Source organism: Pogoniulus pusillus, chromosome 8, assembly GCF_015220805.1.
Source record: "Pogoniulus pusillus isolate bPogPus1 chromosome 8, bPogPus1.pri, whole genome shotgun sequence".
Taxonomy (NCBI): Eukaryota; Metazoa; Chordata; class Aves; order Piciformes; family Lybiidae; genus Pogoniulus; species Pogoniulus pusillus.
This window is the reverse complement of record NC_087271.1, coordinates 10,025,861-10,170,039: the sequence shown is the minus strand read 5'-3', so window position 1 is coordinate 10,170,039 and position 144,179 is coordinate 10,025,861. Positions and strand designations below refer to the sequence as shown.

General features: G+C 41.0%; 2 long non-coding RNA genes and 1 other non-coding gene across 6 annotated transcripts; all 3 read left to right on the top strand.

Moving 5' to 3' along the window:
- The first annotated feature begins 1,081 nt into the window (after positions 1–1,081).
- Positions 1,082–31,720, top strand: LOC135177841 (uncharacterized). Of its 4 annotated transcripts, none has more exons than XR_010303193.1 (5): positions 1,085–1,138; positions 8,367–8,424; positions 15,116–15,262; positions 28,143–28,227; positions 30,386–31,720. It is a non-coding gene; the product is annotated as an uncharacterized LOC135177841 (long non-coding RNA). The 4 variants fall into 4 exon arrangements; XR_010303192.1 differs by having other exon boundaries at positions 8,367–8,412; positions 30,386–31,719; XR_010303190.1 differs by lacking the exon at positions 8,367–8,424 and having other exon boundaries at positions 1,082–1,138; positions 30,386–31,718.
- Positions 31,721–74,720: 43,000 nt separating this feature from the next.
- Positions 74,721–142,297, top strand: LOC135177840 (uncharacterized). Its single transcript, XR_010303189.1, has 3 exons — positions 74,721–74,862; positions 83,547–83,628; positions 141,706–142,297. It is a non-coding gene; the product is annotated as an uncharacterized LOC135177840 (long non-coding RNA).
- On the top strand, positions 117,229–117,418 carry LOC135177929 (U2 spliceosomal RNA). Its single transcript, XR_010303250.1, has one exon. It is a non-coding gene; the product is annotated as a U2 spliceosomal RNA (small nuclear RNA).
- Positions 142,298–144,179: the final 1,882 nt, after the last annotated feature.

The following is a 144,179-nucleotide window of genomic DNA, read 5'->3' as shown; positions in this document are numbered from 1 at the left end:
CACCTGTTGTGTGTGTTTGTCTATCCTCTTTGTCCATCCACTCAGTTCTTCAATGCCAAAATAAGTGAATGGCGCAGGCTAAGTGAGGATGAAATACAGCTGAATGGAATAGAGGTCTTAGAGAGCTCCCCTTCTTTTGTTTCACACCTTACTGATATTTTCAGCTATTGTGATCCACAAAGCTTTTAGTTGCTATATATAGTAGCATTATAAGAATTAAAAAAAAAATCATTGGCTAATTCTCATGGATTTGTTTTGCAGAGGCAAACAGGCTCTTAACCTAAGATGAAGAATTCTTTCTACTTTTAAAGACTAGTAAATCAAGAGCTGTCAGAAAATCAGCTTGGAACAAAAATAAAGACTTTAGTATATATAATGAGACTTTAGTGTATATAATGAGCTGTCTTTCATGTTTGAATCCTAAACAATTTTGTTACATTTGCATAGAAAGATGTCAGGACTCAGGCTTGAATCTTTAATCCAGTTTCTCAGTGAGCCTAAAATCAAATGATGGAACACTTGTTAACAGTGCATTAATGCTGATCTTGTGAAGCCATGTGTACATATAGGAGACATCAATCACCTTTTAAAAGTTGTCCATTTGCACGTTCAATGCATCCATTTAAACTTCCACTCTGGTAATTGGCTGCATTTTTTTTGCATTTCTGTGCCTTTTGTAAAGAGGATGAGAATGGGAGGTAGTGATTGCAGGTATCAGGAGGTGTTTGTTCTCTGTTGTATGTATACTTTAGTTAACTGGAATGGGCAGTGCCCAACATTTTTGAAAACCTGGACTTTCATAATTCTCCCTGTAGGCATCTGAAGAGGTTTGTTTTTTTCCTGATGTTTCATATCTGAATTAAAGTGTGTCTCTCTTTGAGGTGCTCATGCACCAGTGTATCTGTAGCGCATTTGTACTGCAGAGGGTATAGGGTTAAAACTCCAGGGGGAGTAACCCTGAACCCTAGGTGGCCTTGACCCCTCCCAGGGGTGGGTCTGAATACCACCAGGTGATGGTTAGCCCGCTCCCCCTTCCTGTCCCATAAAATCAGGGGGACTGCTTGTTTCACTCCCTTTCTGCACCACTGTCTGCATCTCCCTGCATTCCCTGCTCCCTGCATACCAGCATTACCATCAGGTTCTGGGTTCTCTTTGTTTCAACATGTGGCCATCACAATCAGGTTGTCTTTATACATTTTGTATTTGCTATTTTTCCCCCCTTCCCTAACCTTTTGTAACTTCCTTACCTCAGATACCTTTTTAAAAAAGTTTTTGTTAAACTTTTTAACTTCCAAATCGACTGAGTTTTCATTGATTTGGGTGTTCTTACTTCTCTCTCTCTCTCCATCTAATCCCTTTCTTTGGGGAAAGAAGGGGAAGAGGGAAGGGCACTTTATAAAATTGTTATTAGTTCTATCAAATTTATCTGAGTCTCTGGAAATTTAAACTAGACACAGAGAAAACAAACAAACAAAACCAAAAAAACAGAAGGGAGAAGGGATGTTGGAGAGCTCATACTGGTACATGTGATTAACAACTTTTGTCAGATTTTTCCAATGAAAAAAAAAAGTAGTGAAATGGGCTCAATCCATTAATTTTCTATGGTTAATTGTCACTGGAAAGGAGAATAAGTAAAATACCTCAGGTCCTTCAGTGATTTATTAAAAGGTTCTTAAATATAGGTATAAGCATGTATAAAAGGTTTGGCAGTCACTGAAATGAAGATTAATTACACTTACATGCCATTAGTGTTTGGTTTCTGAGTAGACAGTTGTATTTGGTGTATGAGCTTGGCTGTAAAGGAGAGAGTTCTTGTGGTAAATCTAACTGAATAGAAACTAATGGTTAAAATTCTGCTCTCAGTATGCCTGTCTAACAGGATTAGCTTGAAATCATGGAAAATGTTATGGGAAGCAGAATGTGACTATCTTTACAAAGATTTAGCAATATCTTTCTTGAGGCAAAATAACAGTTGGTATTACTATGGGTCACAGTTCCTATATGTAGCGTAAAATCTGTGGGCATCAAATTTTCCTTTTCCTGTGTCTTAAAAATAAAGACTGGTGTTCAGTTTTTAGGCTTCCAGATTTAAACCACCGTTTTCTGAAGCAAAAAAAAAAATGCAAAAAAAAAAAAAAAGTAGTAAAACATTTCTGGAATTTATATTAAAACCAGAATTATAAGCATGTCCTTTTTCCCCTAAATTGTCCATTTTTTGTGTTTTCTTTGGAAACATCTTTTCAATTCAAAGGCTGCGTTCAAATTTTGTATCTCACATCAGGCAATTTGAATGCAAACTAAGATTCTTCAGCCTTCAGTTTATCTGCCATACGCCTACTGAAAATGATCCAAGCATCAAATGTTGAGAAAAGCAAGTAATTTTAACAAATAGATTTCCTTTTTAGCTCAAATAGTCAAGACCTTAAGAAGCAGAAGGTCAAGAAATTCTGTTAGATGCTCAGTCAGTAAACTCTGAAGTGTAGGTTTGTTTTTGTGTTTTGGTTTGTTGATGTTTTAGTGATTTGTGGTTTGGGTTTTTTTTGTTGTTGGTTGTTTACATTTTATTTTCATGATCTCCAAATGTGTGAGTCCCATTTTTGCCTAACTAGAAGGGATGTATATTATGTGTTTGCACAAATGTTGATCCAGCTTCTGACAGTAATATTTGCACAGTTGGTGTTTTATTGCCTCTGTTACAGCTTCCTTGCATAGCATAAATTTGGCTATGTTCCTTAGCAAAGGTTGGGTGTTTTTCACAGGATATAAAATCATGAAAACAAGCTTTTTTGGTATTGACTTTTTCCCTCTGCTTTAGTAAGAACCTCATTAAAATGTGAATGTGTAAAATCTTGCTTTCTTATTTGCTCACCTTCTATGTAACATGATAAAAGCTGTTTACCTCTGTATGCTACTTTAATGACAGCCATTTAATACTCTCATGAGGAGTCCTGCTTCATTAATTGCACCTTTACTACTGGTTAAATTGTGTTCCATTCAGTTAGAAAGTAATGTTTCATTATCAATGTTACCTATGTTGCAGAGCTGCTTTTGTGGATTATTTATGGCATGGCCAGGTGACAAATATAATTTGAAAGTCTGGAAGGAGATAGTGGAGTGGAAGTTAGACTCAGTAACCCCTTAGCTAGACTATGTCTGCAAGAGATGCTTAATGGATAGCAAGGTTTTTAGCTGCAAGCTGATTCTTACACAGCGTTGAAAATTTGTGATGTTCATCTGTTGGTCACTATATATAGTAGTGTTATCTGCAAATTACCCATTTCAGAGGGAAGTCATTACGTGAGCCTCTACACTTACACGTGATTTTATTGTGCTTTACAGTCCCCAGTCAAAAAAGTGTTCCCATGTTGGGGAAGCTAAAGCATAACGAGGGTAGCAGTTGCCTAAGGCCAGGCAATAGAGTACTAATAAAAGTGGGAACAGACACTAGATGTCTGAATAGACTCTCTTGTATTTTTATGCATTGTCAATTCTACACTGAAAATATACCCTAAACCAAAGCTCATCAATGTCAGAAGCAATGGTCTCATTGACTCTGACAGGTACTAATTTAGTTTCATGGTATGTGGCCTAGGATGCGCAACACCCTGGAGATCTAAAATGTTCATGTTAAGAGCAGAATGTGTTCTGCAAACATTCTTTTATTTTCATTACTCAGCCTCTCCCTCTTTGGGTTTTCTACAATATTAATTTCTTAAAAGTTAAGCCTTTTGAACATTCTTGGGAGCATGTGTGTAGAACTTGTCATTTTTTGTAAGCTTGGTCTCCATTTCTGGTTTATTGCTGATGGAAAAAGAAGTGTATTTTGTTCTTTTCCCTCAAAAAAGATTCTATGCTACTAAGTACTTCCCTGTTTGTTTTCCTGTTTCTGATTAATAGAGGCTGACCTCAGACAGAAATGTAACAACAGTCATGTTTATAATGTTGCATGATATATTGATCCAGTCTTGAAGGTTGCCCTTTCAGTTCAGCAGCTTCATTGACTTCTAGGTAGTATCCATTTGTATTTTCAGGTACCTTAGAAACATTATTGCAACCTAAATTTTTAGACTGAAGGGTCTACAAGATTATATGACAACTTCAACATTGATTTCGCACTTACTTTAGGTAAACCATTTTGAACATCTTGTATTTCATACTTTTATAGACTCTGCACCACCCAGGGAAAGCAATGCATAAAGAGTCTAAGAGGAGGAAGAATCTTAAAGAATTTAATATAATTTTTATTAACTGGAAGTGGAAGACAGTCCTGCAATTAGGTGTTTTGAATGTGGGGGGTATATTTGACAGTGACTTGAGGAATCCTGTTTAGCTTTCCTGTGTTCCTGCTCACAGTCAGTAAAATGAAGGTAGTGGATCCAAGTGAGTTTCAGCTTTAGTCTGTGAATTAAAATGTTTAAGCATTTTCCTATGGAAAGGACTAGTATTACTGATTTTGGAAAGTTATAAAGCTAAGGAATGTTTCTATGAAGAGTTCTAAGATCTTCAAGTTACTGAATTAGGCAGTTGAACTCCTGAGAAGTGGCATTATCACCTGTGCAATTTATTCTCTGCAGTATGCCTTTTCTCTTTTTTAAAGCAACGATTTATTTATGATAAATAAATCACAGAAGTAAATTGGGGGGGGGGGGGTGGGGAGGTTTGGCAATTTATTAGCGACTGCTTTACGTACTCAGTAACATAGTGATACACCTCTGCTGCTATCTTAAGATATCTTAAGAAATAGAAATATGTCATTTGCACATTTAGATGCAATCTTTATGAATTAAAACCTATGAAACACCTCAGAGGGATTAACAAAACTCTTAATGAAACTGTGTCCAAAATGGGTTAACAAATCTCATATTTTGTCTCTAGGCAGAAAACACTGCTGTATGTACTGCAGTAATAATGTATATTATTGAACATCTATTGACTGATACAGTGTTTGGGAAGTAAAAAATCCATGACAAAGCTAAGTAAAAGGACAGATATTGTTATTCAAATGAAAAAAAAGTATCTATCTCATTACAAAAGCACTTTCAAGGACATAAAAACTTTAGTTCTGAATGAAAATGTTTTATCAAATTGTTGAAATCCTCAAGTTTTCTTCAGATTTTTTTTCAGTTTTTGACATAACTTCCTTAAATGAAAAACCAAACCAACCCAACCAAACAACAGAAACCCCCCCAAATCTCTGGTCTCTGTGGGATTCTTAAGCTCCAAGGAAATAAAATAAAATATAGACAGAATGAAAGTCAGAGAGTGTCAGACTTATGCCTTGAGACTGACAGAATTGTTTAGAAAACTGTCTTTTCTGTGAAAATCCCTTTGCAATTGTCCTTATTCTTATTCAATAACTCATCCCCATGGCATTTCATTAGAAGAGATTTTTTTCCAAAACATTCCCACTTCATTTTCCAAGATAATTTTTCTGTTTTAGTTTAGCTTTAGCAGGACCATTTACAATGGGCTTGACTTGCTACCCACCTACTGAGTAGCATAAACATGGAAATAGTCCTGCTCCCAGGAGTGCTTGTTCCTTCATGTGGATGTGCAGTGTAAGTCAGTCTGATGCTTGCTGATGGTAGGTATCTCTATTTGGTTCAGCAAATTCAATTGGTCCTGTTAAATTGGAAAAAGGTGTTTGGATACCCCCAGGCTCATTGCAACATCAAGTTAAAATTGATTAGATCTGGAATCGTCATCAGGAAATGGTAATGGCAACATTTTCAGCTCTTTACAGTCTATTACACACAAGAATGTCATTGCAGTAAGTGAAGCTGTGAGCATAAGAGTTGCATAAGGAGAAGGGGATCTCTCTCAATCTAAATACTCCTTTAAATGCCTTGAAACTAACATAAAGATACATAAAACAATGAGCAGCAGGTCTGTGTGTTCATTCTGCTCAAATAACTTTGTATTGAGCGAAGTCATAGGTAGCAAGTTCAGTCAGGAAGTTCTTTATGAAGGAGGAGGCAATTCCGTGAAAGAATACACAGTACAGGACATTAATAAAAGTGAAAAAGCAAAATCACATTTTAGAATATGGCATTAAAATAAAAATCCTTTCCAGACACTGTGCTCAATGCTATATTAACCAACAGCACTGCTCTAACATCAAATAGTTCTGTTTCATTTATAGACGTAATTTCTAGGAGCTCTGTAAATTTCTCCTTGTGCATTAGTATAAGCTTAGTAGATTTGCAATAAAGAGAATGGCAAAGGCAATGAAGCTTCACCATATTGAGTTCTTGGGTCAAGACAGAGCCCTTGCTGAAAGTCGTTGATATTTTCCTTACTAGTCATAGGCACAATCTTCCAGCTCAATTGCCTGAAGGGGGTTCCCATCTTACTCTTTCTTCAGGATATTCATGCTTCTCAGAGTACAAGCTGCTCTCCACTAATTTTATCCTGTTCTACACAATGTTTTCTGGAAGGATACAATGTGGGACAGCTGCCATGCACATATTGATGCCACTGGGTGCGGGGAGAAATATGCAATGTTATGGGGAAGGAAGATTTTATAGAGCACTGATGGAACACATATAAATTACTTAATATTCTAGTATTATGAAATAAACCCCAACATTGTGTCAGGGTAGGGTTAGGCTGGATATTAGGAAGAAGTTCTTGACAGAGAGAGTGATTTCCCATTGGAATGGGCTGCCCAGGGAGGTGGTGGAGGCACCGTCCCTGGGGGTCTTCAAGAAAAGACTGGATGAGGCACTTAGTGCCATGGTCTAGTTGACTGGATAGGGCTGGGTGCTAGGTTGGACTGGATGATCTTGGAGGTCTCTTCCAACCTGGTTGATTCTGTGATTCTATGATTTCTCAGCTTTAAACTTTGAAACTCTACACCTGAGATGTATGTGTGAAAGTTTTTTGTTTGTTTGTTTGTTTGTTTTTTAGTGAGGCAGAAACCCAGAGCAGAACTGTTAGAGGAAGTTGGTCACACAGCATTATGGAAGCTGGGATTTATGGTCATCATCTAAGTACTGATTACTTGGAGATTGAAATTTGAAGTTTTAAAAAAGGATTTCTTTTCTCCAGATAAATTGTGTGATAGACCATCAACACAGCCAGCGTTAGGGACAGAAATATCTTGACTTTGAATTAGAAAAAAAAATGTTGCTATGTCCAGAGAAGGGCAAAAAGGCTGATGAGGGGGCTGAAGCACAGCCCTGTGAGAAGCTGCTGAGGGAACTGGGGTTGTTTAGCCTGGAGAAGAGGAGGCTCAGGGAAGACCTTACTGCTCTCTACAACTACCTGAAAGGAGATTGTAGCCAAGTGGGAGTTGATCTCTTCTCCCAGGCAACCAGTGACAGAACAAAAGGACACAGTCTCAAACTGCACCAGGAGATGTTTAAGCTGGATGTTAGAAAGAAGGTTTTCACAGCAAGAGTGATTGGACTGCCTGGGAATGTGGTGGAGTCTCCATCCCTGGAGGTGTTTAAAAGGAGGCTGGATGAGATAGTGGCATGGTTTAGTTAATCAGAAGGTGTTAGGTGATAGGTTGGGCATGATAACCTCAGACGTCTTTTTCAACCTGGTTAATTCCGTGATTCTGTGATTTCCAAGTCTGAAATGTATGCATTTACAAGGTCTTCCCACTTAAATGTTTTCTCTTTGTCTTTCTACAATGTTTCCAGCACTCATAGGCATAAATTTATCGCCTGTAGTAATCTTACAGTCATGCATGCAGTTATGACCAGATGTGTTGTTTGAATTGGAGCATGAAATACCAAGGGATAAAGTTGTTTGTGTGATGAATACACTTAAGGCTTGATTTTGCTTTCATGAACTTTTCAATTTCCCTTTGTTTCAGTTTTAAGATGCAGTAAAGAATAAGAAATAATGCTAATGGTAAATTACAAGTTTAGAAAGAATGTGTGTCATGTTTCAGAAACACTGTGGTAACAGAAATACCTTATCCACACTAGGCATCTACTTTATCTCTCACTTTCTTATGAGCTCCCTCAGCTAGAGCATAACTTTCCTTTGTTTTACTGGAGACAGCTCCAAGCACAGTGACAGCTCACTGTCTGTATCTATATGTATGAAATAGGTTGACATTCTTCCTGTGCGATCTGTGTGAATTAAGACACACTTGTGATTTGCAGGGGTGAAAACTGGGAAGTGCACCTGGTGAACTTATATTGTGGGAGTGAATGTCTTAAAGAGATGTAGGACTATAGATATAACACAAGTAAACGCACATATGCTGAGGTCCAGTTCTGTTTAGAAAGCACTTTGGATATGTTTTCATATTTACAATTTCTCACTGAGACATCATGCTTTGCCGTGCAAGTAAACCAAGGCACCTTGTAATTAACTGAGGTATAACTTTCTTTCTTTGCATGGAGAAGAGGAAAGCCATTAAATACAGGCAGTTTTGTCTCTTTAGTGGAAAAGGTAATGAAAGAGGTAAAATAAGATCGATCCTATTTACTCACTTCTGCAAATTTATTATACATTAATGACTTAAGTGCTATAGTCCCTGTAAAGATAGGGGCCCAAAGAGAGTTACTAGCAATGAAGACTAGTACTTTCCCACTGCCATGATAACAATGTAATTATTTTTGGATGGCAAATGATAGGTTCTATGTGATTCTGCTGCCTTTGTGTTCTAATTATTTCTTTTTGCTGTTCTCTCATAGCAGGGACTAGCAAGGAAAGCACTGTTGCCTATAGTGTTCAGTAATTTCATTTTATAGTGGTTCATCTTGATTTGAAGAAAGTAAGGTGAAAGGAAGTTGACTAAGTTTGTAAGAATCATGTAGAGAGACAGAAAAATGTGAGTTGGACATTAACTCATTAAACTGTAGCTAATTTCTACTTTAAGAAAAAAAGTAATCAGTGTTACCTAAATGATACCATTTCACTGTCTTCAGAAGGTCCACATTGTTTTACAGTGCCTAAAGACAAGCTAATTTCTTGCTTTGTTACTCTTGCATTCTTAAATTAGGCTGAAAAATGTTTTAGAGTGGAAAATAGAAATGAGTAGCACATTGCTTTTAAGGGAGCCTCAGATAAGAAACTGAAATTAGAGATATTTCTACTTAAGTTTGTATGTAGTAGGAATGTCTTTGTAGAAAACAACTACATTTTTGTTCAAACTTTCACTCTTCCATTTCTGTTCTACTAAGAAAACAATCTTTGCCCATTAAACTCTGAGCACTCAACACTACTAATTTCATCAAGCCAGTATTGTTTCTGCTGCTGCTTCAGATGCAGATTCTTCTATCATATAACATCAGGTCTCTCCAGGATATGTTAAGTTGTGAAGTCCTGGCAGGTTTATCCATATGCTCTAACCTTTTAAAGTATTTCAGTGATGTACAGAGTCACAGAGAGGGCAAATCTCATGTTAAACTAAATCCAGAGAAATCAAGAGAATTGTGCTAGCAGAGAGCTTGGCCTGTCAAAGTGTCGAAGTCTGCAGCCACAGGTTACAGATATCTTTAAAAGCCTCAGGAGTAGAAGTTAAAATACAGAACTAACCTGCCAGGGTTTATGGGAAGAAGCTCGAATCACAAAGTTGCTTTTCCCCTTCAACAATAAGGAAATAGATTGTCTTTGGTACATGCCATCTTTTCAACTAATTTTGAGCGTGTGTGGTGTACAATCTTTTTCAACTCATTTTGGGTGTGTGGGGAGGGGATGTGTGTCTGGTGATAGTGACAAAGGAAAGAGGAGAAAGTCAGTACTGGAAGTTACAACAAATTTACCTTGAAGTTGGTTGTTGTAAGATAAACAGGGATGAAAGTGATTTGCTGGTGGAAGGACAGAAAGGGATTTTTTTGTTTGTTTCCCTTGGCATTTAAGAACTCAGCTGGCAGAAGAGATGGGTAAGAGACTAGAGGCAAAAGTAATCAAATCCCACTGTAAACATTTACAAAAGTCTAAAGGAATTGATTCAGAGTTTGGAAAGGTAAGTATTTTGGTGATATTCAGTGATATCACCTGGGAAAAGGAGAATTTAATATCTATTTTCCTGCTTATCATTGACTTCTACAGTGAATATAGAAATATTTTTTTCCACTTTAAACAGAGTTGTCTTGTGATAAACAAGTTGTGGTATGAAAATGAAGTAAGGTGTAAAGTGTGGTGAATTACGTATGTGACTTGACTTGGCAATTTTCTTCAGCTTCAGTAATACTTTCAAAATCAGTCAACACTGAAGAATTTCTGTTAAAATCTTTTGTGAGCTGGATGAATCCTTCAATTAAAGTAAGACTACCTCAGCCAGACTGTGAAGGAGATGCAAGCTGTACATGTCTACAACTACCTGAGGGGTGGTTGTGGCCAGGATGGGTTTGCTCTCTTCTCTCAGGTGGCCAGTGCCAGAACGAGAGGACACAGCCTCAGGCTGGGCCAGGGGAGATTTAGGCTTGAGGTGAGGAGAAAGTTCTTCACTGAGAGAGTCATTGGACACTGGAATGGGCTGCCCGGGGAGGTGGTGGAGTTGCCGTCCCTGGGGCAGTTCAAGGCAAGGTTGGACGTGGCACTTGGTGCCATGGTCTAGCCTTGAGCTCTGTGGTAAAGGGTTGGACTTGATGATCTGTGAGGTCTCTTCCAACCCTGATGATACTGTGATACTGAAATACATTCGGCATCTGCTTTCCCTCTTATTTAGCTGGAAATAGAGACATAAGGGAAGGTGTTCACTACAGTGAATCCTTAAACTATACACTGAAGTTACACTGACATATTAATCACAAAATGTCTTTTGCAGTTCAGTACTTGTTGGACATAATCATTGAAACTGGCAAACTGAATGTTTCTGTGAAATGATTTGACTTAGCAGGCAGTCTCAGTTGCAAAGCTATTTTGGCATCTGAACACTTTCTTTGTCTCTGACTTCATACACGTGACAAGAACAGGATATGACACAGAAAAAGAACTGCAGTCATAGAGTTAGTTTAATGAAAACTATCCTGTCCAAAGGTAGAAAATTGTGAAGTGATGAAAGTCTTTGCACAGTATAAACACAGGGCTGGTGAAAAATATTCTGCAAATACTTTGTTCTGATGTTTCCAAGAAAATTAGCAAAAAAAAAAAAAAAAAAAAAAAAAAAAAAAAAAAAACCAGGGGAAACTAAATGTACATGAAAAAAAAAAAGTTGAACTTTAATCTTTTTAAAAATATAATCAACTGAAATGTTTTATTTACACAGTTTTGGTGAAAAGTTAACAGGTTTCTACTGACAGTTCTTTCTCAAATGCCCTGCGGCTAAAAGGAAATTAAAGAGAATGTATCTTGCCTGCAGCTTTAACCTGAGTGTCTGGGAACACAATATATTTGCTAGAAGCCTGATATAACACCCAGGACAGTGGGTTAGTCATGGAGTCATAGAATTGTGGAATCAGTCAGAGTTGGAAGGGACCACAGGGATCATCTAGTTCCAACCCCCTTGCTATGGGCAGGGACACTCTACCGTAGATCAGGCTGGCCACAGCCTCATCCAGCCTGGCCTTAAACACCTCTACCTCCCTGGGCAACCCATTCCAGGCTCTCACCACTCTCATGCTGAAGAACTTCCTCCTTGCATCCAGTCTGAACCTACCCACCTCCTGCTCTGTTCCCCCTAGTCCTGTCACTCCCCAATAGTCTAAAAAGTCCCTCCTCAGCTTTTTTGTAGGCCCCCTTCAGACACTAGAAGGCCACAATAAGCTCACCTTGGAGCTTCCTCTTCTCCAGACTGAACAGCCTCAACTCCTTCAGTCTGTCCTTATAGGAGAGGAGCTCCAGCCCTCTGATCATCCTCATGGCCCTTCTCTGGACATGCTCCAGCATGTCCACATTCCTCTTGTAATAGGAGAATTACTCTAGAAGCCCAGGCAGTATTACAGGTGTTGAAAGAGTTGGCTTTTGCTACTGTCCTCCTCTGTGCTCCCCAGCTCATTTCACATTTCTAGTCTTTCCAGTGTTGCCTTACCCCTACACCTGTTTCAGTATATGTGACTGCACTGGTATGCCTCTGGGAGGCTGTGCAAACTTGCAGTTGGGAAATATTCTGGCTCTGCTGTAAGGAACAGCAAAGACTTTGGGTAATGCTGGTGTTTTCCTAGGAAAGAAATACAACTTGTTCACACAATAGAGAAAGTTTTGTCATTAAAGTTTTTTGTTTGATTGTTTGCTTGTTTGAATTTGTGAGAGAAATATTAACATTAGGAAGGTCATTCACTATAGATAAATCTCTTACTTTTAAAGAGGCTTTAAATATTAAACTATTATAGGTATATTTAGTAGCACTTCCTGACCAGCATCTAAAGTAATTGTGATGTGAGAAAATGAATTTGCAGTTGTTTAATGTATTCAGCAGCAAAATTAATACAACAACAGTTGTCAGATAATTTGAACACTGAATTTATAGGAGTAATTTTAATTTACATCAAGCACTGTGGGCAATTTTTACACATCAATTTGCATTTCACTCATTATATTCAGCCGAGGCAGAATGGTGGCTTTTAAAAGGTTGCTTTCATTTCAAGCAGAGGTTTAAAGCAAAATTGCAAGGACTGAGGGAAAATTAAGGATACTCTTTCTGATGCATTTTAAAAAGAAAGTTTTCAAGAAAAGGAACTGTTTAATGGTGCTTCATTAATCTCAACTGGAAATATAGTTAGTTCTGTTTGTGTCCCACAGTCTATGAACTGTCATGCTGTTTATTTTGTGTTTTTAAACCGCTGCTCACTTAGTTAATTGCAAATTAGAATGAAAAGATTTCTCTAAAATACAACAGATGTGATCTGTAGCATTTGACTTTGCACTTCAAATGCAGCATCTTAGGACTGAACACGTTAATATTTGAAAATTATGGATGGACAGAAATAAAGAAACCAAAATTACCATTATCTCATCTGGGTAATATCCTTAGAGGAATGGTTGCTAAACATGTTGTTACTCACAGTGTGAAAACATAGAGAATCATACATCAAGTTGGTGTAAACTGGCATGCTTCTACTAGTTAATATTGCTGGTGAAGATCCCAGTATCTTGATATTACTTAAGTGTGTCCATGTTTCAAGCACAGATGCCTATGGAAATAGAGCAGTTGTGCAGACTGAAAAGTTGTGAAGATTTACTGAACTTTTCAAGATTATGATATTGAAAAAAAATCCAAGTTCTGTGTTTTCAGCTAGCATTCAGAACACATAAAACAAAAATCAGCCTTTGCATTCAAAATATTTCTGCATTATATTACTGCAGGTATTAACATGCACCTTACAAATGAGGCCTAATCTGTAGCATTGGACGACTTGATAGCTCACTGCTTTTTGCTTTGAAATCCAAACCATCATAATCCATAACTGACAGCTTTAGCTCAACCTTCATCCACACCTATCTGAAAGATTTAGCTCAGCCTTTAGCCCTTCCTAATCAATCCAGGACTCCTGTCAGACTATCCTGTAGAGATAAACCAGTACGAAGGCAGAATAGATTGTCACACTCTACAACATTCATCCTTCCATGACAGTCTGGAGATTTTGCCATGGTGGGGGTGGAGGGAGCACTGCATGAAGAAAATCTCACTGGTAATTAGCTGAATTTGTCCCAAAACCAAGGTCCATTACGCATTCCACAGCCCATGTATTTGTCTTTGTGTAGCTTGTAGCTAAGTACAGTGATTAACGCTTCTTTCCCAGTATGCCAACAACTGAACATGAATTTCAGCACTGCACTTTTCAGATTTCGTTTTAGAGGCCATAACTATGTTTCATTTCATGTGAATTATGCTTACCTTGGCACTCGTAATTAAAAGGCACTGCTGAGGGGGTGCCTTTTTCATAGCATGCACTCTTAGCTAGACACAGTTAGACATAAAAGTCCTGGGTGCTCAGTCATTTAGAATCATTACATTTCTATTCATTTTTTCATAGTGAAGTGAAGCCACAGATAAAATAAATGTTCAATAAGACACAGATTAGAGACAGACTAAATAACAGGATTATTCTCTAGCACCCCATGAAACAGCTTTTATGATTTCCAAAGCTGCAAGTACTCCATGTGTCTATGTGAAGAAATGAGAGCTCACATCTCACTTGCCACTACTCCACTTTACTGACCCACTGTGGAAAAGCTATAGTAAAACCAGAATGAGTTCTGTTTACATCTTCAGTTCTAGAGAGAAGATTATGTGTTAGTACAGAAACACTACCTTTTCTTTTTTAACTCTAGTCACAAATACTTCTAATCCCTTCCTGTGTTTTGTAAAAGCTTTGTTTGTTATGTTTTGCATTACAGGTCTCTCCAGGTAAGAAAAATACAAAACCTGATTCCTACACGTAACAGGGTTTTGTTTTCATACAATTTTCTGACGTGACTAAAGGAGGTAAAAGAAGCCCAGCAATAAAAGCAGTCTAATAATGTCTGGGTACCCAAATATGATACTCTGTCATTTATCCTTCTCTCTTTGTTTATAGTTCTTCACTCACTTTTCAGCCTGTTCTCATGAACAAATCAATCTGAATGATTTGTTTTAAGAGAAATTATTTGACACATCCTTTGATTTGCTGAAGTCTGCTGTACTGTATGTCATTCCAAACTACTCCATACCTTTCAGCAACTAACTTGCAGAATTAGTTTGGGAATGTGTGATGTAGTTTTCATGGCAGTGTTTGCTTCTTTGGAAATCCACGCTATGGAAAATCATGGAATAGAATCACAGAATTAACCAGATTGGAAGAGGCCTCCAAGATCATCCAGTCCAACCTAGCACCCAGCCCTGTCCAATCAACTAGCCCATGGCACTAAGTGCCTCATCCAGGCTTTTCTTGAACGCCTCCAGGGACGGTGACTCCACCACCTCCCTGGGCAGCCCATTCCAATGGCAAATCACTCTCTCTGGGAAGAACTTCCTCCTAACATCCAGCTTATAGTGTATACTTCTAACACTAGTCAGTGTTCCAGTTTGGAAGGAGCTGCTAGGGCTATGAAATTTTGTTAGTTGGTGAGTTTGAATTTTGTAGTTATTTTGAAATTAAAAATATAAAGCATTTTTCATATTATTAAATGAAGATTTTTTTTTAAAATTATCATTTAACATTTTCATGAGGAATAAAGGCTAAGCAGTCAATTTTCAAGCAAAATCTTTTGTCTGTCTTTCTCACAGTGGGATTTGAATGCAGCATGATCTGAAGGTTCATTCCAACCCAGGCCATTCTAGGAAATATACAGCTGGATTATCTATGACACAGCCTACCATGAAGTGGAGAATCCCTGTGTTTGTGCTGTCTGAAATATCTCTGTGGCAAGACAGGTAAATCAAAAGAGTTCAACATATATTGAAGCATTTTGTGGTCTGTATAGCTTCAGAATTTTTATGTTCTCAAAGTTAGGAGTACTATATATATATATATATTTATCCAGATTCCACAAAACTTTTCCTCAACTCAGTCTCTACTATTTCTTAGATCTTAGTTTTAACCTCACCCCTTCTTCAGTTCTAAACTCCATTCCAGCCTTTCTGTCTTGAATTCAGACTCACTCAGATGATTCTCTAACCCTTACATTGAAGAATCTGCTCTCAAATAAAACCCCCACTTACTCAGATGCCAATATTCTATTGTCCTTGTCTCAGGTCCTCAGAGCCTTTTAATTTATACAGTCGTGATAAGGAGATCAATAATTCTTCTTCAGTGTGCTGCTTTCTGCTGAATGAGTATATGCATTGCCTCCAGGACTGCAATTAATACCTAGAAATGTTATTTCCAGCTTCTTTTGTAGGAAATCTATTAGAGAAAACATGCATTAAGATCTGGTTCATTTGTCTGGAGGATTGCATTTGTCAATTAAACCATGGGTTGCCCACTGATTCCCTGCTACAGGGAAATGTGGTCTTATTGTGGCCAGTAGGACAAAGGAGGTTATTCGTCCTCTGTGCTCAACTCTGGTCAGGCCACACCTTGGGTCCTCTGTCCAGTTCTGGGCTCCTTGATTCAAGAGAGATGCTGAGATACTGGAACATGTCCAGAGAAGGGTGATGAAGCTGGTGAAGGCCCTGGAACACAGCCCCATGAGGAGAAGCTGAGGGAGCTGGGGTTGTTTAGCCTGGGGAAGAGGAGGCTCAGGGGTGACTTCATTGCTGTGTACTCCTGAAGGGAGGCTGTAGCCAGGTGGGGGCTGGTCTCTTCTCCCAGGTAGCCAGAAACAGAATGAGGGAATATGGTCTCATGTTGTGCCAGGGGAGGTATAGGCTGGGTGTTAGGAGGAAGTTCTTCCCAGAGAGAGTGATTGGCATTGGAATGGGCTGCCCAGGGAGGTATTGGAGTTGCCGTCCCTGGAGGTGTTCAAGAAAAGACTGGATGAGGCACTTAGTGCCATGGTCTATGGCTGGGTGCTAGGTTGGACTGGATGTTCTTGGAGGTCTCTTCCAAATTGGTTAATTCTATGATTTTAGATTATTTTTAACCACTGTTATGTTTTGCACTTCTTCCTACAATATGTATCCATTATTGCTTCTCCTTTATTTGCTTTCATGGTTCTTTCTTGTTGTTTGTTGTCAAATGTCATTGTGTGTATATGATGTACAGACATATGATTAATTTATTTGTTTAGATACATGCTGCAGCTCATTTACCCAGTAAATTTCTGAGAAAAGTGTCTTTTGGGATGTAAAGAGGTTATGTGTTTTCACAGAGGAAAATAGATTCTCTTTGAAGAAGAGTCAGACTTTCCAGTATACTGCCCTGATGATGCTTAACTTTCTTTTAACATACTTTGCTGCTTTAGTAAGCCATTTAAATGTAAGAGACTTTATTACCAGAAACTTAAACAATATATAAATATTCTCTACAGTGTATCAACTACAAGGCAATTCCAGTGCTAGGAGACTGTTTTCTGTAGCACAGTAGCTGAAGGAGTACTCCTAGGAATGCACAATGAATAAAGAGCTTTGATATTTCGCATCTTGGCCCTGTGCTCTGATGCTTGTTTTATTTAATAAGGCCTCAGTAGCTCTGTTCAGAAAAAGAGATGCAAAAATAAATGAAATTTCAATCACTTAGCTTTAAAAGACTTCTGACCATTACAATTTCATGGGTCAGGTGACTGGTCCTTTTCTTTTAATTCAGAATATTTTTCTCATGACAATAGGAAGAGCATAGACCATAAGAGTGTATCAAAAAGCCAGTTCCTGAAGTTGATGAGGTGGTGAAAAGTGACACTGTTCAATACACAAATCTGGAGAGAAGAAGGCTCTGATTAGACCTTATTGCAGTCTTCCAGTATCTTAGGGGGGGCTACAAGAATGCTGGTAAAGGACTTTTTAGGATGTAAGGTAGTGATAGGACTGGGGGGAAATGGTGCAAAACTAGAAATGTATAGATTCAGATTGGATGTTAGGAAGAAGTTCTTTACCATGAGGGTGATGAGACACCGGAATTGGTTGCCCAGGAAGGTGGTGGAATCCCTGGAAGTCTTTAAGGTGAGGGTGGATGTGAGTCTGATCTAGTGTGAGGTGTCCCTGCCCATAGCAGGGTTTTGCAACTAGATGATCCTTGAGGTCCCTTTCAGCCCTGACAATTCTGTGAATCTGTCTGCATTCACCAAAACATCTAAGTGTACAGGTTTGGGACATGCATGCACTTATGCCTTTATTTGTTCAGCTGTGTGTCCATTTAGAGTAACTTTCCAGCATTTTTACCCTGATAAATAATAACATTTAAAAAATAGACACCTGAGATAAGTTTCTAGGGATTGTTTTTCTCCTGTAGAGCTGTACTGCTCTGCATATTTAGGATTAAATTTACCAGTAAATTAACACAGTTGGAGACATTATAATCTGTATTTAAGATGATGACTTAAAAAGCTTCACTGTAGAAAAGAAACCCAGCAACCTAGTCTGGCTGTGATGGTAACATTTTAGCAGTAACTAAGCCAAATTGCTCTCAGTAATTCAGGCAAAATCCCTGCTTTAGATATTTCTTCAGAGTTGGGTTACATACAGAAGCTGAAAAATCAGCAGCTGCACTCCACATCTCCTGATGATATAAATTAATTAAACTTAAGTTAGTGTTCACCAGAAAAAAAAATTCAAGCACAAAAGATTAAAATGTAGATCTGCTTACTGTTATTTTTGAGGCCTCTGCAGTATTAGCTTTCTGCAAATAAATGTCCTGTACTTCTCTAATATCAAATAAATTAAGAAGTGTAGGTACAGCAAATGGACCTAAACAAATACTGAGGAAGTGAATTCTTCCTACAGTTACCAGAATGCAGCGTTTATAAGCCACAGGGAGTAAATTTTAGATAAGATCCCTCCTAGGGATCAGCTCCAGTTGTTATGGCAGCAACATGGGCAGCTGCTCTGTCAGCAGCTTTTGGCCCCTGAGGCAGTAAAGTGCATTTTATTTGGTGTGGACTATGGCCCAGAGGAGACAATGTTATGTGCTCAGCACTCAAACTCACAACTCTTTATTCTGAAGAATTTTTTTTGCTCACTTATGCAAGGGTCTTTAACAATCAAACATCACTAACAAAGCACGCACTGCATCTGTGGCACTTACTGAAGCACTGGAAAAGTTGGGCTTTTTTAAAAGCAAACTAGCCTGTCCTGACTCTTGATTTGACTCAAAACTTGACAAAGGGCTCAGGTCCAGCCAGCATGGGTTTAGGAAGGGCAGATCCTGCCTTTCTAACCTGATCTCCTTCTATGATCAGGTGAGGCGCTTGGTGGATGTGGGGAGGCCTGTGGATGTGGTCTATCTGGACTTCAGCAAGGCCTTTGACACTGTCCCCCATAGCAAACTGCTGGCTAAGCTGTCAGCCCATGGCTTGGATGGTAACACTCTGTGCTGGGTTAGGAACTGGCTGGAGGGCCGGACCCAGAGAGTGGTGGTGAATGGCACCACATCCAGCTGGCAGCTGTCACTAGTGGTGTCCCTCAGGGATCTGTGCTGGGCCCCATCCTCTTTAACATCTTCATAGATGATCTGGATGAGGGCATGGAGTCAGTCATCAGCAAGTTTGCAGATGACACTAAGCTGGGGGCAGATGTGGCTGAGTTGGAAGGCAGAAGGGCTCTGCAGTGGGACCTTGACCGCCTGGACAGATGGGCAGAGTCCAAGGGGATGGCATTCAACAGCTCCAAGTGCAGGGTGCTGCACTTTGGCCACAACAACCCCATGCAGAGATACAGGCTGGGGTCGGAGTAGCTGGAGAGCAGCCAAACAGAGAGGGATCTGGGGGTGCTGATTGATACTCGCCTGAACATGAGCCAGCAGTGTGCCCAGGTGGCCAAGAGAGCCAGTGGCATCCTGGCCTGCATCAGGAATGGTGTGGTCAGCAGGAGCAGGGAGGTCATTCTGCCCCTGTACTCTGCACTGGTTACACCACACCTTGAGTCCTGTGTTCAGTTCTGGGCCCCCCAGTTTAGAAGGGACATTGAGATGCTTGAGCATGTCCAGAGAAGGGCGACGAGGCTGGTGAGAGGCCTTGAGCACAGCCCTACGAGGAGAGGCTGAGGGAGCTGGGATTGGTTAGCCTGGAGAAGAGGAGGCTCAGGGGTGACCTTATTGCTGTCTACAACTACCTGAGGGGTGGTTGTGGCCAGGAGGAGGTTGCTCTCTTCTCTCAGGTGGCCAGCACCAGAACAAGAGGACACAGCCTCAGGCTGCACCAGGGGAGATTTAGGCTGGAGGTGAGGAGAAAGTTCTTCACTGAGAGAGTCATTGGACACTGGAATGGGCTGCCTGGGGAGGTGGTGGAGTCGCCGTCCCTGGGGCAGTTCAAGGCAAAGCTGGATGTGGCACTTGGTGCCATGGTCTAGCCTTGAGCTCTGTGGTAAAGGGTTGGACTTGATGATCTGTGAGGTCTCTTCCAACCCTGATGATACTGTGATACTGTGAAGTATTGGTGAGTTCCCCATTGCTTGTCTGTAAGGCTTTTGGGCAGAATGTGCCCCTGTACTCAGCGCTCCTGAGACCACACCTCAAGTACTGTGTCCAGTTTTGGTCACCACAGTATAGGAGGGACATTGAGGTGCTGGAGTAGGTGCAGAGAATGGTGATGAGGCTGGTGAGAAGTCTGGAAAACATAACCCATGAGGAGCAGCTGAGGGAGCTGGGCTTGTTTAGTCTGGAGAAGAGGAGGCTGAGAGGAGACCTTATTGCCCTCTACAACTACCTAAAATGGGGTTATAGTGAAGCTGGAGCTGGTCTCTTCTCCTGAATTACTGATGATAGGACAGGAGGAAATAGCCTCGAATTGCTTGAGGAGAGGTTTAGGTTGGATGTTGGGAGGAAGTTCTTTCCTGAGCGGGTGGTCAGGCATTGGAACAGGCTGCCCAGGGAGGTGATGGAGTTGCCATTCCTGGAGGTGTTTAAAAAAGGAGCAGATGTGATGCTTGAGGCTGTGGTCTGGTGATTAAAGATGCTGGGATGAAGGTTGGACTGGATGATCCTGGTGGTCCCTTCCGACTATAGCGATTCACAGTGATTAGATGTTGTGCTGAGGGATTTGGTTTAGTCAAGCACTTGTCAGTGTGAAACTAATGATTGGACTAAATGATCTTGAAGGTCCTTTCCAATCTAAGAAATTCTGTGATTCTGTCTGTGCAAAATGATGTTCTTCCGCATTTCATCTCTACTCTATGGGTAATTGGATTCTATGAAACAGTGCAGAGCTGAAGAGTAGTTTGAGATGTATATTACACAAACACACCTCAGTTGTGTTACATTGCAGTGTCATTACAGCTTTCCATTAGGCACGTGCACTTCTTGGGAGCTCAAGCCACACCAAATAGCAAAAGCATTCAGACCACCTCGTGAGCGTACGTGATACGAATGTGGAACATGGAGTGTGTATGTTGGAAAAGCTTTACTGTAATTTTAAGAATGGGCATAAAGGAAAATAAACATAATATTTCAAACATTTTGAATGCCAAGATTCCCTTAATGTGTCTGACAGATTTTTCTGAACCTGAGAAGAAGTTGAGATTTAGCTGCATACATGAATACTAACTGGGCCTCTCTTTGGCTTTGTGGTTTCTACTGCATTCTGTGGCTCAGCTTTTCCAAGCATCTCTTCCCTAAATATAAATTTAAAAATCTGACAGTTAAGAATACTCACATAAAGAAAACATTTTTGCAAATTGTTTAATCAGCAGTTTCCCATCTGTGTGATTGGCAAGATGTGCTGGCATGTTTCAAGCTCTTTAGCACATCCTTCTTCTGTTGCTAAGGAAGGATTGTGTCATTGTCCATCTACTTCTAAACTCAGTATGCTCCTGTGAGTCATGCATAACTAAGGAGACAATCCAGGAGAGAACGCCAACTGTATTCTATTTCAGCTGCTATGGAGTGGTCATCTTATTGCTGTCTACAACTACCTGAGGGGTGGTTGTGGCCAGGAGGAGGTTGCTCTCTTCTCTCAGGTGGCCAGCGACAGAACGAGAGGACACAGCCTCAGGCTGGGCCAGGGGAGATTTAGGCTAGAGGTGAGGAGAAAGTTCTTCACTGAGAGAGTCATTGGACACTGGAATGGGCTGCCCGGGGAGGTGGTGGAGTCGCCGTCCCTGGGGCTGTTCAAGGCAGGTTTGGATGTGGCACTTGGTGCCATGGTCTGGCCTTGAGCTCTGTGGTAAAGGGTTGGACTTGATGATCTGTGATACTGTGATACTGATCTTTCTGCTCTCCAGAAGATCAAATAATCTCCTACTTTTTCTCATTTCCACTGACTAGCATGTCTGGAAGGCAGTGACAAGCATTACTTTGCATCCTGTCCTCTCTTTGTCTTTTCCCTCTTTAAATATTAGCAAGTTTTCAGAAATAGTGTTCAGACTTTGTAGTGCCACTGAACCATAAGTAGAGTGAATGGGAGAATAGAGGTGCATAGATAAGTTTATTTGTGCTGGTTTACCTGTTTGTGTGGCTACATTAGGGTAGTTTATTATCTTCTTTAGTTTTTGTCATAATGGTGCATAACATGAAGAGGATATTGCCCATTAAAATATGCTATACCCATACTTTCTGTTCACTGCAGGGGTGTATTTTGCAGTTGTATCACTGAGTAGTGATATTTCTGTCTGACATCCTTTAAAAATGCTATTTTGTCTCTTGTGGCTTTGTAGAAATTTTATAACCTCTTTGGGAATTGCACTTCCAGCACAAGCATACATAAGTGACTAATGTCTGAGTACAGAATTATAAATTGGTTGCCTCATAATTATTTCTGAGTCCGACCTTTCTGCCTTCTAGTGCCCTGTGCTAAAGCTAGATGCAGGTAGCATAGTTGTGTTGGAATGAAATTCAAGAAATGAGCCAAGTAAGATTTCATACCATATCATTAGCTTGGGACATGCTTATTTTTCTTTAACAGTTTGGTAAGAATAATTTTCAGGTCCAAAATATGTGAAATGTGTTCTTTGCTATTTTTGGATGACCTGTCTAGTCTGCATGTTTCCAGAAGGAATCCCACTTCTACTTCTCAAAATCCCTCAATTCCCATTCCTGTTTATTTGGCAAGAAGCAGTGGATTTCAAATGCATTTCCACAAGTTACAAACTCACTGGCAACAGATGACTGCAGTCTGATTTAAAGGAATGACTCCCACTGCATCATGAAGTGCAGGCAGAAAAAATCCAGGAAGAGATAATGACATGCCAAAAAGTGTAAGAAACAGCAAGGCAGCTCATTTCAGCAACATGCAACCTGGAATGAATATAATGTCACCATTTAAGATCTCATGAAACAAAACATATATGACCAAGAAGTTGGCTATTTCTCATCCTTTTATCAAGCATTTTATTGTGCTGTTGATTGATTGCCTCAAATGCAAACACCAATACTACATCAGGCAAAATTACTGGACACATATTTAAATAGCATATAAATGAGTCAAGATGCTGCTTAAACCATCAGCTCAGAGATTTGAAAAGTAAAGGTTCTTTTTCTGTACTTAGGGTTTTCATTACTGCAGATGGAGTTTGCTGTTTTCACAAAGGGACAGTGAGATAGCAGTGGAGACATTACCCAATTTATCTGCTCTTTTGTTTTCTCCATGCCTCTTTTCTCACTCTAAGTCTACACTTAGGAATTTAACACAACATTTGAAAGCTCAGTGAAAGTAGGGCAGTAGACTTCTGAGACAAATCCTCTTGCTTTAACAAAAAAAGGGGAAAAAAAAGGTTTTATTTATGATCACTGTATGGAGATAGAATAGCAAACGAGTTCTCAGGTTTTCATAAATCCAGAGGGACCTTGCCAGCCTGGATGGGTGGGCAGAGGCCAATGGGATGAGATTTCGCAAGGCCAAGTGCAAGGTTCTGCACTTTGGTCATGACAACCCCAAGCAGCTTTAGAGGCTGGGGACAGAGTGGCTGGAGAGTAACTAGGAAGAAAGAGACCTGGGAGTACTGGTGGGTAGTAGCTGCACATGAGCCAGCAGTGAGCCCAGGTGTCCAAGAGAGCCAATGGCATCCTGGCCTGCATCAGGAACAGTGTGGCCGGTAGGACAAAGGAGGTTATGCTTCCCCTGTACTCACCTTGAGTCCTGTGTCCAGTTCTGGGCTCCTCAATTCAAGAGCGATGTTGAGGTGCTGGAAGGTGTCCAGAAAAGGGCAACAAAGCTGGTGAGGGGCCTGGAAATCAAACCCTATGAGGAGAGGCTGAGGGAGCTGGGGGTGTTTAGCCTGGAGAAGAGGAGGCTCAGGGGTGACCTTATTGCTATCTACAACTACTGAAGGGAGGCTGTAGCCAAGTAGGGGTTGGTCTCTTCTCCCAGGCAAGCAGCAACAGAACAAGGGGACACAGTCTCAAGTTGTACTGGGGGAGGTCTAGGCTGGATGTTAGGAGGAAGTTCTTGCCAGAGAGAATGATTGGCGTTGGAATGGGCTGCCCAGGGCGGTGGTGGAGTTGCTGTCCCTGGAAGAAAAGCCTGGCTGAGGCACTTAATGCCATGGTCTAGTTGACTGGCTAGGGCTGGGTGCTAGGTTGGCCTGGCTGATCTTGGAGCTCTCTTCCAACCTGGATGATTCTAGGATTCTATGATTTTATTTCTGTGTCCATTTTGCTTCATTTTACCCTAACTTTACAAATTCTACTTGCTCTTACTTAAAGTCTCTTTTTATCTTTCTCTTTTTCTCTGTTCTTTCTTCATATCACAGGCTCAAACAGTGGTCAGTGATTATTTGCATCCCTTTTTATACTGTGAATCATCTTAATTCTCACAGCAGGAAAAACTGTTGGAGTGGAGAAGAAAATTAACTGGCAGTAAAGTTTCATTTAAATCTCTGTAATATAAATGAACTTACTCCACTGCTGACATAACAAGCTACTCAGCATATGTGTGAGGTTCTATGCCATTGCTATGACTACTGCTCTGTAGTTCTCCCAAGTGACCAATCCCTTCTTACATGAATTGTTTCTTCCTTCCCTGAGATTTCCTTCAGAAGCTCCTTATTCAACCATGCACGTCTCCTAGCATGCCTACCGGATCTTTTACTCAGGGGAACACTCCTAGCTTGGGCTTGGAGGATGTGATCTTTAAAAATTAACCACCTTTCTTGGGCTCCTTTACCCTCTAAAGCCTTAGCCCATGGAATTTCTGCAAGCATGTCCCTGAAGAGCATGAAGTTAGCTCTGCAGAAGTCCAGGGTTGCAATTCTACTTGTTGGTCTGATTCTACCCTGTAGAATACTAAACTCCACCATGTCATGATCACTGTCCCCAAGGCTATTCCTGACCTTGATGTCCTCAACCAGTTCCTCTTTATTAGTTAACACAAGGTCCAGCACTGCACCTCTCCTTGTTGGTTCCTCCGCTACCTGCATCAAGAAGTTATCATTGATACACTGCAAGAGCCTTTTGGACTGTCTGGCTGGCTGTGTGATCTTCCCAACAAAGTGGTGCATGCATAGTTTCCAGTGAAGTATTTCATCCTTATACATAAAATATAGAGCTTTGCTCCCGAGGAAGAGGGAGACTCAACTAAAGAAGATGTGAAGGTGGGAAAAGAAAAAAGAAGTAGTGAGGAGAAACAGGAAAGGAAGGGTGGTGTGTCAAGCTCCTTAGACTGTCCACTCAAGATAATTTTTGGGGATTTGCATAGTGGAAAGCAAACTAAACTGAAGGCAGTAAAATCTGGACTGTAATGTGTACAAATGTATGTTTGGGAGGGAGGGAGAAAAACAGCAAGGATGTTGGACTCACATATGCTTAGTTTCAGCTACTGTTCTTTTTGGTTTTTTTTGGTGTGGTTTTTTTTTTTTCCTCTCACTATATATTCTGTGCAAAAGCAGTCAGCAGCATAGCTTTTGCTGAGCAGCTCATAATTTAGAAGTCAAACTTGGAAAACCTCCAGTATATCTGCCACTTTAATTTATACCTATGAGGATTAAGATGTCCAGAAAAACCATGAAAATGACTAAGTATATTCCCACTTGATCAATTACTTTGTCTCAGAAGAAAAAGTAGGGATCATATCTACACATAGATATTTAATAGATGCCATATACAAGCTGGGAAATATGCATCAGCAGTGTGTGTATTAATTTAATAAGTCAGTTAATGTTTTCATTAAAAAAATAACTCTCAAAACTATTCTTTAAAGTGTTATGTTGGGCAAAGCAATACATGAAAGCTAATTGACTTTTGGGTCAGACACTGACTTCTTGATACACCTGAGATTTCTGTAGACCATTTTACTTGTCAGTTCTTTGACCTTATGTCAGCTGGATACAGTGAAAAGAGAGAGCTGGATCCTTTGGTAAAGTCAACTGGAGTAGTTTTACTGACTTCACTGGGTAGCAATAATTTATATAGGTGAAGATATCTGGAATCTGATGCAAAGGATTTTTTAAAGGCTGTTTTAATTTCTCATCTGATTTTTTTTTTCCTCTCTCATGCTTTCATTGTAGTTTTATTTGTTTACTTCAATTTCCATTAAGCTACATGAGGGAAATAACTTTTTTGTCTTTTTGTTTTGAAGTTTCTGGGGATTTTGGTTCGCTTTGGTTTTGGTGAGGTTGGTTGGTTTGTTTGTTTGTTTTTTTGAATCAAGTCTAAGAAAATTAAGTGATCATGATTTAAACTAAACTGAGACAGTGGATCTTTCTTTCTCTTCTTTTTTCTTATTCTTCCACTTTTTAAGAGGAAAAAGACCTATAAAATTATACTTGTAGCACCAGAAATGTAAAATCCTTTGGTAGCTATTGCCTCTTTCCATGTGCCAATGAGAGCTGCATAATTCATGTGTAGCAAATTATTCAGCCAAGAAAAAAGTAGGCTGCAGAAGTAAAAGTGAAAACATATTTTTTCTTAAAATGTTTTTTTTTGTAAGTTGATATTATTGCATTGGAACTAAGCTTCTTCCAATTCTAATTTAGCAGTCGGAAAATGACAATAAAAGTAGCAGATTTTGGAAGCCAGATGTAACCTTTTCATTAGGTTTTGAATCAGTGCTAAATATGAAAGCTACTAATACTACAGTGTTTGCACATCATGTTTCCCCAGGCTTTTGAGATACTAGCTTTTGGTTGCAATGAACTTAGATATTCAAGATAAGTTCTTGCAATTTAAAGCTTATTGTCTAGAATGCCAAGAGACACACAGTGGTGTAACTCTGTTAAGGCTCTCTCAGCATCAGGAAATGCTATTTGACAAATGGAAAAGAGACATCATTATTCCAGCCTCCTGCACCACGGGAAACACTATAGCAGAAAGCTACTGAATAGTGCTAGCCAGAAATGTTTCTGATTTCAGATGTGTCCCCATACTCATACCAAGACTCCAGAGTGACATGAAATTCCTATCAATTACTTGAAATGTGGCAGATCCAGAACTTCTTTTTGTGTAAATTCTTCTCTGTCCACAGCCTTAATACCATCAGTCTGTATTTCTGACATCAACAGTGCTCAATGGCAAAACTGAAGGGACATAAAATTTGAGTGAATTGTAGCAAAGTTGAAAACCAGTCACAGAGTCACCAGCTAGGAATAAACCTCCAAAGGTCCACTCATCCAACCTCCCACTCAAAGCAGGGCTAATTAGACAAAGGTTATTCTGTCTAGCTAAATGTTTATTATCTCCAAGGGTAAAGATTCACCAGCCTCTCTGGGTGGTGTTTTCCACTTTTGAACTCCCATATATATATATCTATATCTTGTATTGACTTAGTTTCTCGTGTGTACCAATTCATGTTCCTTTTCTCCTGTCTTACCACTCTGAGAAGCACCTCTGTGCACATCTGAGATGAGTCTGTCTCCATCTTGTCTGTGCTCTGCAATTAGACAGTTGTAGAGAGCAGCAAAGTCCTGTCATACTGAGCAAGCCCATTTCTCCCTGACTTTCATCATATGTTTCATATTCTACTTCTTGACCATCTTGGCATTTGCTGTATCTCAGAGCTAAGAACCATATCAGGACAAAGATTATGTGTTGCTAGGCTCCAATGCCTCTTTATCTGCAATTGCAAACTTAAAACTTTGTTTTTTGAAACCTCTGGATCATGAAACATGTAAGTGTGATGATTTGTTTAGTTGACAACAGTCCTAAAAATGTCATACATACATTTCTTTATTAATTCATTCTATGAGTCTAAATACAGGTGAGAGTAGCTTTCTGCCTAGTAAAAGTATTTAAGGTGTCATGCCAAATTCCCCATGCATGCACACATCTAAGGAGAGCCTAACAGCATGGATACAGGATGATCACTCCCAGTATTTAAGGAACATTAATGCCATGCAAAATGAAATGAGGATGTAAAATTAATTTGGTACAAGGCTTTTTTCAACCATTTTTAAAAGTGGGGGGGGGGGAAAGAGATGATTTCCTAATGCTGACTCATTCAGTAGCAATCTCTATGAAAAAGGTGTTTTGCCACGGTCTATTGGACAGGATGAAGAACAATGCCCTCTCCAATGTCATTGCTCATTGATGTATTCAGTGATTGCTACTTTTTGATGGGGAATGTGTTCAATCATGTAGTAGGCAGAATTTCACCTCTCTGAATGAGCTGTTGAAGTGGAGGTTTTCCATTTAGCTAGATTTGAGAGCAAGTCTCAGGAGCTTTCAAAGAATGATTAAAGTGGGTACAAGAAAACCTGTGTATTGGAGAGTGATCTTTCTGCCCTTTTATGAAGCATCAGAAGAATAGCCTATGAAGCAGACAAACTGATGTGAAAATTGTATTGTGAGTCCTAGAATACACATTCTGAAAACCCAAAAATGCTGCAGGAAAAGCTGATGTTGTGGAACCTCTGGACAGCCACAGCTATACACTGATCAAGTAAGTCTTCAGAAGTTTAAAATTTCTATTGACCAAAACTTTATGAATTACTGGTTTCACATTTTTGTAAACATGTGTATGTCAGATAAATTTCATGCATGGGCTAATTGCAAAACAATTTATTAAAGGCAGCATAAAAGATTAATTACTACCTTCAAACTTTCCTATTGTCAAGTCAAACCTACCCACTTTGTTTTCGCTTCCAGGATTGCATTTGTCTTTCTAAGTATAAAGGCTAATTTCATTCTGAAGTCAGTCATAAAACAAATGGTATTCATTTATTTATTTGTCTGTTCATCTACATATAAAATTACAGAAGTTTATATACAGAAATTTGGCTCTCACCTCTTTGTCCACATGAATTACACATAAACCTAAATCATCATTCAAACACTCTATCTGGACAACTTTTACATGTACCAATTTTTTCATGCTTGTTTTCCAGGATTAGTGCCAGAAGAGTTGGCTCTTGCAAATTATTATGTCTGAAAACAAAACACAGAAATACAGCATGGATCTTGAAAAAAAGGAACTAGCTTTTTGACCTTCTTAAGAGAGTTGCTCTGCATTTACGGTGAAGAATCTTGTGGTGATTTTACACCGCTTAGAGTTTGGGTTTTACCCCCTCCCAAAAGTAAATGACCACACTACTCAGAATTTGGAAGTAAAATGAAATTATTATTTACAAAAAGTAAGCTAAAGATAAAAGGTAATAAACATACACAAATGCATATATTCATATACAACTAGACAATAGCCCAGGCACCCCCTAGGCAAAGCCCAGGCTGCCACAATATTCTATCTCTATTCTTACCAGTAACTCAAACAATGATCAGAGCAGGCAAGGCTGGACAGAGAGGCAGTGGGGAAAAAAATAATCAAGAGAGCAAGAACACTCTGAACTCTCATCTATATAGAAAAATAACAAGCCAATGAAATGGGATAAATATATCTCTTATATTTCTTTCAGCCCCTTTAGAGATGTACATCCTTTGGAAAAAAAAAGTAATTTACAATTAAGACACTAGTCTGAAACTGTAACACATTAGCTGCAGCTTCTTCTTTTATCCCATATGGTCTTCTCATCCCTAGTCAGTCAAACACTCTGAGTGGAACTGTGGATGAAAAAGATCTTTAAGAAGTTTACCTAGCTGATAGTGCTATGTGTGCTTGACTACACTTAACTGCCATGTGGGAAGGATTATGAGAAGAAAAATGAGAATTTTATTTCTAAAATGAGCTCCAACATTTAAGATTTTTTTTTTTTCTGAAAGAACTGGAGAAAGGAAGGGAGGTGTTTATGACTCATTCACCTTTTCCTTCCTTTGCTCCAATTTCATGCCTGTGTTTCTAAATATGGCGAAAGAGAAGTCTTCACTTGTAACTTTGTGAAGATACACCACACGTTGGTCTAGGAGCTTCTCATGAGGTTTATGGTAGCTGGAAATTGTTTCTCATTCTGAAAATGCTGGTTACTGCCCAGAGATACAGTAACTGCACACTGTATAGAATCATAGAATCAACCAGGTTGGAAGAGACCTCCAAGATCATCCAGTCCAACCTAGCACTCAGCCCTATCCAGTCAATTAGACCATGGCACTATGTGCCTCATCCACTCTTTGCTTGAACACCTCCAGCAATGGTGACTCCTCCATCTCCCTGTGCAGCCCATTCCAAGAGCAAATCACTCTCTCTGTGAAGAACTTCTTCCGAACATGTTTGGTTTATTATGCTGTATTATGTATGTTTGGCTTATGCTGTTGCTTACATCCATCTATGCCACTATCTGCAATTTAGTTGTTTGTTTGCTTGGTTTTTTAAACTGAATGTCTCTTTTCCATTTGAAATAATCAAAACTAGCAGATAACATAATACCAAAGTACTCCTCTTAACCTCTGAACAACTCTTCTATTGATTCTGTAAAGAAAATTCATGTGGAAAGTGAAGGTAGAATCCATACAATTAAAGTGTGCTATCCCTCACATCTTGGACAGTGAACAAAGAGATTTTCAAGAGTGCTTATATTTTTCCACATCTTTATTTAAGATATATTTTTAAAAATATATATTTTTAGTCAGGAAAAAAAATATATATATACAAAATTCAGGGCTGTACCAAGGCTTTCATCTACTCAGACTTCTCTCTCTTGTGTCTCTAGATATTTCTCTGGCAAACCAAAAACTCTTCTGCAGATATGCTGAGGGTATATTTGGAGGTGGCTATGCTGTCTGACTGGGAGGCAGTGATTGCTGGCTCAGAAATAAGATGTTACAGACATCCAGCCAAGAAAAGTTGCCACAGCAGTGATGATGCCATGAATTGAATTTATGGGCTATTGTGTATTTATCCACTGTCATTGCTAAGCAGAACAAGCAGCAAAACTCCCATCAGCCACAGCATCTGTTAAGCTTTAAAGCATAACTTCAAAATTAGACCCTGTGTTTGCAAATCCAGTGCCATGCAAAGAAGTGCCATCTGGCCTAGATCTGTTTGAGAGTAAATCCATTTGTTTTGTGAAACTGAGGAGAGACAGACCCAAAAAACCACAAGGCATTTGCATAGATAATTTACAGTAGTTGACTTAGACATGGGAATTGACCATTTCTGTGCAATAGGGTAGTGAAAAACAATGCACTTACACTAAGATGCCAGAATAATCTCATCAAGTGAGTACAAGGGGAAACTCTATTTGGCTTTTAAAGTCTTAACAAGATATAAGGATATTTGAAAAGGAAATGGATTCCTGTAGGGCATAATAAAATAAGATATGGGCCCTAAGGTAACTATTTTACCCTCTGTAACACCAAAAAGCTGGATCAGTTGATTTACAGTGAGAATTTTAAGGCAGCACAGAAGTTCTCTTTGATCCAAAAGCAGCTAGGAGTACCAAAAAGATGTCACAGTTGATCAGAGTTCAGTTGATCAATTCATGGTGATAGGAACATCTTCTGGAATATTGAACAGGTAATCTTATCTGACACTTTTTGAGGGACTTCAGATATATGCCAAGAGCATGAAAACTAATTATTATTCTAAACTATGATAAAGAAAGAAGGTCAGAAATTTTAATTGCCATCAAATATTTTTTCTGGATTCTGCATTCATGAGTGTGAAACCCTACAGATATTCTTCAGAGATACCAACAGAAGGACTAACATTAAATGATGAAGAAATTATATACAAGTTATCAGTCACAAAATATTTCAAACTTCTAGAGTCTTTAACTGATAGTAGCACAGTGCCTTGGGAAGCAGCCTAGAAACAGCATTCATATGAAGTCAGCATTTTTCAAGCAAAACCCTGAGGCATACAAGTGCAGCTGTACTGAAAGAAGTTGTGCCTGGCTGTGGTTTTTGGAGTTTGAAGGTTGGGAAATTCTTGAGAGCATGGTGGCTGTGCAGCCTCGTATAATGAGTCTTGAGGAAGCCTCTGCTGAGTAAATTCAACTGACCATGCTTTGGATTGTGATGAATAGCAAATCAATGCCAATGAAGAACATATGTAACTTCCACTTACCAGAAAGAAGCAGAATCTACGAGTAAGTAACCTACGGATATCTGAGTAGCCATTCCAGGCACTCAGCTCTATGTTCCAGGCAAACAGATTGAGGCATTTAGTGCCGTGGTCTAGATGACTGGACAGGGCTGGGTGCTGGGTTGGACTGGATGATCTTGGAGGTCTCTTTCAACCTGGTCGATTCTATGAAATCCTGCAAACAGCATGTGGTAAGGTGAGCAGTAAATTAATTCATACAGGCCAGCCAGTAACCTCAGCAGAAATCATGAAGCAGATGTATACCCCACAGCTGGGACCACAGCACCTTGAAATTAAACCAGGGCTGTATTTACAAGTCAGAAAACAGGCATTAATCACAGCAATTGGAGTACAATGCCTGATAAAAGGAAAAAAAACAACCAAAAAACTCTTTTCTCAGCAGCTTCTCCCTAAAAATGTCAGAACGTTTAAGTCAGGCTGAATTGTTTCTCACAAATCAGAAGTGTGATACTGAAATGGGGGGCTCGTTTTCATTTTAGGTTGCTAGGATCCTGAGTTTCCATGTTCAAACAATGAGATACTGTGCTACTGCATGGTTTCCCTGGTATGCTGATAAATAAACAGGAAGCCAGTCTTGCCAGCATACAGAATTCAGCAACTGATGAAAACAAGGCAAAAATAAGAGGAAGGGATCCAGAGCTTGAAATGTTTCCCCATTGTCAAATATACAGACTGACTAGACAGGAAGCCAAATGACAGATCATTAATGAAAGAAACTATTGAGGAAGAGCAAGGGAATGAAAAATCAGATGACTGAGAACCTGGAGTTCTGGCTTCAGTAATTTTATCTCTTTATACTTGTGAAACGGTGCCTCTCTTCGTGTTCAAATACATGCTGTCACAAGTCAGGAGTTCTTTCTTTTTTATTAATGTCCTGTGCTAAAAAGGAAGCCTCTCTGCAGCAGGTATCAGTGGCAAAGGTAGGACTAGAGCACAGTACATGTTGATACTACATAGCAGGATCATAAAATCAGTGGATTACCAAAATTTTGCAGGGGAACATCATTTGTGTTCATACCTTGGGGGTCTGTGTATTGCTAGGAAAATGATTAAGGAGCTAACACTGGTCAGGCCACACCTTGAGTCCTGTGTCCAGTTCTGGGCTCCTCAATTTAGAGAGATGTTGAGGTGCTGGGATGTGTCCAGAGAAGTGCAACAAAGCTGGTGAAAGGCCTGAAACACAGCCCCTGAGAGGAGAGGCTGAGGGAGCTGGGGTTGCATAGCCTGGAGAAAAGGAGGCTCAGGGGTGACCTCATTGCTGTCTACAACTACCTGAAGGGAGGCTGTAGCCAGGTGGAGGTTGGTCTCTTCTTCCAGGCAAGCAACAATAGAACAAGGGGACACAGTCTCAAGTTGTGCTGAGGGAAGTATAGGCTGGATTTTAGGAGGAAGTTCTTGCTAAAGAGAGTGATTGGCATTGGAATGGGCTGCCCAGGAAGGTGGTGGAGTTGCCATCCCTGGAGGTGTTGAAGAAAAGCCTGCATGAGGCACTTAGTGCCATGGTCTAGTTGGTTGGCCAGGGCTGGATGCTAGGTTGGCCTGGATGATCTTGGAGGTCTCTTCCAACCTGGTTGATTTTATGATTCTTTTATGAAGAAATGCTGAAGAACTTGGGGCTTTTTAGTCTGGAGAGAAGACTGAGGAGGGATATTATCTATGCTTACAAATACATAAGGTATGGGTATCAGAAAGATAGGTTCTGTCTTTTCTTCAGTGATATCTAGTAACAGGAAAAGAGCTCATGGGCACAAACTTGAGCACATGATGTTCCATACGAGTATGAGAAGGAACCTCTTGGCTTAGTGAGTGGTAGAGCACTGGAGCAGGCTGTGTAGAGAGGTGATGGAGTCTCCATCTCTGGAGTCATTCAAAAGCTGCCTGTACACTGGCCTGTGCAACCTGTTCTAAGTGAAAATGCTGTGGCAGGGGGGGTTGGATTAGACGATCTCCAGAGACCCCTTCCAATCCTTATTGATTCTGTGGTTTTGTGATTTTGATGACTAATGAGCCCCTGCCACACAGCAGAGCCTTGCGATTCACCTGAAGTACAATATACATAGCTATAAAGGTAACACCAAAGGCATTCCTTTAAAGCAGGAGTTGAAGTGGCACCCATTTTAGACTTCAAAAAGTTACTAATTAAAAGAAATTTGTTCCTAGTACTTTGCAAGATTCATGGCCATTCTTATCTGAAGACATTTGTGGACTTTTATCCCAGCTTAAGATTGTGAAGGATTTAGATTTTATTATTTAACATGAGTCCTGCTTATGGCAGTTTTAGAAATTTTAAATAAGTTATTAATGGTGCCTTGATAATAAAAAAAATATCATTTGGTATATTATAAATCAAAATGTAGAGTGAGTAGCATAGTGTTTTTCACATTACTTTTATAAATCTTAGACTTAACATAATTTTAAATCAAACAGTTTTAAATCACTGATTCAAATCACTCCCCTACTGTTCTGGCTCTGTCAAGAGATACAGGATTAAAGAGCAGATTTTTTTTAATGAGGGAAATGTTTGGAAATGTTTGTATGTGACTGCTTGGTGAGGGACTCATGATTTATAGTATTACAAAAAGAGAAAAGAACCCAAACCCCCAAACCTTGCAGCAGTGGTGTGGCAAAGCTTTTAAAGACAGAACAGTCAGGGCATGTAAAATTGCAGTTACTATAGAAACAGGATCTTAGTCCTTTTGTAAATGAATGTGGAGAATTTGGGGATGTACATTCTGACAGAGCAGCACTGTGAAGCTAGTCACATTCATCACTCTTAGCATAATTTTTTTTACACTATAGTGAAAAAAGCCCCACTAGCAATGGAACATGTAGAGGAGGTAAGAAGGATTACAAGAGGGATTGTGCGTGGATGTGAGAAGATGGACATTGTTTTAGAGAGCAGATGATACAAATGGTCAATGCCTTGGTGTGATTTTGTCAGATGACTCTTAGATTAATTGATGGAATTAAGAGACTCATAGATGGGTTTCACAAAAGATTCTGTATACAAAGGACTTAGACACTAAGGTAATACCTAGAAAGAAAATTAGAGAGACATTAAAAACACTCCTATTCTGAAACTTGCAGTTTGATGTGTTTTGGATCCATGTTTATTGCCATGCACTAGTTTGAAGCTAGCTAGAATGTTTTGGTGAGAACTAGATTACAGGCTGTGAAAGGAAAACAATGGTGAGGTCTACTTTCCCTCATAAGCTTACTGAGATGTATAAGAACAAGAAATAAAAACAAAGATAACCACTTCTTCTGCTGCTGCTGAGCTCTGAGCTGCATCTTACTCTCTAACCTCACCCTCCATTTTTTGACTGATCCACTTTGCTTCCTAACCCCTTGGCTGAACCTCCAGTCTTCCTTGGGATTGGGGTAAGGTTTAGAGGGGCAGGTGGAAGGTGTAGGGGTGATTAGCTCCTCCTGCGGACTCAGGTTTCTGGGAGGGCTGATGTGTTTCTGTATTACCTTTTTTACCTTGTATATTTCTGTCTATATCTGTATATACTGTAGCTATCTGCTTGTATATTGTGCTAGCTGTAAATATAAGCTTCATTCAATTTCCAGAGCTGGCTGAGTCTAGTCTGGGTGATTCCAAAAGTGGGGGGGGGGGGGGGGGGGCAGGGAACACCCAAACCATCACACACCGCCAAGACCATTTTAAAACAAAAGATGCATCTTTCTGTTCTGAACCTTTTGTACCCTAGATTAGGTGCACAGGAGCTGTTTTGTTTGAGAGTAGCATTTGTTATATTACTCATATTTTCTCCTGGGGCCATAAGAAGAATATAATCCGTGTTTTTTTTGTGGGTTGTCAGGTGTTCTGTTTGGAAGATGTGTTTAATAGGCGGTAGATAATAAAAGTCAGTAATATGTAAACTACATAATGAAGTTAGGCCCCTGAAGCTATGATTTTGTAATAAAATATTTATGATAAATTGTTGTTAGTTACTAAGTCTGCTATATGGAGTCTACTATAACCTTCTGAGAACAGAAATCTGTTCTGGCCCAGATTTCCTTATACTGCAGGAACTTGAATTTGCAACAGTTCCTCTGTGTAAAAGGGAGACAATAGTAACCTAAACCACAAGATACTGAGAAAATACATGTATTATAGAATTTCAAACACTTTGTTACTTCAATAACATGCTCACATTACGTGCTTAGAGTAGCTCAGATGAGTTTAGAGATGCCCTAAAACAAGTAGTTCAAGTTTTTTTATGTGTTGGGAATATTTCCTGTTAATAGAAACATAACTGTACAGTGCAGTACCATGCTGTGTTATGGAAGGAGGAGAACAAAATGAACTTTACTTTTATATTCAGTGATTTCTGACAAAGCAGAAAGAGAGAAGAAAGAAGAGAAAATTAATACTCCTTCTCTTCCCCCTCTTCTCCTTCTCCTTCTTCTTCTTCTTCTTCCTTCTTTTCTTCTTCTTCTTCCTTCTTCTTCTTCTTCTTCTTCTTCTTCTTCTTCTTCTTCTTCTTCTTCTTCTTCTTCTTCTTCTTCTTCTTCTTCTTCTTCTTCTTCTTCTTCTTCTTCTTCTTCTTCTTCTTCTTCTTCTTCTTCTTCTTCTTCTTCTTCTTCTTCTTCTTTTTTCTTTTTCTTCTTCCCCTTCTCCCTTCTCCCTTCTCCCTTCTCCCTTTGTCTGCTTCTTCTTTTCTTCTCCTTTGTCTTTCTGCTCTCTGTTCTTTCACTAAATTCTTGATCTTAACAGGATCTGCTGTGAAGGAGAATAGAAGATGTTCACATTGGGAAAGGCTTAGAGGGCATTGGGAAAGGCATGATCATATCACAGTATCATCAGGGTTGGAAGAGACCTCACAGATCATCAAGTCCAACCCTTTACCACATAGGCTTAAAAAGGGCATTGGGGAAGGCATGATCGTGTAGGCTTAAAGGGCATTATCTATTTTATAGTAAATATGTTGAACTTTATAAAAAGGACTTAATTAATTTAAGTGGATTTTTTTTTAGGCTTTTATGCAATTCACAAACAGCAACATTTCAGAAAGTTGTAACTTACCCTGAACATTTTTCCTCCTATCAAAATTTCATGGTATGAATGATATGTGTAAACTTCCCACAGTAAAATTACACTTGAAAGCTTGGGGAGACATCCTTGCCTAGGCTGGCTGCTAAGAATCTTCATAAAGAGCCATTTGGGAGATGAATACCAATTACAAGCTTGGAAACAACAGCAACATGTCTAAGAGGCAAACATGAGCTGAGCTTTGGTGATGGCTTACCATAGGTGAATATTTAAAAGCACACTTTAAATAGACAGGCTAGTTCAACTGTAATGCATGTTGTTTTGGACAGGAGAGCAGTGTAGTATGGTGCTATAGAACCCACTGGCCTTCCTTCCTCATCTTTCTGGTCTTTCTCTAGGTGTAGCTGGCAGCCTGTTTTTAGTGTTTGAGTGCACTGTGAAACTTTGACCTAAGTTAAAAACCTACTTGAGTAGAGGGAATATTTTAGTTATGCATTTACTAGAAGATTGAAGATTCAGAAATCTCTGCTAAACAGTCACTATGAAAAAAAAAAAGAAGGGGAAAAGAAAGAAATAAAAAACAATCCCTTGCTACCCATTTAGATAAGATTGAGGAAGGCTTTAAGTAGCAATAAAAAAAAACCATTATGAGCTGTTGTATTCTGACAACATAGTCACTTAAGCTGCAGTATGACTGGAATGGGAAGTGCAAGATGATAATGATGCTATTTGTCACCAAAAAGTAGGAACACGCTAATAGTTTTTTGTGGAATTCAAGTTGGCCACCTATAAGCTAATGAATGCAATGAGTGTTTTAAACCAGCATTAAATTCATGTATGTTAGTCAGCTGAAGCTGCTGTTACTTACTCATTAAAAATAATGGCCAGATTGTGGCCTCTAAGTATTCTGGGATGGATCTTTCCACTTCTTCCTGTTCAAACTGTTTCATTGGGTATAAATAGAGGATAATTATGACTTTCGATAAGTGGCTCCATTTTCAGTTACCCGAATCTCACTAAATCTCAGATTTATAATCAAAAGGAAGTTATATGAGGGTGATATAGATCTGAGGTGTGGAAGATCCAAGTAAGTATTCTAAAAATAAAATAAAGTAAGAATTAAAGCAAACAATTTTTTTTTCAAGGGGTTGAAGAAGATTTAGGTGCTGAGGTGTCTGGATTTGTTAAGATTTCAAATAATAATGAGTACTGGAAGCCCAAAGTTCATAACATTTAGTCATCCTGACAAAAGAATAATTGTATGCACTCCTTTCTCTCTCTAACCTGCTGTCTGTATGACTAATCCATCTGCTTCCTAACCCCCTTGGCTGATTCTCCAAACTCACCTTGAACGTAAGGCAAGGTCTAGGATATGGTAGAGGAGTGTAAGGCAAGGTCTAGGATGTGGCAGAGGAGTGGAAAGGACGTGGAAGAGTGGCTGGGAGCCCCACCTGGGGACTTTGATTTCTGAGAGAGCTGTTGTGTTTCTGTATTACCTTTTTAACTTGTACATTTCTCTATGTAGCTGTATAGATTGTAAATATCTGCTTGTATGTTGTGCTAAGCTGTAAATATAAACCTTCATTCTTTAATTTCCAGCCACTGGGTCTAGTCTGGGTGATTTTCTGAAGTGAGGGGGGATGGGTAACGTCCAAACCATCACAGGGAGGAGGGGACGTAAGGACAGGAAAAGAACCTTAAAGTTCACCCCACTTGGGCTGGATGGCCAATTCTGCTCTAGGCTTGTGTTGTGACTTTAGTGTGAAGTGTCAGTTTTATAGCAGAATATATACTAACACACATGCAAAATCAGTACTAGATAAAGTACCATAAAAGCACCCATAGAGCAGTTGATAATGAATATATGATCATAACTGAGGTGACAAAATTCTTTCTGAGAATCATTTATTCATTAAAAAAAAAAGAAAAAAAATCAGTGTGGTACAAACTGTTTGCCATCTTGACCTGACTACATGAAACAAATATAAGCAAAGGAAATAATACACTGAAATAACAGCAGTCAACACTGAAAGAGCATTACTCAAAATGTTTTGAGTTTGTTTTTTTTCTTGAGAACAATGTGATGGTTTGGGCTCTTACCTGCACCCCACACTTTGTATTTGCCCCAGCTAACTCAGACGGCCTCTGGGAATATAAATGAAGCAATTTATTTTACAGCAGCAAATATACAAGTAGCTATTCACAATATATACAGTTATATACAGAAATATACAAAGGATAAACAATACAGAAGCACAACTCCCCTCCCAGAAACCTGAGTCCCCAGGAGGGGCTCTCAAACCACCCCAACACCTCCCCCAGCCCTCTCAACCTTACCCCAGTTCTCAGAAAGAAGAGAGGTGCAGCCAAGAGGTTAGGGAGCAAGGTTAGTGGGAGCAAGGTTAATGAGATGTGACCAGGTCTGAAGGCAGAGGCAGAATTAAAGACAAAACGGAGAATGTTTTACTTCTTCTTCCCAGATGTCTCAGCGTGACTGTGAGCGAAGAGACACAATTGTTTTTGATTTCACTGCCCACTATCTAGTTCTTTTACCAAAACATCCCAGCTTGCTTCAAACTACCACAGAACAATTTGTCCAAAAGGTACAATTCCAAGAACTACAGTAAGAGTGCTGGTGTTCCTTCTACTCACACATCTTCTCAGCAGCAGAGAAATGTGAATCCAAACAAGTTCAGTACAGGGAGAGTAACTTTGGGGTCTGTTGCTTCTCCAAGTCAAGTGATATGGAGTATTTGAAGATGGCTTTCTCTTAATCTTTCTTATTTGAAGTGTTCCACTTTGCAAAAATAATGAATTATTCATTGGGCAAGAAAAACAGAGAAAGTAAGAACTATGACCTGAATCATCAATTATTCATATAACTTTAGAGATCCATGACTTTGAGTGGAGAGGTGAATAGCAGTCAAAAGTTTCTGGCAAAAATCATCTCAAGGATTATCTTTTTCATATATTTGTCCCAACTGCATGTATTATATGTAAAAGTCATCTCATTACTTGTACACAGAAGGCAAGATCATATAGCTGGAATGTGTCCAGAGAAGGGTGATAAAGCTGGTGAGGGGCCAGGAACACAAATCCTATGAGGAGAGGCTGAGGGAGCTGGGGGTGTTCAGCCTGGTGAAGAAGAGGCTCAGGAGTGACCTCATTGCTGTATACAACTACATGAAGAGAGGTTGTAGCCAGGTAGAAGTTGGTCTCTTCTCCCAGGCAACCACCAATAGAACAAGGGGACACAGTCTCAAGTTGTGCTGGGGGAAATATAGGCTGGGTGTTAGGAGGAAGTTCTTGCCAGAGAGGGTGATTGGCATTGGAATGGGCTGCCCAGGGAGATGGTGCAGTCATCATCCCTGGAGGTGTTCAAGTGAAGACTGGATGAGGCACTTAGTGCTGTGGTCTAGTTTATTGGCTAGGGCTGGGTGCTAGTTTGGACTGGGTGATCTTGGAGGTCTCTTCCAACCTGGTTGATTCTATGATTCAGTGTTATAATTTTCTCCTCTCTGTGTATGTGTTTTTCACTCTTTTATGTCGAATCTGTCTACACCTTCTGCTTGTTTCCCACATTTCTCTGGATCTTTCAGTGACTGATTTTTTTCCCCCAGTTATGGTGTTAAGGAGGGGATTAGGTTTGAACCTGGGTTTGGGGTGAAATGCAATGAGGCAGATGTAAGAGTTATTAAATAATTTATTAATATATATAGAGAAATCTTCCCCAAAGTTATTTACAACTGACCCACACAAACTCTGTGATGCAGTTGGTAGAACTATTGTTGCAGAACACCTATAAACAATCAAATTATGCCATTTGGGAGAGGGTTTTGGAAATGTTTCTAATTAGGGAATCTTACAGCATAAACTGCTGCTGGTAAGGTTAATCAAATTATTTTAGCAACTTGAATAGAGAATTCAGATGCTCACTGGTTGGAGGTCTTATTATCTGTGTTACAAGAGCATACGCAGGAATATTTATGTATATGTGGTGACAGTCGTGTGGCTGAGGCTTCATGTGTGTGGCTGCTGCCATGTGGCTTGTTGCCAGTTCAGTCCAAATTGGGGAACACCATCTGAGGATGGTTCACGGGCATGAGAGGGATCTTCCGTGGCTCGCAGGAGGTCATCGGATAGGCAGCCAGCTGGGCAAAAGCAGGATCCGGGCTTGCGGGCTGGAAATAATCCAATGGGATGCTGTGGAGTAGGGGGTTGGGCAGCTCCCAGGCCGGCACGGCAGGCTGGAGTGGCAGGCTGGCCAGGAACGCGTGGTTTGATCATCTGCTGGATTGTTACCTGTATTCAGGCCTGATTAGGATGCAGTGTCATAGCACACAGGAGCAGGTAAAGAGATAGCAGTGGCAAACAAACCAAGGTAGCAGCAGCAGCAGGCAGCAAACAAGCAGGGCGAGGTGAGCATCTTGTTTACCTGCATTCTCCTGTTTATCAGATGTGGGCTGAGATTAATGGTCCTGTGGCCATGATATCATCCAACTGGCTTGGGCAGTTGGCCAAAACATACTAAATTAGGCAGGGTCCACAGGTCTGGCTCCCCCAGATATGGGAAGAGCAGGAGCCTTGCACCCAGTGGGCCATAAGCTAGGCGCATGGGCTTACACAACAGCGTTACACAACCTGGGCCAGGGCAGGCCACGCTTTATGGTGACAGGTCCTTGGTGTCCCTTTGCGTCCCTTTGCGTCCCTTTGTGTCCCTTGGTGTCCCTTTGCATCCCTTTGCATCCCTTTGCATCCCTTTGTGTCCCTTGGTGTCCCTTTGCATCCCTTTGTGTCCCTTGGTGTCCCTTGGTGTCCCTTGGTGTCCCTTTGCGTCCCTTTGCATCCTTTTGCGTCTCTTTGTGTCCCTTGGTGTCCCTTTGCATCCCTTTGTGTCCCTTTGCATCCGTTTGTGTCCCTTTGCATCCCTTTGTGTCCCTTGGTGTCCCTTTGTGTCCCTTTGTGTCCCTTTGCGTCCCTTTGCATCTCTTTGCATCCCTTTGCGTCCCTTTGTGTCCCTTTGCATACCTTTGTGTCCCTTTGTGTCCCTTGGTGTCCGTTTCCTGCGCTTACTTCTGGTATGGCAGATAGGTAACCATGCCCAGGCAAGGCAGAACGTGTATAAGCCTATTTTGGGCCTGTGGGCCCTCCACGACATATGGAGATTCCAAATTTAGCTGTATGCTTGATTTAAATTAAATCTTTGAATATGAACTAACTGAAAATTGTGTTAACAGGAGGAAAGAAGAGTGAAAATCATATGCAGTTGCTCGTTTGATCTAGGTATTCTTTCTCACAGGCTTACTGTAGTGTCACAGCCTGACTGAGCCCCACAGAGTTTATTAGCCAGGAGGCTACACAATATAGTTACTCGTTCCAGTAAGTTGTATAAGTTTACCACTCTCTTCTACTGTGACTTAGTTAAGAAGCCAAATGTGGTATGCATGTGAGTTGCTAATAACTAACAGCTTTACAGTGCAATCATCTGAACATGCACCAACTTTTGGAATGTATTTCTTTTATGCTGGAACAAGTATGGCTTGCAAAGGATTAAAACTGGATATAAATATATGTTAGTAGTAGCACAACATCTGTAAAATGGTAATACGTATTTTATGCTGCATTCAAAGGACATTATGAATCATAAATAGGTGACAATAGATGTCTTTATAAAATATTTATCACACACTCTGGCTTCAGTCAGGCTGTAAGACACTCAAGAGTCATCAACAGAAAGTGAATAGAATTATCAAGGTTACGGTGAGTTATTTGTAATGAAATGTGCAAGCCTAAAATTAAGTACTGCAAATGATGGCAAAAAGTTGTCGGGTTAAAGTTAGACAATAAACCATAGTCTGGTACAGAACAGCCCCCTGAGGTGTTGCATCGTTCTTTGAAACAAGGCATAAGGAGTACTTGCATTAAATTTTTAGCCTTTGGAGTGTAGCAAAATGAAATTATATCCATCACAAATCTCCTAATGAGTGTTTGAAGAAACATATGTAGGCAGTTTGAAAATAGCATTCTGGAAAATCAAGAATTATTTCTGCTGTTAAATGGCCAATTGATGCCCTACGTTGTGGTGATCCTAACAAAATGTTGGCAGGGTGGCCAAGAGAGCCAGTGGCATCCTGGCCTGCATCAGGAATGGTGTGGTCAGCAGGAGCAGGGAGGTCATTCTGCCCCTGTACTCTGCACTGGTTAGACCACACCTTGAGTCCTGTGTTCAGTTCTGGGCCCCCCAGTTTAGGAGGGACATTGAGATGCTTGAGCGTGTCCAGAGAAGGGCGATGAGGCTGGTGAGAGGCCTTGAGCACAGCCCTACGAGGAGAGGCTGAGGGAGCTGGGATTGGTTAGCCTGGAGAAGAGGAGGCTCAGGGGTGACCTTATTGCTGTCTACAACTACCTGAGGGGTGGTTGTGGCCAGGAGGAGGTTGCTCTCTTCTCTCAGGTGGCCAGCACCAGAACAAGAGGACACAGCCTCAGGCTGCGCCAGGGGAAATTTAGGCTGGAGGTGAGGAGAAAGTTCTTCACTGAGAGAGTCATTGGACACTGGAATGGGCTGCCCGGGGAGGTGGTGGAGTCGCCATCCCTGGAGCTGTTCAAGGCAGGATTGGATATGGCACTTGGTGCCATGGTCTAGCCTTGAGCTCTGTGGTAAAGGGTTGGACTTGATGATCTGTGAGGTCTCTTCCAACCTTGGTGATTCTGTGATACTGTGTGATACTGTGATACTGTGAAAATCATTCAAAATGCAAAAATCAAACAAAAAAAGGAAAAAAAAAAAGAAAGATTAATTTCTTCTCTTTATCCAAGAGTGAAGAATAAATTTTAGGTGTCAATTTTCTAATTCTCTATGACCTAGATCTTTTGGGTCCTCCAAGCAAGCAATCTAAATTACAGTATAATTTGCTACTCTTAATTCTTACCTTGCAATAATACTACCTACTGCATTGCTCTGGGTTCTGTACTGGAGATTTTGTGGTGTCCTGAGACCCTAAAAGTCATTTCTAAAGAATGAATAAAAAGTTTCTGTGTGTGGTGCCTTGAGAACATCACAAAGTGAATTTTAGCTTTAAAATTCTAGAATGGTCACTGTGGTGGAATCAGTAATGAGCTTCAGACTGAAGTAGAAGAACCACTACTATGTTGTTCACTTTTTTTTGTGTCTGTTTAGCTTTTGAAATGTCTACAGCACATTCTATTATGCCCACAAAATAATTTAGAAAGCATCAGCAGAGTACATTGTGTATATTGTTGTCCTGAAGAAGTATCAGCAGTGTCTGGAAGACCATTTAGAAATATTCAGAGGATCTAAGTGCCCAAAATCTCTTTCAAATCTGGAGTGACCTGAGCCTCTAATTTTCTTGGACTCAGTCAAACTTCAGTGTCACTTTGTATTGTGCTGCTTTGAAGCTAATTAAAATATTTTAATGAGAGAGCTTAGATTACAGGCTGTGAAAAGAAAACAGTGGTGATGTCTACTTCACTCATAGGCTTGCTGAGATGTATAAAAGCAAGGCACAAACATAGGTAAGAGAGTCTGTCAGAGTCTGTTTTTTCTCCCTTGGCTTCTGCTGTTCTGCTTGGATCTGTGTAACCCAACTAATCATTCTGCTTCTAACTCTCCTTGCCAGTTCTCCCAGCTCACCTTGCACATAAGGCAGACTCTGAGATAAGGTAGAAGGGCAGAAAGAAGGTGGAAGGGTGATTGGGAGCCACTCCTGGGGACTCTCATTTCTGGGAGGGGTATTGTGTTTCTGTATTACTTTTAACTTGTACATAACTGTAAATATTTGTGTATATTGTGTATATATATGCTTGTAAATTGTGCTAAACTGCAAATACAGCTTCATTCCTTAACTTCCAGCTGGCTGAGTCTAGTCTGGGTGAATTTCATTGTGTGTGTGTGGGTGGGTAACTCCCAAACTATCACTCATATAGTGTATCTAAGATAAATTTTTCTTATTTCCTCCTGTACCAGAGATAAGTCAGTGTCCCAGAACCATTAGGATTCCTCTGTCTTTTCATCTGTATTGTTCCTTAAGGCTAGATGGCTATAGAGTTCTGCAGTATTTACTGTCTTTTCTTCTTGCTGTGCATACAACAGTGAAGTCTGTACAAGAGTTGGGCATCCCAGCTTTTCTACAGCAGGCAAATTAAGAAATCCTTGAGATTAAAGTTGTTGGAGAGTACTTATGTATTAAATATACCCTGCTGGAAAGAAGCTAGGTGGAGAAAGACCTTGGAGTCCTGGTGGACAGCAAGTTCTCCGTGGGCCAGCAGCCTGGGGTTCATCAAGAAAAGTGTGTCTGGCTGGTGTAGGGAGGTTCTTCTTCCCCTCTACTCTGCCCTACTAAGACCACACCTGGAATACTGTGTTTAGTTTTGGGCTTCTCAATTGAAGAGAGACAGGGACCTGCTGGAGAGAGTCCAGTAGAGAGCCATGAGGATGACTGGAGAACTTGAACGTCTCCCCTGTGGAGAGAGACTGAGAGCCCTGGGGCTGTTTAGTCTGGAGAAGAGAAGGCTGAGAGATCTCATCAATGTCTATAAATATCTGAGGAATGAGTGTCAAGAGGATGGTGGCAATCTCTTTTCAGTGGTCCACAGTAATAAGACAAGGGGACACAGACTCAAGTTGTGCATGTTAGAAGGGAGTTCTTGACAGAGAGAGTGGTTTGCCACTGGAATGGGCTGCCCAGGGAGGTGGCAGAGGCACCATCGTTGAAGGTGTTCAAAAAAAGACTGGATGAGGCACTTAATGCCATGGTCCAGTTGATTGGACAGGGCTGGGTGATAGATTGGACTGGATGATCTTGGAGGTCTCTTCTAGCCTGGTTGATTCTATGATACTGTAAAAGGTTACAGCTCAACATGAGGAGAAACTTCTTTACAGTGAAGGTGACAGAGCATTGGAACAGGCTGCCCAGAGAGGCTGTGGAGTCTTCTTCTCTGGAGACTTTCAAAACCTGCCTGGATGCATTCCTGTGTGGACTACCCTAAGTGTTCCTGCTTTGCCAGGGGAGTTGGTCTCAATGATCTCAGGAGGTCCCTTCCAACCTCTAATGTTGTTATTCTGTAATACTTCTCCATTCTTTTATCTTCTGTATACTTCTTTGGAACTGTAAGGAGATGGTGTTTGATGCTAACTGAACCTTTATTTTGCACAAACAAAACCTTTATGTTCTCCTTACATCTACAAATACAGGTGTTTTCTGAAAAAAGAACACTTCTTTCTATCCATTTAGTTCAGCATCCTTATAACTGACCCTGTATCACTATAGAGTCACCTAAAGTAGTAAAAGAAGAAATTCATTGTGACTTTCTCTCTCCTATCATGACTTCAGGTTTTTTTTTCAGTAGGAACACTTTTTGTTGGTTTTATTTTCCACCTAAAATCATACAGCTGGCAAAAACTATAATAATAATAAACTGTTAAAAATCAGGATCTGGTTTAATATCAGCTGATGTAAATTGTTATGGTTCCAGTCTTCAGCTGACATGCACTAGCACTCCTGACAGGGAGATTCTATTTGTGGTTGCTTAATGAGAAGCACAACTTCACAGGAGAAGAGTTTCTTCTCCTCTAAATGCTGTGTTTGTTTCTAGCTATTTTCCTGAACTATATTCAATTAGAATTACTTAGTCTTAAATTATTCTTCTGCTAGGAGCTGCCTGGCATAGAGAAGGCATCAAAGAATTGCTTCTGGACACTGTATTTCCAGGAGTGTTTTAATATCTGTATTCATTAGCAGAGAAAGGCTTCCTTTAAAATATAATGCATTTTTTTAAATGTCTTGATTTGGAGTAAATGTAGGCAAGCAGTCTGCCAGACAAGAAAGGTAAACACAGTGAGCTCAATTCATATTCTATTAAATTCACACAGACAGGTCCTTAGCTGGTGCAACAAAAGCATATCAATTTTCTGATTGCTTTTATTGCTTATTTGTTACAAAATGACCTTCAATGAACACTGCTTTCCTTCCCACATTCTCAAAGAGAAAGAGGTCAGTAAAAACATGGCTGTCAAATATCTGTCAGGACAGATTTATTGTACTGCTTAAACCTGTTGAAGTAGATATTTTTTCTCCTTCTCTCTTGTACTCTGACCTAGTGGTTAAATCTCAAGTATATTATTTTATTTATTTCTTCTCTTTCTTCTTGACATCCTACATGAAAGAAAACATGTGTGAGTCAAATCTCTGCTGAATTGAGTGTTTGAGTGAGTAAGAAGCTTCTTACTAGTAGAAAATCCGACTTTAAAATACTACCTGGCCCCAGATACTTATATCAGTTGACTAAAACCCATTTTATCTTAATTCAATTCTGCCATAAAACTGACACTTCACATGGGATCCACTAAAGTCACAACACAAGCCTAGAGCAGAATTGGCCATCCAGCCCAAGTGGGGTGAACTTTAAGGTTCTTTTCCTGCCCTTATGTCCCCTCCTCCCTGTGATGGTTTGGATGTTACCCATCCCCCCTCACTTAAGAAAGTCACTCAGACTAGACTCAGTGGCTGGCAATTAAAGAATGAAGTTATATTTACAGCTTAGCACAACATAAAAGCAGGTATTTACAATCTATACAAGTTAAAAAGGTAATACAGAAACACAACAGCCCTCCCAGAAATCAGAGTCCTTAGAAGGGGCTCCCAACCACCCTTCCATGTCCTTTCCACTCCTCTACCATATCTTAGACCTTGCCTTACATTCAAGGTGAGTTTGGAGAATCTTCCAAGGGGGTTAGGAAGCAGACAGATTAGTCACACAGACAGCAGATTAGAGAGAGAAAGGAGTGCATGCAGCCAAACCCAGAGAGCAACTCTGTCATCTACATTTATGTTCTTGATTTTATACATCTCAGCAATCCTATAAGTGAAGTAGACATCACCATTGTTTCCTTTTCACAGCCTATAATCTAATTCTTCTCACCAAAATTTCCCGGCTAGGCTCAAACTAGCACACTCCCTCAAGGAGACTAGGTGCAGATTGAAGTCTCTGCCAGGTTAGCACTAGAAAACTGTAAGAAAGTTCTCTGCATTTCTGTATAATCTAGTCCCTTTATAAAGCTGGGATAATGTAGTGCAAGGTAAACAAGAATTCACTCAAACAAGTGCTTATGAATTTCACTCTTTCTGAGATGTAAATTTAATGCCATTAGCTGTTGTTTCAACCATCCATTGCATTTAGTTGCTGCTAAAGATTGTCAATTTGCAGAAACTCTTGCAGAACAGTTAGTTAATTTCAGGGGGAATGATAACATATAATAAACACAGAAGAGGTCGTTAGTGCAGCTACATGGATATTATCTCAACCTGCCACGTTGCTGGCGATATGTAGAAGTTGTTTTGCAATGTGCTAAGCCTAGACAAAGTCTCAGCTAATGTGATGTTGAGAAGACTCACAATGGCAGGCAGCAAAAAAAAAAAGTTTAGGATTACATTTGCACCTTTAATATTCTTTAGAATTATTCTGAAATGCACAGACTAGAAAGTGAGCTACTGTCAGTGAGGACAGCTTGATTTTCTTTGCTGGTTTACTGCTCTTTATTACCAGCTAGTAACAATCTGGCTCACTCTATTTGCTCTGAGACCAGTGGGGTTTTTTTGCTAATGGAGTTGTTCCCACGAATAGGATAATAATGTCAGATATTGGCTACCATTTGATTGGATTTCTGTTAACATGATAACCTTTTCCAACAAGACATCTTGGGAGAAGGGAAATCTGCCCATTTGTTCAAGGTCTTGAGTGCCTGGAAATATAACCAGCTGCGTAATGATGCATAGCTGTAATGGTGCATGGGCGACAGCTGACTGAACATGAGCCAGCAGTGTGCCCAGGTGGACAAGAAGGCCAGTGGCATCCTGGCCTTTATCAGGAATAGCGTGGCCAGCAGGACCAGGGAAGTCATTCTGCCTCTGTACTCAGCACTGGCTAGGCCACACCTTGAGTACTGCTTCCAATTCTGAGCCACTCAATTTAAGAAAGATGTTGAGGTGCTGGAACATGTCCAGAGAAGGGCAATGAGGCTGGTTAGGGAGCTGGAGCACAATCCTAAGAGGAGCAGCTGAACGAGCTTGGGTTGTTCAGCCTGGAGAAGAGGAGGCTTCAGGGGAGACCTTATTGCTGTCTACAGCTACCTGAAGGGAGGTTGTAGCCAGGTGAGGATTGGTCTCTTCTCCCAGGCATACAGTGATAGAACAAGGAGACACAGTCTCAAACTGCACCAGGGCAGGCTTAGGCCAGATGTTAGGAAGAAGTTCTTCACAGACTAATGCCATTCTAATGCCATAGAGTGATTTGCATTAGAATGGGCTGCCCGGTGAGGTGATGGAATCACCATACCTGGAGGTGTTTAAAAAGAGGCTGGATGAGGCACTCAGTGCCATGGTTTAGTTAATTAGAAGGTGTTAGGTGATAAGTTGGACTCAATGATCTCAGAGATCTTTTCCAACCTAGTCAATTCTGAGATTCTGAGACATGCAACACACCTGATGTGCTGTACATGTGTTTTGAATGAAAGGTAGCTTATAAAACAGAGCTGCAGAACATGAAGGGAGAATACAGCAACATAGCCAGAAAAGCAAATACTGAGCTTCTAAGATGACAAGGATTAGGTAAATGCTTCATCCAGTGACCAGAATGGGCTGACACTACAACCAGAACAGGATGCTTCACCACTGTGTTTAGGTGGGGCAGTGAGAACTTAAAAGATTAATAAACTATACTTGTTTCAGTGTTTTATGAATAGATGCTCTATTTTTTAGTTACTAATCTTTTTGTGTTTCAGAGTAGCTGTTTTATTTATCATGAAATCACAATGCATCGATCACAGGGCCTGCCCTCTGCTGGGCCTGCTGAACCAGGCTTTATATACACCAGCAATCCTAGTATGAGGTGCAGCCTAGCTGTAGGAACTCTGCAAAGGCTAATTTACCCTACTGTGAAGCAATAGGATAAATTAGCTCATGCATTTCTCACTGCTGAAGCAGTTACACTATTTCTGTTATCTGAACTTCTGCTGCTGCTGTCCTCCTGGGTCTGTGTATTCTTCCCTGTGGTATGCAGTTTAGGTATGTTGCAGGGTTGCACTTTGTAGGGAATGAATTCAGAAGTGAGTGAATAACTAAATTTTCACAGCAGAAAGAGGAAGTCCTGAGGCCTTACCCCCTGATGCACTGGAGAGAACTGTGGGAATAGACAGCAATACAATTGGCCTGGGAGCTGCAACTGCCCCTATCCTAACTAGCTCTCCTAATCCTGGGATTGCATCTTCTGTAGCTGTATGTGCATGCATTGAGGTTTGCTCTCCCACAGTGTTTCCTCATTCCTGCTCTAGCCATGTTGTGTTGTTGCCTGTTATAGGAGTAAGCCCTGCCTCTTAACTAAAAGCTTCTGAACCACTCAACCTGATGGTATCCACTGAAGGTGTAAGTGGACTTGAAAAAGAAACTTGTTAATCACACTAGAACCAGAACTCAAATATTTTTAAGCCTCAAGGTCAGTCTTGATGGGGCTCTGCGAATCCTGATCTGGTCAAGGATGTCCCTGCTTACTGCAAGGCAATTGGAAGCTAATGGACTAACTCCCTTCTTAAAATGCTTATACATCAATGCACAGAGCATGAGGAATAAGCAGGAGGAGTTTGACATCTGTGTTAGGCTGAATGACTATGATATAATTGCCGTCACTGAAACATGGTGGAACAATTCCCATGACTGGAATGTTGTCATGGATGGCTATGTACTGTTCAGGAAGGATAGACCAGCAAGATGAGGTGGGGGGGTGGGGTGTTGCTCTCTATATGTGGGAGTGACTGAAATGTGTTGAGTTCTGTCCAAGGTGAGGAGGCTGTGGATTCTCCTTCTCTTGAGGCATTCAGGGCCCATATGGATGTGTCCCTCTGTGACCTGAGATAAATTATATGGTCCTTCTCTGGCATGAGGGTTGGACTCAATGATCTCTTTGAGTCTCTTCCAACTCCTAACATCCTGTGATCCTGTGGTTGGACCAGATGACCTCTAGAGGTGCTTTCCAACCAAGTGAATAGTATGATTTTACATGTTACACACACCTACATACTTAATGTAAAATAACTTCTTAAAAATACTGACTGCCCTTATAAAAGGTAAAAGGATCATTAATGAGCATTTTGTTGTAATTTGCTTTACTCCTCTGCTTACCATACAAAATTAAATATGTCAGATGGGAAATCATAGAATCACAGAATTGTTAGGGCTGGAAGAGACCTCAAGGACCCTCTAGTTCCAACACCCTGCTATGGGCAGGGACACCTCACACTTGATCAGGTTGCTCAGAGCCCCACACAGCCTGGCCTTAAAGACCTCCAGGGATGGCACTTCCACCACCTCCCTGGGCAACCTGTTCCAGTGTTTCACCACCCTCACGGTGAAGAACTTCTTCCTAATGTCTAATCTAAATCTGCCCTCCTCTAGCTTGGATCCATTCCCCCTAGTCCTATCACTATGTGACACCCTAAAAAGTCCCTCCCCAGCTTTCCTGTAGGCCCCCTTCAGATATCAGAAAGCCACAATAATGTTTCCTCAGAGCCTTCTCTTCTCCAGCCTGAACAGCCCCAACGTGCTCAGTCTGTCTCCATAGCAGAGCAGCTCCAGCCCTCTGATCATCCTTTTGACCCTTCTCTGCACACATTCCAGCATGTCCAGATCTTTCTTGTAACAGGAGCTCCACAACTGGATGCAGTATTGCAGGTGGAGTCTCTTAGTCTCTGCCTGTAGTTGTGTTTTGCAGATTAGGAAAGGTGCAGAGGAAATATTTAAAAATTATTTATTTTAAAATAGTTTAAATATTTAATATTTTAAATTCCTAATTACCACCTGCCCCTCAAGTAAAACGTGATAAACAGATGCAAGAGGCACACTGACTTACCTAAAGAAAATTGCAAGTAGAAGAGAACTTAAGAAATAAGCTGACACAATGCCTGAAGACTGCTTTGCTGTCTTCTGCTGTGCACTGCTTGATTGCAAAGCCATTAAATGCGGTGTTCACTTGATTACTCCCAGGATTTCTTCAGTACAGTGCAAACAGTCACAACACCTTTTTTTAAAGAAAAAGTAAAAGGATTATTCTTGGGCTAAAACTTTAAATATTAGAATTTTATTTGTAGAGATCAACGTTGACATGTTGAAGTACAAAATTAGTTTTATACAAACTATAGCATGTTTGATACAGATATGCACATGAAAATCTGGTAGATGTTTTCATAGGACATAGGACTGAAGTAGGACAAGACACAGAGGCTGTGAGGTAGAGGCAGAGGCTGCAAGATAGATAGAGCTGTACAAGTAAAAGAATTGCTATGAACTGCAATGGACAGGGTCAAGGGACAAATAAGGTCAGGTTAGGGCAGAATTAATGGGTAAGAGAGTAGATGGATCTGAGATGTGACTTACAGTGAAAAGCATAACCAGCTGGACAAATTGAAAAATTCTGCAGTGTCCTATGTGTCAGCAGCAGCCTTTTGCAAATCTAAGAGCCATACTGAGGCTTAAGAAACTCAGAGTAAATCCTCTGCTAGGCTAAATTGCGCAGCTGCATTGATTGCAATGGGACTGTTCCAATTTACCCATTTGATGATCTGACTTGCAGTTTTTCCTGATAAAGGGATCACAGACACTTTTATTCTACTGAAAGCACCAGCGGCTAGTGTTCCACTCTTTCCTTTCCTTTCCTTTCCTTTCCTTTCCTTTCCTTTCCTTTCCTTTCCTTTCCTTTCCTTTCCTTTCCTTTCCTTTCCTTTCCTTTCCTTTCCTTTCCTTTCCTTTCCTTTCCTTTCCTTTCCTTTCCTTTCCTTTCCCTTTCCCTTTCCCTTTCCCTTTCCCTTTCCCTTTCCCTTTCCCTTTCCCTTTCCCTTTCCCTTTCCCTTTCCCTTTCCCTTTCCCTTTCCCTTTCCCTTTCCCTTTCCCTTTCCCTTTCCCTTTCCCTTTCCCTTTCCCTTTCCCTTTCCCTTTCCCTTTCCCTCCTTTCCCTTTCCCTCCTTTCCCTTTCCCTCCTTTCCCTTTCCCTTTCCCTCCTTTCCCTTTCCCTTTCCCTCCTTTCCCTTTCCCTTTCCCTCCTTTCCCTTTCCCTTTCCCTCCTTTCCCTTTCCCTTTCCCTCCTTTCCCTTTCCCTTTCCCTCCTTTCCCTTTCCCTTTCCCTCCTTTCCCTTTCCCTTTCCCTCCTTTCCCTTTCCCTTTCCCTCCTTTCCCTTTCCCTTTCCCTCCTTTCCCTTTCCCTCCTTTCCCTTTCCCTCCTTTCCCTTTCCCTTCCCTCTCCCCTTGAGGGAGCTGGGGGTGTTTAGCCTGGAGAAGAGGAGGCTCAGGGGTGATCTTATTACTGTCTACAACTACCTGAAGGGGCATTGTAGCCAGGTGGGGGGTGGCCTCTTCTCCCAGGCAACCAGCAATAGAACAAGGGGACACAGTCTCAAGTTGTGCCAGGGTAGGTATAGGCTGGATATTAGGAAGAAGTTCTTCCCAGAGAGAGTGATTTGCCATTGGAATGGGCTGCCCAGGGAGGTGGTGGAGGCACCGTCCCTGGGGGTCTTCAAGAAAAGACTGGATGAGGCACTTAGTGCCATGGTCTAGTTGATTGGCTAGGGCTGGGTGCTAGGTTGGACTGGATGATCTTGGACGTCTCTTCCAACCTGGTTGATTCTATGATTCTATGATTCCCTCTCCTCTTCCCTTCCCTTCCCTTCCCTTCCCTTCCCTTCCCTTCCCTTCCCTTCCCTTCCCTTCCCTTCCCTTCCCTTCCCTTCCCTTCCCTTCCCTTCCCTTCCCTTCCCTTCCCTTCCCTTCCCTTCCCTTCCCTTCCCTTCCCTTCCCTTCCCTTCCCTTCCCTTCCCTTCCCTTCCCTTCCCTTCCCTTCCCTTCCCTTCCCTTCCCTTCCCTTCCCTTCCCTTCCCTTCCCTTCCCTTCCCTTCCCTTCCCTTCCCTTCCCTTCCCTTCCCTTTTCTCATTTCTTGTTTCTTTTCTCTTTTCTTTTCTCCTTTTATTTTCTCTTTTATTTTCTTTTTCCTTTTCCTCTCTTTTGTTTTTTCTCTTTTATCTTTTACTTTTTTCTTTTCCTCTTTTCTTTTTTCTCTTTTCTTTTCCTTTTCCTTTCCTCCTCTCTTTTCCTTTTTCCTCTCCTCTCCCTCTCTTTTTCCTTTTCTTTCTTTCCTTTCTCTTTCTTTCTTTCTTTCTTTCTTTCTTTCTTTCTTTCTTTCTTTCTTTCTTTCTTTCTTTCTTTCTTTCTCTCTTTCTCTCTTTCTCTCTTTCTCTCTTTCTCTCTTTCTCTCTTTCTCTCTTTCTCTCTTTCTCTCTTTCTCTCTTTCTCTCTTTCTCTCTTTCTCTCTTTCTCTCTTTCTCTCTTTCTCTCTTTCTCTCTTTCTCTCTTTCTCTCTTTCTCTCTTTCTCTCTTTCTCTCTCTCTCTCTTTCTCTCTCTCTCTCTTTCTCTCTTTCTCTCTTTCTCTCTTTCTCTCTCTCTTTCTCTCTTTCTCTCTTTCTCTCTCTCTCTCTCTCTCTTTCTTCCTTTCTTTCATCCCTCCTTCCCTCCCTTCCTTCCCTTCCTTCCTTCCTTCCTTCCTTCCTTCCTTCCTTCCTTCCTTCCTTCCTTCCTTCCTTCCTTCCTTCCTTCCTTCCTTCCTTCCTTCCTTCCTTCCTTCCTTCCTTCCGTCCCTTCCTGTCACACTTCCCTCTTCCCCCTTTCCTTCCTTTCCGTTCCCTTGTTTCTTCATCTCTTTCTTTCTCTCCTCCAGTTTGTCTTTCACACACATACCCAAACAATCACAGAAGAGGCTTTTCTACCAAACATTTAAACTCTTGAAGAGTAATTGTCACAGACAATTGTCAGAAATCAAGTGGGGGAAAACAAGACCTAGATAGCTTCTAGCTAATTCTAATAGCTAACTACTGTGACTCTTGGAAGATTTTCTATCTAGAAACAAGGATAGAATCAGATCAAGGTCATACCAGTCCAGCACCCTGTGGCTGTGGTGGTGTCCATCAATCTATGCAGGAGTATAGCATAGACTTCTGGACAAACATATAGCAGTATATCCTCTGAATACTCTTCTAGCTTTGATTGATTTCTGACACAGACACATACTGAAGCAGAGATCTTTGTCTTTAATGGGACTTAGAGAATTTCTTTAGAGATTTTGTCTAATGTTTCTTTCAACCAATATATCCTGTTAGCATCTGACGAGTTCTTTGAAATCCATACCGTTATACTACTCGACTTAAATACGTGCTATAGGAAGAAATACCTCACTGTTCCACATTGTGCAAAGAAGTTTGCTCTGATCCTAGCCCTGCAATTGTATTTGATTTCTTTCCCCCTCTCATTCCCTCCCCCCCTTTATAGTGGAAGAAGCAGTGAACAATCAATCTCTATTCACTGTCTGCTTTCCACTCACAACATTATAGACCTTGCTCTATTCAGCTTTCAGTTGTCACATTTTCAAACAGAAAAATACTAATCTGCTCAGTTGTTCCTTTTGGAAAAGCTGTTTCACATATTTGATCATTCCTTTAGCCTTTTCCTGTGCCTTTTCCATCTCCACATTATGTGTTTGGAGAGGAAGCAGACTCTGATTTACACAGTGCCATAATAACCTTGTCTGTTCTAGTCCACTTTTCAATCATTTCTAACATAAAGTTAGCTTTCTAATCATGACTGAACATTGAGATGGTGTTTCCACAGAGGTATTTATTTTAATGCGAACATTTCATTCCTGCATGACTGCCAGTTGAAAGAGCATCGACACATAATAATGTCAGGATAGTTTTTCTCCTGGCTGCATCATCTTCACTCACCTGCATTGAATTTTATCTGTGACTCCTTCAATAAGCAGCTTACTGCCCAGGGTTCTCTGCTGTTTGTCAGAACAAAACCCACTGTAATATCTGCACACACCATCTTTTGGGGATAAAAATGGCTTAATGACAGCTCAGTTTGTGGGAAGGGAAGGGAAGGGAAGGGAAGGGAAGGGAAGGGAAGGGAAGGGAAGGGAAGGGAAGGGAAGGGAAGGGAAGGGAAGGGAAGGGAGGGGAAGGGAAGGGAAGGGAAGGGAAGGGAAGGGAAGGGAAGGGAAGGGAAGGGAAGGGAAGGGAAGGGAAGGGAAGGGAAGGGAAGGGAAGGGAAGGGAAGGGAAGGGAAGGGAAGGGAAGGGAAGGGAAGGGAAGGGAAGGGAAGGGAAGGGAAGGGAAGGGAAGGGAAGGAAGGGAGGGAGGGAGGAAAGGAAGGAAGGAAGGAAGGAAGGAAGGAAGGAAGGAAGGAAGGAAGGAAGGAAGGAAGGAAGGAAGGAAGGAAGGAAGGAAGGAAGGAAGGAAGGAAGGAAGGAAGGAAGGAATGCTACCTTCTGCCTGCTCATTCAGTAGGAATTCTTTGTATTTGAAAAACATTAGTTTAAAAATAAGTGAATGCTTACCTGTACATTACGATGCAGAAGTCTGGCATTCATTTCAAAGATGGTAAATGAAACTTATGGTTTCACCTTGGTAACACTTTAGTCTAGTAGCAAAAGAGATAAGGCACTACAGACTTTGAATCAAATTTGAAGTCTGTTGGGTTTTGTTGTCCAGAGTTAGAATAAATCATAGAATCATAGAATCAACCGGGTTGGAAGAGACCTCCTGTTTGTGGCCATATGGTCATATACCTATAAGTTAGTCTGAGATCTTAAGAAAATCAAGTATATATTTACTTCTGTTATTTATTTTGTTATCTTATTTTAGGAGGAAGTTCTTCCCAGAGAGAGTGATTTCCCATAGGAATGGGCTGCCCAGGGAGGTGGTGGAGGCACTGTCCCTGGAGGTCTTCAAGAAGAGACTGGATGAAGCACTTGGTGCCATGGTCTAGTTGACTGGATAGGGCTGGGTGCTAGGTTGGACTGGATGATCTTGGAGGTTTCTTCCAACCTGGTTGATTCTACGATTCTATCTAAATAATGCATTTTTCTTATTCCATAAACGGTAGAGACATGCTACTGGAGGAGCAAGACAGGTGAAACTGTTGTTAAAGATTTACATTTTTGTTTTAGAGATGTATTCTAAGCATCATTAAGATGGAATAAGCAAAATGCATGATCAAGTACACTAACTACATCCATCAGAAATAAAACAGAGGTATCTGAACAGCCTCCCTGCTGGAACCTTTGAATTTTTATCCCAAAGTAAATTACAAATTCTGGGTAAATTTCTGATTTTAGTTGAAACCAAATGTAACAATAATGCCCAAACACCAAAACCAACTTACCAACTAACCACTGGAAAAAAAGTCCAACAGCAACAAAAGAGGATTTTACAGTTCTGATTTATTTTGTTTGTTTTATAGAAAACATTTAATTTTGACCTCATTAACTCTGAAGCACGACTGGAAAGATTATTTTTCTGCAATGATTTTGATAGTATCACTTCATTTTTTAGACTGGTTTCCTAAGGAAACATTTTAGTCCTCAGTCATAGAATCAGTCAGGATTGGAAAGGACCACAAGAATCACCTATTTCCAACCCCTTGCCATGGGCAGGGCCATCCTACCCTACGTCAGGCTGGCCATAGCCTCATCCAGCCTGGCCTTAAACACTGCCAGCCATGGGGCCTCAATCACCTCCCTGGGCAACCCATTCCAGGCTCTCACCACTCTCATGGTGAAGAACTTCCTCCTCATGCCCAGTCTCAATCTCTTCACCTCCAGCTTTGCTCCATTCCCCCTAGTCATATCACTCCCTGAGAGCCTAGAAAGTCCCTCCCCAACTTTTTTTGTAGGCCCCCTTCAGATAGTGAAAGGCCACAAGAAGGTCACCTCTTCTCCAGACTGAACAGCCCCAACTCTTTCAGTCTGTCCTCATAGGAGAGGTTCTCCAGCCCTCTGATCACCCTCGTGGCCCTTCTCTGGACATGCTCCAGTATGTCCACATCCCTTGTGTAATGGGGGCTCCAGAACTGGAAGCAGTACTCCAGGTGGAGTCTCACTAGGTGGAGTAGAGGGGAAGAATCACCTCCCTGGTCTGTAGCTCCCCAGCTCCTCCTTCCTACCCTTTTTGAAAATGGGAGTTATGTTTCTCCTTTTCCAGTCAGTGGGCACTGTCTGTACATTACTTTTCATGTCAGTGACATTAAACCACAGCTTGAAATGGATTGGTAATACTAAACACCCACAAATAGCCTGGAAAATCACCTCTTTAATGGCAAATATGACATTTGAGCTAGTTATGAACCATGAAATCCACACTGAATGAAAATTTAGGAATGCTCAAATCTTGGAAAGTAATTTCTTTACATTATTTAAAAAAAAAAATATTTTCTGTATTTTCCAATATCCTCTTAAAAAACAGAACCCAGTAAATCTTTTCTGTCATATTAGTGTCCCAGATCTGTCTGGAGAAGAGGAGGCTCTGAGGTGACGATATCATGGCCTTTCAATATCTGAAGGGGGCCTACAAAAAAGATGGGGAAGGACTTTTCAGGATATCAGGTTGTGACAGGACTTAGGGGACTGGAGCAAAGCTGGAGATGGGTAGGTTCAGGCTGGATGTGAGGAGGAAATTGTCCAGCCTGAGAGTGGTGAGAGCCTGGAATGGGTTGAGATGGTTGAGGTCCCGTCCCTGGAGGTGTTTAAGGCCAGGCTGGATGAGGCTGTGGCCAGCCTGATCTAGGGTAGGGTGTCCCTGCCCATAGCAAAGGAGTTGGAACTAGATGGTCCTTGTGGTCCAACCCAACCATGACTGATTCTATGATTCTATGCTTCTATATGATCTAACGAGAAGTATCTTTTGTCAGTTACAGTCTCCCATAAAGCATAAATACTCTGAAAAAAATCTTTGTGTGTTATTTCCAGTCCTCATGACACTGCTTGTTACACTGCATTTTGTAATGCAGAATATAGAAAAGCTAGAATGATTAAGTCAAAATGAAGCATCTCTTCCAAGTGCTTCTGTAGTTAGTCCTGACAATTTCAAATAAACTGCTACTTCGTTGAAAGGAACTGCAATAAAAAGTCTCTCCACCAGAAAATTTTCCAACTCAGTTCTGCAATAACTTTGTCAATAGTGGCTGCCTCTGCCCAAACACTGCAATTCTGAGAAAGTGTAAATACTTCCCTCGAGTGTCATCCCTGTCTGGGTTAAATACAGAGTACAGAGACAGAAAACATAAATTCCTTTTTGGCTCAAGAAGAAGGAGGACTGCACAAAATTGGAGACATGGAGGATGTTGTTATTAAATACCCCTGAAATCAATTTCCCTTGCAGGCACAAAAGATTTGTGTTTAATACATGCCCCAGTGCAATGGCTCAGACACTTTGCTGTCTATGAGAAAAGAGGAGTAAGCAGAGAAGTATTAAAGCTTTACAGAGAAGACAGAAGATACCATTTTGATTTTCTCACTCAACTTTTATTAGTTAAAATGCACAGAGGCTATGAGATATGTGAAGGCAACATAACTGGTCAAATGACACAAGTAGGATTTGTGATCAAGTTCTCTAGATCTTTATCATTTGAAGTCTTACATTTTTAGATTTCTTATCCAAGGGTGGAACTTTCTACTGTGTTTTCCTGTCCTATGTAGAACATATGCATTGAGTTTTCTGCTTTTACTTTTGTAGTAGACAAAAAAAAATCATAGAATCATAGAATCAACCAGGTTGGAAGAGACCTCCAAGATCAGCCAGTCCAACCTAGCACCCAGCCCTAGCCAATCAATTAGACCATGGCACTAAATGCCTCATCCAGGGTTATTTTTAACATCTCCAGGGATGGTGACTCCATCGCCTCCCTGGGCAGCATTCCAATGGCAAATAACTCTCTCAAAAATCACTGTCTCAAAAATGAGACAGGTTCAGTTTAAGCAATCTGAATAAGGCCACACAATAAATTTGATTCCCAGCCTTGGGATACCCAATTCTGGGAAAATACCTTACAGCTTTAAAAGTGAAAGCTAAACAAGACAAGCTTTAGTAAAAGTCATGCAACTGCTGTTCTTTTCCAGCTCTTTGTTTTGTTTACTACCCAGTCCCTAAAAGCTTATAGTCCTGCTCATCAAGAAAAGGTCATGCTAATCCTCCCTTGTCACCTCTCGCCCTGCAGAAGTGCTGTGTATGAGTGGTGGAAATATCCAGCTTGCCTCAGCAGGCTTTTATTTGGCCTTCAAACTCCTAATCAAAACTGGCATTTTATTACCCCTACTGATTATGTCTTTGTTAAAACCGATGCACTCAATGTCTTGTGCCTTTCAAGTGGTTACACTGATCCCATCTCCCGCACTAACACTCAGAGAGACCACGTCGGCACCGGTTACTGGAATGAGCACAATGCTCTAATGAACTGCATTGTTAAATGAATGAATTATTTCAGAATCACATATACCTGTAAAGATGTTGCACTTTGTGAAACATGAAAGAGAGATTAGAGAACTTGGTAGAGATAAATCACATTATAAATAGCTTAGAATACTAGAGTAGCTGCCCTTAAAAGGACTCTGACAGCTTAAGTGCATTACTGTGGAGGTAAAAGATAGCCAAGAAAATATTGGAGCAGTTAGATACCATTATCAAAGATTTTCACTAAACAATATAAGCTGTCTAATTTAGATGAATACACATCTGTTTCCATAGAGCAACAGATGCCTTTACAGGCTTTGGCAACAACATACAACCTTCATAAACAGCTCTTCCATCCTCTTATTTCTGCTTAGGTAAGTTTAAGGTAAGAGCTTTCAGGAGCTCCATGGCTGGCAAAACCTTACTGAAAATGGATAACCTAAGAAACTCAGAATTATGGTAAAGCTGAAAAGGACTTTTCTGAAATCATAGATGGTCACAGGAAGGACATCTACAGGACTCTAAAACTCAAGAGATTTAAGTTTCCTACATCCCTTTTCTTTACCTGGAGAACCTACACTACATAGCACAAGTATTGATCCTATAACTTCTTCAAACAAACTTGCCTATGATTAAATGTGATGCACTGACACACATTTTTGTCTCTACACGAGCTATGGATATTCTCATGTAGTATGGACTGTTTTATACTTGGAAGTCTGCAGATTCTGTATAGGGTGATTATCTAGATGCACTTGGGTGCCCTTCTTAAAGGTTCTGAGCCTTGGGAGGTGAACCTTAAAAAGACTGAGAAAGTGGTTACTGCCAGTATAGTATTCTGAAATGAGGAGTTGTGGATTATTATAGGCTTTCTTGTGTATGGCTAAAGAAAACATAAATTGATGTAAACAGGCATGGTAAATATGCTCTAAATGTACTGTCAGGTACAGGTGATTATGCACCCTGACAGGCTGGATGGATTATCTAGTTTCTGATTTTCATGGATGTGTTTGTGTATGCTGTGAATTTGATTACTTGCCTGTGCATTTCTGTAATCCAAGCTGAAGCGAATCGGAGGAAAGGTTGATGGTTATTTAAAGTTATAGCCTGCCTCAGAAACCTTTCTCTTTCTTTTCCAACTCATGCGAAGATTTCCTTTGCACTGACTCACTGGTCCTTCTTGTGTCTCCTGAACCCTCTGTGATGCAGTATTCTTCCAGTTATTTCATGGCTAGCAGATGCATGTTCTGCCCATGTAGCTGGCATGCTAATCACTAATCATATGGCTAAAGTGCATTACTGTCTTACCATATCACACAAACTAGTTTTACATCACATGTCAGAATTTAAACTTCTGATTGGCAACTTTGCACAAATTTGAATGATTATTAGTTTTGAAAGAGAAGAGCTCCATCAGTTCTGACAGAAATTACATTTCTATTGTTTCCTTCAGTTGTTGCAGAATTGCAGAGCTGAATTTCTGGCTGTTGCTGGATTAAGGCGTTGTCAGGCTATTTAGCTGTTGGATCAGAACAAGAACTAGCATCACTCTCACAAGGTGTCTCATGCCTGACCTGGAAGAATACCGCTGGGGTGAAATAATCCATCTACTCATTCAGTTCTTGGAACTTCTTTTGAAACAGCAGAAAAAGCTGCTAATTAGTACTAACAGCGGTGGTGCTTTTTTTTCCTGTGCTGCAATCCTCTCCTAATGAGATTTCCTTTCAACCTGCTACACTACAGTGCCTGCATTAAAGTGTCCAGTGTATGCAGCAGCTTTAAACCTTGATTTTGAAAAAAAAAAATCTTCATTGAAGTGTCAGCCTGCCCCCACCATCCCCAACCACAAAAACTGAAATTTTGAACACTAAGTGAAATATTAATGAGATTTAATGCAAATTAATTGATACAGGGAGATGAAGATCTTAAAAAGCCACTTCTTTTGGTGACTGTTTTACTAGTTTACTGGTGGGGAGGTTGCCCATTTCTTTTCTGCAGAAAATCTCTGGAATTTCTCTTTCATGTTTCACAGATGTGCTGTGTCCTGTAACAGCAATTATGTAGTGGCTGCATTTGCAGAGCATTTGCTATCACTTGTCTTCAAAGGAATATATCCCAGATGGGAACCTGACAAATATTAATTTGATGACCGTTGCGCTGCAGTGCAAACTTAATGGTTGAAGCTAAGGTAAAAGGAAAGAGGTAGAAAAGCAGAGTGTGTGACAGGTTTGCATGAAACCATCAAGGATTGCCACAGAGTTGTGACAGAATGCCCTGCTGAGTGGAAGGGACTGTGTGACACCTGCTCGTGCTGCTCTCCTGATCCAGTCAGTGATGCTGTGAATGAAAAAAGTGGAGGTTTTGTAGTTCAGGTTCTCCGAGGTGTGTATATTTAGAATGCTTAACTGCCTGGTGGAGTGGGAAATCAAAGAGAAGCTGGAGTTTGTTAAAAACAATACTGCTCTGGGAAGATTGCTGTAATACTTTCCTTCTCCTGGTTTTGAGGCTTAGGAGCAGACTGTGTCCTATGTCTGTTTTCTCCAGCATTAAACCAAGGTTTTGTCTCATAGTACTCAAACAAAATAGCAAATTTCAACCCCTTGATTCTTTTATTGCAATAAAATCCTTTAAATGTTTGCACTGATATGTTCAGGACCTAACTGAGTCCAGTTCTGGGCCCCTCAATTCAAGAAGGATGTTGAGGTGCTGGAACATGTCCAGAGAAGGGCAACAAAGCTGGTGAGGGGCCTGGAGCACAAACCCTATGTGGAGAGGTTGAGGGAGCTGGGGTTGTTTAGCCTGGAGAAGAGGAGGCTCAGGGGTGATCTTATTACTGTCTACAACTACCTGAAGGGGCATTGTGGCCAGGTGGGGGGTGGCCTCTTCTCCCAGGTAACCAGCAATAGAACAAGGGGACACAGTCTCAAGTTGTGCCAGGGTAGGTATAGGCTGGATATTAGGAAGAAGTTCTTCACAAAGAGAGTGATTTGCATTGGAATGGGCTGCCCAGGGAGGTGGTGGAGGCACCGTCCCTGGGGGTCTTCAAGAAAAGACTGGTTGAGGCATTTAGTGCCATGGTCTAGTTGATTGGATAGGGCTGGGTGCTAGGTTGGACTGAATGATCTTGGAGGTCTCTTCCAACCTGGTTGATTCTATGATTCTAACCCCTGAGTGCTCTTATTCAACCATTGTAATTTTTATCAGTGATAAAATAAAGATTTATAATCAGTTCAGGATTAGAACAAGAACTTCTTTAGAAGTTGAAAATATGCATGTATCTTAATAAATATATTAAAGCCTGTTCATAGATACATAGGAAGAAGAACTGTATTCTTTTTCAACAAATATCCAAACACATTGTGAAAACTGATATATAGAATTGTAGAATCAACCAGTTTGGAAGAGACCTCCAAGATCAGCCAGTCCAACCTAGCACCCAGACCTGTCCAATCAACTAGACCACAGCACTAAGTGCCTCATCCAGGCTTTTCTTAAACATCTTCAGGGACGGCGACTCCACCACCTCCCTGGGCAGCCCATTCCAATGCCAATCACCCTCTCTGGCAAGAACTTCCTCCTTACATCCAGCCTAGACCTCCCCCAGCTCAGCTTAAGACTGTGTACCCTTGTTCTGTTGCTGGTTGCCTGGGAAAAGAGACCAACCCCCACCTGAGTATAGCCTCGCTTCAGGTACTTGTAGACAGCAATGAGGTCCCCCCTGAGTCTCCTCTTCTCCAGGCTAAACAACCCCAGCTCCCCCAGCCACTCCTCACAGGGCTGTGTTCCAGGCCTCTCACCACCTTTGTTGCCCTTCTCTGGACACGTTCCAGTATCTCAACATCTCTCTTGAATTGAGTAGCCCAGAATATATTCTAATATGGAAGTAGCACTGTGTTAAAATTATGAACACAGTAAGAAAAGTCTTAAATAATTCTCACTTTCAGAGGTTTCATTTTAATAGTTTTGGTGACATTTCTGTGTCTGGCCCTGCAAATTTCCTGTTCAATTGTTTAACATACAATTTGACCATTAACAGAGACACAAAAGGGTATGGCTGACTGGCATAGAAAGATGTGGTTTTCCACACCTCGTGTTAGCAAGCTGCTCTTGAAACTCTGGGGTTGTGGGGTTTTTTTTTGTTTGTTTTATTTGTTTGTTTTGTTTCTTTCTTTCTTTTTTCCCAACTGCCAACACTTCAAACTCAGCTTAGACCCTACCAGTCGCAGTGGCTTCTTTCCATCGTGCACATGCTCGCCACGAAGAAATATTCTGTGGGATAAATTATGCTCACAGCTACACTCGCATGACTATGCTGCTCTCAGACAATGTCTGTAGTGACACCTGTGCAATTCCATTAGCCTTCGGTGCTACAGGTCACTGTCACCTGGAGCAGCATCTGAAGCTAATGGGATTTCTCTGTTGCACTGTAGGATGAAAGTCGCAAGGCAACATTTTTGTAACAGATAATTATGCATTAGATGATGAGAACTCATTTCAGTTGTCAGAGTCTAGTTATTTTTGTCATACTTGTAGCTGAAGGAAAATATTGGTTATAAATGGCCAGATTCTGAAATACTTATTCAAGCTGGGCAGTATCTTCCTTATCTTGCTGAGGAGAGGTACTGCTTAATTGAAGCAAGGTTTTAGAATGTGGCCCAAAGCAGATGAAAATGATTTAGAAAAAGGAGATACGTGGCACTTGTGTAACCTCACATATATTCATTCCCAGTTTCACTTTTTCCAACAGACTACACTTAAAAGAATGTAAGCACAAAGATTAAGAACATAAAGTTAAGGTCCTGTCAAAGTAGTTTATTTGTGTTACTGTGATGGTTTGGGTGTTCCTTGCCCCCCTGCCCCGCTTTAGAAATAACCCAGACTAGACTCAGCTGGCTCTGGAAATATAAATGAAGCTTATGTTTACAGCTGGCACAATATACAAGCAGATATTTACAGTATAGACAGAAATATACAAGGTAAAAAGAAATACAGAAACACAACTCCCCTCCCAGAAACCTGAGTCCCCAGGAGGGTATCTCAACCACCCCTTCCACCTTCCCCCCCTACCCCTCTCAACCTTACCCCAGTCCCAAAGAATAATAGAGGTTCTGCCAGAGGTTTAAGAAGCAAAGTGGGGTAGCCCAAAATGGAGGGTGAGGTTAGAGAGATGCAGCTCAGCCAGCAGCCCCAGCGAGAGTGATGCCGAGTGATATCTAATGTTTTTATTTCTTGTTCCTATACTTCCCAGAAAGACTGTGAGCGAAGCAGACATCCCCATTGTTTTCTTTTTAACAGCCTGTAATCCAGTTCTTCTCACCAAAACATTCTCACCTGCTTCAAACTAGCACAGTTACTGTAGCGTACCTCTTCCAGGCACCTCCAACACTGGAAAGTAAGAGATTGTTAATAGACTGATTTATTTTGTGGCAGGCATGAACACAGAAGAAAAAAGAAAATGAAAAAAAGAAATTAAAAAAGAAGAAGGTGTCACTTGTTTTCATAACAAAGGTGTACTAGTTTCACACAGTATCATACAGTATCATCAGGGTTGGAAGAGACCTCACAGATCAACCCTTTACCACAGAGCTCAAGGCTAGACCATGGCACCAAGTGCCACGTCCAACCTTGCCTTGAACAGCCCCAGGGACAGCGACTCCACCACCTCCCCAGGCAGCCCATTCCAGTGTCCAATGACTCTCTCAGTGAAGAACTTTCTCCTCACCTCCAGCCTAAATTTCCCCTGGCGCAGCCTGAGGCTGTGTCCTCTCGTTCTGGTGCTGGCCACCTGAGAGAAGAGAGCAACCTCCTCCTGGCCACAACCACCCCTCAGTAGTTGTAGACAGCAATAAGGTCACCCCTGAGCCTCCTCTTCTCCAGGCTAAACAATCCCAGCTCCCTCAGCCTCTCCTCACAGGGCTGTGCTCAAGGCCTCTCACCAGCCTCGTCGCCCTTCTCTGGACACGCTCAAGCATCTCAACGTCCCTTTTAAACTGGGGGGCCCAGTTTGAAGCTACCTAGAATGTTTTGGTGAGAAGGATTAGATCACAGGCTGTGAAAGGCAAACAAGGGTGATGTCTGCTTCACTCATAGGCTTGCTGAGATGTATAAGAACAAGAGTATAAACATAGATAAGGTATTCACACTTCAGGCACTTCCTGAGCTTTGGGCTGCATTTTCTCTCTAACCTCACCCTCCATCTCTCTCATTAATCCACTTTGCTTCCTAACCCTCCATTCTTCCTCTGGGCACAAGGCAACATCTGGAGTTAGGTGGGGGAGTTGGAGAAGGTGAAAGGGAGGTTGAGAGCCCCTCCTGGGGACTCAGGTTTCTGGGAGGGCTGTTGTGTTTCTTTATTACCTTTTACCTTGTATATTTCTGCCTATAACTGTATATACTGTAAATATCTGCTTGTATGTTCTGCTAAGCTGTAAATATAAGCTTCATTCAAGTTTCCAGAGCTGGCTGAGTCTAGTTTGGGTGATTCCCAAAGTGCTGGGGGGTAACACCCAAACCACTACAAATGGAAACTAAAGTATTACAAGAAACAACACACCTTTAGAGCAAACAGAGTGATAAGAATTCTCTTGTACACCGGTAAGGGACCCTAATGATGGTACTGTCAGGATACCCCTAAAACAATGAGCCTGTTTTGGAGCCTGGTTTCCATATATTCCCTTCCTTCACCCTAATAACACCCTGCTTCCCCAGCTACTAATGCTGACCATTGTGTCTTCAGGCTGTCTAGTAACAGTCATTTCCTGTTAGGAAAAAGTAGGAATGATAGGAACTATATTCTTAAACAGCAATTTCACTGAAAGTCAGGGTGAGGAGAAGATGCCTACTGCTGAGAAAATCAGGCCTTAACTGTAAAATTTGGAAAGCTAGGAGTGATGAAAAGAAGGTCTGAAGCTTATTCAAGCACTGCTTCCATTAGGCTGTGGCTGTATTTTCTGGATGAGCTTGTGGTGGTAATGAGTGATGAGTAGGCAATTTAGCATTCACTGGCAGAGCCCTGAAGGCTGTCATTGCTTTGACCTTTCTCAACACCCTGAACCTGACATGTATGCACCAGGCAATCATTTTAAAAGCCAGGAGAAAAGCAAATCAAGCATGAGTCAGAGCTGTTGTTAAAAGGACAATAATACATACTAAAAGTAAACATTAAGTAGAAAAGAATAATGTCATTCCTAAAACAAAGCAAACCTGTTAAAGGACAGAAATGGGAGCCATGAGGGTTACATGTACCTGGAATTGAAGTGATGCTCTGTGAAATCAGACAAATTTTGGGAACTGAGTGACAATGATGGGAATCCCTCGTTGCTGGGATCAGGAAGCTTAACTACACTAGTCAGTTAAATTGCTCTATGATTAAATAACTGTATGGAGAGTCAGTGTTTTAATTAAATTATAGATCTTGAGAAAGGTGGACACTATGAGATGTTTCAGTGCACATGTACTTTATCAAAAGAATTGAATTATACATTAGGGGTCAGTGATCTGCCTATAAATTCTGCTTCAGAGACATCCATATGCATCCTACACGCTGTATTAAAATGAGTAACTATCCTTTTATTAACTCCTCTACTGATCAAAGTGTGTTTTGTGAAATAAAAACAAGACAAGACAGCAAGTGGGGAAAAAAAACTGTGAATAGACAGACTCATTTGTACCCTGACAGTTTTGGAATGAATAATCCCAGCCTGGGCTCGGAATAGCTCTGTATTCACAGCTTCCTAATGTGGTAGTATTTGATATGTTTTACAGAAAATCGATCTTCTGGCAGAATTTTTCAGGAAAGCATGTATTGGGGAAAAAGACACTTAATGTTCTGATCAGTTCTGCTGCAATAGCTTTAATAATAATATAAAAGATGAGTGAAATCTATGCTGGAAAGTCAGTATGTCAAACACAATACAGAAGAGTATCTCACCTGATTGACAAGATTGTCCCAAACCAAGGAAATAATTCTTTGCCTTTGCTGTCAGACTGCTGGATAAATCACTTCACTATGCCTGTCTTTTTTTGCCCTGAAAAATAATTAGACTGATTTTTCCATGAGCAATGCTATAAAACTACAGTTATTTTATCCAAGAGTGATTTTATTCATTCATTGCAGTGGGATTTGGTTCACTTTATTTTTTTTTTTTTGCTAGAAGGAACAAAATATTAGCATCAGAGTTAAACAAAGTCAAAAAGAAACCAGTTCAACAAATAGAGGCAGAATATTGCTGCAGGATAAGCTTCTGGTACTTTCTATGTTATGTGATAGATCTTATTTTCCAGCTGAGAGGGTCTTATCCAAAATCATGGAAGTACAGATAATTCTTTTCTTTTTTTTCCACTGAGCACTGGATCCAAAGTCACATTGAATAAGATGAATAAGAGGTTACTGTTAGTGATGACTACTAGGGACTGATAATGGGGAAAACAGACAAATGTATGGTTCTCATGTGACAAGGAAAAGACAGAGGGCAACAGTTTATTTATGGACACTGTTCCTCTGCATACAGTATTCTTTATATCATGCAGTCCTGAGGCTGTCTATTACACACACATGATAACTTTTGCATTACTCTTTCATTTCATAAACTTTATATGTACACACAGGCAATGGAGGGAAATTACTTTAGGGATTCTAACCCACTCTTGATTGCTGACAGAGTTTTTTCCTAGGCTAGGGTCACTCCACTGATATGGTTCACAACATATAGTTATTGGTATAGTTATTGGAAAGAGTTACCTGCAAAGCAGGAGTAGAAGCAGAGAAGAGTTCAAAATTGACACCAATCTACACTTGCAGAGGAATCATGAGAGTCAAGAAGGACTGACTTTGCACTTATTTGCACCCCCAGTGGATGACAATATTTGTTTAAACTAGGTAGAATGACAATAGATGACAATATTTGTTTAAATTAGGTAGAAAATGGTTGTCAAAAATTGTTGGTCTGACCTATAACCTTTCATGACAGCCAGTTAAAGAGCACAAAGCAAGAGAAAGTAAAATCTCAAAGTATTAGTAGAACACCCTGAAAAAAAGGAGACTATTTCCAAGTGAATTTAATCAAATTGTATTACTAAACTAAACAAATTGATAGTCAAGGCAATTTCATTAGATTCTTTACCAACTTGGTGTGGGTAAGAAGTGAACTGAACCCCTTTGGCTCTCAGTATTACCAAATTCATGGAAGGACATAGAAAACTTCTCTGCTGTCTCCCAACTGCAGAGCAGTAGCATTACAGTAAACCTCCAAGTAATCAAGGCATTTTCTCTAAGCCTGCATGGCCTTGGTCACATAGTAAAACGAAGTAACATTTTAATGTTTTTGGATATATTTTTTCTGGTTATATATGCTGAGTTCTACATATTCATATAAATAAGCATAACCTTTGTTCCTCGTATTTTCATCTTTTGCCCTCTAACAGTAGTAGTTAAATTGTGTGTGTGTGTGTTTTCTGTTTGTTTGGCTTGGGGTTTCTTGGTTGGTTGATTGTGGGGTGTTCTTTGTTTTTGTTTTGTTTTTAATGTAGAACAGAATGGTATTTCTGGCTGGCAGGAAAGATATTCTCTAGTCCTGCTGCCTTAAACAGCTATCTTTCTCTCTTCTATTGCCTCTGAAATAGTTTTAAACACCTTATGATTCCCCAAATCAGGGAGAATTAGGTGCATTATCAAGCTCTAATCTTTGAGACATATTGTCTAAAGCACACTTGTTTGCTAATCTGCTCCTTTCTGCCAGTTTCACATGTTGTGCTTGTTATCCTTGGACTGTTACCAGGTACATGAAAAGCTTTCTTAGTTTCTGCAGATTGGCTTTGGCAACTGATACTGCCCCAACATTTCCCCTGTCTTCTGCAGGCTGGCTAATAAATAGGAGAGACATAAATGTGATCACAGTGAAATTTCTTTAAAGTCTTACAATTTATGGGAAATGGTTGCTTTCCAGCCTCTAAACAGCTAAGAAGAGGAGTAAGCACAGCATTCTGCTTGTGCAAGTGAGCACGTAGAAAGAAACAGAGCTCATTACTTACATTCATATAGATTATTTGCATGATGCATGATCTGACTCTACCTGAGTAAGCACATGTGCACACACATGTGCACATCTTTATCCCTAGTTTTTTCTCTTGCTCAAAACCCCAGGAATTCTGCTTGATATGATATCTTTAAAGGCAGTATCAACTTCTTTAAAAAAAAACAAAACACCTCCGATTGCTGTGTCATGTAAAGAAAAAAATATTCTCACTGGTTTTGAATTCAAGTAGAAGGGAGGAACTTAAAATTTCTATTCCTGGGCTTTTTGTTACTTTGAAGCTACTTAATTCTCCTTTACAATACTATCAAGCTTTAAAAGCTTTGGAAAACATTACAATCTGTTGGGTTGCACTACTTTGGAGGTAAAATGGATTCATGTATCTGAATCAATCCTGGTAAAAATGCCATATCTTGGAATAATATTTTCCAATGTTGTTTTATCTACTATATTCACCAGTGCTCATGCAGTTGGCACAGCCTCCACCCAATGTGTCAAAGAGTCTGCAAATACCAAAAGATACTTCATTTTCCATTTACTTCACCATCCCTGGAGGTGTTCAAGAAAAGCCTGGATGAGACACTTAGTGCCATGGTCTAGTTGACTGGATAGGGCTGGGGGATAGGTCGGACTGGATGATCTTGGAGGTCTCTTCCAGCCCAGTTGATTCTATGATTCTATTCCATGATTCTATATAGCATGGATTTTCAAAGAAGCAAACACTACCATCAAAACTACATCACACATTCCCAAAATAATTATGTAAGTTAGTGGCTGAAAGGTATGGAGGTCTCTTTCAACTTGGTTGATTGTGTGATTCTATGATTCTATGACTTTTAGTGCTGTACAGCTGCTTGATCTTGACACACTGGAACATGAGCCATGGGTTCAGAATGTATAAAGGGGAAAAGTACTGAGTTAAGTCAATAGAGGGTCGAAATGACCTTAGAGAATGTTGCAGCAGATGAAACTCTGTAAAACATGAACCTGCAGTTTTGTTAATCTTTGTTTATATAGTTGCTAACGTAAGGGGTCTGTCTTGATGAGGTATGTACTGAGCTCTGTCTTAATGACCAATTAGGATTTAGAATGATCTTTTAGCTTGCATGTTAATCATAGAATCATAGAATCATAGAATCAACCAGGTTGGAAGAGACCTCCAAGATCATCCAGTCCAACCTATCACCCAGCCCTGACCAATCAAGGTACATAACAAATACTGAAAGTACAATAAACGGAACTTAGCTTGCATCTAGCTGCTCCCAGTCTTTCATCATGGCAACAATCCTCATGGGTATGTACCATGTAGATAGTTCAGTATAATGCTGCAGGAATTTCTGAAATGGAATTAGAGGACAATCTTAAGAGTCTGTGTTTAAAGAGAAAGAGGTAAACTACTTTAAAAGAACTGAACAAATTTTGAACTGGATGATCAAAAGAGGAAAATGCACATGGCACTAACTCTGGGTCTGTCACTGTCAGATTGCTTATGCAGTGCTCATAGTCATTCATCACTTTTTTTCAATTGCTTTCAAAAACCCAAGCAAAGGAAAAGAATCTTGCTGAATAATTTAAAGCAGTTCTTTCGTCAGCCATCAGTCCTTTTGTTCCTGAGTGTATCTATAACCTCACACCAGGCATTTTAATTAATCTGTTTGTGATACCAGCATCTCAATGTCTAAAGCAGCAGCAGAGAAAAACAGAAAAGAAATATTCATAATGTTTTAAGGAAAAAAAAAAGGTAAAAATCCTCCAATCTGACTAAAGAGTTACAAAGAATCGACTGAAGCAGACTTTGCAAGAGATTCATTCATTTCCTGGTCATCACTAACAACAGGGGACACCTAGAGAAGAATAAGAAGTGAACAGCTTTTTCTTTAAGACTATTGTGTTTATAAGGTTTAGTTTTTCACCTTTTTTGATTTATGTCAGACTTCTAAAATCTCCTGTTACTGGAGACTCCCCCAATATTATTAGCAGCATCATTTGTATTACAATACTACCTCAGAGGCCAGAAGTGAAATCAGCAGCCTTTTGTACTAGACATTGTGTGAAGAATCCTTGCCTTAAAGAGCTTACCAAGTGAAAAAGAAAATCCTAAAGGCAGGAGAAAGGAAGTATTAGTCTTCTGCGATGGGAACAATGGCAGAAAGACTAATTTAAAATGCCCAGGAAAAAACGCTAAATGCACAAAGAAATCAACCCACCTTTTGAGACCCAACTCTTTGCTTTGACCAGAAGAGTTTTATTTCTCTGAGGTACTTTATCACCCAATTTACAGGTTGCAGTAATTTCCAAAGAATCAAGACTGGCCTCCATCCCTTAGCAGTTACTTTTGTAAATTCAGAACAGAAAAGGTGGTGTCAGGGAACGGAGAGTTTATAGGTTGTATTAATAGAAGAAATCATAGATTGAGACAGGTAGTCTATTAAGCAAAGAAAGGCTGTGTGCCTGTCTCCTGGATTCTAATTCTGCACACGAATACAGTTAAGTGCAAGTAAACCTTTTGCAGAAAGTATTCACATATTTTGTTTTCTTAATTCCCTATGAGTTATATACAGCAGCATTTCTCAGGTTCACAAACAGCAACTGAGGCACAAAGCATCCTGCCTTTCATTTCAGTCTCTACTCCAGAGACAGTGTGGCTCTATCTGTGAGGAGATACACAGAAATCTTTATGCACCGAAGCTGAAGAAAATAGAAGAAGCGACAAAAGGGTAAAAGAAAATGATTGTGAATTTAGTCAAGTTCTGCTAAGACTACAGATTAGGCACGAAGAATGAAGATTAAAGGAAAGAAAAAACAACCAGAAGGTTATGTCTAGGAGGCTGCTTAGACTTCTTCCACACAAAGGTCACAAATTTGCATGACCTGCATCTGCATTGCTTGGAAAGGATACTGCATTTTAATTTTTCAAATTGTGAGAAATATAGAGAATCATATGTTTGATCCCATCAATTCGTGGCAAGGGGTCACAGACAAGGAGGAAGGGGGGGTTTGAATGAAACTGCATTCCTGCTTGCACCACCATCCCAAAAGCCTAAAGATAAGAGTAATAAGATTGGCGAAGGAGGGAGACATGTGGAAGAGATAGTCTTTTGCATATTTAAATGGAAATGCATTCCTCCTGGTGCCACCTTGAGCACAGGCCCTATGAGGAGAGGCTGAGGGAGCTGGGACTGGTTAGCCTGGAGAAGAGGAGGCTCAGGGGTGACCTTATTGCTGTCTACAACTACCTGAGGAGTGGTTGTGGCCAGGAGGAGGTTGCTCTCTTCTCTCAGGTGGCCAGCGCCAGAACGAGAGGACACAGCCTCAGGCTGCGCCAGGGGAAATTTAGGCTTGAGGTGAGGAGAAAGTTCTTCCCTGAGAGAGTCATTGGACACTGGAATGGGCTGCCCGGGGAGGTGGTGGAGTCGCCGTCCCTGGGGGTGTTCAAGGCAGGATTGGACGTGGCACTTGGTGCCATGGTCTAGCCTTGAGCTCTGTGGTAAAGGGTTGGACTTGATCTGTGAGGTCTCTTCCAACCCTGATGATACTGTGATACTGTGATACCTTTTTGCATGAGCAAACAGAAGAACCAAGACTTTGAAGTTCATGAGGACACTTAAGCAAGACCCCTTACTTCATCAAAGATTACCAGAGGGACCACTGGATAAAAGGAGACGCGTGGAAGAGACATCTCACATTCCTAAAAACTGATAAAGAAAACCCAACCTTTTCTTAGACCTTAGTAATGAATCTGTAATAGAATAGGGTATAAAAAGAGAAAACTGAAGCCAAAAGGTGTGCGTTAGGGTAGAGCAGAGCCTCTCCTCGCACCCAGGCCTGTACATTGCTTGATTCCTGCAACTCTATTAAAGCCTTAACTTGCATGAATGCCAGTTTATGCCTGTTATTTATGACAAAATCATGGAGGTACTTTTAGCATGTTTGATTTTATGTACTGCAGCTTCTGACACGGGCATGGCCAAGAGGTATATTCTGCTTCTTTTCAGGGTAGATATTCATGTGCCCTTGGACAAACAGAATCAAGGAAAAGAAAGAATGGGGCATGTCTGCTTGTGGATGTAATATATCCGAGAGAGGAATTCAGCTGGAGAGGAACTTATTCTTTTAAACAAACGAGAGAGGATCTGCTTTACTTTTTTTGGAACCTTACTAATGAACTAAAGAACAGATGTGTCTGGGAGACTGTCATCAACCCCCTGAGTAGCAATGATTTGAAACAGTTTGTCATATGTACTTGATCCTGATTAAAATAAGACAAATTAACAAGTTTCATCTCTCTTGATGGAGAACAGATAACTGCTATTCAATGCTTCTTCCATCATGGACTAATTCTTGAGTTTTTTTTCCACTCCCAAATAGATAATTTGAAGATGTATGAATATTCAGCACTGCCTGCTCTGGCACTCTGATGTTCTCCCTGGGCTGCAGGAAGCCCTCAGCTGAGGGCACTAATGGGCCTGGACTGCCCTGAGTGGCCCCAGCTGCAGTCTGCACCTGCTGCCCAAGGGCGCAGCTCTATTTAAGCTCAGGTGTGAGGGTTCCTTACCTCTCTTAGGCTGTGGTCCGACCCTGCCTCTTTGTAGTCCTGCTCGCTGGTGTTTGTTGTTGGAGCCAGCTTTGACTCTGGTGTGCTACTCGGCCTGTGTTTGAGGTACGGAGGCCTGTGGATGCAGTCTGCCGCCATTGGTGCCCTGCTGTGCTGGCCCACAGGTGAGTACCTCCCTGCCTTGGCGCAGCTTTGGGTCACCTTTCCTCAGGGACATGGTCACTGGTTTTAGATTGTTTTGTGTAAGAATGGAACAAGGCTGTGTTGCAGTGAGAGGTAGAAGGGATGAGCCAGCTCAAGAGCTTTGGAGATATGTCCTTTGGCTAACCTAAGCCTTCACCTACAACGTGTGGCTGCCAAAGTTAGGGCCTGCTCATCTGCACCCCTCAGATATCCATGGCAGTACTTGTTGGGCTGCTCCGTATTCACTGCTGGATGTTATGAAACAAGAAACTCTCCTTTTTGGCATTTACACTAGTAATTAATTGTGGCATGGAAGTATAGATGTTACTCAGCCACCCACAAGGTGCTTCATGCAGAGCCTGAAGAAGCCTGAATAGGAATAGGCTGATGCAAATACATCTTTTGGTGAGGAATAAGAAATCCCACGTTTGCTGGAAATGAAACATTTTTCTCCATACAGTCTTCTTACCTGTACTAAATCTTACAGGGGAGGAAAAACAAACAGGTGACTACTAATATTTAGTAGGAAAACGTCTATTTCGATGTGTGCCAAAGTATCCCAGCTTTCAGACTACTAAACCCTCATTCGTACTAGAAAATACAGACCCACAACTACATCAGTTCCTCGAAAAGCACTGAGCCCTTAAATTGTGTTGATGTGGGTGGTGGAAGTGAACGCGATGAAAATGAGTTGCTGTTGTATTGTTCCCGAAGTAGCCTCACTTGCAAATACTGTTCGGGATGCTGCTTAGTGGATCGGTGTGGTAGCCCAGTCTGCTCTTGTCTCACAACAGCGTATGCGGCAGGACTGGGCTGATAGCCCCTAATTACTCTATTGTCTTGAATAGAGGGGATGATGGCCTGCTGGCTCTGGAGGAGAGCTGCTGGCTCAGAAGTGAAAAGAGAGAATTCTTGCGAAGGAAAAGCTCTCTTTAAAACCACATCTGACAGCGCCCAGGGGCAGACACTGCCATGCAGGGGCCCGGGGCGCAACTCTCTGTGTGATTTGAACAGACCAGGCTCTTCCTCTCCCCAACGAAGTGTATGAAAGCAATTCTAGCGTCTGTGTGTTACATCTGCCACGCAAGACTCCTGGGATGTACACCAGCCACTGAGGGACTTGGACTATTTCTCTGACAAAGTCACTAGCTCCAAGAAGTTGTGATATTTTTGACTTCTTAACATGTTCTCTCCCCCTCTCTTTCACTTTCCTTTCCTCCCCTTTTCCCTTTGCTCCAGTCCACTACCGAGCGTTTTCATGGACTCTTAACCCATCTCTATAACTGTTTGGTGTCTTTTGCTTTAATTTATTCCAAGGAAATCTTAGCACAACCTCTCCTGCTGCTCAGGGTTGGCTCGGGGTACCAGGCCGTGACAATGAGAAAAAGGAGGTTTCTAGAGCTTGGAAGATGAGAAAACAGTTAGCAAAATCCTTACTATTTGAAGTGTTAAATGTAGAAGGTCTGATAACTGCCTTGCTCTGCATAAGGCTAATTATCTCATTCGCTGGTTTTAGATGGCTGCTTCAAAATGCTCTTAAGGAAAACTTACAATACTCTTATCAGAAAACTTCCTGGGCAGCCATAGGTGTGAGAAGCAAAATATATCAGGATATTCCAAAACATTTACAAGCACATGGTACTGCAAACAAAAATTCAGGATTTAGGAGCTTGTTTTATTAGTTTTCATGATTCATTGACATTCAGGTTTCTCAACATCAGCTAAACTTGGTGTCAGTAAGTATAAAATTCCTCTTTGCCATGTTTGCTTCCTAGGGCAAATATTTCTAATAGAACTCTAATTTTCCTCTAAAGTAATTACAAATGCTTACTGACCTCTGATGGAACCCTGTGGCATTCTCATCACTTCTCAAGCAAGAAAAATTCAGTCCCGTGATGCTTTCAGTAAAAAGCATTTTAGGACTATTTTTCAATTTGAGATCAATTCTCAGTATCTGCCTCTTACCCTTGTGCAAGTGCTAAAAAAATATTTGAAGTAACTGATAAAGATATGGTTGATAAAGTTAGTCTAAACACCATTAATGAAACTTAATAGCTGAAGGTGGAAAATGTTATTTATTGAAGTATGAGAATTTGGAATTGGCTTTTCACTGTGAACTTGATTTTGTTAAATGCAAATCCTGATACTTGCAGAAAAATGTAAGCTATTGCATCTTTGTCACAGCATAAAAGCATCCCTAGGGGTACTGACTATAGAATATCTTCAGGACAGTGAATTCATAATCTAGATGACTTCCTCTTCGCTTGTTCATGTAATAATATCCCGGAAGGTTTGTCTTGCTGGCTGCAAAAGGAGAGCCATCACTTTTCCCTTGTCTTGTCTTTTCAAGGTTGAAAATGTTTAATTCGCTTTAAGAAGAAAGGGAGTGGGTAGAAAAGTGACTACTGTAATTCTGAGGAGTTGCATTTTAATAGCGGGTAGGTTTAAGCTGGCAGTGCTGTAGTTACTCTGTCCATGTGTGGTTGTTATATGTTTGGGGACAATAGCTGTCAGCTTTTCAGAGTGGATCACACTTAAGCGACAACAAATCCATTGCAAAGATAAGTTGGTGCCTGCCACTTAGTCTTAGGAATCACTTTTGTTCTATGTACCATAAGGTAGTAACCATCAGTTTAAGCATGGTTTCAGGAGATTTCCACAGTTACTGTGAAAGAAATCATGTAAGCAATTTACCAGTGACATGAATTTTACCACAACTTGAAAATCTGTAGTGCTTAAAGATGGAACCAAGTTCCCCCTCATGCCTCCCCACCCAAATAATATCATTTAATTTGCATAGTGTGGGCATTTATGCTTTCAAATGTAAAGATCTGACCTCTCTCTGTCTAAATAACAGGCATAAACTTGTGTTCAGGCAAAATAAGACTTTTAATAGAGTTGCAGGAATCAAGCAATGTACAGGCCTGTGTGTCTGGGGAGGCTCTGCTCTACCCTAACGCATACACTTTGTCTTCAGTTTTTCTTTTTATATCCTATCCTATTACATATTCATTACTAATTCTAAGAAAAGGTTGGGTTTTCCTTATCAGTTTTAGGAATGGGAGCTGTCTCTTCCACGCTTGTCTCTTTCTATCCGGTGGTCCCTCTGGTGGTCTTCAGTGATGAAGTAAGGGGTCTTCCTCAAGTGTCCTTGCCATGAACTCCAAACTAGTAGTGTCCTTTTTATTCCTCTGTTTGCTCATGCAAAAAGGTGGTGCAAGGAGGAATGCAGCTCCATTCAAAATCCCCCTTCCTCCCTTTGCTCCTGCAAAAAGACTGTCTCTTCCACATGCCTCCCTCCTCCACCAACCTTTCTGGTTACCTATTGTATACCTTTGCGATGATGGTACAAGGAGGAATGCAGCTCCATTCAAAATTCCCCTTCCTCCCTTTGCTCCTGCAAAAAGACTGTGTCTTCCACATGCCTCCCTGTCTGTGACCTCTTGCCAAGAATTGATTGGATCAAACATATTTCTCGCATCTCTTTGTGAACCTCTTTATTTTTTTTGAGGAGGGAGACTCTCTTTATGCTAAGTTAAGTGGCAAAGACAAGGGCTAATGGGCTGAGTGCCAGCAAAAAAATTTGTTCATCATATGAACTATTAGACGTTGGAATAAACTCCCAAGGAAGTTAGACTGTTTCAAGGCCCAGCTTGACGGGGTGCCAGACTAGCTCATTCAAGCTTTATTCTTACCCTGAAAGGTTGGACTAGATGACTCTTGAGGTCCTTTCCAGCCTGGTATTCTATGAATCTATAAATGCTTGTGCCATCTAACTTTTCATAAAATCAAATCTGGATCTCTAGTGAGGTCACTTGTCTTAGAAGTGATGCAGATGTAGCAGCTTCCACTACCTCTCCTCTTAACACTGGGGTGCAGTAGCTCTTCTACTTTAAGTGATGCTTGAGCAGTAGAGTTCTGGGGAGACAGAAACAAAAGTAAGATTTGTCTGTTTTTAAGAGCAAACTAGCCAGCTGTGAACTTAGTGTGTTGCTCTGTCTTTGGGCCATCAACGTTCTCCATTTATCCTTATGACTTTTCTTTTGACTCACTTCAGATTTTCAGTTTTAGATCAGTTAAACCACTTTGGGTGACTTGATATTAGTTTCAATCCTAAAACAATGAAGTACAATGACTGTTAATCATTCTTTGAATGGGCTAAATGAAATAATTTTTTTTGCATACTAAAATGTTGGTGTGTGGTTTTGTTTGTGACAGATGTCCTATGCTTCTATATGTAGGGAAAAGATCAATACATAGCCTGCTTTGTGTTTTTGTTATCAGTTCCTGGGGCTTTTGGAGGTTTAATTGCAACTACAACCTTATTTCTGAGTATCTGTATAAAAGGCTGTTGGCCTTTGACTTCTCTAATCTCAGGAAGACTTTTTTTTTTTTTGCTAAGATACAAATCAAAATTTAAGATAAAATTCCTCTTGAGTGGCATTTGTAATGCAGTCTGATCTCTCTTCTATCCTTCTGTGCACATGTCAATGAATATTTTATGGAATCATGTCTTAAAACTAGAGCCACCACTACTGTGAAGGGGGGATATCACACTCTTGTCAGCTATGGATAATTAAATATGTTTTAAAATGCCTCTTTTCTGCATTGCTAATTGATTAAAAAATATAATTGGCATCTTAGCTATAAAATAAAGCCCTGATGTTATTAAGCATGCACACTAAGATGTTAAACATCTATGATAATCGTGATCTTTGAACGGGAGTCTCATTAGCAGTACAAAACAGAATTGCTGTTTATTAGACACCATCTCTTTAGCATTTATTAGACATCACCTCTTTAGTATTCTTACTGGAAAACTTAACTCTTCTGTAGCATCCAGGGCTAGAATTGATTTTTTTTTAAAAGACATTTTTTCCTAAGCATTTGTAAGTTTTTGTAGTGCTGGGAAGAAAAAGGAGAGATGTAAACCACATAAGTCAAACTTTTAGATTGAATTATGTCTGAGATTCTTAGAGTGGGAAAAGTAAAGGGAAAAGAATGTTTATTTCTTCCACACTTCTTTCTTTCTGTAATCCAATAGTTCATGTTAGTTTTCTTTACTACAGATTCCCACTTAAACCTGTCTGTGATAAGATGCTAGTCAAGCAATAGGAGTGCAAGACAAATAGCTGAATGACAATGCTAGACTTCGGGAGAGTGCTCTTGTCTTATTGGGGGTCTTGCCAGAGTCTCATGATGAGCAGGACTAGTTAGTTTATGGAGATCCAGGAGAGCTGGGTAATTTTCAAGGCCAACCTTCTAATAGCACAACAAGCATCATTTGCAATGGGCAAAAGGGCTACATGGATTAACAGGGCCTTCCTGACTTAGCTCAAATGTGAAGAAGTACAGAGAAGGAGGAAGCAGTGACACGCAACTCTGGAAGAATATGGAGTTGTTGCCCAAGTGTACAAAGATGGAGCTGTGAAAGTCAAAGCTTACCTTGAGCTGAAATTAGAAAGTGAAGATCCACAAGAAAACCTTTGATTACTTGTGTTGACAGTCAAGAAGATGTTGATACCCTAAGTTTAATGGTGCAGGAACCCAGATACAAGAGACAAAGTCAGTGGCAAGTTGAATTTAAAAAAATGTCAGCTTTGGTAGAAATATTAAACAAATCTTTTTACTGTTTTAAATTTTATTTCATTTTCATACTGAAGAGGGAGTATTTAATATCAGACTGTCTCAGCCCATCAGGATTTTTTAACTGACTCAAAACTTTCGTTCAAATCTGTTCAGTATTACACCTGCTCTCTTGGTTGGCTTGCTGCACTTCTTGCCCATGCCCTTGAACTCTTCACTGCCTCCCATTAATCAGTGACTGTTTTAGGAGAATAACTTTCCCCTGTGTGCTTCAGCTGGTCACAAGGAATGTTATCTAGTGAGTCATACTACAGTTCTAAGATAGTATTGTTTCCTCTTTCCCCTAGACATGTTTAAGTCTGTACACATTGAACTTGAGTATTCCTGTGCACATGCAGATGTCTGTGGTCATTAATGGTATTGCACTTTTGAGTTGTGTTGTCCTTTTCATTAAAAAACAACTAATGTAAAAAGAAGATTCCTTCAGCTTTCTCTTTAAGGAATCTCACATAAGAAAGAGGAGTTTTGCTTTCTATTTGCAGTGATCTCAGGTTTTATTACATTCCTCTAAGTCATGTAAAGAACTGTTGCGTCAAATGTTTTCAGTCAACACTCTGGAAATTAATGTTGTAGGATGACCTTAGCAAAAATCATAATTTTCAAGAACTACTTTCAACACTGAATAAAGAATTAATTCTCTACACTCTTGCTTGGTAGCACAAAGTAAGGTGCATTGATTAAATTAGCCTCATGTGAGTTGTTGCTGAATTTGTGCTGTAGACAAAGACAGCATCTTTGTTTTGATAAGCCAAACTCTGAGGGTCTGCAAGCAGCAGTGGAGTTTCATCTCAGCCATGCATCCTTGTTCCAACAGAACTGGTGCTCAGCTTACAGACCTTAGTGATTTCCAGTTGATCTCCACCTGATAGGAGTGATACAGAAGGATTGCATCAGTTGTGCTTGACAACATAAAATTTCCAGTGTTCAAATACTTCCCAGATACAGTACAATGTTGAAGGTTTAGTGTCCTGCTCACTGTCTCAAAAACACAGATATTACAAAGTTAGATTACAGATTGATGTGAGTGGCCAAATCCTGTGTATCCAGTTGAACACCTTTGTCTATTTGTGGAACACTGCAGAGTTGGGTGAATCAAACTGGAGTTGAGCTTTACCTGATACAGCAGTTTCTCTGCCTTCCTAATGTAATTTAGAGAGGGCTTCAGGGAACTTTTTAAATTATGCAAAATATCTCTATGGTGTTTGGCTATATAGGCTAGAGGGGACTGAAATACAGCATAGGCTCCCTTTCCTACTTGCTTAACTTTTGTAGTATGGATGCAGACTCATTATGGCTGAGAGTCTGAGATTTGGAAATAATTTTTTATTAGGTTAGTGTGAAATTGAAAGCTAGTCTCCAATGTGTATTTATAGGGCATAAGATTAGGGAATAGATAATTTTGCCTAGTGACTTGTTCAAAGTAGTCTCTGAAGTAGTTAGAATGGGAGATATGCTAAATAAGTCCCATGGTTTTGCATATGGTAGGGGTAAGATCCATTTTTATCACTTTCTCTAAAGATTTAAGCTTCAAATTTGCATTAAAAGCATTGTGGAGTTGTAGGTAGGGAATTAGTATATGGTAAACAGGAAAAAAAGTTGCCTTGAGTTCCATGCACTTATCACTCCTCACAGATGTTACTGTAATGTTTCTGTAATCAAGTGACATTTAAAAAATATTCTTTGTCTTCATGATTTCTAACAAATTATGAAATCAAGGAAGTACTGCAGAAAAAGAGGTAATTTCCAAGCCCTGGATGAGCAGCTCCATGTCCCACCGAGATAGTGCAAGCCTGGCATGCTGAAAAACTGCTTAGAACACTACATGGAGGAAAAGACTATACACAGTTTACTGGGAGACTTCTTATCTGTTGCAAAACATCTCACTGTCCCTTTGTGGGTCTCCATGCATTCAAAAACTGACACTTGCATATTTTCAGATCTTTGGTTACATTCCTAGCTGTCTATTCAGGAACCAGAATTTTGAACTGTAGATGAATACATTGTCTCTTCTGCTTCATGGGTACCATTTTCTAATGAGAGATTGAGTTGAAAGGGAACAGTAGGAAGGTCTAGATGGACCTCTCCTTGAAGTAGAGATGAGAGTAATAAATTCATCCTAGCTAAGCATGACTTTCTCCTTTTGTATGGTACTGATCAGTCCTATCTTATGGTACAGTTAACCATTGATTGCCAGAACTGAAGAAACTAGGAATATTGAATAAATCTTCTCTGAGCTCCAGACAGAGGTCTGACAGAAATACAGAAGGAACTAAATAGAGAATTTTATCCTTCTAACCAGTGATTCAAATACTAGCATCATAGAATCAATCAAGTTGGAAGAGACCTCCAAGATCATCCAGTCCAACCTAGCACCCAGCCCTGTCTGATCCACTCGACCACAAAGCTAAGTGTCTTATCCAGTCTTGAACACCTCCACGGATGGCAACTCTACCACCTCCCTGGGCAGCCCATTTCGATGCCAATCACTCTCTCTGGCAAGAACTTCCTCCTTACATACAGCCTAGACCTCCCCCAGGACAACTTGAGACTGTGTTCCCTTGTTCTGTTGCTGGTTGCCTGGGAGAAGAGACCAACCCCCACCTGGCTACAGCCTCCCTTCAGGTAGTTGTAAACAGCAGTGAGGTCCCCCCTGAGCCTCCTCCAGGCTAAACACCTAAACACCCCCCAGCTCCCTCAGCTTCTCCTCACAGGGCTGTGTTCCAGGCCCCTCACCAGCTTTGTTGCCCTTCTCTGGACATGTTCCAGTACCTCAACATCTCATGAATTGAGGAGCACAGAACTGGACACAGTGCTCAAGGTGTGACTTGACCAGTGCTGAGTAGAGGGGAAGAATAACCTCCCTTGTCCTACTTGCCACACTGTTCCTGATACAGGCCAGGATGCTATTCTGCTATGTAACTCAGAACCTTGTTTTGAAGCCTGGAATTAGAACTTTGTAGTTGATTAAATACTTATTTGTTTTTTTAAAAGGACATTTTTTATTTACTTTTTTTCCAAGGGAGTTGCATGGATATCTGGTAACAGGCAAAAAAGGAAAACATGAAAGGGAAAGATGTTTGCTGTCTGGAAGGCTTCAAAAAGTATGTAATTTTATGTGAACTTAATTTTCCTAACTCAGTAAGCAATATTGCTGTAAAGAATGTCATTGTGAAAACTCAGAGGGCCGTGAGGTAAGAACATTTTAATGTGTTGTCTTATGAAATAATGCAATTAATGAAGCAGTGCATGTAGCTGGTAAGAGATCAGATGGGAAGCTGTCATAGAGAAGTTTGGGAAGAGGTTGAGGAAGATGATCATCCTCATTAAGGAGTGGTAATCTGAATTCAGCTTTAAATCAATGAACACTTGAAGGATGCCATTGAAATTTCTATTATCAGCAAAAATTAGCAAGTAATTCTGTCACGTTCGAAGTACTAAGGGTGGTAACAGTGTGGGAACAAACTTTGTAATACACCTGTTTCTTTCCCCTCTTTGTGATTTTTCTCCCTGCATTTCAAGGTGTTTGGGCCCAGAAGTAATATCATCATCAGAGCACGTGTTCAGCCTGTTTGAGTAAATTTTTATCTAAGGGCTCTAACTTCAAATCTTCAGGCCTTTCATCATATAATGATAAAATTACAGCTCTCCTTTCAGATTATTCATAGTTTCCTTCTGAGTCCTTAACTCCATAAAGCACCTTGGTTTTCTTCCTCACTAATGTCACTAGAAATGATCTCCCTGGGTTGCTATTTTCACCTCCTATGATTGTCTCTTCTCACTCATTTCCAAATTGTCCCAGCTGTGTTCTGCACATAAATAATCACTTTAAATGATCTCTAGGAGATTAACTTCAAACACACAAAAAGATTTTTCCTCTGCTAACTTTTGTTCTTGTATCTATTTTGATTTCAACTGTGCCATTATGGCAGGCATATATAAATATTGTGCTGCCTTGTATTGCCCAGGAATCACAAAAGAAGAACCTATTTTGTACTCCAGTTGGTAAGCATGTTTCCCATGCCTTTGTCACGGAGGGGGATTCTGCCTGTACACCGATTAGGCAGAGGGGAGAAATTAATTAATGTGAGAGGATATTTATAAAAATAGATGTATTTATTAATTTCAGTATTTTCAACTCTCGCCACCCCCAACCACTGAAGTTTACTATTAAATTGTTCTTTACACGGTTATGAAGACATTATGCGGATACATATCTACAGAAACTTGTTAATTACTAGCAAACACTGAAACTATTAACAGAGAGAGAGTTTTCACTGTGGCTTCATGCTGCCTGGGGTCTTACACTATTTGCCCAGTAAAGCTGAGCTGAAAGCTGCTCTCTGCTTTATGGCAGAGGTAATAGAAATTACAGAGGCATTTAAGTATTTAGTCACAATTTGGATTAATAAGAAATCACCCTCCAGGCTATGTCACAGCCTATTGCAAGTGTCCAATTCTTCAGAGTCTCTGCCTGTGGACTTTGAGGCTGGAATCCTCTGGCGTCAGGGGAAATGGCAGTCTCTGACTTTGAGTGGCTGGATCCTGTTGGCTGGATCCAGGGGTAAGCAGGGAATTCCGTGCAGTCTGAGCAAGGGTCTAACACTGGCTCCTCAGGCCAACCGAATTCAGGCAAGTGGGTCTGCTCCTGGCAACTTGTGGCAATGGTACACACCAGATAATCATATAAAGGCAGGCATAAAGCTGCAAGGAAGTATGCAAACAGGCAGGCAAGCAATGTGGGGGAGGAGCAAGTAATGTGGGGAAGGCTGCATGTGGGCCTTTGTACCCCTATTTATTACACGTGGGCTGAGAGTTAATGGTCTCACTCGTCACTAGAATAACCAATCAGGTTGGCAGTCAGCCAAACCTACCATACTAGGTAAAACCCACAGGCCTGGACTCCAAATATGGGAATCATGTGGGCCTAGCACTAGGCAGGCATGAGCTGGGTGTGTGGGGACTTACACAATCAGGTGTCCTGGGCAACTGACTTTATGGCCCCGGTCTGTTGTACCCCTTTGTGCTTGTTTACCCCTAGTGCAGGAAGAGAGACATGTCCAGGCAGAGCAGGCATAAATAAGCCTGCTTTTGGGCCTACAGGCCCTCCATAACAGCCTTGGATTGCTTTACACTTAGAGTTCTAGTGTGAAGTCCTCTGCAAATAAATTTGGCATCTCTCTGCCGTGTGTCTGTCTTGCCATTTTACGAGTTTTTGAAGAGTGAGTGTGGAGAAGGCACTATCAACAGAGCTTTCATTTTAATGCCATTTGTTTGATACATGTTGTTCAGTTGGCTCGGAATGCATTTTTAGGTCATTATTTTTCATAGAGATCCATGGGTTACTATGGTGTTCTGAGATAAATGAAGTAATAGTTGCCTGTATGGTCTGGTAAAAAAGAATTAAAATTGACTGGAACCCAAATGAAACACACACATTCTGTTTTCATCTTGTGAAGGGATGCAGAGCAGTTCATCTAATACAGACATCTATCGAGTGGACATCTGGTTCACTTAGAACATTCAGCATACAGCAATATTTCACATGTTGGGGGTTTCTTTGAACCTTTGATCTGTAGAGCTAACTTTGATTTATGTCTGTTTGATCTCCATTTGAAATCATTTAGTCCTAATTTTCCTGACACCATTTTCAAATGAGTGCTGATGATTTTAGATTTCATTAGTAAGAATGTGAAATCTTAATCACCATCAAGCAAGTGGTAACACTTAATTTCACTTTGTCCCGACTTGCTCTGGTAATGCCATTCCATTTTCCTTTTCTGACTGTTTTGTCTATGTTAATTGCATGGAAAAATACATAAAAAAAGGAGTGAAACTTTCTTCAGAAGAAGAAAATAGTTATCATCTAAGAGGCTTGGTGGTGTATTTCATGTGAATATAATTACAATTTATAAAATTATAGAATCATGGAATCAACCAGGTTGGAAGAGATCTCCAAGATCATCCTCTCCAACCTATCACCCAGTCCTATCCAGTCACCTATACCGTGGCACTAAGTGCCTCATCCAGTCTCTTCTTGAACACCTGGATGCTAAATATTATCACTTTGGACACAATCAGAAATACATATATATATGTATTTAATTAGAGTGGAACAAATAATTGGTCTCTTGATCTAACCTGGAAAAAGAATGAATGCAAGTTATGTATGTTTGCATAATCCAGACTCTTTGATAATTCTAACAGATGTGAAAATGCAAGTAATATTGAGATACAAAAGAGGTGTACTCTGTCAGTCACAGTAATGAAAGCAGATGTAGAAAACTAATGCTTTGCCATAACATCTCTACATGAAGCATGTGGTTAGCTCCTGCTATTTTGCCTGCTATTAAAGCTGAAATTTTAAGACAGTTGAATTTATATGTTCTCATAGTCACTAATGTGTCTTGTAGCTGGTCAATTAGTCCACTCCTTTCTAACTATCTTAACTGTTGTCTAGAGTAAAACTACTTTTGAGGTTTCATATGTAGCAAGAATGCCCAGAAAGGTTGCAGAATTGCCTTCTCTGGAGACTTTGACAACATTGCCTGGATGCATTCCTGCACAAACTACCCTAGGTGATCCTGCTTTGGCAGGGGGTTTGGACTCAATGATCTCTGGAGGTCCCTTCCAACATGTAATATTCTGTGATTCTGTATTCCATATCACAGGACAGTATCTGAACTAGAAGATAACTTATCTTCAAACACGATGTATTTATTGCAGTACATATTCGCTCTTGCCCAGTTTTCTGGTCTTTTGTATAAACATACCTAAATAACATATGTATGGACACATGTGCAGATATACTCCATGTAAATAAGTATGTGTATATGGCTGTGTTTTATGATTATATATTGTATACTATTAGTGGGCTTTTCCCTTTCACTTCTAATAGTGGAGAAGAGTTATTTTTCCTTTTTAAATGACCGAATTAAGCAAATGTCTGCCAGGTGTTCAGCAGGCTAATCTAAATTCAAGGATATTCAATAAAATAAGGCTTTTGCTGTTTAAAAACATAAGCTTGGGGGGAGGGGTGGGGGAGGAAGTGAGCTATAAATGGCTTTTGATGAACCAGGTGTGCTTGTATGAGAAACCATAAAGGCTTCTTTAACTTGGAATGATGGACACAATGCAATTCCTCCTGTAATGTGTAAGTTGCCGATGTAAGGCTGGAAGATAGCTGGATTTACTCTTGTCTGTGGGCTAGGAATAGCACTAAGCTTGTTTTGACTGCAAATGGAAAAAGTATGACACAAGTCTCACAGTAAACCATTTTGCTTGTATCCATTGGAACTTGTTTAGCTGCATAACTCTGGCAGTTTCTTTGAATATATCTTCCCCTCTGTATGCCATCTCTGCTTGTGTTCTGTGCCACTACATTTCATCTGCACAGTACTCTCATTTATCTTTTTCTTGTTCCCCTCCCTAAACCAGAGCTCTCAATCTATCCTGACAGTGTGTGGCTTTAAGAATTACAAGAAATGACCCATACTAGACAAGTTTATCACATCTATTTCTGGCTGAGTCATGTGGAAGATTCTTATTCTGATTTGCCTGCTAGACCTTCTGTCTATGTATTGATTTATTTGTAGCAGTGAAGTTAAATTATCCAAAATGAAGTATCTGATCCTTAGATTTAAGTAAAGGAATAGGAGGAATGCATTTTCCTGTTTCCTAGCTGTAAGTTGGTGTTTTACTTCATTCTAAAGCTCTCAAATGTTTCTTATAATCTAGCAATTCTTGACTGATTTCATTATGTAAACCAACTTAAGATTCTGAGTGAGACCTTTCAAAACTGAACAGTCAGAGACAAAGAAGTTAAAGGCTGGGATAAAAAGATTAAACGGCCTAATGGCAGCTGTGCTTAGTGACAAAAGGGGAAATCAAGGCATGTTTCCTGAGATGTTGCCAGGTTAGCTAATGACAGAATAATTCATTCTCTCTCCTTTCATTACAATTATAAGAAATTGACTGTTGGTACATTAGTAAAGATGTCAGTGAAAAAAAATCATTGCCCTGATGTCTGTCTTGTTTGCTCTAGGGACTGGTGAGGCATTTTTTCATGAGCTTGCATTACCTAAACTGTCTAAATATAATCATAGACATATTAAGGTTGGAAAAGAGCTCCAAAGTAATGAGTCCAACCAGTCCTAATAATTCTGCTTGGTACAGTTCAGCTCTAGATCACAAGATCTTCAACCTGGAGAAGAGAAGGATTTGAGGAAACCTTGTAGTAACCTTCCAGTATCTGAAGGGGGGCTTCAGGAGGGATGGGAAAGGGCTATTTATGAGGTCTTGTAATGACAAGTTTAAACTGGAAGATGAGAGATTTAAGCTAGATGTTAGGAAGAAACTCTTTACAGTAAGAGTAGTGAGACACTGGAACAGGTTGCCCAGGGAGGTTGTGTGTGCTTCCTCCCTGGAGGTGTTCAAGAATAGGTTGGATGAGGCCTTGAGTGACCTATTCTAGTGGGAGGTGTCCCTGCCTATGGCAGGGGTTTGGAGCTAGAAGATCTTGGAGGTTCCTTCCAACCTAAGCCATTCTATGATCAGACTTCCAGCACTACAAGCCCTAATCTCCTTAATCAAGATGGAGTTGAAAAACCAGAGAAGTTGTCAGACAAGTCTAAAACCTCCTGCTTGCTGTATCCTTGGCGTGTGGGACTGCTGCCCTGCAATACTTATGAGGAGCTTATGAAAAAGGAGTCTGGTGATCAATAGTAGACTAAGGTGGAAAGTTCATGCATAATTGGCATAATTTGAAACAGGAGAGGTTCTGGTTGGATGTAGGGAAAGTCCTGCTTGGGTAGGTAAGTCAAGCAGTTGAACACTTTGTCAAGAGAAGTTTTATAGTCTCTACCCTTGGAAGGTTTCCAAACTAAACTGAATAAAGCCCTAAGCAACATGGGCTGACTCCACTTGGTGCAGAGTATGGGCTAGCAGCTTTCTAAGGTTCATTCTAACCTGAGCTGTCCTATGATCTTATGATCACATAATGTGTGTGTATTCCAAACAGATGTGTGAGTGTAGTATAAGCTGGTACACCCATGCTGGCTTTGAAGTAGATATTGTAGGCACAATTAGCACTGATGGACTTGAATGGCACCAGGCAACAAGGCAGTTGTGAAAGTATTTGATTTTAACGGAGCTTTTTGGAGTTAAAATTCTATTCCTTCTGTGGGTTACCTTTGCATTTTCATGTGTGTATAGGGTTAACACTCCACGGGGAGTAACCCTGAACCTCGGGGTCTTGACCCCTCCCCAGGGGTGGGTCATACCACCAGGTGATGGCTAGCCCACTCACCCAATTCCTGTCCTATAAAGGAGAGGGGCTTCCAGCTTCTCTCTCTCTCTCCACACACCTCACCACACACATCTCTGCCTGTATACCAGCATATCACGTGGCAGCCACGAGGCAGACAAAGCCACCATCACACAACTCGGGTTGTATTTATACCATTTGTATTTTGTTATTTTTCCTTCCCTATTCTTTGTAAACTTCCCTACCTCCAATACCTTTCTAAGTTATTGTTAAACTTTTCCTTTTAACTTCCAAATCAAGTGAGATTGATTTATTTGGGTGTGTTTACCTCTCCCTATATCTAATCCCATCCTTTGGGAAAGAAGGGGGAAGAGGGGAGGGCACTCTATAAATTGTTATTGGGTCTATCAAATTTATTAGAGTCTCAGGGAACTTGCATTAGAACCCAAGACAATGTGCATAAGGCAGACACTCTGCAGGATTTGAAAACCTCAGATTAATTTCTTGGCAGTCCTTACATTAAAAAATGTGCTGAAACTTCTTCCAGGCTACAATCAGCACAGGCTAATGGATTTTAAAACACCAATCATTTTGCTAGTGTAGTCTAGTAGTCTGGGATACCACTGGTCATGACCACTCAGTTGAAATGTCTGTGTTTCCATATGGGTTTGAAGTTGACACCACATGGAGATGAGCAGTCTTTCAGGGGAATGGCAATCCATTCAGGTGGATGGTACTGCATGAGTAAGTTTTTTTACACAGTTCTGCTTTTCCTGTTTACGTAGAGACAACCTTTCAAGGCTGAAGTATAGGTAAGAGCAATGGCACAAAAATAATATGAAAACATAGACTCTTAAGGTCTGAGCCTGTAAGTGCTTACATCTAAGAGCTGCACTTACTGCTGGGAGTAGTCCAATTGATTTCTGTGAAATAATAGAAATCAATGAGAGTACTCCCAGCAGTAAGCTCTACAGGCCAGATTCTCAGTTACCTAAATCTGAAGACACCAACTGCGAATTTTATCCAAACCTCAGTAATGAGTGTTAGTTTGCACTGTCTGGTACCTATCTATCTTTTTGCACCTGCCTTTTGTCTCATGGGTTTGCCAGGACAAGCTGGAACACATCCTTGCAATGCCTGAAGCATGCAGAGATGATGTTCAAATTGCTTCTTTCCTGAAGCCCATCAAAAGTCTTGCTTCTGAAAAATAACAGTATTTCACAGCAGCTTTCCAAACAAATTAACCTTTGAGTTGAGAGCAGACACAGAAATACCCAGAGAAGAATGTTTTGGAAGTAATGAGCTCACGTAAACATTGAATATGCTGCAGCACTGAACAGTTATCTTAACCAATGCAGAAAAGCAGCAGTAACAGCACTGTGCATCTTTTCATCTATGCCTGTCTATGAAAAGCAGAGTAATTGTTTTACATGAAACAGCTGATAGAGAGACACATTCAGGACTGTCTCAATCTCAGATGCTTTGGCAGAAGCACAATTGCAGCTCTACTTACCTCTTAAAAGCCCTGAAGTTTTGGAAGTTGCAGTGAGTTTCTCCAACACCCAAATACTAGGACTCTTCAAAACTGAAGGCTACTTCATAAACCTGACTTCAATGACTGAAACAGTGAAATATTTGACATAAAGATATGAGAGAAATGTCTCATATCCTCTAGTCCAAGACTGACTCCTGCAGCACACACAATTCTAGTATGATACCTATGTAACACTTGTCATGGGTTCATAACATCCAAACTGAAAGTGGAATATCTCCAGCATCAGTGTTCACTTATAGCTTTGATTTTTTCACTTTCTGGGTAGAAAGGGTGTAAATGCAGACTAGAGATTTGCAAGTGCTCTTATTATAAAAATATCAATTTGTACTGAAACACAGTTATTGATTGTAGACCTAAAGGTTAAACCTGTAGCAGTGACATGCTTGAATTAATGACACATTCAAGAACGCCACTTCTAAATTAAGGCATTCCCTATCTTTCCCACAAGAAATTGTTATAAGGACACACAGGAGACAAGTGGCAAAATTCATATTACTTTCTGATATTTCATGTTGGACTAATAGGTGTGTAGTTTAACTGCAAGCCACATCACAAGTTGACATTTTATTCCAACTAGCAGGCAACTTGAAAGAGTCCCTGGCAGAAGACACAAACATCATTAGTAATAATTCTGACTATTTTCTCATGAGGACCAACAGCAGCAATTATAATTTAGATAGCCAATCGAGATGGTTTAAAAAAAAAAGAAATTGAAGAGTGGTATAAAAGTTGCATTTTTCCTAATTTATATGATATTTACATTCAAATGGTAATATAAAATTGTTTCTAGGGCAAAACCCAAGCAGATGAAGGGTAAAGAGAAATTCTCATTATCATTATCTGCCTTTGTTCTGAGTTACTTGACAGCAAGCACTGTTTGGATTTGTGTGTGCATGTGAGAGTTGGTAGTTGGAACCGCATACTCAGTTGTAGGAGTCTGAAGTGGTCTCCTACTAAAGGCTTTTTTTTTTGAGTTAATGAGTTCTAAGTGTATGTTTGTGAATTGTTGTCAAAAGATATCTAAGGTTCTGCCCTTGACTAGCATGAGTAGTTGTTACCTGCAATGAGGCTGAAATATCAGTTTTACCTTGAGTAGCAGCTTGAGCTTCAGTTGAGGGATAGGATGTGTGGGAGGGAAGGCAAAGAAAATCTGTAGTTCCATTTCTCATAATATGTCAAAAAACCCAAAACCAACACACTGGCAACAGAGCAGCAAGAGTAGGAGAGAGATAAGTATGTTGCCAAAGGGTCGTGTTTTGATGAGTCCCTCTAGCACCTTTCCCTGGGTGGGGGCTCTACACAGACCAGCTGGTGTCAGGAGGGAGAGTTATTCCAGACAGGGTACTGGTGCTGCTCTGCACACCCTGCTTGCATTTGATAGTCCCTGCCCTGTCTACTGTGTTACTTCACTCTCAGTGTACCTGACATCTTGCTCTGCCCAGCAGTAAGCAAACTGACTTTACCAATGCAGGACAGACCTGCCTGTTTCAGACATTCACAGGTCACTTAAAAGCAAACATCCATTGCAGCATTACTGTGTATGTATTTTCCAAACATGTCCCCTGCATTCTAGGGTGTGTGTGATTTAGGTGGGGCAATTATTGAGGTGGGAACTACAAATGTAGTTATGTTTATTTCTGGAAAGCCTTACCCACAACTCTATACAAATGAGAAATTTGGGTTTTAATTCAGTTGGGAAAATCTTCGCAAGGATGCTTAAGGGCATCTCATTTGGGAGAATCAGAGCATTTGGAAAAGGTTTGGCCACCAAAATGGCTTTGCCCCACTTATGTAGCTTGGAGCCCAAGGGAAAGTCTGTGCTACTCACTGTGGTGGAGTAGAAATTTCGAGAGAGTTCTTGGCTCCTTTGTGGCAGTGTTGGAACTGCTTGGCCATTGAGAGGCTTCCAGATCTCCCCAGGGTGCTGGGAAAGAGGCAGACAATCTCTGACCTGGTCCTGGTTCCTCTTGGCATGGAGGTTTGCAGAGGTGTAGGCAGGATCTCTTGCAGATGTGCAGAGAGCGCAATGTTGGTGGCACTTCTTGCCACATCGTGAGGCACTGAAATGTATTCTCCTGGGAGACTCAAGGCACTTCCAGTTTCCAGGTAGTTCAAGCCCAAAATATCAGGGCTAAGCTGGTCTGAAGCACGAGGCAGAGCAGAACATGTTGTCCCAGAGCAGTGAGGCAGGGGCAGCCAGGCAGAAGCAGCACAACTGCTTGCAACTTAGCTCAATTTATATGATTTGCCCAAGTGTAATGGCTCCTTCGGCTACAGAGATTCAAAATGACGCTTGCAAAACTGACCATATTAGGTGAAGCCAGGGCTTCTTCACCCTTATTTGGGCAAGACACCAACAAGTACCTAAACACGGTGGTGTGGGTACCTGTTTATCACTTTGAGAGGGGACATAATGGCCCAAGCCTTTGTTTTCCTCCTGCCCTCGCTTCCCCCATCAGCAGGTGGGTGGGGCAAGCCAGGACATCTAGTAGGCCTAATCTAATTAGGCTTCCAGGACAATAACACATGTGAAATGAATACTCTGATCTCTATGTCATAAATAACATCAAAAGTTATTATATGAAAGCCAAGATTTTTAAAGAAGTTTTGCAAGAAACATTTCCTATTGCAAGTTAAGTATGTGGAAAACTACTGAAAACTCAAATGCCAAAATGTTGTATGTGTATTATAAAGGCATTCATGTGCATTTTGTGTACATATGTATGCAATTATTGAAGGAAAAATAATGTAGTTGTCACATTTATGCTATGGAAATTAATGAGCTATATCATTAGTTAGGATGCAGAGTAAATATTCTAGAAGTGTAGCTTTCATTTAAAAATAAAGCCCCAAACCCATGTGAAATTTGCATGAGTTTAAGCAAGGCTGAGTCACAATTACTGTGGGAATTTGTTACTTGCTGTGTTGTAGCAATGAGTTGTAAGGGACTTCAGAGAGTTGTGGAAATAAATTTATTGAGGAAGCTTTTTGATAGATCCAGCTACAGCCTATCAACTGTCATGTAATCATTGGAAGAAACTAATCCAGAATAGCATGAAACTGAAATTTCCCCTGGGGGCTGAAATGTTGAAGGAAGGACTTCAAACAAAGAGTGTGTTGGAAAATGGAGCATTTCAATGCTGACAGCTCCTTTAAGTGAGTTTGGCTGGTTAGTCAGATGAAGCAAAGAGTACTGGAGGAAGATTGCAGTATAGAAATGGTGACAAGAATAGGGAATACCTATCTTGTATTGACTTTTGAACTTTACCAAGAAGAGTATGCAAGCTGGAAGCTAGCTAGAATGTTTTGGTGAGAAGGATTAGATTACAGGCTGTGAAAGGAAAACACAGGCTTGCTGAGATGTGTAAGAACAAGAATCCAAACGTAAATAAGGAAGTCTATCTGCTGGGGAGCTCGGAGCTGCTTTTTTTCTCCCTCTCTAGCCTCTCTGCCATTTCTCTGATTAATCCACTTGGCTTCCTAACCCTCTGGCCTCCCTTCTTCCTTGGGGCTGGGGTAAGGTTGAGAGGGGTGGGAGAAGGTGAGAAGGTGATTGGGAGCCCCTCCTGGGGACTCAGGTTTCTGGGAGGGCTGTTGTGTTTCTGTATTACCTTTTACCTTGTATATTTCTGTCTATAACTGTATATACTGTAAATATCTGCTTGTATATTGTGCTAAGCTGTAAGTGTAAGCTTCATTCAAATTTCCAGAGCTGGCTGAGTCTAGCCTGGGTGATTTCCTGAATGGGTGGGTGGGTGGGTAACACCCAAACCACCACAAAGAGTCAAAGGATGCAGGAAGGTAAAGAGTTCGAGCATTCAATAGTTTGATGCTACTAGACTGCATTTTACATCTTCCACAAAAGCAACAAAAAATATACACTATTGAGATGAACAAAAATGTTTGCATTTTCCTTCCTTTGATGTGTTCTCAGATACTTGCACATCTCACAACAGTACTGATTGAACTGATAACAAGACCACAGATAGGTATGGGAGGAATGTAACTGGTGTGCTGTTTTGTGGGAAATGTAAAAGAATGACAGTAAATATTGTTGAATATAGCTTAGGTAATATTTGATCTAAGAAGCAAAGATTTGTTGAGGTTCAAGGAATAGATGTTATTGGATGCAGTGACACAATTCCAGAACCCTTAAAATCTGTTACCTACAGAGGACGAAGAGCTAGAGATAAAAAATAAACACAGACTGCAGTGAAAACATGTTTAGGTTTTATCCATCATCAAGACAATCTTTCAGCGAGTTCCCTCCAAATTTGGTGTGTTCTGTTTATCATCAGTGCAATAGCACTCATTCATCAAGCTGATATGTGCTTCCCTAATAAAAGGTGTTTGTCACAAAATGACAGCTGAAAAAAAATTGTCTTGAAGCTTTGGAATATTAGTAGAGAATTTACCTATTAGCTTTCTATGCTGACAAAATTATGGCTGTGGGAGGGATTCTAATGAAAGAATATGAAAACACCTTGAAATCATAGTGCAGAAATTACCCTTCTAAATCAGAGAGGTTGATGTGAAATAAGGTATTGATTTAAATCCTTTTGCTAGAGAGAAACACCTTGAGAAAATCTTCTCAACAGATATTCAGAATCAAATTTGTCTCCTGTTTGACTTCTGGCAGAGACAATTCTCCTTCTGATCTTCTTTTTCAAACGGAGTACAACCAAAGGGGGTTTAAAATTGTGTAGTTATTAGAGAAAAAGCTGTGATGATGATAACTGAACAAACCTAAGTATACTTGTAGCTTGGTTTAAAGAGCTGCAACATATGTAATTATTCTGTTTTTGTCTGTGACAGGCATAATGCTTTTCTTTTATCATGTACAACAGCATTTCTGATTATGGCCTTAGAAAAAGGACTGGCTTCTTTTCTAAAGCTAAACTTTCTGATTTTGATCTAATTATTTATCAGATTTTTAGCACACCATTCTTTTTTTTGGCCACTTCTACCCTTCAGCATTGCAACCTTCATTTTGTTGCCTCTAGAAAATTCCAGTTGTTGATAATATTCTATGTGTTCACCAAATCTGTGGATATCAATTTATTTATAATATAATAAATATTTATAATACTTATAATAATAATCTTTGCTTCTTTCAAACCCGATAGGCAATTAAAAAATTCAGGAGGTTTCTTGTACACCTTTCTCATTAGAATAGTTTGTTTTCTGATTAGACTAATCTATATTTTAATAGGCAGGCTATTCATAGTAATAATAAAGAGAATGGGCACATTTTTTACATTTTAATACTGTCAGAAATTATTTATTAGATAAGTCACTGTGCATTTCCATACATTAAAATTCAAGCTTCAAGCAGCAAAAAGAATCAGTGACTTGCAATGGAACGAATGTGTTATATGACAGCAGTTTAGAGATTGTTTAAGAAGGCAGAATAACCATTCTGACAGTACTTCATTCTAAAAGAGATGTTTGAGGTGATTTCAAAGATGAAAGAAAGAAGAAAATTAGTGATAGAATTTCTTTTTTGTCCTTTGTGGGACAAATATCTTGTGAATGCCAATGGTAAATTTGCAATTGGTATTCTAATACAGTGATTGTCATTTAATTGATGGTTAATAATTGCAGGCCTGAAAGTAAACTTTGAAGTTGTAGCACTCTGACCAATAGGGAGAATACAAGCAGCTGGGTCTAGTTTTGCATGTTTTGGTCTTATTGCTAAGATTGTGATCACAAATTAGTACTTCAAAAATATTTAAATGGAAATGTAATGACTTCACCTTTCTGTGTCTTCATAGTAGCAATGTCTGAAAGCAGTGTTTGTGCTTGCTGTTCTGTTGTGCCACAATTTTAGGTATACAGTGTGTCACAAATTGAGTTCATTACAAGCATTGTAATTCAGTAGGCAGCTATGAAACTATCTATGGAGCCTAAATAGAGGTGACTTACACTGTGCCATTATACTTGGTGAAAAGATAATACTGAGATTGAGATCAGTTTGTGAAGTTGTTTCAGGTGTAAGAAGAATCTATGGATAAACAAGAACTTAGAGTTTTAAAACCAGTTGGATTTTTTCCCTTTCCTATTTTACTCCTGCCTTTACAAGAACTTTTCCTTTCTTGGAAGGACCAGGGATGCTGAAAACATCCAAACCAAGACAAAAAGCACCACTTTGTACTCTCATCCATAACATAGAGTCACACCAAGAAAATACAGTTCACTGCATGCAGCCTGTGGAAGGCAAAAAGTCTTGCACACAATTATAGGAAGAAGAGACTTCAGCTATTAATTCAGGTAATAAGAAATAGCATGGGAAACCCAAACTTAGGTCCTCCTGGGCAAACCCAATTTACTTGTCTGTTGAGTTGGCCTTTCTTCTAGGCCATGCAGGAGTGGGAGAGACACTGGACTTAGACCAATGTGATGCACAATGGTCAATCCGTTTATGGAAGCTAAGCTTGATACCTATATAGTGGCGTTTGGTACAGGGGCCTGTACTTTGATAGGCTTACATGGGCAGAGATGGGCTGTCCACACGCACAGAGGCAGACCTGACCAACTATCCCCCTTAATCCTCCTTTGCAGCAGCTTGGCCACAACATTGCTTGTTCCCAGGGCTAACAAGCCTGCCCTCCTTGCACAGCTCAGCTAGAGAGAGCAGCTTCTCTGCCCGCCTCCCAGGGCCACTTTTCTGCAGCTGTGCCTCCTTATCAGAATGACCTAAGTATGTTCAGTTACTCAGCCTAGTCTCCTTATTTTCTCAGGCTATTCAGTTCTGCTCATCCTGCTCAATCCTGTTCAAACCCCATCACTTCTCTACCACTATAGTCTAAGGAAAATGGGTGCTGTGCCCGGCCTCATAAGGAAAAATATTAGACACATACCTTCATAACAGTGTAAAATGCTTTTAGCTTAATGAAAAATGATAAATTACTTTAAAAGAAATATTGGATTAAAGTAAAATATGTATGGAAAATACCCCAAATGTTTGGAAATTTTTCTGTGGTATGTGTTGGCTATAGGTAATGCTTTAGGTAAGCTGCACCAAATTTTCATTCTGATAGCTGACCTTTATGGTAAGTTTTAATTGGATTGAGGTGCCAAGTAATTTAAAATAAGCTTCCATAGCCTCTGGGCTGCCTGCCCATTGCTGCACAAAAATGGCATCGCCTGAAGCACCTGCTCCTTTTGCAAAATTAGAGAAAGCACTGTTTCTGGAAGAATCTGTTAACTGAGCAGAACACAAGTGTCTTGAAAAAGGAAAAAGACAACTTGTAATTTGAGAAGCTTTCCTTCTTCTATTTTACCCTAAATGTAGATTGTTAAATCTTAAGTACTGCTGGGGTAAAATTTTGGAAATAACTTAAACTAATGGAAAAAAAAAATTATTCCAAACCTAATTTAGGACCGTTTTCAAACAGCTTTTACCCACATACAAAACTAGTTTTCCCAAACTGAATTCTTTGTTTGGTGCTGAGCTGTAAATGCTTTCTAGTCTGGGACAGACACTGCATGTCTCCTGTGTTCTGATTTTGATGGAAGTGACAAAAATTGGTTTTGAGTCTTAGTTTAGTGTTGAAATCCCATAAGTACTTGTTTTCAGTGAACCAGAGCTGTCCTTTGGTTTATATAGCTATTTCACCTAACATTTACCCACCTGATGAGTAGCTTATCCCTCTCCATGTTTACTTTGCTAGCCCAAATAAGGAAAGCTCTTTGTCTCTCGTTCTGATCTCTTCCAAGTTCCAGTCTAAATTCATCATCAGTCACTAGTGGTGTTCCTCAAGGATCATTCCTGGGCCCAGTCCTGTTCAATGTCTTTATTGATGATCTGGGCAAGGGGATTGAGTCCAGCGTCAGTAAGTTTGCAGGTGACAGCAAGCTAGGAGAAGGTGTTGACGTGTTGGAGGGTAGGAGAGCCCTGCAGAAGGGACCTTGACAGGCTGGATGGGTGGGCAGAGGCAAATGGGATGAGATTTAACAAGGCCAAGTGCAGAGTTCTACACTTTGGTCACAACAACCCCAAGCAGTGCTACAGGCTGGGGTACAGACTGACTGGAGAGCAGCCAGGCAGAAAGGGACCTGGGGATACTGGTAGATAGTAGCTGAACAACAGTGTGGCCAGGAGAGTCAATGGCATCCTGGCCTGTATCAGGAACAGTGTGGCCAGGAGGATGAGGGAGGTTATTCTTCCCCTGTACTCAACACTGGTCAGGCCACACCTTGCGTATTGTGTGCAGTTCTGGGCTCCTCAATTCAAGAGAGATGTTGAGGTGCTGGAATGTGTTCAGAGAAGGGCAAAGCTGGTGAGAGGCCTGGAACACAAACCCTATGAGGAGAGGCTGAGGGAGCTGAGGTTGTTTATCCTGGAGAAGAAGAGGCTCAGGGGTGACCTCATTGCTGTCTGCAGCTACCTGAAGGGGGCTGTAGCCAGGTGGAGTTTGGTCTCTTCTGCCAGGCAGCCAGCAACAGAACAAGGGGACACAGTCTCACGTTGTGCTGGGGGACATATAGGCTGCATGTTAGGAGGAAGTTCTTCCCAGAGAGTGATTGGTGTTGGAATGGGCTGCCCAGGGAGGTGGTGGAGTCACCATCCCCAGAGGTGTTCAAGAAAAGCCTTGATGAGGCACTTAGTGCCTTAGTTCACTGGATAGGGCTGGGTACTAGGTTGGACTGGGTGATCTTGGAGGTCTCTTCCAACCTGGCTGATTCTATGATTAGTCCCTCTGGGTATGACCTTGCACTTGCTTTCAGTTGCATGCCTAAAATTGCTTTCCTTTAAGTCATCCAAGTTGTCTGTGATAATGTTGTGATCTGTCTCTTAATCAGTCCCCCAGTTTGGACTCAACAAAAGTCATAAGCATGTGTATATATAGGTTGTCTCTCTGTGTGTATAATTTTTATCTTTGTCACTAAAATAATTAAATAAGTATTAGGCAATTAAATTGGGAATGTCTGTCCAGTTAATCCTATTATTTCCTCTTTAGACAATTCCTTAATGAGATTTTCTCTGGTATATGATTTATGTTGGTTTAAAAGGACAAACTACACATGGTCAACATTTCATTTGTCTTGATGGCATAAGTCTATCAAGTCACACAAATGTGGTGTCAATCATGGGTAACTGATATTCAACTTAATATCCATTCAACTCAATCTACTCTATATTTTTTTCTTTTTACTAGTTACTTGTTTACTTAGATTGTTTTCTATCTCAAATCCATCCTCTTTTCATAACAACAAGCTACTGCTTTCTCTGATCTTCCATTTCTTAAAAAATGGAGAAGCTTTTTCATTTTCATTCAGCTGGTTTTCTTTTTTTATATGGTGTCTCATGTAGATTCTTGCTGTTCTCACATTTTCCCCTATGTTTTCTGGCTTTACAACAGATTTTGCTGTTAAGCACTTTGCCAGCATGCTCTCAAAGCTGTTTTTTTGTACATACTGATTATTTTTCATCTTAATTCTTTTCTTTTTACTTGGTGTTTGAAATTCTCAAAGTATCTATTCTTAGATGACATTGCTGACAGAATATTTTTCTGTAGTGTATCACTAGACAGAAAATAATTATTTTTGCTTACTGTTTGTCACTATTTTACCCCAGAGAACATAGAATCATAGAATTTAGCAGTTTGGAAGAGACCTCCAAGATCAGCCAGTCCAACCTGACACCCAGCCCTAGCCAATCAACTAGACCATGGCACTAAGTGCTTCATCCAGGCTTTTCTTGAACACCTCCGGGGATGGTGACTCCACCACCTCCCTGGACAGCCCATTCCAATGCCAATCACTCTCTCTGGCAAGAGCTTTCTCCTAACATCCAGCCTATACGTCCCCCAGCACAACATGAGACTCTTCTAGGTTGTTGTACAACTCACACTAAACCTTTTTTAAACAACTGATGAGTGCTTTTCCTGTGCTTTAGTCTATTATACTATGCCAAAGGTAAAATTTCTCATTTAATCTTATTACTAGTGCCAGGGGATTAATGTCAGGTGGCACTTGCAGTGACAGTGAAAAGATTAAAATATAATTCCATTAAACCTGCCTACTGCATTTGATATTTGAACCATTAATGAGAGGGATTATATTCTTTGTAGGCCATAGTGAAAATAAGCTCAGCATAATTGTTTTATGAACCAAAGGCCTTCTTCTAATACATGAAATATTTTTTTTCAGGAAGATTTCTAATGAAGAGAGTCACTGAGAGTTTAGTCATATTAGGTTTATGGTTAAGATCAGCATAATAGTTTTCTGGTTTTCTGCTGATAAACATTAGGGCTTTCTGAGAGTATATAAACATGGTTAATTCTTCTTAAATTCCAATATAGTTTGTATTATGTTATTTCTTCATCCGACTTTATCAGAAAGGAGGAATGAAAAATATAAGTGGACATAATTAAAAGAGCCAAATATATTTGCAGAAAGGTTGCAATTAAATTATTTTCTCGTCTAGCAATTTACTATGTTCTTATTTTCCCACGGTAAGAAAAAGTAGAGGTTTAAAGATCCCCTAGCAACTTTCAGACAATGCATGTAGGTTTATAGCTGGGATTAGCTTATTGTCATTTCTCTACTTGGAAAATGAAGAAGAAGTAGGAACTGTGTGCAATGAAGCAAGCACATTGTTTTCTAAAAGAGTAGAAAGACCTTCTCTAAAATAAAAATGTAACTAGCACAGTGGTGGTCCTGTATATAATTTAGTTTTGGAAGCTTGGAGTTCTTCATAAAAGCTGTGAAATCATCTTTGTGCAAATAGACCCTTTGCAGTCATGCTGCTGGGTCATGCTGTTCCTTAGCAGACATGCTTGTTTTCTGGTCTGTAAATGTTTTAATGGAGTAAATGTTTTAATGCAGTTTAAAAATGGCTTACTAAATACTGCATCTCAGAAGCCCTTCAAAAATATCATAGACATTAAATAGTAGTGTAATCCAATAAATATGAAAGCCATGAAATATTGGAGAATATCAGAAAAGCTAATTGATTATGTTTCCATTTGTTTCTTGAGCTTTATTAGAACTCAGAAGGTTAGACAATAAAGAGCATAGGAAAGGTGGCAGGTCTTACTGTAGAGGTTACTGTCTGGTTTTGAGATGAAGATACTTAAGCAGAAGCTAACCCCTTGCATTTCAGCGATCTGTGCAGCCAAATGGGTGGACAGAAAGTGCTCAACCTCTTAGTTAAGTTTGGCTGGAATAATAGAGGGATGCAATGTGGGAACATAAAATGCCAAGTTTTTGAGACTTAAAATGGAAATATGGAAACAAAGTCATTGTTTGACTTCCATACCAAGCACATGTGTATGGTAAAAAAGCTGACATCAGTCAATACAGGGATGTATATGCTTACCAAATGGTGAGGAAAAACCCAAAACTACCTTAGAAGGAAGTTAGAGGCCATAAATGAGCTACATGAAAAGAACATTTTTTTGTCGTTTTTGAAGTGAATAGGTAACAATAACCTCTATATATCTGAATGTACAAAATTATTTCTACAAGGTCTTCACTGTTTTTTTTAAAACACAGCAAGCTCTCAAGGAATAGAAGGGAAAGCCATCTTGTAAATTAACAAACTATTAGATGCCAAAAAGGAAAATAAATAGTCATAATAAATGCTTATGTAATAGAGAATACCAGGGAGGATCTGTGCCTAAGTCTATGCTGTTTATAAATTATCTCAGCAGGACAGTAAGAAAATTTGCTGATCACAGAATTGCAGAATTAACCAGGTTGGGAGAGACCTCTAGGATCATTGAGTCCAACCTATCACCTAACCCTTCTTATTAACTAAACCATACCTCATCCAGTCTCTTTTTAAACATCTCCAGGGGTGGTGACTCCACCTCACTAGGCAGCGCATTCCAAAGGGCAATCACTCTGTCTGTGAAGAGTTTCTTCCTAATGTCCAGCCTAAACCTGCCTCGGCACAGTTTGAGGCTGTGTCCCCTTGTTCTGTCACTGAGAGCCCAGGAGAAGAGATCAATCCCCCCTTCCTGGCTACAACCTCCTTTCAGGCAATTGTAGAGAGCAATAGGGTCTCCCCTGAGCCTCCTCTTCTCCAGGCTGAACAACCCCAGCTCCCTCAGCCACAACTCATAGGGTTGTGCTCCAGCCCCTTCACCAGCCTTGTTGCCCTTCTCAGCATCTTCCTTAAATTGAGGGGCCCAGAATTGGACACAGCACTACGGGCATGGTCTGACCAGCACTGAGTACAGGGGCAGAATGACTCCCCTGGACCTGCTGGTCACACTGTTCCTGATACAGCTCAGGATGACATTGACTCTCTTGTCCACCTGGACACGCTGCTGCCTCATGTTCAGTCAGCTGTCGACCAGCACCTCCAGGTCCCATTATTCCTGGCTGCTCTCCAGCCACTCTGTCCCCAGCCTGTAGTGCTGCATAGGGTTGTTGTGGCCAAAGTCCGTAACTTGGCACTTGGCCTTGTTAAAACTCATGGTGTTGGATTGTGCCCATTTGTCCAGCCTGTCCAGGTCCCTCTGCAGAGTCCTCCTATCCTCTAACAGATCAACACATGCTCCCAACTTGGTGTCCTCTCCAAACTTAATGATGGTGGACTCAATCCCCTCATCCAGATCGTCAATGAAGATGTTGAATAGGACTGGGCCCAACACTGATCTCTGGGGCACACCACTCATGACTGGCTGCCAACTGGATGTGGCTCCATTCACCACCACTCTCTATCACCCACCCTCCAGCCAGTCCCTAACCCAGCACAGAGTGTCCTTGTCCAAGCCATGGGCTGCCAACTTGGCAAGGAGTTTGCTATGGCAGACAGTGTCAAAGGCCTTGCTGAAGCCCAGGTAGGCTACATCCACAGCCTTCCCCATGTCATTGGGAAAACTAACAGCATGTATTTTCAGCATAAGAAGTCATTACCATAGTATGTTTTGGATGTTAGAAACATAAATGGATTCAAAGAAATCCACTGATTGAATGAAAACTTGTTAAGCAATAGAATGCAATATAGAAGGCAGAGTTTACGGTTTAGGAAACTTCTAAATCATACCCTGTTGGAAATCTGCCATGGATATGTGGCACCTTAGTTTTTTTCATGTGCTTTACCCTTAGATTTTGCTGTGTCCCCATCAAGCTTGGTTGACTGGGTTGCCTTTAGTTGATCCCAGATTCTAGTTTGCTGTATCCTAAAGCAGGAGCCCAGCTGAGTAGAGGAGTCCTCTTTTATATTCCTTTAGTTTATGATTAATCATAATTTGTCATGTTTTAACCCTACCTGGCAACTAAGTGTGACAGAACTGCTTGCTCATTTTCCTTGCATTTGGATGAGGGGGAGTAAAAGGGAGAAAAAACTTGGGTTTAGATAAAACCATTTGAATAAGTAGAGTAAAAGGTATGTGCAAAATCAAGAATTCACTCAGCACATCCCATCAGCAGGCAAGTGTTCAGCCATCTCCAGTGAGGCAGAGCTCCATCATGTGTAACAGTTACTTGGGAAGACACATTCCACCTCTGAACATACTCCCTTCCCACTTCTCCCAGGTTTTATGTTTGTGATACCATATGAAATGGCTATCTTCTTGGTTAGTGGGAGCCACCTGTCCTGTCTGTCACCTCCCAGCTTCTTGTGCAGCCCCAGCCTACTTGCTGGTGGGGTGGTGTGAGGAGCAAACAAGACCTTAACTCTGCTCAGCAATAACCAAAGCAGCCCTGTGTTATCAACACGTTTTCCAGTACAAATCAAACCAGAGCCTCATGCTACCTACTGTGGTGAAAATGAATTCCACCCCAGCCAAAACCAGCACAGCCTGTCCAGTCAAAAATGATGATACTCTGTGAAATGAATATTATATGTGGAAGTGTCCACACTTCTTAAAATATCATTCATGATACAACTTCACATCATGAATGATTAACTAATGATGAACTGCAATTCTAAATATTTAGTAGCATATTATGTTTCATTCTGAATAAAGCCAATCCATAACATGCTTTGTGACCAATCATTGGAAGTTTCTTGAACCTCCTCACTGCTGTGAAAGGAAGCCTTACATCCTGAGTTAGAATCATAGAATCAGTCAAGGTTGGAAGGGACCACAAGGATCATCTAGTTCCAATCCACCTGTTATGTCCAGGGACACCCTACCCTAGATTGGCCTGGCCAGAGCCCTATTCAGCCTGGCCTTCAATGCCTACAGGATGGGGCCTCAATCACCAACCTAGGCAATCCATTCCAGGGTCTTGCCACTCTCATGGTGAAGAGCTTCTTTCTCATGTCCAGCCTGAACCTACCTATCTCCAGCTTCACTCCATAACTACCAGTCGTCCTCCTTGCTACAATGAAAGCAGTATTAGTCTCTCCTAAGCAGTAATGAAATAATGAAATGGCAGGGATACCAATTTCATGTCTTTTTATACTTTTGTTGGAAAATGATTAAAATAGAAAATAAATTTCTTCCAACAGTTTAACATAAGAAAAACTCCTGGAAAATGACTTTGATTTTTAGATTATTTTGGTTTTAAATCCATCAGATTCTAGGCTGAGTTTCCTGGTAAGTATTTCAGCTATATTTTTATCTCTCTTTGACCAGAACATCCACTTCTCAGTAGGTGTTTTTGTTTACTATGCATTCTACCCTGATTACCTGGCCAAGAGTATGCTTCCCAATGATTTATGTGACTGAAACTTAGACTGGTGTGGTGATGAGGACAAATATCACAGACCTTTTACTGTTGGAGACTACTTGTTCTTGTTTTCAAACAAAAGTGGCTAATTTACACTTGCAGCTTCTTCTGTGTGTGCTTTCTTGAAATATGCAGTGTCTGAGTGTATTGGCAGGAATATTTGAAGAAATGGGAGAAAAACAGCAAAGAACAGAAGTAAACAAAAGAGGGGAAAAAGATGTGGGGAAGGCAATGGGAATGTTTGCTTCTAAAAGAGGATCATTAATCCATAAAAGGGGGTGAAAAAATGGTCTGGAAGCTGTATTTGGGTTACAGTCGAAATGACTGTGAGATAACAGTTGTTAAGGAGAGGAATAGGTTTGAATCTGGGTTTGGGGTGAAATGCAATGAGGCTGATGTAAAAGTTGTTAAATAATTTATTAATTTATATAGAGAAATCCTCCCCAAACTTATTTACAACTGACCCACACAAACTCTGTGATGCAGTTGGTAGAACTATTGTTGCAGAACATCTATAAACAATCAAATTATGCCATTTGGGAGAGGCTTTTGGAAATGTTTCTAATTAGAGAATCTTACAGCATAAACTGCTGCTGGTAAGGTTAATCAAATTCTTTTAGCAACTTGAATAAAGAGAGTTCAGATACTCACTGGTCGGAAGTCTTAATATCTGTGTTCCAAGAGCATACGCAGGAATATGTATGTATATGTGGTGACAGTCGTGTGGCTGAGGCTTCATGTGTGTGACTGCTGCCATGTGGCTTGTTGCCAGTTCAGTCCAAATTGGGGAACACCACCTGAGGATGGTTCACAGGCATGAGAGGGATCTTCTGTGGCTCTCAGGAGGTCATCGGATAGGCAGCCAGCTGGGCAAAAGCAGGATCCGGGCTCGCGGGCTGGAAATAATCCAATGGGATGCTGTGGAGCAGGGGGTTGGGCAGCTCCCAGGCCGGCACAGCAGGCTGGAGTGGCAGGCTGGCCAGGAACGCGTGGTTTGATCGTCTGCTGGATTGTTACCTGTATTCAGGCCTGATTAGGATGCAAAGTGTCATAGCACACAGGAGCAGGTAAAGAGATAGCAGCGGCAAACAAACCAAGGTAGCAGCAGGCAGCAAACAAGCAGGGAGAGGTGAGCATCTTGTTTACCTGCATTCTCCTGTTTATCAGATGTGGGCTGAGATTAATGGTCCTGTGGCCATGATATCATCCAACTGGCTTGGGCAGTCAGCCAAAACATACTAAATTAGGCAGGGTCCACAGGCCTGGCTCCCCCAGATATGGGAAGAGCAGGAGCCTTGCACCCAGTGGGCCATAAGCTAGGCGCGTGGGCTTACACAACAGCGTTACACAACCTGGGCCTGGGCAAGCCACCCTTTGTGCCCCTTTGTGCCCCTTTGTGCCCCTTTGTGCCCCTTTGTGCCCCTTTGTGCCCCTTTGTGCCCCTTTGTGCCCCTTTGTGCCCCTTTCCTGTGCTTACTTCTGGTGTGGCGGATAGGTATCACAGTATCATCAGGGTTGGAAGAGACCTCACAGATCATCAAGTCCAACCCTTTACCACAGAGCTCAAGGCTAGACCATGGCACCAAGTGCCACGTCCAACCTTGCCTTGAACTGTCCCAGGGACGGCGACTCCACCACCTCCCCGGGCAGCCCATTCCAGTGCCCAATGACTCTCTCAGTGAAGAACTTTCTCCTCACCTCCAGCCTAAATCTCCCCTGGCACAGCCTGAGGCTGTGTCCTCTCATTCTGGTGCTGGCCACCTGAGAGAAGAGAGCAACCTCCTCCTGGCCACAACCACCCCTCAGGTAGTTGTAGACAGCAATAAGGTCACCCCTGAGCCTCCTCTTCTCCAGGCTAAACAGTCCCAGCTCCCTCAGCCTCTCCTCGTAGGGCTGTGCTCAAGGCCTCTCACCAGCCTCGTTGCCCTTCTCTGGACACGCTCAAGCATCTCAATGTCCCTCCTAAACTGGGGGGCCCAGAACTGAACACAGTACTCAAGGTGTGGTCTAACCAGTGCAGAGTACAGGGGCAGAATGACCTCCCTGCTCCTGCTGACCACACCATTCCTTTTGTAGGCTAGGTAAGGCAGAATGTGTATAAGCCTATTTTGGGCCTGTGGGCCCTCCACGACAAGAGTGTACACTGCTAAATACAACTGTATCAACTGGGAAAGCAATTCCGAAATGCTTGGCTTCTCTGTGAGGAGAACTACACCATACAGCTATGATGTCCAAAGCCACTTTGTAATTCCAAGGGCCCTTTGTAAAACTAACAGCTTGTGCTTCTCGAAACACGGTGAGAGGAAAAGGAGTAATGAATTCATTTCTGGCTAATTCTGGCTAGTGGAAATTCCAGGGAATTGCGCTGTGCTGTGCCTTGCTGTGTGCTTGTGTTAATTGAGAGAGTTCTACGAGCCTGGGTGTGGGCACAGATTGCAAAGGCTTAGTTGAAAGCAACCCGAATTAAAACAATGTAATGACAAAACCCCCAGTTATCCTGTTTTTTTTTTGTCCCCTGAGAAGTTGTGAAGCTTGTCTTTAAGGATGCTGGGCAATTGTTTACACAGACATTGTTAGCAATTTCAATGGCTCTTACGTAAACTACTCTTAACATTAGGAAGCAGTTCCAGAGTTCTATCCCTCTGGTAATTAGATACTCCTTGAATTTTCTGTCTCAATATTTCAATAGCTGGTATCATAGAAATACAGAATGGTTTAGGTTGGAAGTGATCTCAAAGATCATCCAGTGCCAAGCCCCTGCCATAGGCAGGGACACTACCTACTAGAACAGGTTGCTTGAGGCCTCATCCAGCCTGGCCTTGAACACCTCCAGGGAGGGAGCAGTCACAACCTCCCTGGGCAACCTGTTCCATTACCTCACCACTCTCATTGGAAAGAACCCTTTCCTAACATTTAGTTGGAATCTTACCTCTGCCAGTTGAAATTCATTACCACTCATCTTCTTGCTACAAGACTTTGTAAACAGTTCCTGACTGGTCTGTAGTTCCTGGGGTCATCCTTTGTTCCCTTCTTGAAGCTGGGCATTATTTGCCCTTTTCCAGTCAGCAGGAACTTCACCAGTCTGCCATGACCTTTCAAATACGGACAGTGGTTTAGAAGCTTCATCTGCCAGTTCCCTCAGGACCTGAGGGTGGAACTTCTCAGGCCCCATGGAATTGTGTGTGTTCAGATTCCTTAGGTGCTCATGAACATGATCTTCAATTATAGTGGGCAGGTTTTCTTTCTTCCAGTCCTTGTTTTTGTCCTCTGGGACTTGGACATTGTGATTGCAGCCCTTGCTGTTGAAGACTGCAGCATGTCCTTTGTCACTAGCTCTCCATTTCCCTTCTGGAAGTGTCCCACATTCTCACTTGTCCTCCTTTTCTTACAAATATATCTGAAGAAGTTCTTCTTGTTCCCCTTAATGTCCCTAGCCAGATTTAATTCTAGCTGTCCTTTAGCTTTTCTACCCTGAGCTCTATTTGCACAAAAAATTTCTGAACTCTATTTGCACAAACAATTTCTTTGTATTTGTCCCAGGTTACCCATCCTTGCTTCCGCTCTCTGTGGGCTTTCTTCTTGCATCTAAGTGTATCCAGGAGCTCTCTCTTCATCCATACAGGCCTCCTGGAGTTATTACCTGCCTTTCTCATCTCCTGGGCCTGGAGGAGGTGATCCTTGAACATTAACCAGCTTTCCTGGGCCTGCCTTTCTTCCAGAGTTTTTTTCCCATGGCACACTGCCAAGGAGGTCCCTGAAAAGGCTGAAATCTGCTCTTCTGAAGTCCAGGGCAGCTAGTTTGCTAACTCCTCGAGGATCTTAAACTCTGAACTCTACCATTTTATGGTCACTGCAGCCAAGGCTATCCTTCAGCCTCACTCACCAGTCCCTCCTTGTTGGTGAGGACTAGGTCTAGCATAGCACTTTTTCTTGAGGGTACTTCTACCACTTGGAGGAGGAAATTATCATCAGTGCACTCCAGGAACCTTTTGGGTTGTTGGTGCTCTGCTGTGTTGTCCTTCCAAAAGATGTCAGGGTGGTTGAAGTCCCCCATGAGGATCAAGGCTTGTAAGTGTGAAGCTTCTCTTATTTGTTTGTAAAGGGCCTCATATGCTTTGCCTTCCTAATCAGAAGGTCTGTAGCAGAGTACTACTATTATGTCACCTTCCTCTGCTTTCCCTTTACCCGTAAGCTCTCTGGTTTTGTGTTGCACATCTCCAGATGGAGCTCCATGGACTCTAGTTTATCATTGATGTAGAGGGCGACACCACTCCCACTCCCTCCCTGCCTTCTCCCCTGCCTGGCCTTCCTAAAGAGTGTATAACCATCTATCCCCATGCTCCAATCATGAGCTCCATCCCACCGTGTCTCAGTGATGCCAATGACATCATAACCCTGCGGACTTGCACAGGTTTGCAATTCTTCTTGTTAGTTCCCCATGCTCCTTGCATTAGTGTAGAGGCATTTCAGTTGTGCCTCTCTTGGAGCTGACTTGCTGACTGACTATTAATTTTTTTTTCCCCCTTACCCTGATCTTTGGGAACTCTTTTCTCAGTCTGTACTCCAAACCTAGGGTCAGATCCTACCTCTCCATGCTCAGGCTCTATCAACCTATCTCTACCCCTCATGTCATCACTACCACGTGATGTTTTCCTACTGGTAGCTACTACCTGAAAAGGATCCAGCTCATCTCTCCAAGGATTTGACTGCATTATTTTGTCCCCAGCACGCTTCTGAGCAGCAGGTTGAGAGCCCTTACTAGTCCCCTATTTGCTCCCACACTGGTGTCTCCTCCCACACCTTGCCACATGGAAGCCTGATGACTTTATCCCCTTCCTCCTTCACATCCCGTTCAAAGCCCTGTCAACTAGCCCTCCTCACCTTCTGTAATATGAATGCTGGCATTTAATTTTCTGGATCTTCTTCATGTTTTTCTTATTTCTTTTTAGAGAAGATTATCTACTAGCATCTGGCTTAGTTTTACTTAGCTTTACAAACCATACTGTTTTGATATGATTTCTGAGTGAGATCACCCAGTCCTATGCTCATAGCAGTTGCTTTTCTCTCAATGTACTCCAACTTGAAGCTGCATTTTTTACCACAGGAGACCTAAATAATATTTCTGATGTCCAGATATGATGTTTGGACAATATCTCACCTGTGACTTTTATAACAGTATTGATCTTCCTTACCGTTGCTGGAAATACTTTATCTGATAAATTCAATATCCTGTTTCAAAGCAGACTTCCACAGATGATTCATAAGCAGCTAGAGTAATATCAGTGATTTGCTGATGATGAGCACTGTTTGTTTTTTTTTACAGAAATTGTATAAGTAAAAAAAATCCATGGTGTTGCACTCTACATAAATGGTATGTTATTTCATTTTTAGTATGCCAAATCAAACTACTTAATCCCTCTTGACTTTCTTATCCTCTGCATTGGTAATACTTCAGCAATACCATTTTATTCATGTCCTTCTCTTTGGGGTAGTATAAATGTAAATATTTAAAACTGTGTTGAACGTGATCCCTGAATAACCTATTTAACCACAGACCTTCAGGCTCAGCAGGTGGCCTTTCAGTATAACACATTTCCCTTTTTTGTTTCACTAGAAATCTCTGTTTTGTTACATAAACCAAAGCTGAGCTAATACTCTGAGCTATATGACTGACACACAGAGAGTGATTTGCCATTGGAATGGGCTGCCCAGGGAGGTGGTGGAATCACCATCCTTGGAGGTGTTCAAGAAAAGACTGGTTGAGGCATCTAGTCCTGTGGTCTAGTTGACTGGAGAGGGCTGGGTGCTAGGTTGGACTGAATGATCTTGGAGGTCTCTTCCAACCTGGTTGATTCTATGACACTAAATTGAGCTGAAGGGCACGTTTAATGTTATTGGAGCTTACCATGTACTCTAGGTATGTGCTTCTAATGAAAAAAAAAAATAGCATCAGTGGTTCTGAATTTCCTCTGCAATTACTATTTGGTAGAACAAGAGAAGCTAAGGTGAATTATGGTAAAAGCATGAAACTATAGGTGGCAGCGATGGTGATTCTGAGTTTCACATTCAGACAGCTGAGAAACTGAATGGTGCTAGTCCACATGTAAGGAATGTGTTCCACCTGCATATTTTGATCATAAGTAAATGAATTTCTGAGCTTTGTCAGACAGGTTATTAAAGGTTCCTGTTTCTACAAGACTAATACAAGATGATATGCAGTGTATTGATTCGTCTGTAAGAGCAATTATTTAATTACTTAGAATAAAAAGGTGTGATATATAGAAATATTATTCATTAAGATTAGTCTTGTGACCTTAATATTGTTTTTACAGCTGATCTTATCTTTGTTTTTAAGTCCACTGAGCTCAATAGTCTTTACTTGCTCTCTCCACTAATGGGTGACTGTGGTGTTTTGCTCTATTACAAGTAAATAGAAACAGCTAATGTAAGTCACTATAATTGCATAGATATCATCATAAAGAAGGAAGAAGACAGCAGGTAATAAGCCCTTTGTAAAGAGAGAAGAAAAAGTTAGTCAGCAGGTAGTAAGCCTTTCAACAGATGCAGTAACAAGTAGTTGTCTATTTCTAGTTATGAGTGTGTGCATATGCATCATGCAATGTGCATCCGTGGAGTCACACTGAATCTGTATTTGATTGGCTTGTATAAAGGTTAACTGAACTTACACTATGCTCCTGCTCACAGAAGGCTGACAAACATTTGGAAATACCAAAACCTGCATTCACTGCACTACTAGGAGTATAAAAGTCAGAGCATTTGTATTATGCCAGCTTCATCTAGCTGAGGGAGGTGGTTGAGGCCCCTTCCCTGGGTGTATTCAAGGTTAGCCTCCACAGGGCTCTGAGTTACCTGCTGTAGTTGAGGATGTCCCCACTGACTGTAGCGGGGGTTGGACTAGATGACCTTTGGAGGACCAGCCCAGACCATTCTATGATCTCAAATCTGACAGTGGGTAAAAAAAGAGTTGTAAAAGGAAAAGTGCAGAAAGGAGGAACTGTGCTGCTTTCCCCATGTACTCTGTTGTTCATTTCTGTACTTCTGTGGGCTTTTTCCTAACCCAGCAGTGACTGACTGATATTCTTGTTTGTTAAATGGAGGTGCTTCACGTAAAACACCTTGGCAGCGTGAGGTGCTCTGAAGTTCCTTCACAGCTTCCTGTGACAACTTCTCTTGAAATTCAGGAACTGGCATTCCAAAGTAAGCTCTTCTTCAAAGCAAGGTACAATGAGACTAAAAATAGCTGCAAGAGAAATGCACTGTTGACTCTTCAAAGTTTACTGTTGATCACCACTGGGTACTACATTAAGGAAGATCGACAGGGAATAAAAACCAAGGGATGGCAAAAATCTCATGCAGTGCAGGAAAGTAACTTTGCAATACTATTAATAAATTCCTTTAGTTTCATCTTGTGAAGCTTAAACTGGAATGGGTTGTCCAAGGAGGGGGTCGAGGCCCTATCCCTGGAGATGTTTAAGGCCAAGCTGGATGAGGCTGTGGCCAGCCTGATCTAGGGTAGAGTGTCCCTGCCCATGGTAGGGGGGTTGGAACTAGATGATCCTTGTGGTCCCTTCCAACACTGACTGATTCTATGAACTAAGTGAAGGTAGGAACTGAAGTTTTATGGATACTCTTGAGTCAGACTCAAATCTTAAAATCAGATGGAGCAGCATTCCATTTCCACTATTCCTGCCAAGAATTTAGTTTCTTTTAATAGAAGTAAATGCTTTCCTTTGTAGATCTTTGTTACTAAAAAGATAAGACTGAAATTCTAAGAGACTCCTAATCATCCTGATACAGATAAACTGTTTTGGCTTTTCAAAGGTCTGGCTACTTACAGTCTTCCTGGCTTCTTTGGGCTTTTAAAAAAGCTGTCTGTATCAAACTCTATTACTTTCTGAACGTGGTAGCTTAGAATTTTTGATCCATTCTTTTTAAAGACACAACATCAGGAAAGGATTTTTCTCCACTTGGCTCTTTCTTCAAAATTTCTGGAATCATTCTACAATTTCCTCATGTGAGGAAGCAAAAAGAACAGCAACACCAGAAATGAAGCAGTCTCTTCCTTTCATGGTTACTTTCACTTCCTGTTCTTAGCTAAGCTTTCTTGAAGTCAGCTTGATTCCAAAGAGAGAGCAATTATCACTCTGTTAATTAGGCTTAAAAGGCAAAAAACCCCTGAAAGTCTTTTCTTAATTCATCTCAAACTATGCCTCACTTTTCTTAGGTTGAGTAGGGCAGCAGTTTCCAGGTTTTGAGCAAAGGAAGAAGTCCTCCTTAATGCACTCCTAGATTTTGGGGTATTTTTTTCCCTTGTTGACGTGAAAAAGCCTGTTATTTAAATGTCAGCAGCCAGATTTAAAGCTGCTCCTGTTTCAAGACTATGTAAGTATTCAGATATTGATGCACCTGTGCTGCTTGTACATGTCAGTGAATTTGTTCTCACAGGATTACCAAGAAGATTGTAAGCATAACTCCAAGTTTTTTTGTGATGGAAAAATGGAAGTATAGAGAAATTGCTACAAAGTGGTAGAGGCTGGGACAGGACCAGGTCTGAGATTCCAACATGCTGATCTCTACTGTTGGATTAGAGCCAACACTATATATTGTCTTGTTTTTATCTATTAAGGATGATTTGAGATCTTAGTTTTTACCATTTGGAATAGTTGTTAGCGTTAACACCTAGGTCCACCCCAGGGCAGTGTAGCAATGTGCCAGGTGTGGTAAGAAGAAATGTCCTTTTCACACAAGTTTTAGAATCCAATGCAGGTACAATCTGACCTAAGTCTAATCTGAAATTGTAAATGTAGATGGAAACAGTGGGGAAAAAGAATGAGATTGTCCTTAGACACAAAAGAAGCAAAATGCTTTCTATCTTCAAATCTTGTACAAATCCTGTTAATCTCAGTTTTATACTAGCCTCAGAGTTGGAAAAGTCAACAGAAGTGCACCTAGCCTTTCCTGTATTTCTCCTAGATTGTGGAATTGCAAGGAGGGTCAGGATTGCAGGCAGCATTGCATTGTCTTCATGAATTTTACGTGCTGCATGTAAAGAAAGGTACCTAAAGACTTCCTCATGACTCTAAAGTTCTCCTCATTTCTGTATTGATTCACTATTACAAACTTCACTGAGATTCTTAATTATTTCTTTAGTTTTGGGCTTTGCCACCTGAAGCATAGAACACTCACTTTTCTAAGGCTCTTTGTCCTCAGCTAACGCATCCTGGACTTTGCTGGATAATTCCTAAAGGAAGTACTGAGTTTCTCTCACTTTGTAACTGTTAAGCTACAAGTTTCTTTTAGAGACTTCTCCCTGCTGGAAGTTAGACCATGAATGAATAATACAAACCCAGCAGTGGTATAGGAATAGTGTTATGTCTTGTCACGTGGTAATTTGGGAGGAAGTATGACTGCTTTTGTTTGGCATTCCCATGTTTGTTTTTTTTTTTTTCAATTTCACAACTTAATGAAACAATCTTTCTGTAACATCTTCATATAGTATAATCAGTTCTTCTGGTCTTGTCATGCTTTCTCTCCCACTGTTCTCCTTTACCATGGTGAGGGGGTGGAAATCCAGAAAGTATCTGTGAAATCATATTTGCTGTTTAAAACTTCTGCGTCAAGAGGTTTTAAAGATTTGAACCTTTGTAGGTGAATGAGTGCACAGTGACCACAGTTTGCTACTTTAACAGCTGCCCTCCTGTTCTAGACCTTACTTGTACAATATTTGCATTGCTGTTTTTTGATAACCAATTCAGTGGGATTTAGTTATACTGATGAACTTTGTTTCAGCTATTGTCTATCATATTGAAACCCAACTGCATATAGGTGTAGCCTGTAGCTCAATTTATTAAAATACATCAGCCTAACTTCATTTCAATTTCAGAACACTTTAATTTATCTCTTTCAATTGATTGTTTGATACTACAATATAAAAATTTTGTGTTGTGCATCATAATATTGTATACCTTTGTTTATCTGGCTTCAGTTTGAACAGTGTTGTGATAGGATAGATATTTATGCTGTCAGCTAGATTGTGCAATGTAAGTTAGAATCAGCTGGTTATTGCTTTCCCAGATGAGGAGAGTGAAACATTCATTTCAATACCAGAAAAATGTGTAAGTAACTTCTGCAGTAGTGGAGATTGGCACTATCTACATGGACTGCCTCAGATAGCAACATCTCCTTAGCAAGTTGGTTTAGGGGGGAGAAAAGAAAAATGTCGTGGTTCTGAGAAATGGACTGTTCATCTGTGAGGGTGAGCATTCAGGATCATCTAGTAATTATTTGTGACTGAAGAGAATTTAGGAAGTTGGAATATTGTTTTATGCCCTAGTTCTGTTAACTGAAAGGGTTTTCTTCATTACAGATCATTCTCAGGTAAGCTGACAGCTTTGACTGCAATTGGTTTGCCAAAACCAAAGAAGCAAAATACATAGTGATACTTAGAGGACTTAGTCTTAACTCCAAACTGGAGTTCTTGAGTGTGTCTTCAAGGAGATGTTAGGATAACTGTGAAACCAGGCAGCTCATCCCAGGTCTTAGAGACATGTAATGTAGTAATCAAAGGTCTCTGGTTCGGTGTCCTGTCTTTGATATTAACAAGAGTTGATATGTGGTGAAGAACATCAGAACAGGCAACCATTAGGTGAACACGGCATCAATACTGTTCTAGTATACAGAGGTCTTTAGGTCAGGCATTTGCCAAATTAGGAGTGATGCTGTGGCATTAAATAGCCTTGTGTGCGTCTTTATCTCATGGGTTTGTCCATGTAAACTTTAAAGTGTCTAAAAGATCCTCCTAAAGTTTTGTCAAAACTTGACTGAAGTGGAGACCCTCTGTTTGCATACTGTGAATTTGCCTTCTGCCTGTTTCTCTTGATGACTTCCATTATCTTCTGTTGGAAGAGATGGTGAACAGTTGTGCTGTCTGGGTTTGACAAACTGCTACAGGTACTCTTCTCTCAATGATATTACAGGACGAAGAGTCATAGTCACTTCAGTTGCCTCTCTAAGGAAGTTGTTCTGTGTGTCGTTCATTCATCTCATTTTTGGTTCATAAGCAGTTGTGAATCCTTTTTGAAATGGTTAATACTTCCTTTAGATGACTTACAGCAGTTACTTTAATTGGCCCAGTTTGGTAGTATGAAGTGTAGTGATTTTTTTACACCGTTTCAATTCTCCTTTGACAATATTCATCCCTTTGAGCCTTGCAGATAATAAAAAAACATTGTTTCTCAGCCTTTTGGCTGTGATCAAGTGTAGTATCTGTTCTTATCAGTTTAATATCTGATATGTCCTAGATTAGAGGACTTAATTTTAAATGGATTTTTGAGCATGGGATTTGGATCTTGAGCTTGCTTTCTTCACTCTGCCCTTTTTAGTCAGCAGTGTGCACTTGCAGCCCAGAAAGCCAACCAGATCCTCTGCTGCATTAGCAGAATTGTGGCCAGCAGTTCGAGGGAGGTGATTCTCCGCCTCTACTCGGCTCTGCTGAGACCATACTTGGAGTACTGAGCCCCCATTACATGAAGGATGTTGATGCGCTGGAGCATGTCCAGAGAAGGGCAACTGGGATGATCAGAGGGCTGGACCAGCATTGCTAGGAGGACAGACTGAAGGAGTTGGGGTGTTCAGTCTGGAGAAGAGGAGGCTCTGAGGTGACCTTCTTGTGGCCTTCCAGTATCTGAAGGAACCCTACAAAAAAGCTGGGGAGGAACTTTTCAGGGCATCAGGGAGTGACAGGACTAGGGGGAATGAAGCAAAGCTGGAGGTGAGTAGGAAGTTCTTCAACATGAGAGTGGTGAGAGCCTGGAATGGATTGCCCAGGGATGTGGTTGAGGCCCCATTCCTGAAGGCATTTAAGGTCAGGCTGTGGCCAGCTTGATGTAGGGGAGGGTGTCCCTGCCCATGGCAGGGGGTTTGAAACTAGATGATCCTTGTGATCATTTCCAACCCTGATTCATTGATCTGTATCTTAAGAATTTGCTTTGAAAGAGGAGATGAGGCAACAAAAAGGGCTTTTGACCCTTTTTTCTGGATTTCTTTCTCTCTTTCATGGCATTTATGCACACAAACTGTAGTGATTGTCAATATGCAGTCTCAGTGCCTGCATAATTAAGAAGTCTGAAGCTGTGCAATTCAGAGAAACAATATTTTTGGATTGAAGAAAATATCCAGGAAGATTAAATTTGTTCATTACAGAAGATAATTGTAACACAATCCCCACAGATTCCAAAACTGTCTGGAAATTTTCTTCTAAAACAGTTTCTTCTCTGTCATGGAATAAATGAATGTAAATGTGTATTTAATTGTGCTTACTGAGTCATATGAAAATAAGTTCCTTTGGACTGCTAGCCCCTACAAGTGAGTGAATGAATGCATGATTCTATTTCATACTAAATCTTTGTTACTGACAGAAAAGCTGGTATGAGAACATTGAAGGAACAGATACTTCAAGAGATATATGATGAGGTACACACAGAACAGTCCATTTAGGCAGAGTTTTCTGTGTAAAGGTGATCTAAATTTATTGCCTTTCCATTCAGGGACTTAAAAAAGGTTTGTTGCCTTGAAGTTTACTGATCTTTCAAGATGAGAAAAATGTTCCTACCATATGAATTCTAATCTCATGCAGGCAACTGGAAAGGAGATACAAGATTTATGTCAACCGAACCCAGCTTATTTCTCAAAGCCAAATAGTACATGAAGTCAAATACATGGTCTGGAATAGAACCATAGAATCCATCAGGTTGGAAGAGACCCCCAAGATCAACCAGTCCAAGCTATCACCCAGCACAATCCAGTCAACTAGACCACGTCACTATGAGCCTCATCCAGTCTTCTGGATATTAGATGTTAGTTTTGGTTAGCATGAATTAAATGATGTTGCTTCACATATATTTCCTAATGAAGTAAGGCTTAGAAGCCTTAATTTAAAAAGGTTTTTAAAAGGTAATTTTAATTATTGTCAATTTCTAAACCATTTGAAGAGACTTGTGTATTTATTACTTATATGCTGCTAAGGAGATCTGGTAAGTACATTGAAGAAATAGAATAGCACACTAAAATTAAACAGAGAACAATTATTTCTTGGTTTTGAGCAGACCAGAATGCATTCTCAAACTAATCAAGACTATTTGATCTGGGACTACAGAAATACATGGGAAGGGACTTTCTGGAGAAGTATGTTTAGCAAAAGAAAAGAGAGAAAGTAGTAGTACCAATAAATTTGGCATTCTGAGCTTTTTTTTTTTTTCAGATTTTGGTCATCTTTTCTGTATTCCAGGTAGTAAATGATTCTTGAGCAATAATGTGCCACAGGCTATGATGCCCCAGGCATCAGACGAGATGGGGAGATGCTTGATGCAAGCAATTCCAATCTGTTTATTGCATTCCGAACATGGTTGGTCTCTTCTCCCAGACAACCAGCAACAGAACAAGAGGACACAGTCTCAAGTTGTCCCAGGGAAGTATAGGCTGGATGTTAGGGGGAAGTTGTTCCCAGAGAGAGTGATTGCCATTGGAATGGGCTGCCTAGGGAGGTGGTGGAGTCACCATCCCTGGAGGTGTTGAAGAAAAGCCTGGATGAGGCACTTAGTGCCATGGTCTGGTTGACTGGCTAGGGCTGGGTGCTAAGTTGGACTGGATGATCTTGGAGGTCTCTTCCAACCTGGTTGATTCTATGATTCTAAGTTGTATTAAACTGTAAGTGGTTACATGTGCTTGCATTAGAGATTACATACTAATTAGCATATTCATCATATTCTCTCAGCAATAAGTACATTGTGTCTAAGCAATCTAAGTCAGCAGAGATAGGTGAAAACCACAGGCTCCAGCCTTACACTTGTTTATATTTGTTACACCATTCTCTAAGGTCATTCCAACCTTCTATTTTTATCTTAACTCCGTCCTTCTGAGCTTGTGCACTCACCTGTCCATGGCTTACGTTCCAGTGTACCACATTCAAACAATTCCATAGAATCACTACATTTAACATTACTATTCCCAACAATAATGTTAAGGAAAAAAGCCCAAACACTTAATAGAAGTTTTAATTGAAGCCTGCTTTATGAAGATGAAGTAGTTGAGGGATATAACAGCACAGCTCACCTAGCAGATCTGACAATGAGAAACAGATTTTTACCATGAGCATAACTTTGTGATGTTTAAGTAGTCCAGCTTGCCTGGTTCCATATAAAAATCACCGCTTTCTGTCAATATCCATCTGCTTAAGAAACAGCACCATTTACAATGGGTTTAATAGATTATCTGCAAATATGGGGAGATGTTGAGAGGCCTGGAAGGAACTTTAGGGACCAGTTTCTTGCATCTGTTTTTTCTGACATCTGACTCAAATGCTGCTGCTGATGTGTCAACATTTTTACATGTGAAAGAGCATCATTCTAATGAAAAATTACATTCTGACAACTTTGTAAAACTTGAAAATGTTTTCTTAAGTGCTGCCCCTGTTCTAGGTATGTCTCAGGTTGAGAATATTAGGGTCAAAAATCCTCTGGGAACTAGGAGACTGTTATTCAATCCCATAATTCTGCTATCTCTTCATAAACTCATGGCAAGGTCAGCTCATGCTCCTTTCCTTCCCCCTTCTGCCCTGTGTTGAGCTGGAGCCAATTTATGGGACAAACATGTAAGCAGTAGGCCTGTTTTGGGGGCTCCAGAGGCATTGTGGGGAGGAGGATTGGAGCCCTGGGGATTATAGATTTAGTTTTGGGTGGGGGAAAATTAAAGAGGGTTTGCCATGGCTGTTGTATCTGCTTCTATAATTTCTGTATCTCTCCAAATAGATTTCCATGTTTCCCCTCCCCCCCCCCCAATTTTGAGAGCTTCATTTCTGTCAGCTCTCTTTAAAAACCAGTACAGAATAATTGGTGGCCCATACAGGGAATGAGATGGTTGCTGGTTTGCATAGTTTGAATTGGAGAAAAGATAGAGTTAAAGCTTAGGAAAAATGGTGCCTCTGAGTGAAGTTGGAATGGAGAATTGGAAGGCTTGGAGAAGTGAGCTGCTGCCCTCTTCGGTGCTGGAGGGGGTAGAAGCAAGTGGCAGGCAGCAACTTGGAAGGTTTGAGGCGGAGATGATAGGAGTCCTCCGCTCCTGAAGTGGCCACAGCTAGAGCTGACCCACAGCATAGTACCGAGAGTCTTTTGTCTTTCCATCTGAGAAACCACAGAAGGCCAAACAGGCATTTCAGGATGCCCACGGAGAAGGCTGTCAGATTTTGGTGTGTAGTATTTTATTTTAAACCCCAATATGGGTCCTGTAGAAGGGATGGTGTTTGTGATGTGCTCTTTTGCTGTCCTGTTCACTGAGAAATTGAGAAATGACTCTTGAATTTTCTAAGTATCTTTTTGTGGATACAGATGTGGATGTGTAATTTTATTGCACAATTTACCAAATGGTAAGAAGATAGCTGCAGCTGCAAATCTTTTTAGATGACTCCCTTGGAGATTAGCATCAATTACCTGAGGCAGGTGGGGGAGAGAGGAAAGAAAAGTATCTACAGAGGCTCAAGAGATTTCTTCTTACTATTTTTTTTTTGTTGTTGTTTAAGTTCAAGCAGGGAGCAGCTCAGCAGAAATAAACAAAAGCGTAACAAAAACCCCTGAAGGGTTAAGGCAAGTAAGTGTAGTTTTTGTAGTAAAGGAGTGGAATGCAGAAAATAAGGCTATATACTCTGGACCGACCCTTCTCTTCAGCCTACTCAGGCTGAAGCTGTTCCTGGTAGCTGTGCTCAGGTGTCAGGTGCTGCCCTGCTGCCCCTGGCTCCCACCACGTGGCTTTTTTGTCCTTCAATATGAAACAGCCAAACAGGTGCTGTCATCAAATGGGGAAAAAAAAGAGATCTTTGCTACAGCTGCCCCAATGCTAGCAAGTGCAGCCAGCCTGCACACCATGACCTGACAGCTATTGCTGTGGTGTAGAAGTGATAAAATGTGGGGTGGTGCTGTGAAGGAGGGAGGCCAGGGACTGGGATCTGCCTTGTGCTGTGGCAGGTTGGGCACAGGCTGGGTTGTACTTCATGCTTACCTTGACCTTATTGCAATGCTGACGTGCTGGTTTGTTAGGTTTTGTTGTTTTAAACAACACTGAAAGTACAAAGTAATTCCCCATCCTGTAACAATTCTGTGTATTAAAGAAGTTACAGGGAATAATTCAGCATTTTTGTCACTGCTGCTCTCAACTATCATTTTGTTCCTGTTAGAAAGCTTTGGATGGACAATGCTGGAATTTGTTATCATGAATAAAATCTTTAAATGCAGTTTACTCTTTCCAAGATTAAAAAAGCAGGTTTAATTTGTAGTAAATATTTCTAATTTAACAAAGTTAAAGGAATTAAGGAGTGTTAAAGTGCTGTCCTTAATGCTTAATCACTGAATTTATATTTCAGTTATAGAATTGCTATGGTTGAAAGAGACCTTTGAGATCATCAAGTCCAACTGCTTTCCTAGAGCTCATAATCCCACCACTACTGCTAAGCTACTATCACTAAACCACTTCCTTAAGCACCATGTCTATATTTGTTTTTAAATACCTCCAGGCATGGTGATTCCATCTCCCTGCACAGCCCCATCCAATGCTTGGTAACCCTTGCTGTGAAGAACTTTCTCTTAATATCCAACTTGAACCTTGCATAGCACAACCCAAGGCCATTTCCTATTCTGTCACTTGTGCATGTGAGAAGAGGCTGAGCCTCACCTCACTCCAACCTCCTTTAACGCAGTTGTAGAGAGTGATGAGGTCTCCCATCAATATCCTCTTCTGAAGAGTGCACAACCCCAATGCCCTTAACTAATCCTCTAATTCTGAATCTTTATGATTATGGACTATGATTATACAAATAAGCTGATTGCCTGAGAGAACCTTGGGGCAGGTTTTTACTGTACACTTTGTTATCCTGTGGCTGCTTGGATTGAAACATGTCCAGTGGACTCAAAAGCTATTTTCATTTGATCTTCAGGGTTGGTTCTCTGAAAGAGACACCCCAGCCAGTACAAACATTGGAGGTGGTATTCTTCTTCTGTAACCCAGTGCATTCTCTCTCTAGCAGCCAAATTTAGAGAAGCTTCATGACAGTGTTTGTTTGTACCTAGGTAACAGTGATCTGGCAGATGGGGGACAGCTCTTTCCATGCCTTGTGCTAGCAGTTTTGCCATGTGTCAGTGTTTCCCCGGGGAAGAAAAACAGTTTCTGCCTCCAGTGAGAGCTCCTGACCAAGCTGTAGCAGCAAATGGGGTGGAAGATGCAGTGTGTTGTAGCAAAAAAGCAGTTAGAAATTCCTGGGAGAAGGGATGAGGAGAAATCATGCATAAACCTCCAAGGTGAGGGACCAGGGAAAAAACACATTTTGATAGACTGTACATAGAATGTGCTATAGTTATGGGAAACTTTGAAGGAAACAACTTTACAAGTACCAAATGAGGAGATGCTCTTGCTAGTGCATTTGTTTTAATCTGCTGTGCTCAGCATTGCTACATTTTGTTAATTGGAAGTGTTGCACTGTGCTGGTGTATTCTAATATATCTTGGCTTAAATGATGGAAGGGTCCTTTGCTGTTCCTTCCCTTATTCCTACATGTTTCTATTGCAAAGATAAGATAAACCAATGCCATTTGCAGAGCTGTGACTAACTTGGGAACCTGTATGTCATCCTAGCAGCTCTGGTGGTGTTAGTGCGATGGTTGAACTTGGTGATCTTGGCTCTTTTTCAGTCAAGACAACTCTATCACTCTATAAATCCATCCATAATACTTAGCTACCTCTCACCTAATACAATATCTGTATTAATCAGAGGAGGGGAAATGTGCAAATCTGTTATTCACAAGGATGTTGTAAACATGGACACTTTGTTTCTTTTTCTTTCACAGTGGTTCCTTTCTATGCGTGCATAGAACCCCACATATGAGTGTGTTTTTTAATTGATCAAGTTCAGGTCTATTTTCCTTTCCTTGTTTCTTTTTCCTTTGTGCTGGATAGATTTGTTGTACTGATTATGCTCATGTTTAATCTTGGCTAGTTTATTCTTTCTGGAAGCAGAATCTTGTCCTGAACCTCGATCATGAAGTTATTTTTTCTAGTATTTTAATGGTCTTGCGGTGATCTTGAGCATCTGACTTAGTGTATTCTGCTGGGAAACCAGCTGCAGTATATTTTCTTGCTCTTCTACATCAAGAACTGTGCTCTGCTGTATTGAGCAGCTGAATTTCCTGGTGACAGTCAGGTCACAAGAATCCACAGGGAACCCCTTTCTGGCAAATTAAGTCAAGGACAGAGCTGTGTGCTACTTAATCTCTGGTAATGAAACATTACCAAACAAGCTTTGCATCTTTCTTCAGTACGTGATTTTGGTCTCTGAATCCAATCCTGACTCTATTGAATGTGAAGATTTGTTCCTATGTCAAACAAGTCTGTTTAAAGCCAGAGAGGTGAAAATGTAAGAAAGTGGTTTGGGGTGTGAGGACAGCTGTCTGAGCTGAAAAATCCACCCATAGTGTGTGTTGTGTTGCTTAGTTCAGGTAATGCCTTGTATTTTGCTACAGTAGAACAGAAGATGCTGATGTGAAGCCTTTGTTTTGGAATCTAGATGAACTTTCTTGTAATGGAGATAAACTTTTACAGAAGTTACTCCATAGAGAATGTATACTATTATCTGGCTTTAGTGGTCAAATTAGTGCTAGACTGACTATATTTCATGTGCAATGAACTGAGTAATGTGTTGAAAAGGGGATTGTGCTCTGAAAGTTAATTTGGGTGTATAGTAACATAATTAGAATCATAGAATCAACCAGGTTGGAAGCGACCTCCAAGATCATCCAGTCCAACCTAGCACCCAGCCCTAGACAGTCAACTAGACCATGGCACTAAGTGCCTCAGCCAGGGGTGACTCCACCACCTCCCTGGGCAGCCCATTCCAATGGCAATCACTCTCTGTGAAGAACTTCCTTCTAACATGCACAACTTGAGACTGTGTCCCCTTGTTCTATTGCTGGTTGCCTGGCAGAAGAGACCGTCCTCCTCCTGGCTACAGTTTCCCTTCAGGCAATTGCAGACAGCAGTGAGGTCACCCCTGAGCCTCCTCTTCTCCAGGCTGTACACCTCCATCTCCCTCAGCCTCTCCTCAAAGGGCTGTGTTCTAGGCCTCTCACCAGCTTTGTTGCCATTCTCTGCACACATTCCAGTATCTCAACATCTTCCTTAAATTGAGGGGCCCGGAACTGGACACAGTACTCAAGGTGTGGCCTGACCAGTGCTGAGTACAGGGGCAGAATAAACTCCCTTGTCCTGCTGGCCACACTGGTCCTGATCCAGGCCAGGATGCCATTGGCTCTCTTGGCCACCTGGGCACACTGCTGCCTCATGTTCAGCTACTATCTACCAGTACCCCCAGGTCCCTTTCTTCCTGGCTGCTCTCCAGCCACTCTGTCCCCAGCCTGTAGTGCTGCTTGGAGTTGTTGTGACCAAACTGTAGAACTCTGCACTTAGCCTTGTTAAATGTCATCCCATTGGCCTCTGCCCACCCATCCAGACTGTCAAGGTCCCTCTGCTCCTACCTTGGTGTCACCTGCAAACTTTCTGATGCTGGACTCAATCCTCTGATTCAGATAATCAATAAAGATATTGAACAGGACTGGGCCCAGCACTGATCCTTGGGGAACACCACTAGTCACTGTCTGCCAGCCAGATGTGGCACCATTCACCACCACTCTCTGGGCCCAGCCCTCCAGCCAATTCTTGACCCATATCAGAGTGAATCTGTTAGAAGAGGTACATTCCACCTGTATCTGGTTTGCACTGCTGTCATACCTTTTTAATTTTATTTTAGCTACACCAATGGAAATTGATTTAGATCTACAAATGTTATTGTAGCTCTATAGAATCTTAGTCTTCAGCAGCTAGCTGCTGCTTTTTAGATACTTTCCTTGGCAATGCCAACCTCTGTGGCTAGAGTCTGTACATGTTCTGGACTGCATTGTGCTAGTGGATCAGTTTAAGGCATGTTTATTACAAGTGTCCTGGAAAAGTTCTTTGGGAATTTTCTAACTAATTTAGATCTGGTGGGACAAAAACGCTACTTGGACATTAGAGACAACACAGCAATAGTGATAGTCATGTGTTCAGGTGTGATTGTGTTGTGACTTGGAGAAAAGGAAAAGAGATTGCTTAAGAAATTGTAGATTTGGAATAATTGTACTTTATAAATCAATAGAGTTTCCTGACAGCATTAAAAGGAACTGAGTTGGTTTTTTTAATAGCAGGAGCTGTATGTAATGCAGGTGAGTAACAAAAGCTCATCAAAAGTAGTTCTTGAGCTACCAAAGCTGATCAAGTTAGTTGTCAAAATGGCCTGGAACTGATCAGCTACACCATGTTGGGCAGTCCTGAGCACATTTGGAAAACCTTCCAAGACTGCTTGGTTGCCTGTGCCGTGTGATTTTCAGTCGTGAGATCACAATTCTTTTATGAATGGATGCTTTGCTTAATAAAGCAAATGAGAGTTTAAACTGCAATCTTTATGCCATAGCCCAAGTCTTAGAATTGCTGAAATAGTTTTTCCTCTCCTACAGCAACAGTTACTCATCTGTGTTCACATGATTACCTTTAGCTCTTGAAAGCATATTGTACAGATCAACGCTGACTCTCACTGAGGCCCTACTGGTCACATCTGCAGCCTGCCTTAGCCCTGTCTCTTCAGCTATCTTATTGACTTAAATTCAACTCAGTCACCAAACTACATAGCCTAGTTTCCACAATAGTCTAGTCTTAGTCTTGTAACCTGGAGACAAGCATGTGTAATGACTCTTAGGCCCTGGCACACAATGTAAGCTGTTAGTAATCCCAAATTCATTCCCTGGTGTGGTAGAAAATAAATAGTTGGTCTTAAATTAGGTGTCTATGTCTATGATGGTGCAGTGTATTGAATTCTTTTGATAATAAACCTTCACTTTGGTGTCTGCATGAGCTGTGAATTCTTTTGAAAAATTGAATTGCTGGTGTCACCTTTAATTAAAGTGTGTAACACTTCCATTGAATTTGCTTATGACAACTTCCACACTTAGCCAGTGGTGAATAATTGACTTGTGACAATAGACTTCACAATGAATCCTCTTACTATTAAAGAGGATGAAAAACTAGAGTAGTAAATTGTGACTATTGAGCTAAAGTAAGAGCATGTCACTTCACAAGTGAAGGGATGGATATAGGATGATTTTTTCTTGGCAGTTTTTAATTGACTATAGGAGATTGATACATTTTTTTTTTCCGTCAGTGCACCAAAATGACTGGGAGGCTTCTGCACTAGAAATCACAATTTGTACAACTCAATACTGAAAGCTGAAACAGTCACTGAGAAGAGGATATATGGTTGATAGGGTTGGGTTTTGTTTCTTTCAAGATTGGAAGTACCAGTCTCTCACACGGGAGATCTATTTGTATCACTTCAGTAGATGATGTTTTCTGATGACTGAAATAGTGGTTTGGACATTGGACAGAGATAGACACCATGCTTAATTCTGGGATTACTTAAGACTATTTCAATGACCTGAAGTGCATAATTTATCACAGTATCAATAGGGTCGGATGAGACCTCACAGATCATCAAGTCCAACCCTTTACCACAGAGCTCAAGGCTAGACCATGGCACCAAGTGCCACATCCAACCTTGCCCTGAACAGCTCCAGGGACGACGACTCCACCACCTCCCCGGGCAGCCCATTCCAGTGTCCAATGACTCTCTCAGTGAAGAACTTTCTCCTCACCTAGAGTCTTAATTTCCCCTGGTGCAGCCTGAGGCTGTGTCCTCTTGTTCTGGTGCTGGCCACCTGAGAGAAGAGAGCAACCTCCTCCTGGCCACAACCACCCTTCAGGTAGTTGTAGACAGCAATAAGGTCTGCCCTGAGACTCCTCTTCTCCAGGCTATGTATTTCTTTGCAAGTGATGTAGAGAACATCTTGTGTTTTGAAAACAGGACTAAGGCTTTATTCTCAAAAGTACTTAAACATTAAACATCTTTCCCTATTTACTTGGTAAAGTTTAAGCTCCCCTTGCCTATCCTGAAATGATTTGCCTTGGAAAGATCATTGACACCTGTATGCAGTCCATCTTGTTATTGCTGTACGCTTTATCATAGAATCAGTCAGGGTTGGAAAGGACCACAAGGATCATCTACTTCCAACTCCCTGCCGTGGGCAGGGACATCGTTCTCTAGAGCAGCCTGGACAAAGCCCCATCCAACCTGGCCTTAAACATCTCCAGGAATGGGGCTTCAACCACCTCCCTGGGCAACCTATTCCAGGCTCTCACCACTCTCCTAGTGAAGAACTTCATCCTCACATCTAGTCTGAATTTCCCCACCTCCAGCTTTGCTTCATTCCCCCTAGTCCTGTCACTCCCTGAGAGCCTAGAAAGTCCTTCTCGAGCTCTTTTGTAGGCCCCATTCAGATACTGGAAGGCCACAATAAGGTCACCTGGGAGCCTCCTCTTCTCCAGACTGAACAGCCCCAACTTTTTCAGTCTGTCCTCACAGCAGAGCTGCTCCAGCCCTCTTAGCATCCCAGTGGCCCTTCTCTGGACACACTCCAGCACATGCACACTATTCTTGTAATGGGGGCTCCAGAACTGGACACAGTACTCCAGATGGGGTTTCAGCAAAGCGGAGTAGAGGGGGAGAATCCCCTCCCTAAATGTGCTGGCCACACTTCTCCTGATGCAGCTCAGGATCTTGTTGGCTTTCTGGGCTGCAAGTGCACACTGCTGTCTCCTGTTGAGTCCCTCTCCTTAGGGTTGCTCTCTAGCCAGTCACTGCCCAGCCTGTATTTGTGCTTGGGATTGCTGCAACCCTGATGCAGGACCTTGCACTTGGTCTTGTTGGAAGTGTTACTGGAGGTTCAGATTTCTATATAAAGAACACACTTTATCCATGTAGGAACTGGGAAGTAGCTTCTATTTACTTTTCATAATCTGATGATACCACTTTAAGTTTTCTGCTTTAGGAAGGAATTGAATAGATACCTAAAAAACCTGTGACTCTACAAAGCACCCAGTGAATTAGGAAGGAGTCCAACTCTATGTAACAATTTGCTGCACAGGTAGTTAGTCCTAAATATAAAATATTAGTATTATCCTGTGCAGATCAGGTTTGAGAGTCAATTTCCATGGGACATGATAGAAAAGGGGAAAAAAAGGCAAAGCCATACAAATCAGTTTTATTAAGGTAAGAAGATTTCTGATACTTCAGGTAAAATTCAATTAATTTTGGATCTTTTACTACTAATGTGGCTAAGAGTTTGTGATGGTTTGGGTGTTCCCCACCCCCCCACACTTCAGAAATCACTCAGACTAGTCTCAGTCGGCTATGGGAATATAAACGAAGCTATTTATTTACAGCTGGCACAATATACAAGCAGATATTTACAGTATATGCAGTTATAGACAGAAATATACAAGGTAAAAGGTCATACAGAAGCACAACAGCCCTCCCGGAAACCTGAGTTCCCAGGAGGGGCTCTCAACCAACCCTGCACCTTCCCCCTTGTGGTGGAGGGGTTTCTCTTATTCCCCCTCTGTTAGGGGGAGGTGAGAAATTAATTTGAGGCAGTATTAATTTTTTAATAAAATTATTTATTAAAATTAATATTTACAAATTTGTGCCACCCCCAACCACTATGAAATCAGGTTCGTATGTGCAAGATTATGAAAACAGCTTGGGATATATTCACAGGGATTGATTATTAAATGGAAATATCAAATTATCAACAACTATAGACAGAGAGAAAGATTCCCTTAGGCTTAATGCCTCTTAACAACTATGCTGTCTGCCCAGCAAGGGCTGAAACTGTGTGTGCCCTTAAGACAGAGGTAACTTATATTACAAAGGAATTAAAGCTTGCTTAAATGTGTTGCTCTTAAGTACTAATTATTAATCACCCTCCCAGGATTGTGTCACAGCATGTGCCCAGTATTCGGGTCTTGGTGAAGCTGAAATCTGTCCCGGCTTGCAGGGAATTGATAAAGTGTTCCCAGTCTCTGGGGTAAACAGGATTTCTCTAACCTTCTCTCCTGGAGTGAAGTGGTCTCTGCCTTGGTGCTGTTGCTTCTGGATGCTGTGCGTGTCCAGGGATGATCAGCTGGCAGGATTTCCAGGTGCAGAAGGATCTGTCCGTGCAGCTTCTAACACAGTCTCATAGCTAGCAGGCTGTGTTTGTAGGTTTGCAGACAGTCTGAAAGGTCTGCTGGGCCTGGATCTTTCCAGACTTACAGGACAGCTGGCAAGCAGTGTGCCGTGCTGCAGGGAGACTTGAGCTCCATAGATAAATCAGGATAGCAAGCCAGTATGTATGGTTGTGCTAGGCTTAGGCAGGGGGCTCTCGGCTCCCCATATATGTACCAAGTGCAGGCATGCATGTGCTCTGCTTCTCAAAGGGTTTGCAGACAGCTTAACTGTGCCTTGAGGTTAACGCTAGAGGTCTGAGCCTCATAAGTATGCAAGTGAGGCCTGATCCTGTGTCTAGGCCATGCAAGCAGGTCAGGGCAGCAGGGTGCTGCTATATGGATCAGAAAGCTGAGCTTGAACCTCTGAGTCTGGACGCTCTGATCTTCTGAACACGTGGTGCTCCTTTGCACCTCTCTTTATAGACTCTGAGCCGAGATTTGTGGCTCAATTGGACATTTAAAGTGTCCAATCAGGCTGGCAGTAAGCCAAACCTTACCTTAATAGGCAGTAGCTGTTTGCCTGGACCCTCCCAGTAGGGGATTACCTGGGCGGACCCCAGGGGTACACGGACTGGGGGTGTGTGTGTTACACAACCTGTTTACTGCCACTGGTACCTGGCAGAAAAACATGTCCAGGCATGTAGAGGCATAGAGAAGCCTCAGTTTTGGGGCTGCTGCCCCTCCGCCACATCTCTGCCCCTCTCAACCTTACCCCAGTCCTAAAGAAGAATAGAGGTTCAGCCAAGAGGTTATGAAGCAAAGGTGGGTTAGGCCAAATGATGTTAGGGAGATGCAGTTCAGTCAGAAGCCCAAGGCAGAGTGAGTCAAAATGGTGAGTGTGTTATCTAATGTTTTCCCTTCTTCAGCAAGACTCTGAGGGAAGTAGGTATCACTATTGTTTTCCTTCCACAGCCTGTGATCTAGTTCTTCTCACCAAAACATTCTAGCTAGCTTCAAACTAGCACACAGTTTTTTTTACCAGTGAAGTCTGACAAGGTTTGGTCTGAAATCTGTCCTTTATCTAAGTGTGTAGTGATGGTAGAAACTTTACTTGGTCTAGTGTCCACTGGAGACAACAGACTTCATACCAATATGAAAAGTAATCAAATATACATTGTGTAGAATATTTTTAACAACAACTGTAATGGTAGAAGGCAAAACAGCCTGAATTTTTCATCTGTGTCTGCTTTTCTTTTCCTGAAATAAAAGACCCTGTAGAGCTTTTCATCTCCTGAAACACTGACAGATTCTATAACACTGATAAAATGTTTACACACTATGACTTGCTTATCAAAAGCACAGGCATTTATGGAAAGTCAGAATCTCAAGATCTGTGTTGCCCCTGGGCCTAAACCTTCTCAATAATTTTCTTCAACTTTTTTGCTTTTAGGAGCCCACCCGATGGCTATAAAGAGCTGTTTTCTTTCCTTAATTCTTAAGGAATATTCATCATGCCTTACACATTTCTGTTTGCTGCCATGCCAGGCATATTTCTTTCTTAGAGGAAACAAGATCCTTGTTTGTTTAGCTCCTATGTAAATATGAGAAAAATAGAGCATGGAAGGCAGCATTTTTATGCTCTTGATTAAGGTTTATGTTAGCTTGTTATATGGTGAGGAGCCCAAGATAAAAATTTCTTCCATGGATTCATCTCATGTTGTATCGTCTGTGGCACAGGCTTAGTACAGTGAGTTTGGTTGAGATCATGTTCTTGTGAAAACCTGTAAAATCAGAATGTTGTTCTTTGTGATTTGTCTATTATTCCATTTGGCTCACAGAACGCTAGAAGGGATAGTCTCACAGGGACATGTTATCACACAATGTTAGGGTTTGGAAGTGACCTCAAAGGATCATACAGTCCAACCCTGCTGCCAGAGCAGAATCACCTGGAGTAGATGTGCTAGTTTGAAGCTAGCTAGAATGTTTTGGTGAGCAGAACTAGATTGCAGGCTGTGAAAAGGAAACAATGGTGATGTCTATTTCATTCACAGGTTTGCTGAGATGTATATGAACAAGAACACAAACATAACAGAGTCACTCTCTGGGCTTTGTGGGCTGCATCTCTCTCTAACCTAACCTGCCAACTGTGTGACTAATCCATCATCTTCCTAACCCCCCTGTCTGACTCTCCAAGATACTTTGAGCATAAACCCAAGTATTGGGTAAGGTAGAGGGGTGGGAGGAAGGGTGGTTGAGAGTCCCTCCTGGGGACTCATGTTTCTGGGAGGACTGTTGTGTTTCTGTATTACCTTTTATGTTGTATATTTCTGTCTATAACTGTGTAGATTGTAAATACCTGCTTGTATATTGTGCCAAGCTGTAACTATAAAGCTCCATTCAATTTACAGAGTGACAGAGTCTAGTCTGGGTGATTTTTCCAAAGTGTAGAGGGGGTGGGTAACACCCAAACCATCACAGGAACATATCCAGGTGGGTTTTGAATACCTCCAGAGGGAGAGACTCCACAAATGACATAGAACAAGCTCCTACTTTTTAATGAAACCTCAACCAGAAAACATTATCTTCTCAGTTCATTCCTCATTGTAGAAGTCTTAGCTTTATCAGGTGCCTGGCTCCTCCAAGCAGCTTCTGCATCATCTGGTACCATAAAAATGAACAGAAATTATGCTACCACTATAGAAGGTTTATCAGATGCTTCCTCTGTTGCGTGGAAGCATTGCTACTTTGGAATAATTTATATATATATATATATATATATGTAATTTTTTAATAGAATTTGAGGCATATTTTCTACATGAGTCGGTTCTCTACAGTAATTTCTGAAAAATCCTAGTGATTTACTTCCTCCCATTTAAGATCCTTTCAAAGAAATTCTCTCCTGGGTACCAATGCTTTCCTGGCCAAAGGGAGTAAAACTTGCACTCAAATGAAGCAACTACCACTTATTTTGTTAGGAATGTTTAATTTATATTCTGCTTTTCACAAATAGTTGTCAAAGGCTATTCTTTACAGGCTGAAAGGCTTTCCTTAGCTTAAATGGCTAGTGTAGTTGCAGATATTTCAATATGAGGGTCATTTATAGAAGCAGCCAAAAGTGAACCTGTCTATACAGGAGACAGAATTGCCCTTCTGCTGTACAGTTAATCTTAAAATCAGTAGCATTGGGTCTACACAAAGAACAAATAACTACTTCATGTGGTATTATTGTCAGCGTTGCCATTCATGGAAAACTACAGTCTTTGCAGAATTAAACTGCATATATACTGGCTGGGTGGCTGGGTCCAGACAGTGGTGGTGAACGGTGCCACATCCAGTTGGCAGTCACTAGTGGTGTTCCTCAAGGATCAGGGATGGGCCCAGTCCTGTTCAGTATCTTTACTGATGATCTGAACCCGGGGACTGAGTCCCGCATCAGAAAGTTTGCAGATGACACCAAGCTAGGAGCAGGTATGGATCGATTGGAGGGTAGGAGAGCCCTGCAGAGGGACCCTGATAGGCTGGATGAGTGGGCAGAGGCCAATGGGATGAGATTTAACAAGGCCAAGGGTGGGTTTCTACTCTTTTGTCCCTAGCTGCTTGGGATTGTTGTGGTTAGAGTGACTGGAGAGCAGCCATGCAGAAAGAGGGGATGCTGGTAGATAGTAGCTGAAGATGAGGCAGCAGTGTGCCCAGGTGGCCAAGAGAGCCAATGGCATCCTGGCCTGGATCAGGAACAGTGTGGCCAGTAGGATGAGGGAGGTTATTCTTCCCCTGTACTCATCACTGGTCAGGCCACACCTTGAGTCCTGTGTCCAGTTTTGGGCTCATCAATTCAAGAGAGATGTTGAGGTATTGGAACATGTGTTCCAGGTCTCTCACCAGCCTTGTAGCCCCTCTCTGGACACATTCCAGTATCTGAACATCTCTCTTGAATTGAGGAGCCCAGAACTGGACACAGGACTCAAGGTGTGGCTTGACCAGTGCTGAGTACAGGGGCAGAATAACCTCCCTTGTCCTACTGGCCACACTGTTCCTGATGCAGACCAGGATGCCATTGGCTCTCTTGGCTACCTGCGCACATGAAACTCAGCCTCACATGGAGGAGGTTGTTTGTTTTTGGTTTTAAAGATGGTTAATGTGGCAGTGCAACTGTTATATAAAATAGGAGTAGTTCTATTGGAGATAATGTAATTTTTTCAGTACAAATTATTGAAGGGATTAGATTTTGAGAGCTTGTTGCCTGCAAAAAATGCATACTGAAGTCATTAATACAGAGCTGTCTGAGGATGTGAAATAATTTTGAGCCTGAAACAAGTGATACCAGAAAAAGAAGCTAAAACTAGATGGTACCAACCAAGATATAGCTTTAATGAACAGGACCTAAAATTCAGCTATGTTGTATTTTTTTCTCTAATGCATCACAATGTAACTGCTTTTTATTTAGTAGATAAATATGCAGAAGAAATATTTTGAGTGTAGCTCACCATAGAGCTCTTTCATTTTTTCCTATGCACCTTCCACTGTTTGTCTCATTGCAGCAGCCACCAGAAAGCCCACACAGTCAAAAGTTAGAAAGTGAAACTGTTCATGGCTTCTCTGCTGGTCATTAAAAGTTTTTTCTACTAGAAAAAAAAGCCTGTTACTGTTCTTCTGGAGATGTCTCTTTCTGTCTTGCTTGCATGATATTTAATCATCACAAATTGTTTCACTAGCACTTCATCTCATACAGCAACCTGCACCTCCCTGTATAAATGGAGCAATTATTGAGTGTTTTTTTCCCCTTATAGCCTGGAGTTCTAGGCAGCGAGGCAAACAAAAAAATTAGGCTGCGTGTAGGATTCATAGCATTGGAATTATAGAATGGTCTGGGTTAGAAGTGACCTCTAAAGGTCATCTAGTCCAACCTCCCATGCAGTCAGCAGGGACATCCTCAACTAGATCAGGTTGCCCCTCCTGAGCTTCACTTTGACTATCTCCAGGAATAAGGTCCCAGTCACCCACTCGGGCAACCTGTTCCAGTGTTCCACCACCTTCATGGTGAAGAACCTGTTCCTAACATCTCATTTAAATGTGGTCTTCTCTAGTTGGAAGTCATTGCTCTTTGTTCTGTCACCACAGGCGTTTGTAAACAGTCATTCTCCATCGCTCCTGTAGGTCCCCTTCAGGTACTCAATGAATCAGATTTTCAGCAAGCATTTTCTATTTAGACCAAGCATTTGCATTCTGTTAAAAACCCCAAGAAAATTAAGTTAACTTTAAAATGACTACGTAGAAGCACAGCAGTGAACCCTTATGTTCAATTTCGTAGTAGCTGCTTGGACTATTCCTTAAAATGCTTTGTAGATGCATTTTTTTTCTGGCTCAGTTACTAACTGTATTTGAATTGAGAGTGGTTTTGAAGTCTTTACTTGTCAGTGTTCTTGCTTATTAGTGATGGCAGGTAGCAGATTTAGCTTGTTAATTGAATCATAAATACACTTCTTTCATTTATTCTCTTTGCACTGTTCTCCAATTTAGCTGCCTGCTTATTTCAGTACACATGTATCTGTCCCTCTTCAAATTACAGAGGCTATTTTTACATGAGATTGAGAGCTGCAGTGTGTTACTGTTACCTCTCTTGGCTTTCACGGTGGATTTCACTTATACTTCCTTGTCAAACAGAGGCTGAATAATTTCACAGATATTCCCTAAAAAGTTTTAATTGGTGGAAATGTCTGTTAAAATAGGTGGTTAGCTCCAGAATGTCCCCTGGTATGTGACTTTTTGAGACAGCAAGACTAACAGGAGCTATTTTTGTGACAATGATGTACTTGCTGTCAACTTTTCATATGCTTATCAGTGGAATGCTCTTAGAGTGATGTAACTTATCTATTGCAACTGATTTTTACCTTTAAAAATAACTGGCAAATAAAATTTTCACTCAATACCGCTATGGCCAATTCTGATGAGGTTATGCATCTCCTATTGACCTAAATTACTGCCTATGTTTAATTTCCCCCTACAATTTAGCATTTAAACTATGCTATTCTAAAAGTAAGGTTTAAATAGCATCACTTTGACTGTTGAGTATATTTCAAAGTCTCCACTTCAGATAAAGATAACTAACTGCAGCAGTTCATGAGACATTTGACTTTTTGAGCTTTCATCACAGTGTTGCCCAAACTGTGTCCTGGAAGGCAAATAGGCCTATTAGATGTCCTGGCTTGCCCCACCCATCTGCTGATGGGGGAAGCAAGGGCAGGAGGAAAACCAAGGCTTGGATCATTATGTCCCCTCCCAAAGTGATAAACAGGTACCCACGGGTGTTTAGGTACTTGTTGGTGTCTTGCCCAAATAAGGGTGAAGAAGCCCTGGTTTCACCTAAGAGGGCCAGTTTTGCAAATGCCACTTTGGCGAATCTCTGTGGCCAAAGGAGCCATTACACTTGAGCAAATAATGGAAACTTAGCTAAGGCTAAGCTGCAAGCAGTTGTGCTGCTTCTGCCTGGCTGCTTCTGCTTTGCTGCCTCACAGAAGTGCCTCTTGCCTTGGTGCTCTGGGACAACATGTTCTGCTCTGCCTTGTGCTTCAGACCAGCTTAGCCCTGGTACTTCGGGCTTGAACTACCTGCAAACTTAAGTGCCTCATGACGTGGCAAGAAGTGCCACTGACGTTGTGCTCTCTGCACACCTGCAAGAGATCCTGCCTGCACCTCTGCAAACTTCCATGCCAAGAGGGACCAGGACCAGGTCAGAGATCATCTGCCTCTTTCCCAGCACCCTGGGAAGATCTGGAAGCCTCTCAATGGCCAAAGCAGTTCCAACACTGCTACAAAGGAGCTTGAAATTTCTACTCCACTGCAGTGAGTAGAACAGACTTTCCCTAGGGCTCCAGGCTACCTATTTATAAGTGGGGCAAATCCATTTTGTGGCTAAACTTTTCCAATTCTTCTGATTATCCTAAATGAATTGCCCATAAACATCCCTGTCAAGATTTTCCTGACTGAATTAGAACCCAAATTTAATTAGTATATCATTGTGGGTAGGGCTTTCTAGAAATAGACATTAACTACATATTTTGTAATTCCTGCCTCAATAATTGCCCCAACTAAATCACACTGTTTCAACATTTCACTCTTAAATTCCACTGATTCTGTAATACCTTGTGATTTTGAATTTTTGTATGTGACTTTTAAACATATTAAGAAAACCCTTAATAAGGTAAAATGGTAGTTCTGGAAAATTATGCTATGATGGTTTGAGAAACCTAACAGAAGATGTCTTTGGAAACAGGCTGAATTCTGTTGCAGGAGTGCAAATGAAAAGAAGAGATCCTGATAAATGCAAGCTGGTTTTGAAGGCAAAAATCTTTTGATAGAATGATAAATGATTTCAGTCAGCCTCCTGATATATGTGTATCTCCAGTTCTACAGGAAAATCTTGACTGTAAGAACAGGCAGGAAAACCTCAGTATTAGAAGTACAGGAAAGAAACAAGAATAGCTGTGTGCTGATCTGTGATGCTTGTTATGCCCTCCTGATAATGCTTGCCCTAATGCTAAAGCAAACTTCCTTTGACACTGCTAGTATTTGGTCAGTAGTGCTCTACAAGATAAAAGGTGCTCAGCATAAGACGTTGTTCACTGTTCTTCAAGTTGTTTCATTGTGTTAGTGCAGATCTGATACTTCTGGCAGGGCTTTTATAGTGCAAATACCATAATTCAAGCCATTAACATCTTTCAGAGGTGTAAGTAGCTAATTTTTCAGGAAATGGCAAATTGTCATGAATGTATTTCATGATAAATGTGTTCCGTTTCCTAAACTGGATTTCAGCTTATCAGAAAGTGAGATGAATTTTCCAGGATTATTAAGAAAAGGAACCTTTGTGTCTCCTCCACAGGAATGAATTTTGCTCATAGTGTGAGGTTTTCTAAATTAGTATCCCTGTGTGCTCAGCATTCAGTGTGTTTTGACTCTTAATGTGCTGTAGCTACAATTAGTTGGGTGAGAATGAAGAACTCCCTTAACACCATCAAGACAAACTTATTTCATTGACATCCAGTTGTTTTGCTCTCCTTGGCTTCTTCTTCTTCTTCTTCTACAAATGTACTAGTTTGAAGCTAGCTGGAATGTTTTGGTAAGAAGAACTAGATTATAGGCTGTGAAAAGGAAACAATGGTGATGTCTACTTCTCTTATAGGCTTGATGAGATATATAAGACCGAGAGCACAAACATAGATAACAGAGTTGTTCCCTCTGTCTCTCTCTGGGCTTTGAGCCCAGGTTAGCTCTCTCTCTAACCTGCCATCTGTGTGACTAATCCACCTGCTTCCTAACCCCCCTGGCTGACCCTCCAAACTACCTGAGCATGAGGCAAAGTCTTGGGTAAGGTAGAAGGGTGGGAGGAAGGTGGAAGCACTTCCTGGGGACTCAGGTTTCTGGGAGGGCTGTTGTGTTTCTGTGTTACTTTTTAACTTGTATATTTCTGTCTGTAACTGTCTATACTGTAAATATCTGCTTGTATATTGTGCTAAGCTGTAAATATAAAGCTTCATTCAGTTTCCAGAGCTGCTGAGTTTAGTCTGGGTGGTTTTGCTTAGTGTGGGGAGGCAGGTAATGCTCAAATCATCACAATAAACACATTTCATATAATCAGATGTCTTAAAAAGTAATTGACAGTACTTCAAGAATATAGACTTCTTGTGAACTTGGCTGGATCATAAACTATCATTTAGGATTTCTGGAGTATGCAACGACATAGAAATGCAAGCAGCAGAATAATCATCTCCTGTGCCAGGCAACAATATTATTGGTTTTTTTTTTGGTGCATACAGCTCCTGCAGCATTTTACTCTGTCAAGTTTTTTAGAGAGTACAACATTTTGAAAATACAGAAATCCCAACAAATGCAAAGATACAGAAATGTTTGTAGAAGGCTGAAGGGAAATGTTTGTTCCAAAGTGGCTCAGCTGCTGCTTGTTCTCTTCTGTGGAAAGAGCTGTGATATTTCTAAGGCTTTTCTCTGGCAAATCGTAATCATCTTTTAAAAGCTGTAGGTGTATAATTGATATACTTGGATAAGTAACTAAGAATGTTCTCTTTGTTACAGTGAGGGACTAAATGGTCACTCCTTTTTCAACTTGAAGTGACAATAGTAGCCAGGGAAGATGTCCAAGAGACTTTCAGAATTGCCTGTTACTTGGGGTAGAAGTAAAAACGCTTCCTGAAGCAAGAGGTTGCTACATGCTTGGATTCTTTAGCATTCCTTCAAAATCCTTTCTAATGTTTTCAGATTTCCTTAACATGCCTGCAGAGAATGACAACTTAGGTTTATGTTCTTCTGTTTTAACGTTGTTTGCAGCTGCAACCTGAACAATTACCTTTGTTAGATGTTAACTGAGGGGAAAAAATAAGGCAGCCCCAAGCCCTTGACTATGGAGGGAAGGAAGGTCAAGAAGGCAAGTCTCAGTACATCAAGAGCACTGTCTTAGAGAAACTGAACTAAGTGAAAGCAGGAGTATTTTGTCATTATTTTTAGAAGTGCTACTTTGCTATAGAGCAAAGTGCAACTAAATCTAACACCCATTGCACACCATGTTGCATCATCTTTGTCTGTTACTGCTCAAATTGTTACCTAGAAAATTGCAGGAAAAGGCAGTGGTTTGGAATGGGTACAGTAGTCAGACAAAATTATTTTTTAAGGTTCATTCTGTGATTAGGAAGAGAACATAAATGAGAGATGTGTTCAGTAGTAAAGGCCTTGCATGACTCTTGCTGTCTATAGGGCTTAGATTACTGAGAGCAGTATCCTACTGCTGGAGAAACCTCTTGTCATGAGCTTTGGAAATATATACTGTACAGAAGCCTGTGGTCTTACAGGAATCAAAGCAGATTTCCAGACATGTCTGCTTGAGCTTTAGCTGGACTATTCATGGAATGTTTTGGTTTTAGTAGAAGAACTTTTCCTGAAGAAGGCAGCCTTATTGATCCTGCACTTGAGTTACAACTCCATGTGGTGATGCAGGCTAGAAAGCTGCCTGGAGGAAAAGGACCTTGGGGGTGCTAATCAACAATCAGATGAACGAACCACTGATGTGCTCAGGTGATGAGGAATGTCAACAGGATCTTGCCTTATATCAGAAACAGTGGCCAGCAGGACTAGGGAAGTGATTGTCCTCTTGTACTCTACACCAGTGAGGCTTAGCCTTGCATACTGTGTTCAGTTTTGGGCCCCTCACTATAAGAAGGACATTGTGGGGCTTGAACATGTCCAAAATGGGCAGAAGCTGGTGAATGATTCTAGAGCACAAGTCTTATGAGGTACAGCTGAGGGAACTGAAATTGTTTAGTCTGGAGAATAGGAGGCTGAGGGAACACTTGCTTTCTCTCTACAGCTACCCAAAAGGAGGCTGTAGCAAGGTGGCATCTGGTCTCTTCTCCCAGGAAACAAGATAGGGCAAGAGGGGATGGCCTCAAGTTTCACTGCAGGAGGTTTGTATTAGATATTAGGAAAAAATTCTTCACTGAAAGAGCTGTCAAGCATCGGAAAAGGTTTCTCTGGGAATTGGTTGAGACACCATTCCTGGAGGTATTTAAAAGTCAGAGAGATGTGGCACTTGGGACCTGGTTTAGTGGTGGCTATGGTGGTACCAGGTTAATGGTTGGAGTAGCTCTCAAAGATCTTATCCAGCCTACGTTAATCTGCAATTATTGCCAAGTTGCAAATTTGCATTATACAGGAGTTCAGATACAGAAATATTTTGGTGCTTTCCAGTCCAGAAGCTGCTTTCATGAAGGAATTTTGATTTTCCTAACAAAACTTCCACAAACGTTTAGGGAAGAATTATTGTAATTGTTTAGCAGCATCTGGACTATGCAGTAGCTGTCTACAAAGCCTGCTATTTTCTGGTCACCAGTTGCTTTCTGTTTTCTCTTTTTCCTGACACAGGATGGTCTTGTCCATTCTGTATTACTACTTCTCCTCCTTTCTGCCCAAACACTCCACTTTCACAGCAGGATGATATTTTGTGCTGCTTCTGCTTACACCTTGTGGAGGAATTCCCAACATGCTGCTCTGACATGAGATTCCATCAGTGAGTCTCTGGACCTGAAATATTTAAGCATTTACAGCACCATCTTCCTAGGCATGCTGTAAAGTATTTCCAGGCCAAAACTGTGCACACAGCCATTCTTCATCTCATTTGGTACAAATTGGGTACTCCAAATTGACTGCCATTTTCCTAGTGTCAAAATAAAAGAGCTTTAACAAAGCAGCTGTGAGAATTCAGACTCCTCAGGCCACTGAAAGCTGCACAATCCAGCTCCCCGGTGTGATAGTGGGCAGTATGTTGATACGTAATCCAGGTTGTACATTTTTACTAGCCTGGTTAGATCTCTTTTCCCTCAAAGACTTTTCAAGGAAAAAAAAATCTGACAAATAGTGATGTGCAGTTCCTTCTCATATCCACTTCTCCAGGCACAGGCGCTTCCCGGTTTTGTTGTGCAGCTCTGCCCCTTTGAGTGACTACTTAACGCTAACAAGCCCACGCACTCTCGTCTTCCAGGGCGTCTTTAGAGTTTCACTCTGCCAAATGGCTGATGGAACACTGGAACAGGCTGCCCAGCAGGACTGTGGAGTCTCCATCCCTGGAAATATTTGAGACCTGCCTGGATGTGATCCTGCTCTGGCAGGGAGTTGGCCTGGATGATCTTTTGAGGTCCTTTCCAGCCCCTGACATTCTGTGATTCTGTGAAACCTCACTTGAAAAGTACTTTATTTAAAAATCATCCTTTTCCCCCTTCCTCTATGCTCTAACACCTTGCTGGTTTTCATGAGCGCTTACCATGGGATCACTACAGCTTTAAGTGGTGCCTGTTCCATTTTCTTGTTTTTCCTCTTTGTGTCTGAAAGTGTTTTTGTGCAAGTTTTCTCATCCTTACTGTTGAAGTGCTGTGTGATGACTCTGTGAGTCAAAACAGCTAGAATGTTTTTCTTGCACCAAAGAAATTTTTCTTTTGTCTGGTGCATTTGACTGGAATTTCTGGATGTGCCATTTGTCTGCTAAATACCTGTTGCTGCTGTCTTCAGTCTGGACAGTTGTATGCTCTCAAAGCTTGCTGTGATTTTCAGTAAAACCTGTCAAAAAGTCACTGAAACTTTTCAGTTAGCAATGGAAATTTCCTTTTTTTTTTTTTTTTTTTTTAAAGGTAAGACACTCATATTTCAGTGCTCTACTGGGGGTAGTATTACATATACGGTATTAAAATGAATATCTGGTAGTAAAAGAATTTGTTAGTTAAAAACAGGTTTCAATTTCTGCACCTTTGGCAAATTAAAATTGTCCATATCACTCTCAAATTATGTTTGATCATAGAATAGGTTAAGGTTGGAAGGGACCACAAGGATCATCTAGTTCCAACCTCCCTGTCATGCCCAGGGACACCCTACCCTAGATCAGGCTGGCCAGAGCCTCATCCAGCCTGGCCTGAAACAGCTCAGGGATGGGGCCTCAACCACCTCCCTGGGCAATCCGTTCCAGCCTCTCTCATGGTGAAGAACTTCCTCCTCATGTCCAGTCTGAATTTCCCCACCTCCAGCTTTGCTTTGTTCCCCCTAGACCTGTCACTTCCCGATATGCTAAAAAGTCCCTCCCCAGCTTTTCTGTAGGGCCCTTTAAGATACTGAAAGGCCACAAGAAGGTCACCTGGGAGTCTTCTCTTTTTCCAGACTGAACAGCCCCAACTCTTTCAGTCTGTCCTCATAGCAGAGGTGCTCCAGCCCTCTGATCATCCCAGTGGCCCTTCCCTGGACATGCTCCAGCATGTCCACATCCCTCTTGTAATAGGGGCTCCAGAACTGGGTGCAGTACTCCAGGTGGGATCTCAGCAGAGCACAGCAGAGGGGGAGAATCACCTCCCTTGCCCTGCTGGCCAAACTTCTCCTGGTGCAGCCCAGGATCTGGTTGGCTTTCTGGGCTGCAAGTGCACACTGCTGTCTCCTGTTGAGCTTCTCATCCACCAGCATCCCCAAGCCCCTCAGGGCTGCTATCACAAATCCACAGCCTCTTGCTGTTCTGCTTCTAATTCCTGAAGCTTTTGTTCCATTGACCCTTTGCCTTCATGCTTCAGAAATGTGACTGAGTTTGAAACACAAACCAAATTCTTTAGTAAAGGAAGAAGAACCCAAATCACTTCAGAGTTACACAGACATTAAACTGTATCATATTCTGGGTTTGAGGAACGATAATTACTATTCTATAAAGCCCAAAATGTCTACATTAGGTGGGAACACTCTTTCACCTTGAACTCTTAAAGATTCTTCTTTCCTCTTCCCTCAAAAGACTCACAACAACAGAAAAACAACCCAAACCTCCCTTGAGTTTTATATTTTTCTAATTCTGAGGGTTGGGGCTGAGGAAGATTCCATCAAAAGCAATATGAATCCCTACTTTTTTCCAACATGTGTTTACTGTGGCTTCTCACTGCTTAAATCAATGTTCTTAGTTTTGCTGGGCAAGGCCTCAGAGTTGGCTTCTAAATTCTGTAATATGATATGAAACAGACAGGCAGTATGTAGGCAACTAAGGAATAATCTATTTTGGGTATTAAGTAAGTTGTCAACAGAAAGAGAGATCCATGTGGGCTACTGGATTGTGTTCAGTGACATAGCTGTCTAGTTTGTACAGCAATCTTACTTATCTGCAGGAGAATAGGCATCACCTTAATCAAATGTCTGCAGGATTCTGTCTTCTACAAAGCAGAAGCCTGTAGACTTTCCGTTCTCATCAGATTTAAAGCCTGGGGAAAAATAAAACCCCAAAGAGGGAAAAAAAACCAAGAAGAAAGCTCTTCACCTGTACATTTTCTACAGGTGAAAGCTTGCAACTCTGCCAGAGGAGAAATGATTTTCACTTCAGCAGGCTGCAATATTCAAGAGTAGAGAAAGGAGAAGACATCAAAGTTGCATGTAGCTGGCTGTTTCACATGCTACTTTCTCAGTACTTCTCACTCAAATTATTGAAGTATGCTGCTGGTTTAG